At 40.5% G+C, this 113572-nt stretch overlaps 5 protein-coding genes, 1 long non-coding RNA gene and 1 pseudogene across 8 annotated transcripts in view; 2 read left to right on the top strand and 5 right to left on the bottom strand.

Moving 5' to 3' along the window:
* Window positions 1-39176: 39176 nt before the first annotated feature.
* LOC138609340 (uncharacterized) lies at window positions 39177-41289 on the bottom strand. The gene is made up of 5 exons (XM_069681985.1): window positions 41195-41289; window positions 41033-41052; window positions 40838-40943; window positions 40193-40366; window positions 39177-40060 (listed from the first exon to the last, which is right to left on the bottom strand). The coding sequence occupies exons 1-5, from the start codon at window positions 41195-41197 to the stop codon at window positions 39386-39388; spliced, it is 978 nt and encodes a 325-aa protein (XP_069538086.1). The 5' UTR covers window positions 41198-41289; the 3' UTR covers window positions 39177-39385.
* Window positions 41290-41987: 698 nt separating this feature from the next.
* On the bottom strand, window positions 41988-48413 carry LOC138608906 (uncharacterized). The gene is made up of 6 exons (XM_069681490.1): window positions 48246-48413; window positions 45479-45520; window positions 45288-45331; window positions 44806-45185; window positions 44596-44710; window positions 41988-44089 (listed from the first exon to the last, which is right to left on the bottom strand). Exons 2-6 carry the CDS (start codon window positions 45502-45504, stop codon window positions 43872-43874), a joined length of 783 nt encoding a protein of 260 aa, XP_069537591.1. The 5' UTR covers window positions 45505-45520; window positions 48246-48413; the 3' UTR covers window positions 41988-43871.
* Window positions 48414-69366: 20953 nt separating this feature from the next.
* Window positions 69367-71073, bottom strand: LOC138609335 (uncharacterized). The gene is made up of 4 exons (XM_069681978.1): window positions 71059-71073; window positions 70864-70969; window positions 70440-70613; window positions 69367-70319 (listed from the first exon to the last, which is right to left on the bottom strand). Exons 2-4 carry the CDS (start codon window positions 70906-70908, stop codon window positions 69645-69647), a joined length of 894 nt encoding a protein of 297 aa, XP_069538079.1. The 5' UTR covers window positions 70909-70969; window positions 71059-71073; the 3' UTR covers window positions 69367-69644.
* A 3973-nt stretch (window positions 71074-75046) lies between these two features.
* LOC138609106 (uncharacterized) lies at window positions 75047-82381 on the bottom strand. 2 transcript variants are annotated; one of them, XM_069681729.1, is made up of 7 exons: window positions 82220-82381; window positions 77774-77942; window positions 77592-77633; window positions 77403-77446; window positions 76921-77300; window positions 76711-76825; window positions 75047-76047 (listed from the first exon to the last, which is right to left on the bottom strand). In XM_069681729.1, the coding sequence occupies exons 3-7, from the start codon at window positions 77615-77617 to the stop codon at window positions 75791-75793; spliced, it is 822 nt and encodes a 273-aa protein (XP_069537830.1). In that variant the 5' UTR covers window positions 77618-77633; window positions 77774-77942; window positions 82220-82381; the 3' UTR covers window positions 75047-75790. The 2 variants fall into 2 exon arrangements, with proteins under 2 accessions (XP_069537830.1, XP_069537831.1); XM_069681730.1 differs by lacking the exon at window positions 77774-77942.
* A 207-nt stretch (window positions 82382-82588) lies between these two features.
* On the top strand, window positions 82589-84099 carry LOC138609555 (uncharacterized). Its single transcript, XR_011309482.1, has 4 exons — window positions 82589-82662; window positions 83409-83558; window positions 83656-83742; window positions 83825-84099. It is a non-coding gene; the product is annotated as an uncharacterized lncRNA (long non-coding RNA).
* Window positions 84100-89758: 5659 nt separating this feature from the next.
* LOC138608822 (trafficking kinesin-binding protein 1-like) lies at window positions 89759-106791 on the top strand (annotated as a pseudogene).
* A 4377-nt stretch (window positions 106792-111168) lies between these two features.
* Window positions 111169-113572, bottom strand: part of LOC138608925 (cholecystokinin-like) — a 4598-nt gene continuing 2194 nt past the window's right edge. For both annotated transcript variants that reach the window (XM_069681513.1, XM_069681514.1), the window contains exon 4: window positions 111169-112691. In XM_069681513.1, the coding sequence (XP_069537614.1) occupies window positions 112555-112691 (137 nt within the window). In that variant the 3' untranslated portion in view covers window positions 111169-112554. The remainder of the gene's footprint in view (window positions 112692-113572) is intronic.

Below are 113572 nucleotides of genomic sequence, written 5' to 3'. Positions count from 1 at the left end.
CACATATCAGCAGGCTGCAGCGTAAGCAGGAAAAACAGTCTATGTGGAAAGCAATAGCAGGCGGAACGTAATGTGCTGAAATGTAATCACGGCCCCCATCAGGGATCATCTGACAATGATTTACCTTCTTATTAATCTCTATAAACAGACATCTGCATGTAAATTCAGCTTACAATCTGTTCTAGATCTAAAATTCAACTTGAGAATTTCTGCACTCAGATTTCCAGACTTACTCGAATGCATCAGAAATGATCAATCCGACCTCCGTTCAACAAACGCGCATTTTTAAAGTTGTTTTTTCTTCTCCTCTTGAGGACAGACCTGACAAAGCTTCATTTTTACTTTTTACAAATCTGCATTATGATGTAGAAATTTCAGCAAAGGCAAGACCCAGTAATCACAAGAAAAAAAAGTTGTTTATTGCTAATCGCTGGCTACACGCCTGGCATGTTTCTGTTGTATCCAGACGTTATATCATCGTCAGACTATAGCTGATGGGATCCAAGATTGTGTAACTAATAACCAATCTCTCTCTATTTAAGTATCATGATTAAGTTGTATAGTAATATATTTTATAGTGGGATATGAGTGTCTGTAACAAAGTTGATGTCACTCCATCCAAAAGTAGCCAAAAACGTCAACTTTCTTGTTGTGCAAGTAACAGGAACAGTAAGGCTTCGTCATTTGGAGACCATGGATGTGTATAAAAAAATACATAGAAAACAGTTGCTGAGATATTTCAGTATTAAAGTGGTGGACTGATTGAAATCCATAAAGCTATGCTCCTAGCATGGCTACAAACTGCAAGTGACTCCAGGAGGTGAGCACTGTTTTTGATACAAAAATAAAGGTTGTGAACAAACTGCTTTGTATGATGATTTGTGAAACTTCTGTTCCTCTGTGAGATCATCCAAAGCCAATAATCATCTTTTGGAGGACAAGTTGGGTGCTTTTGTATCGTTCATAACATTTACACATTCAGTGGATTAAAAAATAATCAGTTTGAACTGTCATTAAAATGTTTGTCCAAATAACATTTTTTAAAAACCTGAACAGGTCAATGAGTATGATCCTTTTCATGGGTGCTGGCTTTGAATGATCTCACGTCCTGCTTTTTACTTCTTCAAGTGTACTGTTTGCTTTGATCCTCGTTCTCACGATAGTACGGAAGTGATTCCCAGAATGCATCTGCTTCATAAACAGCCACAAAAGCCATCTACACCATCTACTGAGTGACTTATTTCTCATTGTGGAATTGAGTCCTAAAGACACTTAGCCAATGGCATGGTTCTTTGGAGTCATTAGGACGTCCTCCAGGTTCTCGATTATAGATAGACATCTTGACATTTTCTTTCATCATGAGAAAATTTCTCCTCTTTCACTCTATAGCCCAGAGCAGTAACATCTAGGCATTTCAACATTCTTTCTGTCAGAGCATCAAAGGCTGCGCTTCCTCGAAAGCACAACCAGAGACTAACCCTTCGATTTCACAGGATCCGTCTCCGGCGCGTTCCGTGTGCGCCGCTACCTCCGGAGTCGATCGCACACATTCAGGTCAATGATAGTGATTCCACAGCACGCGCCGGTCATTTCAAAATGAAACACCATGTTCAGACCGGTACAGACTCCCGTTTTTTTCCGTTTATTTTAAGATCAACACACTGAAATCTCGAAAAAAGAACACTTCTAATTAAGTAGTGTACTCCTCCATGGTAGAGGCACAAAAATCACAAAATGATTTCCAAATGAGCAGATAATCAACCTCAGATTTGCAAACTGAACTGTAGTTTATGTGTTGCTCTGCTAACATTGATGTTATCGCGTAATTTTTTCAATTCTCGCGCGATAATATAGTTCTCGCGCGATAATATAGTTCTCCCGCGATCTTGTGATCTCGCGAATCCAGCTGCTTGGGCCAGCGCTCCGCTGCGCTGCGCTGCGGACCAGACACACTTCCTGTGGGCAAGGGCTCGGGCCGTTGACGGACCAGAAAAGCGGTGCAGAGGAAACGCGCCGAGACGGATCCTGTGGGATCGAGGGGTAAGCGCGCCAAGTGACGTGACGACTGCTGCATGTAGCCACTGACCTTTGACCTTTCTGAATACCTCTGAAGAAGGAGCTATCATCCATTTCTCAGACTAAACAAGCCTGTTCAGAACTGTTTGCTGAAGTTCAGGGGAGAGGTTAATTTAAATGCTTCATTGATTCTGTTCTTCTGGTTTTAGTAATAACTTAACTTAGCTTCAAGTGGGCTTGGTATCTTAGTGTTCTTCAGTTCTACGTTTATGCACACTAAGAAATACACACTCATTAATTCCAGGAGATTGAAGGGAAAGGGAAGAAAAAAAGCGAGAGTTGCTGGCTGCATACTCCAAGACATCTTTGGCACTGATCCAAAGTTCTCACCAAGATCGACAGACGCGCACACACAGACTTTGGAAGACAGGCCTGGAAAGCTGCCCAGATTCACAAACATGCCTGGCATTATGTATAGCATTACGTAAGTATGCAGAAAAGAGGGCTCATTTGCACCTTATCTATACACACTAAACCTACAGTCACTGCCTGCAGTGAGACCCTGTTGGGTGTTAGTGTATGTGTGTCATGCTGTGTCATGTCAACTGGCAAGCTTTACATAACACACACACACACACACACACACACACACACACACACACACAGCTACGTTGTAACCCACTTCTCTCCCTCTAACTATCAAACTCTGTTTTTTCTCCACTAGATGCAGGGTGAAGGAATGTTGTTTTCTATGGGGATTCAATTCACTATTCACTGCAGTTCTACTGGTGCAAAACTCTTTCCTGGAAGCTAATGTGAACCAATCCAACTTCATGTCAGCTCAACAGGGGCTCATTGGTCCCACGGTTGGGGCTAGCAAGGAGCTGCATTCTTGTACCTCGACTAAGAGGAATAAGGCAGCTGAGGCTACGTCACCTCCCTCGTCCCATCGGTCCCAGTAAGACGTCACGCCATTAATCCCATGCTTTCAGGGCTGTCACACAACATAGCCCCCTGCTTGTTATTGTTGTTTGTTTAGCAATCTATTTATAGACCTGCATGATGCTCTTTAGCCAAATTCTTTAGGTTACTGGAGAGCTGGATAGGAGAAAATCCGAGCCAAGAAACAAAGGGCTGATTCTGCAGGAGTTGGACAGTGGAAGTGGGTCTGTTGTGTTGCAGAGACATCCTGTTTCACCCAACTAGGCCGGGAGTCATTCACTGTGAAGCAAGAAGACCCACAGAACCACTGTACACATGGTTTGAGCGAGAAAAACTACTACATAAGACTTTCCTCCAACGACAGGCTTTCCTTAACCCAAACCTAAAGCCCTTAGTAACCTAAACGTTTTTCCAAACCTAAAGCTGCAATACTCTACATGTGAAGTGTCACTCGTGATGACAAGCAATTCTGCAATTCCTGCCAGCTCTTCAAAGCATTTCAGTTTCCTTGAGCTAATTGTTTGTTTTCCAGCCCAAAAATTCACAGTGAGGTTAACAGTGCTCTCATAACCTTGTTTCTAAACAAACTCCTAACATAAATCAAAGAGACAGACAAAGAGTTAGACAAATATTTGTAGCTAGCTAGTAAACACAGAGGAGCATTTACTATCTAGAGAACCTCATATTCTTCTTCTAGGGAGTCAGAGGTTACCGAAGCAGACTTAATAGAGAGTCCATATTAGACATACACTCCTGTGGTGGTCAAGAAACAAGCAAATAAATGCTAATGTGCATTCTGTTTAATGAATACATGAAAAGACAACTGCTGGCAGACACATTCGCAATTCACGAACTTCATTGCTGGAATGTGTAAAGAAGGCAGTAGAGTCAAACATAGCAAGTACATGTGTGGTTAGCTTAATGCTAACTTAGCTTTCTATTTATAAACGAAATTAGCAAAAAAATATTCCACTTAAGTTTCAAATTCATTCAACAATGATCAACAGTTTGTGAAAAACAAAAAATGCTGTGAGGAAAAAGTATCAACATTTAATGACCAAAGGTATCACTTTGGAAACTCATAATCAATTCTAATATGTTAGCAAACAGAGTATACGTTACGATATCACAATTTATCAAGTTGAATGTTATGATTTACACCCCATTTATGCGTCATTTTAGGTGAATGTCCAATTAGTGTGCATTTAATTTAAGCAATAAATTCCTAGAGTTCGATCCAGATTGATCGAGCAGTGCTAGAAAGCAAGTTCACAAGCAGCAGCAGCCTCAGTCTCGCTCCTCTGCCTTTCCTTGGCTGTATACTTTCTTGTATAACTGTGGCTAAATACCAGCCTCCGGTGTCGTAATGACAATGTGGAAGTGCAAAAAATCCTCGAGTGTCCGCTTGCGGCTGGCTCCAGAAGCCAAAAAAACCCCATTATGGCCAATGCAAAAATGCCTATTTTACAGCAGAAATAAACATGTTTACAGTCTGGAACAAAAACAGAATTGATTTTAATAACTAATTTCGCCATTCCTAAGAAGTCTAAGACGTTTTAATTATATCAAGCCTTAAATTATAGGTGTGGGGTCGCTTGAGTGTCGGATGGATACTGCTGGCTTTCTACGACATCGACACAGCCACAAAGTCACTAAACTTAACTTCTCAGCCGCATTAGAGCGTTTTGGGGAATTTTTATGCAAAAATCAGGCAAATAATCTGTCTTGCTGTGAGATTTATGGAACTATTTGGCCATGTTAAATTGCATGTTAAATTCTAGTATCACTATATTGATATTATTGCACTTAGAAACAGCTATATAGTGCTCGCCATACCTGGCATGTTAGCTCATACATTTATATGTTTGTCAGCCAGTGCACTGCAAGGATTGTTATTTGCTTTCCCCCGGAGAGATTACGGTGGACCCAAGTAATAAGGAGAGCGGTTATTTTAGGTTCACCCGCCGCTGTCTTACAGGGCAAGCTAGCACCGAGTTTGCTACTTACTATAGCCCGGTGAATAAAAACTGTTGTCAGTCACCACCACAAAAAGAATCCAACTCTGTGGGCAACATGAGGGTAAACTATCTCATATCTCAGCAAGGGCTGAAGAATTTGATAACTTACTGTTTGCCAAACCCTGGCTCCTCTTCAGTGCCAACCTCTCGTCCAAATATGGTCACTTCTGGCTCCAGAAAACCAACATGGCAGCTCCCAAATCCAACTCCAGGCTTCATTTAGGCAGTGGAGAAACCAATGGGTGGCATCATGGTGGTCCATTGTTTATGCAGTCTGCGCTGAATACCCGAGTTTGAAAACCACTATAAAATGTCCATAACAACCGCGGCACAATTTTTTGGGATGGCTTTTGCTGTTTAAAGCATACTGTTAAGTACGTTTGGTTAGTCAAGACAGTGATGGCGAGACAAAAAATCTCAGCTGACAAAGCCTGCTCTTCCGGGCAACCAACTATACAGAGATAAGGTTAAACATTGTAGTCTTAATATTTGGTTACAACTAGGGGTGGGCAAAAAACTCGATTCATGTAAAAATTAATTATCTTCTAAGATTCTAAATCGATTCATAACTTCCAAAAATCAATTTTTACAAACTCTTTTTCCCGTCTCACCGTGCACACTTCACAACTTCCGTAGAACAAAAGGTACAAGGCTCGACATTAGCAGTTGACCAGTTGCCCGACGGTATGTTTATAACATCCCCAGGGGCCAGTAGATAAAGCATTTAACTAGCCTGTTGTGCCAGTAGGATCCACATGCCCAATCCCGTGATAATCTCAATCCAAAGTCAACATCACTGCAAGCACGTTGGCTACTGCTGTCAACAACATATTACACGCTACTCGCTGCACTTGCAACAGAGCAGCTGTCATTCTAGAACACGCTAATTGACGTTAGCAAGCTACCGCAGACTACTACTGTACTAAGTGCTTTTAGAATGTGTGTGAGTGCACTGGACTATGAAAAAAAGAGGAAAAGATAGTTTCAATAACATCACCAGTGTCGCAAGACCACCTGGACTTTGCAATACCATCATTAAACGGGACAAACACACGTTTAAGTTTCCGTACACACGCAAGGGAGATTTACTTCCCCAAACACTGATGACCCATGTAACACCCATGGCAGTGTTTCCCACACATAGAAAAACAGGAAAAGTCCGTCTGATATCACATTTGGGCAGCAAACTGGAAACATGCGGGCACCACTGCTTCTGTCACCAATGTGCCAGCGTGATGATCGAGGCAGAGGGGCAGTTACACGAGGTGGCTATTGAGTGTGTGTATTTCCATTATATGGGGCACCTCATCCCAGTGCACGTTAACGCTGTGGCTACATAAACAGACCGTTAACGGAGTGGACGTGCCACAGACTGTTTACTTTCGATGGTAACACCTTTAGCGCACACACAGCACGAGGTTGTACGTGTGCCGACAAAAAGTAGAAGAACACAAGCTTTCATTGAAAAAAAATACTATTATTATGAAACCTCTTTATATATACCCATATAATAATGTTGGGTCTATTTTAGTGTGTAATAGTTCCCCAACTGAACACATATTCAGTAATAAGAACTGGCTTTCATGCCATTATTTGTTGCACTGCCGTTATTAGCTCACACAGGACTGGAGTAGATCCTGAAGCATGTACTAATTCAAAAATTGATTCTGTATCAAATCGTGACTCCAATAATCGGAATCAAATCGAATCGTGAGACACCCAAAGATTCCCACCCCTAGTTACAATGCTATAACTTTTCCATTTATGTATTTTGCCATCTTGGACAACGACAAAGCCATTCTGCTTTGATTGTCAGTGAAGTGCTATATGAATCAACATACATTTTGACTTGACAACCACAGTATGCTTGCTCACAATTGCCAAGGCTAAAAATATTTAGCGATGGCTAAATTATTAAGTCAGATCTGTGCCTTTGCTACGATGAAAAGCCAAAACATCCAAAGTAGAAGGGGCTACAGCTCTGCTGGAGCTTTTCTGTTTCATGAAACTTTAACATGAATTTAATATACATTAACACACTACCACAACCCACTTACAACCACATACATACAACCCAAAATATTTACCTGGTAGTTTGAGTGATGTAAAAAGTAGTCAGGGCATCCCGTCAAGGCCATGGTGTTCCTTCAGGGTTCCCTCTGTAGGGAGTGTCGCTCACTGGTCTCACCAGCACTGTGAACATGAAGAGATGACACAGCACAGACTGAAAGAACCTATCACTAAATGATCACAGGAGAGACATCCACACAATAAACTGTATGATAAAGAAATATTTGAATTTATGAGGTTAATCACAAAAAAGAAAAATATACATATCAGAATGAATGAACCGTCCCAGGTGAGAGATGTAATCTGTGCCACATTTTTTGTAAAACTGATATCTATTTGGAATGCCAAAAGACACAAGACTAAAAACCCTACACCCCTCTCTGTGCTTAAGAGAAAACAATGCCTGCATGTGCAAATGAATGTACGTGCATGGATGAACATTTGGACACCAAATCCAATGTAAACACAGCCATTGTGTACGGCACACACACACACACACACACACACACACACACACACACACACACACACACACACACACACACAAGTTCCCAAACAAAGCCTGGGGCTTAAGACTAAACAAGAAAACGTCTCCAAGCTGACAGCACATGAGCACTCAGCACCTGCAGGCCAATGGGGAAAGCAAAAGGGGAGGAGAGGGGAAGAGCCCTCCTGAAGGAACTTGTAACAGGAGTCGGCTATTGCCACTGCATTGTGCAGCATTGTCTGCTGTGAGTGAGCAGGGGGAAGTTGTGCGTATGTGTGTGTTTGTGTTTAGAAAGAGGATACACACACAGCAATACATTTCCATTTCAAGCATTTAAACTTTGAACCTCCTGTTGCTTGGAGTTAAAAAGTACTGGATGTAACCATTGCTGTATGGAGAAATATTTTTGATGTTGACTTCAAGAATGTAAAAAAATATTCTCCAACTTACAGTTACATATGAAAATAAATGGGTCCCTTGTCACAGTAAAATGTTGTTTTGGAATAAGATTTCTATCTCCATTTGTTTCCTTGGTTTGGCTAGAACAGTCCATCCTCCTGATGGTGGAAATCCCAAATTACCAGCAAAGTCTTATTGACTTAGGCAACCTTAAGGAACTCTTCTCTGCCCACCCAATTTCATGAAAAGCTTCAAAAACATTTTAGAGATGTCCAGCTCATAAACAGCTCATTTGTGTTTTTCTTTCATTTCTCCCAATGCAAGAAAAATACAAATGCTCCACAAAGGAAGATATCACTTGTTAATGTGGATATTTCTGCGGCCCACATACAAATTTGAGGGAAGTGCTGCAACCGATACTGCTTCCAACAAAGGTTCAGCACAATGAATCTACACACACACACACATACACACACACACAATTTCTTACTGGCTCTGCTCACTCTTTGACTCTGCTGGTTTCTCTTCACTTTCCCTCCCAGCATGTCTCCATTGTACAGGTCATTATATAACAGATATCAGATGGTTCAAACAATATCTCTTCCTCCTCCTCCACCTCCTCCTCCTCCTCTCTTCTCCCTCTCCCTCTTTTTTTCACCCCACTAATTACTGTTTCCACTGGGGCTCTGCTATCTTTAGGCCGCTCTGCTGACTGAGAATCTGTGTCTAAATGTGTGTGCACAGTTGCACACACATTGAAATGCCAGCCTCTCAGCTGCTGATAATTGCATACTTTTCCCTTTTTTTTTTTTTACTAATCAGTTTTATATCTAACACGTTCTTGCATAGGCTTATGTGTGTGTTCACAACAATCTAACTGCTGGCTAAAAGGGCAAGCAGGACTGATTGTTTGTGTGGTTAATGAGCCTGAAAGCAAAGCCAAAGCTCCAACTGCTTGACATTTGCTGACATTTGTGGTTCCTCCTTCAGAGAAAGAGAGTAATTCGGCTTTACTGGTCATACAGGGAGTTCTAGAAAATTAAATGGGGCTGTGAACAACTTAATAATGCCACACGTGTGAGTGTGTGTTGGCGGATATAACACGCCACACTCCTATACCTTTAAAACAACAAATTAACTCAGATGCTGACACTGTATAGCTTCAGTTGTAATGGTGCACTGCACCTGCACCTAACACACAGAAGTATTAGTTTGCCATTCAGAAGCTCTTATAAGCCGTCATGTTACTTGATCCTGAACAGACCTGTAGTCTTCTTTATGCACCAGGAAGGAAGGAAGAAGGAAGTTTAGCAGCGTGCAGAGATTAGCCTACATTAAGTCACAGCTAATGGAGCTTTATGACAGACCATCACACACACACACACACACACACACTCACTCAGCTTATCCTATTTGATGTAACGGTTCCTATAAGTGCTGCAAGTGCAGATAACTCCCTTACATAGAAGCAAATAGTGGAAAAAAGCAAGTACAGTTACAGTGAGGGGATGAAACAGTTACTGTGAAGGCTTTTAGAAAAGGAAGGATAACCTTTAGACTGATACGTTTAAAGAGGAGTTTTGTCAGTTTGTGTCTTGAAAACTAAAATCCCTGCCACTATCACTGTCACTATGACCGAGTATGACTGCATTGATTTAATGTCAGAAAATAACTTTGTGCTCCAGCTGGTGATCAACAACAATATATATTTTTCCACATAAGCATTCTATAGTTTATGCAAGTCAATATCCTTACTGGCTAAATTATCTACCGTGGTTTGGCACACTTCTATCATTCTACAGCAAAAACAAATATATAGCCATTGTTAAAGTAAGTTACAAAGCGCTTACCCTCTTGTGCATCCCTGTGCATGAATATTAGCCTATAGGAGGAATATTTGCCACCTTAGTTCCGAGTTTACAAACAAAGAAACAAAGTGCTTACGGTAATCAAAGGGCAGGACGCAGCTTAAGAATCGTGTCCAGGTCGCACGACGGAGCAGCACCCGGCGCGCTTCGACTGTCCTCGTCTGGCTCTTCACTCGAACTGCTTCACCCCAAAAACGATCTGTTGTCTACACCTTGTCCCCCCACCCCCGAAATGCTTTCCTTGCACACGTACACACACTTAAACGCACACTTACACACAACCAAACACACGCACACATGCGCTGATCTCAACCTGCACTTTTCGACCAGCTGACACCCCTCTCTCTCTCTCTCTCTCTCTCTCTCTCACACACACACTCTCTAACACAAACACACACTCTCTAACACAAACACACACTCTCTCGCTCACTCTCTGAAGGAAACCTCCTCTCTCCGCCCCGCCCTGCTCTTAGCAACACACTGCAAAAAAAGTAAACCTTTTTTACAAGCTGGTGGCCAGTTTGAATGTCACGTGTTGCACTAGACGTAAGGAAAAAATAATCTATCACTAGAAACTTTCTAAACTTGCAATTGTCAATTTATTTTAGAAGAATTTACACCTTTTTAAGACTTAAAATAACCGGGATGGTTGACATTTTTTCCAGTGTTTTCAAGACCTGACTTTAACCCTTTGAGTCAAAAGAGGCCTCCTCTCTGAGCTAAAGTGACAGTCATTATTGCCATGCATCCATCTGGTGTCATGGCAGGTGTACAGAATGTGCCTGTAGCCTGCAGCATACATCAAATCTCATCGCACATTTACACCAGCAGACTAAAAAACTCTAAAGGTTCTTTAGGCATATCACAACCATAGCCTGAGTGGTATAAAAAAAGATATGAAGGGTCACGATTTCACTAATGAGTACCGTACACAGACTGTAGTGGGATTTTTACAACTATAAGTACAGTAATGAGTACTATACACATGATAGCAACAGAATATTGCATTTGGCCAATATCCAGTGGTGGACAAAGTACACAACTTCATTACTTGAGTTAAAATATAGATACTCCAGGTCAAATATTACTCTAATACAAGTGAAAGTTGCTCAGTAAAACTATTACTTAAGTTAAAGCACTGGAGTACTTGCTTTTAAAAATACTTATGTATTCAAACTACTTTTTCAAAAAATCTCATAACATTGTTTTTTTCACAATACATGAGTGCAGTCAAGAATACATGGGTGAATCGTCATCCTTCTCTGCCATAGACGCATCGTATGGAGACGCGCAAGGTAAAGGTACGGCAACACCACTTAGACAAACCACACTAGGAACTACACGAACACAGTTTATTGTCTTTTGGATTTTAGAAAAGAAAAGAAAATTAATTAGCTGACTTTAGAGCAAAAGTAGTGAGTAAAGATTCCCAAAAAAATATTACTTAAATAAAGTACAGATACTTAAAAAAATTACTTAAGTACAGTATTCAAGTAAATGTATTCATTACTGTCCACCCCTGCCAATATCAATCTTAGAATGATGGCCAACTTTTCAGGGCTACCGCTGTAGCTAGCAATTAGTAACAGAGGACTTACTTTCCGGATGACAGGCTTGAGAAGACTTCCTTTTCTGCGCGAAAATTGAGTTAGAGTTGAGATACAACCTATTAGCTGTAAGCAGATGTCTGTTTATATAGATAAATGAAAAGCTAAATCGTCGTAAATGAAAGCCTGGATGGCATTTTGGCATACTATTTACTGTTGTATACATTACATGCATTTCACTATAGTTCCTCTGAACATGTAGGGATGTTAGGAGGACTATAACAAGAGAAATTTGTTCAAAATTAGTCTATCTGTCCTCATATCACTCACTGCTAATACATTTTTTCTTGTCGTTATTTGATTAACTCTCCAGTTTTAATTAAAATATTGTCCATATTTGGCCTACATAGCTGAACATTATATCGTACACCAAGGCCACTGAAAATGTCAGTCTGTCTTCCTGGTCCTCATCATTATTAACATTCCCCTTACTAAGGTGTCTTCCCATTCTCAACCTCTCCACTAGATTTATTTGGACGTTACCACCCTTACCAACTACAAACCTGTTCCCAGTTAAAATCAGCCATCCACCCCACCTGCACACCTGTCTCCAATGTCTTATGCTATATATACCAAACCATTTCCTTTGTTTTTGTTGGCAGGTTGTATCAGTGCTTGTTGCCTTGATTTTTCTGTCAAATGTGGTCTTTTTTCTTTTGAAGTTTCTTTGTTTTCAACCTTTCCTTATGCCAATCTATCTGCCTGTTTCCCATTAAGGGTTTGCCAGCCTGCATACCATTCAAAGCCTGCAACAGGTTCTCCATCGGCTGCTCAGTATACCTCTGCTTTTAATTCTCAGTCTGTAGTCCTTGCCAACCAACTGACTAAGGCCCTGCCAGCCAGCCTTTCTGATGCTTTGCCTAAACCTTGATGACTTACAGCCAAAAATGTCTAACCCTTAATGGACTGTCCCCATTGTCGCAAAGCCTCGAATCTCGGACCCCCAGTCAGCCATATCTGCCGAGCTACAGCGGGTCTTTTTCTGAGCTGCAGCAAAAGTCCCCTGGATTTGCAGCCAGTCCTCCTCTGTTCTTCCCAACCTGTACCCTGCCTTGACCTACTGCCAGATTATCAGTTGCCTCCCTGTCCTCCTGAGAGGCTCCTATCTGGCCATCCTCCGGATAGGCTTTGCCTCTATGGTCTACTCCTGCCCGTCATTCAGAAAGGCCCTGCCTTTTTGGTCCCCCTCCTGCCCATCCTTCGAGGAGTCTGTTCCACCTTGGCCCTACCTACAGAGAGCCAGCTTTAAATCCTGGGCTCTGTTCTTCAGCTGCCCGAACCAAAAACCTCCTCCAGATCTCCTCTAACCCTGCTTGGTGTTCCTGGCAAGTCTTTTGGGATCTCTGAAATCCATCCCTTAAGAGAAAAGTTGTGTCACGGTCTCCTTTCCACAGCCACACACATGTTCCAGGTAATCATCAACCCTGCAATCACCTGACATTCTCTACTGCACCTGCTCACCTGTCTCCACTTTTCTAATCAATCTAATGCCATGAACAACATTTCCTTTGTTTAGTTGTCTGTACTAGTTGCCTTGAGTTTTCTGTCATGCGAATTTGTATTTTCCCTTGTGGACACACCATCCAAATCCTACCTGTAAGTTTTAACTAGACAATAAACAAAATTGTTGCATTGCACTACTCTGCTTGCTTACCATCTGCTTTAGGGTCCATTTTCTCCTACTTGAATTACAAGTTGTGAGGGAATGACATAGTAGCTTCACTTTCTTAGCTTCCACCAACACTATATACACACATTGGCTCTCGGGCAGTTTACCCTCTTTTACTGGCCATAAATTGTCTGAACTGTTAGATAATCCTTGACACCTCCTCCTCTTTCACCTATCCATCATCCAGCAACCATTTACAAACTCAGGTTTCACCCACTCACAAGTTTATTAAACCCTTCACCTTATCTTCTTTCAGACCTGCAGAGCATGGACACATGTTGGAGTTGACAGCAGATGAGAAGGAGACTTTGAGAAGTAGATCCAGTCAGTGCAGAGTATACTTAATAGAAGCTAGCTTTTTATATGCAGAACATTCTCTCATTTCAAGACTAGATGTTCATGAAACACCTAAAGTGGCACCTCCTCTGCCACACGGAAAATCCAGTGACAGCCCAGATGGAGCGCTACCCCACCAACAGCCAGTTTTGACACATATGTAAGCCTGCCAAACTTAAACATGAGCCAGCACTAAAATAAGCCTAAGGCAACATTTATGTGAGGCTTTAAAGTTTACCAGGAAAAAGGCTGATGTTAAATAGGTCAAAGGTATTTCCAGAATCAGAGCACAACATAGGCCTTTTTTACGCCAGAAAAACTTAGAAAACATTGAGCCGCCTAACCATCCAATGTGAGTGTTTATTCAGTTCCAGAACTTGGCAGGACTTCTCTGACATCTGTGGCAATTCCGTCGCATTTGTGCACATTAAAGTACTGACTGCGATGATCAGATATCAGATTTCAAATCAGTGTCTGATGGTCTTTTTAGGTGAATTTGCACTTGCATGGTATTTGCAGCTGCTCAGGCAGAACATATCTTCAGCTCAGGAGCAGATGGGAGACAGCTCTATCAGTGACCAAAACCTTTGCACATTACTGCAGCAAACTGCACCATATTTAAGCAAGTTAATGAGTGTTTGGAACATATAGATGGATAGTAAATAAGTGGATTATGGTGAAAAATAAGTTTGAGAAGTTTGTAGTGAAGTTTACATTCAATTTGTGTGTGTGTGTGTGTGTCTAATGAAAGCCTTTGAGAGGCTCATTGACTGCTGGTTCTTCAATGCAAACTTGATTTATCTCAACTCTCACTTGCTGTTTCTCTGCATTCAGCTCAGCTGGTAACCACCCACAATGACATAGTGCATGTTTCTCCATATAGGTCCCAAATTATTCCAGGGGTTCTCAGCTCTTACGCTTTCCTCATAATTGCCTGTGTGTTCAGTTGTTTCTGCAAGCAGGGAGAAATAGTGGTCACAACGTCATCCATTCGTTAATGGACAGAATTGCTGTTGCTTAATTTTCTTATATGTGGCAAAGTGTTTTTTTTGTCATCAATGTTTTTTGAATAAAACAACAACAGTTTAGATAGGAGTGAGACAGACATTGGCATCGGTAGTAGAGTACTGTATCATTATCACAATCAAAATGAATCAAAGAAAGACAGCAATTGTAATGAACATGCAGGTTATTATCAAATTTGTGCATGCCAGTGTGGCTTTGTTCGAGAAGACAATATCAGGACTGTCTGTTCTTTGTTCTGGAGCGTACAGTCGTTGCCAAATCTGGACCCAAATAATACTGACACTGCAAACTTTTCAAACAAGACATTGTAGAATTTTTACATCACTGAATACCCTCCAGCTGCTTCAAGGAGGACAAAACTTGTGTTTTTGTTTGTTGTTTTATTGTTTTTCTCCACAGTGCAAATTTTGGTGGCTTTTGTTTTAAATGTCACATGACAAAATTCAGCACCTGGGGTCCGTTTCAGAAAGGAGGTTCAACAAACCCTCAGTCTAACCCTGGACTGTGGTTTGACTTACTCTGAGTTATAATTCGCTGGCTTTTTGGTTTCAGAACAGCTGATCAGAGTTAGTTCAATCAACTCTGAGTAGGTTCAGCCGGAGTTAAGTGCGTGCACCCTGACTATAAAAAGCCAGCATTAATGGAGCCCCGATACCACGATTCACCATGGCACCGGTACACAAAAAGAGGTCCTCCTACGTCACGCCAGTGGAGCTCGAAATCCTCATGTGGACGTTCAGCGAATACGATGTTTTTAGAAAAATAAAGTAACACGGCTGCAGCTGCAAAAGAGAGAGAAGCAGGGTGGGAAGAAACTGCTGCTCGAGTAAATTCGCAAGTTTGAACTGGTCTATTTATTTAATACTTAATCACGATTTCATCATTTATATTCATTTAGGAGCAATCCAGCAGGAGAAAAACGAACATGGAAGCAGTTAAAAATAAAATACCAGAACATCATTCAAAGGTGCGGCTTAGGCAAAATGGGCTGAACCTAACTTCAATCATATTTTAAATATTAAACTAATGAAATATAATTCAGTGGCTGTTTTAATGTGCATTAGTTTTATCCCTAACATGATGCTGACTTCACATACATTATAATTTATGTTGATTCAACTGAATTGTTTTAGTTTAAAAAAAAAAAATTGTTTGTGTCTTTTGATTTTTTTATCATAATTACGAAAGACTTTTGCAAAGGGGCCAGAGCACCACAGAGACGCAACGTTTTTTTTTTAAATTTGTAACCGCTCAAACACACGCGTGAGATGGGCTGAATGAATAAGGAAGTCGAATGAGGGTTTTATATTCTAGAGGGAGGAGACAGAGCGAAACTCTGAGTTTCCTGAAGAAAACCTGCTCCCGACCAGGTTAGGTTCACAGACACAGTTTCCATAGTAACCAACTCAGGGTTAAAGTTACCTCTCTTTCTGAAACGGCAAACCCGAGGTTTCCCTCATTTCAGGGTTAATTGACCCGGGGTTTTCACTAAACCCGCTTTCTGATACGGACCCCTGCTCACACATGTCCACACACAAACAAATAACTTTTTGGGAGATGGTGAATAAGTCAATTGGATAATCTTAGATATGCTTGGCAGACTGCAACAATTACCATCTTAATTTTTTCCTTTTTTTTTAACAATTAAAAAAAAAGGACAAAATATTGAAAACAAGGGTTACAGTAGATTTTAGGAATATCTGAAGCTTGTTTGAATGTTCACCATACAGATCATGGCTGTGTCGACCCTGTGTGCTTGTAGAAACCAGTGCTGAAAGCGATGGAAACCCTCCACTACTTCAAAGCACAGTTCCTTCTAGGATTCTAGGAAAGCCGACAAACTTTAAAGGCAGAGGCCTGGCTTTGTCTGATGACCGGTGAGTCCCACTGCTTTGTTTGTTTGCATTCATAGGTTATGTGTAATAGAGTTATGCAATTGACAACAAAGACAGCTTGATGCTTCCCACTGAAATGGGTCAGCCGCACAAACACGTGGACACGCAGAGTGTTTTGACAACACAGGAGAAGCGTGGCTGTTACATAAAAATTCCACCGACCCCGGTTGGGAAATAGTTAGGCATTCCCAGATGTGATGGAATCTGAGACCTTTGGGGGTCAACTCAGACATGCATACGCAACACACCACTACTCACACCACCACCATGGGATAAATTGTTTCCAGTTGTAAACACAGTGTAAAGTATGCTTAGCCTACATGGGGTACATAGCAGGCTAAACAGTGACATCAAAGCACTGTCCTGTCTGAATGTGTGTATTAAAGTGTGAGACAATTAAAATGTCATAAATGGATGGGTCACAAACTCATTGTGTGTGACTGTTTTGAAAGTTAGACTTCTGTGGAGTAAACAATCTTGGAACTGGGTCATCCTGACAATGTGTGTCCATGTGTGTTTTTATGTTTGTGTTTGGTCTCTTTCAGTGTACAAGTGTGTGCTCATTCAATGTTTCGTGGGTGACTCATTGTGTCCGTCTGTTTTTGTGGGTGTGTCTGTTTAGACAAAGTGTCTGTGGTTGGTTGGTTGGTTGGTTGTAGAGCTTCTGTTGACAATGTACTGTTTTATATTGATGTTTGGCAAATTATGTTTAGCCTAAAGCCAGAGTTTTCAATGTCACAGAAGTGGCCCTCTTTTATCCGGCTGTGGCTCAGTGGTAGAATCCGTCGTATCTCAATTGGACGGTTGGGGGTTCGATCCCTGACTGCTACAGTCAACATGTCAAAGTGTCCTGGGGCAAGACGCTGAACCCCAAATTACTCCCCAACTGAATGTAGGTAATTCCTGCTTAAAAATTGGCACTTTAAATACATCAGTGTATGAATGTGTGTGTGAAAGGGTGAATGTGATGTGTAGTACGTAAGCGCTTTGAGTGGTCGGAAGACTAGAAAAGTACAGTTAATTTTTAACCTGGCCAGATTACCATGGCGATGTAGACCTGTAAGAATCACCTTTGCAACACTGTACAACCAGGGTTAAACCTGAAGTTACCTCGCTACCACGTAATCCTGCTTCATAGTACAGCCTCAGGTCTATAGGACGTTATGTGCAGAGTGTGGATCTGAATCAGCTTTTTTTTCCTAATAACAACTTTCTTCATATACCTTATTGCTTGACTGAAGTGATTGACCTGTGATTGTTGTGTTTTGTAAGGAAAAAAGCCTTGATTCTATCTTAGTGATACCTGAATATTCCTTACTGAGGCTCTAGGTGTTGAGCCAGATAAAGGTTGCTGTGGCTCAGTGATAGAGTTGGTCGTCTCTCAATCGGAAGGCTGGGGGTTTAATCCCTGACTGCTACAGTCACATGTTAAAGTGTCCTTGGGCAAGACACTGAGCCCCAAATTACTCCAGGTGGCATAGCCATCGGGTATGAATGGGCAAATATCTGATAGGAGGTTGGCACTTAGGCCTTTGCCATCAGTGTGTGAATGGGTGAATGAGACATGTAGTGTAAAAGCAGCTTTGAGTCGTCGCAAGGCTAGCACTAGCGCTAATATAAGTACAGTCCATTTACCATCCATTTAAAGCAGGGTACACTACAAGATAATTTGGGCCCCATTCCCCCCTTCCGACACTATACACACACACTATAGGAGCAAAACAGTTAAATCAATGATTATATATCATCATGTGTGGGGTCTCTCACATTTTCAACATCTGTTAAGATTTGAAAAATCTTTTAGTGTGGGCCAGGCATTAGAAAAAAGAAAGCCAGGGAATGTTGAACTTGCTTCATAATGCACCCTTCAGTGTCAAGTTTTGTGCTTACAAAGGGAGAGAGGACCCAAAAGATTGTCCGAAGTATTTATCATAAAAAAGGGCAACAACAAAAGGCTTACTGTAACTGCCGGGTCACTGGCTTGAGTCGGGCCGAGGAGGAGGCGGGAACAGGTCATGGTTGCTGCAGCTTAGCAGGAACAGGAGATTGCTGGACCATTGACTGGGAGGCCTGGCTGTGCCTAGGCAGACACAGCTGATGGAGTTTCAGGCTGACATGCTGGCCAAAAGCTTGCAGATTAATTTCATCACAGGAGGCATCGAAGAGCCTCAGCCTTGTAAAGTTAATCAGAGTCTGCTGGATCTATGATTGGCTGATCCATTCTGTGAGGATGAATAAATACCACTTAATAACTCAGCCAAAGACACTAGAAACTAGCTCTAGTAGCCTGTATTTCTTTCTCACTCCCAATTACAACACTGTACACGACAAAATACAGAGCAACAGATTTTGCAGCTGGGCCGAGCTGTGCCCCAGAGACACAGAGAACAGGCAACAACAGTGTGCCTCTTTCATACTATATCCCTACTTACTCTATATCAATAAAGAAAGGGTTGAAAATCAGGGAACATTCCCTTAGTTTGTGTAATCTATCATCATGAAGGCATTAAGATGTACTTAACTCTTTATTGGCTCGTAGTTTGACATCCGATCAAGTCCTGTATTCTTTGCTAAAACACCTTTGCAATATTTTTAAAATCTGTGTACACTTTTACAAATGCTATTGACATTTACAGCTTTTAGTTTATGTTGTTCAGAAACAAATTAAGATCATATCAGCAAACCATATCTGAACCGAGTCCTCTGGACTTCACTGTTAGTTTGAAGCTTTAGTTATAGCGGTTGTTACATTTTCAAGCATCATTAATCCCTTAACACCTTGGTAATCATTACATCAAAATTAGTAACAGAACTTTTCTTTCCGTCTATTGCCTCCACATGGGATTTCAATATCATTAGGCATCTACATTACAAACTTCAATCTTATTAAGAGCTTGGAACATAGTGTTGGGATTCAGAGATTTAGGTGCTTTGTTCGTGATAAGCTCTGAACTACACACAGATGCAGACAAGTACATTTTAATTGCTTCATTTGCTTTAGTCACATTCAAAATGAAATGATGTGGTTAGGAGTTGTATTTGCTTTCAAAATAGTTGCTTTTGTTTGAATCATTTTTGGGAAAAAAGTGTCAGTATCAGGAATCCTCAACAGATTATTCAACATTTTGGCATGAAATAAAGTAAACAATGAGAAACTGACTGATTATTTTGACTTGGTTTGAAAGACTTAATTAAAGTTTCAACCTAGATTATGTGACTCATGATGGACATTATTTGCAGCATGTACACTCTGTGTGTGTGTGTGTGTGTGTGCGTGTGTGTGTGTGTGTGTGTGTGTGTGTGTGTGTGTGCGTGCGTGTGTGTCTGAAATTTGCACTGGCCCCAATTCCCCTCCAAAGTCTCTTAGAGTGAGTCAGGAGATCAAAGTCGAAGCTGTAGATTAATCCACATAACAGGAGCTTTTCCACTAATAACAGAACATTCTTTTCATTCTGGCTGCCTGGTACGTCAGTGCCACCGAGCCTCTACAGTCACACCAACACAGGGACCTTAACCCAGAACTCTGGAAAACCATGTTCAACCAGAGAAACATACAAATCTCACTTGACAGAGAAGTAAATATGAAAAAGGGTGATGCTCAACACCCCTTTTGTGTGCCTTACCCTTGTGCAGCATAGTATGATATCTATGATTTATTTTTTTCTGTCTGAAATGTAAAATTATATTTAATAACTTAAATCACATTGTTATCACAGAACAAAGAGCAGGTCCTTAATGTTCAATGATCATAGCAAATTTTAATCCCATCCCATTAGAACCATTACCTTTCTAAGTATCTATAATTTAAAGTGATTATCTTAAAGTTTTTCTTTTACATAAATGTCTGTTAAGTCACATCTATCGCCGAATGAGGTAACACAATGGTGATTGAGCCTATGGCCCACTGATGAGAGCCTTTGCATTTGCAGTGTATCATATTTTTATGGACTGGGTGTGTGTGGCAACTTTTGAGGAAAAAATCAAAAGCGGCGCCCAGTTAGTGACACGTTTTCCATCACCCAGCAGTGGTTGGTCTGCCAGAGAGAGCAGGTGGAGCTAAGCGGCTGCTTTTCCAGTCTCTGCCGGAAGTGTTGCGAGTAAACAGCAGTGTTGTGATCAAGTCATCTTTGCTCAAGTCCCAAGTAAGTCTCAAGTCATTTGGTCCAACTCTCAAGCAAGTCTCGAGACATTTTTTCTTGGGCAAGTCAAGTCACAAGTTATGTCAAGTCAAGTCAAGTCACAAGTTATGTCAAGTCAAGTCAAGTCAAGTTGAGTCCTTAGTTAAGGCAATTCAGGTCTCAAGTTAAGTCACTTTTTTTCCACCCAATATACAGCACTCTTACCTGTAGGATCCGCTCTTTATGGCCAATTTATATAACCTGTTCAAAAAGTATGACAGTGAATTGTATCTGTATTATCTTGGCACAGATGCAGCCATGATGATGGTCAGGTCTGAGACCGTATTGGGTAGTAACGAGTACGACTAATGAGGCTTCTCTTTGGGGAAAAAACATCAGGTAGCTGGGACCTTTGATGTTGCGTGTTGCCATATCGAGGAGTTTGACTTACATCAGTCATCCAATCATGACAATTACTTACTGGGGAGCTTTTTGAGTTGTCCAATCACGATTCCCAGTTTGCACTGCATTCATACTTGATAGTTAGACAGAAACTTTGAATTTTATCGTTTTATATTTAACAGCTAACATTCAAACTAATGAGCATATGCAAGTCATCCGAGTCATCATGCCTTAAGTCAAGTCTCAAGTCATTAACTTGCAAGTACAAGTTGAGTCTCAAGTAATTTATTTTTTTGTAAAGTCAAGTCGCAATTCATCAAAACAGTGACTCGAGTCCAAGTCACCAAGTCTGAAGTCCACATCTCTGGTAAACAGTAATCTACTATGGCTGAACTAACAAAGAAAAGATCGATGACTACAGATACAACTTCAAAAATAAATGAAAGTCCCTCAGATGAAGGCAAACAGTCTGAAAAGGAAAGCGACCGTCAACGAGGAAAATCAAGAGTTACAACCGAAACCAACCATGAACGTCACATATGTGACACTGTCTGGATATCTGGGAAGTGTGCTCCCGTAAATACCGTTTATCGCCATAGATTCTGCCAAAGAGAACTAAACTGAGATCTTCAAGATTATAACTTAAAGATGTTTCCCTGGAAAATAGGAAGTGTGCTCCCAAAATCAGTGAAACTGGGCTAATTAGAAGAAGCCAAGGGGCAAAATAGTGGTACGATGAGTTTGGAAGTATGTTCTGCTTGATCAACAGGGTCAGCTGACTCCTAGCTCCATGCACAAAGGGAAAAGTTTGACTTTCTTGATGCAGTAAATGAAAGAGAGGATGGTAAGTGCCAGTGGTGGATCAAATATTTTTTTGTAAGTCACAAATAGTCCAAAGTCCTTGTGCCAGGGGACCAAGAAGGTTCAAGTCAAGTGCAAGTCCAAAATGTTGTACTTGAACTTCAAAACAAGTCATTATGTGGCAGTCACCATTCTTTATTCTATCAGATAAACTGAAACGGAAGACAGCTTACTTCTGATTACTCTTTATGGTGAGACCATCAGCGACAAGATTGATTATTTCAATATAGTTATTTTTAATGCCTGAAACTGCTGGCGGGGGCTAGGTGTCAGACAAGGGGATAAAGTACACGCTACCTTTGTTTACATTCTCCAGGGCAAAAGTTTAAAGTGAGTGATTATTACTGTTAAAGAAAGCAGGAAGAGATTTTTTGTTTAAAACCACCACTTCAATATGTAGGACAAGATCAGCAAAGAGATAAGAGGTACGGCTTTGTCCACAGGGGGCGCCAAAATCAACACAAACCTCAAGTTCCTCACAGGAGCTTTAAACCTGCAAACACTGCAGAACAACACTGGAATAGTATCTACTGTGAAGTTTATATGGCAAATCATTTAGCTCTGTTTTCGGTCTCTACTACTAAATCCTGAGGCAAATATCTGTCTCTCTCTATGTTTCTAGCTGCTAAAAGCTCCATATATTTCACCAGCAAAAGGTTGCAGACTAGGACTAATACAGTATGTGCTCAAGATAAAGAAGATTAATGTGTTGCACGGTTTATACAACTTGGGATTATATCAAGTCAGTCTGAGTTATAAGAGCAATGTGCGAGTGAAAGAAGTCATTGGTATCAAAAAGCAGAGTCAGGTGTCAGTCTTCAGGTTTACTTCAAAGTTATCAGAATCATAATTTTAATCATATGACTTGAGAACACACCTCTAGGGTGTAAATTAGTAACACATTTGTGATTGAGGCTGCAGAAAGTAGTTATTTATCTTCCTACAGTCTGGAGAAAGGCCTTGATGTGCATGGTGAAGGTTGATTCAAGGCTGGGTTAAGGGACTTTAGCTACATGGGTACTACATTAATGCTGGATGAAGCGAAACAAAGACCCTCATAAATTGACCCCAAAATCTCCTTGACAGAAGCAGCATGCTGCAGCAATTCCCCCGATCAAACAGAGAAATCATTTGTAATGGTATCGCACAGAGCGAGCCTGTGTTTTGTCTCAGTGAAAGGGCCTCGGCCGTTGCCAGGCAGATGTTTGGGTTGGATCGCCGTGTGGTGGAACGCCGTCCTTCCATCTGGCTGGGGCTCTGTAGGCTACAGGAATAGAGTACTGAGAAAGCAAGGAAAACAACTCCCCTTTCAAAATGATAGCATGATGGAGGAATTTTCTACCTGCACCTGCAAGTCTTTTCTTTTACGAGTGCAGAAGGAAATAAAGAGCAATAATCATTTGAGGAATTTAATTTTGCCTTGGCTAAATCACTTGGAATGTTTGCATTGCACCTCAGAAATTGAGTCTACCGCGGCACCAGGGATTTTCATTATTAGAGGGCCAACAGATCCTGAGAGTGAGGTTGGCATGAAGAATCACTCTTGTCGAGTGAAATAGAAATACAACAACAAACACTCACTGAGGAGTGTAAATGAGATTTTACGAGCCATAAACAAAAGGTATTATTCCATATTAATCTTTCAGCTTGTCATTAAGAGCTCACATTCTTAGACAATGAATCTCTATCTGGATCATGGCCTAGAATAAAATCATATCTCACATTTCTGAATTAAAATCACAACTGTAAAATAAATTGTTGATAATGGATAAAACCCTTTAACCAGCCAAGCTAGAGACATAGAAGTGAAAAAACTGCATCCTAGTCAGTACTTATCAGCTGTGGCTGTAACACACCATACCACTTGAAATGCGACTATGTAATTGCAGATTCCTGATAAATTAAGCTGTTGAGTGTTTGACAGGTTAAAAAAAAGTGTTCTTAGGTTATGTAAAGAGTTTCCCTTGTGCAGCAGGCAAGCAGTTCACTCCCATCATGCCCTGTCTCCCTCTTTAAGTATCAGCTATCTGCTGCCAAAAGACCGACTGGATATTAATAGTAACACTCCCAGAATCTAAACCACATTTGTTTAGGTCAAGGCCGAGCTCGGTGTCCATTAAACAGCACAGAGAGGCTCAAATGACTCTGGCAGCGTAAGAAGAGGAATGAGAGGTAAACTAAACAGATCTCTGATGTTCTAACTGCTCATGAAAAAGTGGATTAGAGAGGTTAATCATTTAAATTTGATGGTGAATGCATTAAACATGCGTCAGCCAGCATCATTGAGTCTCTCTGCTGAAGCCCTGCCAAGTTGGAGTTGGAGGGCTACCTTACAGCACAGAGATCAACAATAGGACCAACAAAGCCAAAAGCTTTTGCCATGATTTCTTTCATCCTCTTGTTAGGATTGAAGTTACAGCCAATATGATTGTCTTGTACACTATAAGTGTGCTTGGTATTCTTCAAGTAATGTTCAGCCGACTGTGTTTATGTTGAAAGAGCTGTGGTGTTAAGTCAGGACTATAAAACAAATTTACAGTTAGTTAGTGGGGTAATGCACTGCAAGGGTGTCTCTATGTAAAACAGTGACATCTAGTGAACAGGCCTTAGCAAACCAAAATTGAACATGATTTTGTGCTTACAGTATCTTATTATTCAAGCTATTTCCACAATCTCAGTCAAGTCCGTTTTTGTGGCACTTAAAGTATTGAAGGAGCTGTTGTTTTTTCCACTCAGAGGATATTTGGCTCTGGAGCAAACAGTTGGCCAGGTGAGTGAGGGATTTTGCAGGGATGGCACACACCTTGATCACAAAAAGGTATTATTGCAAAGTATTACAACTCAAATGCAGCCAAGCACTCACTCATTTGATTTCACAAGAGAATAATTTCAGAAATGTCCAATGTCAGTCTTTGTCTGAGCCCAGCAGGACTCCCTGTTTAAGGTGACAGGGAAAGGTCAAACAGGAGCAAACCTGGAGAGCATGACGTAACATGTGACACTGAGTTTGTCCCGGAAGGCTGTGACTGGATGACCGGTACCAAACCCTGCTGACAAGGTCCAGAACATTCCCTTTTAAAAGTCAAGCCTCATTTTTCTCAGAACAGCAGGAACTAAATCCAACAGGAAGAGGGAAGGAGGAGTAGAGGAGAAGTGTGTGTGTTTGTGTGCGTGTGTGTGTGTGTGTGTGTGTGTGTGTGTGTGTGTGTGTGTGTGTGTGTGTGTGTGTGTGTGTGTGCATGCATGACAGAGAGTCTGTTCTGCAGGGCTGTGGCTGAACTAGTATCTCTGGAACTGGCTTTCAACCAAACCCTGACACATCTGTCCAGAATCTCAAGACAGAAAGAAAGTAAAGGGAGGAGGAGAAGACGTGCGTACATGCGTGCGTGTGTGTGTGTAACAGGACGTTCTGTAAGACTCTTTCTCCTGTGATGATAAGTTTTATATAATAACAATGAAACACTGAACTGTACACACTTCATAAAACAAGCTACAGCTGCTAACATGCACACACTTCCACACATGTTCAGTATCTGTGGCGAACAGGGTTAAGTAAACAGTAGCTCTGATAACCCTGAGGTTACCCTGGCCACTCTGATTGGCTTATCTCTTCATGATGGCTTCAGAAACTCTGGCTGCCTGCCAAGAGAAACAGGCAGGGAAAGCTCTGCCCAAATCAATGGCAAGAAAACATGTTGAACTGAGACACGGGAAAGGAGTTAGCCTGTGAGGAGGCTGACGTCTTCAGGTCTTGGTTACTGTATAGTGGCTTATCTGAGAGTACTCCCTCTTGAGGTATTTATTCAGCCCACGTGGAGGTTGTGTTTATTCACACATATATTCTTATTTGAACTGTCTCCAAATGTTGGAATAATGCATGGGTAAACAATAAGAAATTGGTTATTAACCATTAAGCCAGTAACCAATCAGGTTGCCTGGTGTCCCATATCAAATAAAACACTGTGGCTATACTCACTTTGGTTTCAACGTCACAAAATGTTTTAGAATCAACACAAAGTACGGCATGGATTAGTGGCGTCAATGTTTAAACTACATTTTCTCTGCTTTTCTTCTGCATTCTCTCCTGTTTGAGTCGTTTGAAACTTGACTTAGTTTATACATTTACTAAAGCAGTGGTTCTCAACTGGTCTCATCTCAGGACCCTTAACCACCAACCAAAATTTCAGATTTTTTCAACCACTCAAATGTATTAAATGAGAAATGGTGCAGTTTGGACCTGAGATGGAACAAAACATCACAGTATGGCAACATCACAAAAGACAACAGTATAATAGTCAACCAAAAGGGTGGCAGTGAATAAACAGGTGGCAGTGCATAAAACAATCCCAAACCCATGTCCTTCAAAATAAAAGTTCAGCATCATTTTTTTCCCACACTTCTTTTTCTTCCAAGCAATCATCCACGACCCACTGAAAACAGCTCTGCGACCAACTTTTGGGTACTGACCCACCAGTTGAGAACCACGGTACTAAAGGATCAACCACATGACATAGGCTAATATTCAGGGAAACAAAAGTGCATTACAATTTTACTTGAATTAGAACTTTAAGATAAGATGAGATCATCTTTTTTTCGTCCCACAATGGGGGAATTTATAGTGTTCCATCAGCAAAGTGGATAGTGCAACATTACAATAAAGGGCATGTAAAAATAAGTAAGTAAATAAGTGTATCCTAAAAAATATGTACAGAGCTAATAAGATAAGTGAACAATGTATCATAAACACCCAAAAGACCAAATGAAAAAAGTAAGTCAGCAAGTGTACAGAATGAATGAACAGATGGACCACCTGATGTAATAATATAAGCACATGTTGAGAAGTGAGATAGTAATATAGCACATTAATTAATAAATATTGCACATGTACATTATGGAGAGTTGCAGCACTCTTAACAGGAGTGTTATTGCACATTGTATCCATTTTGGTGTGAGTGTTCACTGTTTGATTATAGTCTGACAACGGCAGGAAGAATAGACCTGCACTGAACAAGCTTCCCAGTGGTGTTAGCGTCTCCTGCAAGGGGTGGGACATGTTGTCCATCAGAGACGTCAGCTTAGCCATCATTCTCCTCAACCATCACCTCCACAGGGTCAGGAGGGCAACCCAGGACAGAGCTGGCCTTCTTCACCAGTCTGTTTAGTCTCTTCCTGTTACCAGCAGAGACGCTGCTGCCCCAGTAGACTAATTCAAAAAAGATGGATGCCACCACAGAGTCAAAGAACGACTTCAGAAGTGCCCCCTCCACTCCAAAAGACTTGAGTCTCCTGAGCAGACGGAGTCTAATTCTTGTAGAGTGTGTTTGAATTGTCTGACCAGTCCAGTTTATTGTTCAGGTGAACACCCAGGTACTATCATGATTACACAATCTCAATGTCCTGAAATAAAGCTGCAATAATTAGTTGTTTTATAAACTATGGGGAGAAAAAACACCGTAGGCTACAGAATGTTTAGTTCCCAAAACAGCAGAACATTATCAGCAGCGTCTTCAAGTATTTCGGTCATTGTTTTGGTTAAACTTTTGATGAATCTCATTTCAAGCTGGAGCTGAAAGCAGTTTTTAGCATAAAAACTCTGATGAACTGGCTGTATGCTAGCTGACATACCTGCACAAAAAGTAAGAAGACGTGTTCTCATTGACAACTTTGCAACTAGCCAAAAACAGTTAACGACGGTTCAGCCATAAGCCATGTTAGCTACCTTACTATAGCTAGCTTACTTCTATAATTTATTACTTCAACAAGTCCAAGCTAAAGTTAGCTGAACAAGATACACAAGCTAATTTCATACAGCATAGGAGATAAATGCCAACCACTAATAGAAGAAGGTAAGCTGAGAAAAAAACAGCTAATAGGGAGATTTGAATAAAAACTAATTAGGCTAAATGCATATACTCACAGGTGTTTCCAGTTATCTGAAGCTTATTATCTCTGCTTGGTTATATGAAAGGTCACCAAAATCCGCCTACTGATAAGAATAGCTTTGTTTTAGTGCCCAAATTTTAAGTAGGCTGTATTTCTTATTTTTTGCACTATATAGCAAAAACAATTACTCTCCAAAATTGCTACAGTGGAACAAAACATAGGCTAGTGTCTACAACATTTACACAACCTTTGTTAACAAAGACTTAATTCAATGTGTATTCAAATACAATACTAGTCAGGGGAATGTCAATCAAACTAAATCTGTGCACGATATACCAGCTAAAACGTGGAAACAACTGTGGCCCGTTAATTTGATCAATCAGCTCTTATTGCTATCCACTTATACCTAGTTATTTCAAAATACCTAAAATGTGCCCCCTCAGCAATATTTGGATGCTTTTTCAGCTCTCTTTCTAGTGGCAATATTTGATATTTTAACAATAACAATAAATCAAAAGAATATGTGAAGATGAAGCGAGTCTTTTGGGAGTTTTATAGCAAGATTAGCTTGTTTTTAGCTGTCCGGACTTCACTGTTATGGTTCAATCTCTTTGCTCTCATAAGGTCAGGCCACAACAGGCAGTTTTTTTTTTTTTAGTAAAAAGCTCCAAGGATATTGCAGGTTTGAGAGAAATGTGTTAAAACATGCTCAACTTCTTTGTTAAATCTCTATCTTGGTATAGGCTGTTCTTGCTCCTTGTCTATAATCCCATTTTAGATGTAAAGACATTTTAAATAGGGTCTATTCAGGTTTAGATGTGATCAAATGTAGCCAACAGTAGTGGGGCTTAGAGGAGAGAAGAAGCAGGGGAGCCTTATAACACCTCCTGTAAATGCAGCAGCTGGCCTTGTACCCAAGTAAAAATCGAGTGAAAAGTCATTATTCTGCTGCCCAGGCCTGAGCTGTTTTTATTGGAGGTAAGGTCTGGGTAGCAAACTTAGGGGCCGGTTTAACGGGCGGTGGGCTTAAGCCTGAGAATGTAAGGGAAAAGGTCAAATTTAAAACTGTGAGTATACGTGTATGTGCTTAATACGGAACACAACCATTACTGGGACATGTGTACCCATCCATTATGTGACCTGATTTGTTATTTGGAGATGTTATAGTAAACACCAGGCGTTATAGTACATTAGGAGGGTTTTAAAAGGGGCAAACAAATGAATACTTTGCTGTTAAATAAAATGGCCCACCTTTCTTTTTATTTGACAGCATATATCTCTGTTACAATGAATAGGGAACTGCTCACATAAGTGCATTTAAATGTCATTTTATGGGTAAGGCTGTTGTGGTACTACATAGCTCTGAGCTGTGGTACTGCATAGCTCTGAGCTGTAAGCAACCCAGTGTGCACTGCCACACACACACACACACACACACACACACACACACACACACACGCATGCACACATACACACACATACACACACTAACACACACTAACACACACACACACACACACACACACACACGCATACTCACACGCCAAGCAATTCTGTCAAAGTGAGCCCCTAAATATAGCCACAGCACCATGTTATTATCACAGCAGGGGTGGCGCTCTGTTATCTCTCACCCTTCACTCCTATTGTTTTACTACTCCAGCAGATGACAGCTTCACTAGGACTGGGGCCCATTTGCTCTGTATATGACCTGTTATATAAGACTTGCGCTGACTCTGGTTAGTTTGCTGTTTTTTTTCCAGCAGCAACACTTTAAAAATCAATTTCATGTCAAGTTTTAGGGACCAGAGAGGAGAAAATCCTCCCACTTTGTGCCACAGTTACGCTGTTATATAGTTCTTCTTGTTTGTGTAGCCGTAAAGGGAACACTGATCAACAACGACAAAAGATTCAAAACTCTATTAGCGTCCGTGATACCGAAGTGAATAAGTGTGATAATGGCCTGCATGCGTTGGTAACAAATATAAAAATATTATCATCAGTTCAACACACACTCAGTTCTCATTAGCAGCAACAGCTGGACTCTGATTGGTGGGGAAGGGACTCTGCTCTGATGCCTAACACTAACAGACCAGGGAGCATTGTGTTTCTTTCCTTTCTTTGTTACAAAGCAGCCACATGAAAATGTCTGTCAAGTTCTTGTTGAGTCACCCATTGAGAACTGGCCATACTGAACAGCATGATGAGAAGTGGTGGTCCAAACCACCCGCTGCGCTGCTGCCTGGCCTGGAACTGCCTAGCAGCCTGGATCAGTGGTTGCGGACAGACGCAACAAATACACAAAAACAAAATATTCACTCACAAAAGCTATTGTGAACCCCGCCGGATGTGTACTCGCCTGTATCATTATGTCCCGACAACAAATAACTTTTGTTTATAATAAAATATTGTATTATTATTATTATTGGGTGGTCAGAGGGACTGGTGCATACCAAGCAGAGCTTAGCATTCAAGCCACAAATCATAAGCTGTGTCCCAATCCACGGCCTGCAGCCTTCGAAGGAAGTGGTCCACGGAGGTTGCTCCATTCATAGCCTGCGTAGACCGTTAAAGCCGAACTGAAATGAGACCGTCTGGTCTACCCTTGCATCACCAAACGCCGCTCCTGTCGCCTGGCAACAGATAGCTAGCGGGCTAACTAGCTAGCATAACTAACGTTGAATAAGTTAAACTATTATTTTAAAGATATTTTGTTTCAAGGGCCCTTTAGTTTTCTTTAACATGTGTAACGTCAGCTATTTGATTGAGTTGAAACCAAAATCGTTTACATTTTAAAGTGTATTCCTCGGCCACGTAAAAGACATTTCGTTTGAATTGGCACACAATGCATCTCGGGATACGTTGGGCTGCGAAGAATGCACCCAATGGAACCTTTGCAGCCCTGGAAACGGAGGATGCATTTGTCAGCCACATCTGAAGGAGCCTTCTAATTGGGACAGGTGTCAGCGCGCTTCTGTGACGCAATCAGCCTTCAAATACAGCCTTCGAAGGATGTAGCCCTTGGATTGGGACACAGCTTTAATGTTCACACAGTTGTGAGGGGACAGGATCTGAAGCATTGGTTTCCTTTATGAGCAGCAAAATGTTTTGAAGATACTCATTCAAAAGTAAGCTTGTATTTCATTTTACAGTTGTCAGAAACAAAGTCACAGTATGTATGAGGGTGATTATTAAGGTTCTGGTTGGTTTACATGCATCACTCTCAGAAGGTGACTGAAAACATAGTTAAATATTTTGATAATATGCTTCAAAGCTTTCTTGCTAAATAAAAACCACTCTCATGTCCGTTTTTAAAAATGAATATTAGCACAGCTGGAAACAGCAGTGAGCTGGTCTCTGCCAATGACCGTATATGTTTTTATACAGTGTATAGTCTCTGCCAACAGACGCAACAAGAAAATCCACCTGCCAGCCTATAACCACCAACCATAGAAGAGAAGATATTTCAAATACTGCTTCTGAAACTAGATTACATAAACAGAAGCAGTGTGACTGCTGCGGCTGGAAATAAAAATGGATGGCTTGGCAATTTACAATATCTAATAATAATAATAATAATACATTTTATTTATAAGCGCCTTTCAGGACACTCAAGGTAAACAAACCAGATAAAATACATTAAGAGTGGGTGAGGGACAGTGCTTAGAGTTGGGGAGAGTACGTGAGGCGGAACAGATGAGTTTTGAGATTCGATTTAAAGATGGGGAGGGTGGTGCAGTTTCGGAGGTCAGGTGGTAGAGAATTCCAGAGCTGGGGAGCAGAGCGGCTGAAAGCTCTGGCCCCCATGGTGCTGAGGCGGGCAGGGGGTATGGTGAGGCGGATGGAGGAGGAAGACCAGAGGGTGCGGGATGGAGTGGTAATGTGCAGGAGGTCGGAGAGGTAAGGAGGGGCGAGGTTGTGAATAGATTTGAAAGTATACAGAAGGATTTTGTAGGTGATCCGTTGGTTGATTGGGAGCCAGTGGAGTTGCTGTAGGATGGGGGTGATGTGGTGGGAAGAAGGTGTTCTGGTGATGATCCGGGCAGCAGAGTTCTGTACAAGCTCAAGTTTATGGAGGACTTTCTGGGGGAGGCCGAAGAGAAGGGAGTTGCAGTAATCGAGGCGGGAGGTGACGAGGCTGTGGACAAGAATGGCAGAGGTGTGGGGTGTGAGGGAGGGGCGGAGACGGTTGATATCGCGTAAGTGGAAGTAAGCGGACCGGGTGACGTTATTGATGTGTGATTGGAAGGATAGAGTACTGTCGAGGATGACACCCAGACTCTTAACCTGAGGGGAGGGGGAAACAGAGGTGCTGTCTATGGAGAGTGAGAAACTGTCAACTTTAGATAGGATGGATTTGGTGCCGATGAGAAGGATTTCGGTTTTATTGCTGTTTAATTTTAGAAAGTTTGAGGTGAACCAGGATTTTATTTCAGAAAGGCAGGAGGAGAGGGAAGGGGGTGGGAGTGTGGAATTCGGTTTGCAGGAGAGGTAGAGCTGGGTGTCATCCGCGAAGCAGTGGAAATGGATGTTAAATTTGCGGAGGATATGGCCAAGGGGGAGGAGGTAAGTGATGAAGAGGAGGGGCCCCAGGACAGAGCCCTGGGGCACACCTGTAGTGACTGGGGAGGGGACGGATGTGAAGGACTTGAGCTGAATGAACTGGGTGCGGCCTGTGAGGTAGGAGCGGAACCAGTGAAGGGGGGTGTGAGTGATGCCGATGGAGGAGAGTCTACTGAGGAGGATGGGGTGGGAGATAGTGTTGAAGGCCGCACTCAGTTCAAGGAGGATGAGGATGGAGAGTGAACCGGTGTCAGCTGCAGTGAGGAGATCGTTGATGATTTTGATGAGGGCGGTTTCGGTGCTGTGACGGGGACGGAAACCAGATTGAAAAGGCTCGTAGAGGCTGTTGTGGGTGAGATGGGCGTGAAGTTGAAAAGAGACTATATTTTCAAGGATTTTGGAGATGAAAGGTAAGTTGGAGATAGGGCGGAGGATATTGAAGTCGTTGGGATCTGAGCCAGGTTTTTTCAGAATTGGAGTGACAGCTGCAGTTTTGAAAAGTGAGGGGACGGAGCCGGAGGATAATGAAGAGTGGATGATAGTAGAAATAAGTGGAAGCAGAGAGGAGAGGCATGATTTGACCAGGGTTGAGGGGAGGGGGTCCAGTTGGCAGGTGGAAGGCTTGGATTTGAGGATGAGGTCGGAGATTTCAGAGGCATCGGGGAGTTGAAAACAGGAAAGAGACTGACTGTACAGGAGGGGTTCAGGTGCAGGAGAAGGTAGGTGGGAACAGAGGTGCTGGTGTATGTTGTTGATTTTGTCATTGAAAAATAACATCAGGGAATTACAGGTGTCAGTCTCAATCTAAAACATTTTCTTTGTGTGGTTGGGAAGGATAAGGTAAAACATGATTAGCTTTGCTAGCAAACTTAAGCTACCTTCTGCTTACTTTCTGCAACATGATAAATACTCATCATCACAGTAGCCATGCCTAGGTACCCAAGCATTACTTTACAAATGCTTGGTGTTTTCATTACTTATGGCTAGTGCTATAGCTAGCCATAGCAGTGCTGCTCGCTAACAGAGAAACCTGATAAAACAAAGTCTTTAGAAACAGAGCAACTGATTACTGAGTTGTGGATTTGCTGATCATTATAAACTTTATCACTTGTAAGATTTGTTGCAAGCTTTTCTTATTAGACAATATTGATTACAGCTCTGAGTACCGAATACACTACCAACTATTTTTGTGTGGATCCAAAGTTATTTACTTTGGTCTTGATTTTCTCTACACATTTTGAACTTGATACATGACTAACCTTAAGAAAAAGCAGTTGGTTGGTTTAAGAATGATTATTCATACTGCAAGTACCACAACATGAGCCTAATGATGACGATGTATGTTAATTGTCTGAGCATCTGTTTCACTTACAAACATGCTTTAATGTATTATGGTGTGATTAAACAAAGCCTTTGTTGAATCAGAGATGATTTGTCAAACAAGCATGACTCAGATTTTCCAGACATGAAACACCACGGGCAAATTCAGTGAAAATATTTCTGTCTATAACTGCAACCATCTGTGTTTGCTTGTGTGTGTGTGCACGCAAGTGTGATGCAACATTCATCATCTGTGTGGATACTATACAGAATGTGTGTGTGCTGTCATAGTAAAGAATGTTTGAAAGTCCTACCAGGGCTTTCCACGCTAGGCTCTTATATTTCTCTAAAGCACAGGATTGCCTGTTCAAACAAAGATTACAGTTGTTAACTACGTAAGACGTAAGGAGGAATTAGCATTCCGTCTCCTTAACGTCACCAAAGGCCAGTGTTTTCATCAGAACAGGCCAAGGGGTCAGACAGGATTTCCCTCATCAGAAGCAGTTGGCTACGCAAATATAAACCTGAAAAAAACATGTTGTTGGAGACAGGGTTGCAGGAAACCCAGACAAAGCTTCTGTGACGTAGTATCGGAAAATAAACTGCATTTCCCATCAATCACCATAGGTTTCCTGAAGTATGGCATTTTGCTTTGTTCTCAGAACTACTGAAAAACCCCCACACATGTACAGATAAATTAGTTTGCTGACATTTGGCTTTAATAAACAGGTGAATATTACACAGTTACACAATCCAAACGGTTTTCTTCTCGTCTTTACCTGCATTTTATTTTGTTCGCAGAGTTTTTCATCAGTTTTTTGGGGGTAAATTCCCTCACATGAAACCAGAGAGTGTATTTCCCCTCACACCCAACACTTCAGGTCTCAGTAAATAAATGATGACAGATGAATGGGAATTATTTGCTCTTCCTGTTGCACTTTGATTCCTGCCCTTCCTTTAAATGATGGGAAATTATTCTGTGGCATGCTTCCTGTCTTTGTTTGGTGTGACAGAGTCAGTCTGACTGGTCAGAGGTGAAGGTGGTGAAAGAAGTGAAGTGGGGATCAGAGGATCATAACAACACAACAAGGACAGTGTCATTCACCATCACTTACACTCCATTTCCAAAGTCCATTAAAAAAAAATGTAAATTTGATCTTATTAGCCTCTAGATATTTGTCTCTGGACTCAATATTTAACAGATATTGAAATGATGGCAAATTAATTTGATTTCAAAAGTAAAGCAGAATTTTACTCATCATGACTGTGCTACCATCTAGTGGTGCATCTTTGCCACTGAGACAACCCAACTGGAGTATGCAAGCAATACAAAATCTTGTCAACAGGCAGCTGCGGCTCACTGGTCTTTCTTTCTTAAGGTTAGTGGTTCAATCCACGGCTGCTGCAGTCTACATGTCGTAGTGTCCTTGGGGAAGAGACTGAACCCCAAATTGCCATGGAAGGCAGCAAAACCATTGATGTGTGTGATCATTAATGTGCTTAGTTAGATCCTGGTGGGCAGATTGACACTTTGCATAGCAGCCTCTGCCATCAGTGTATGAATGTGTTTGTGAAAGGGTGAATGTGACATTAGTTCAAAAGCGATGTGAGTGGTCAGAAGACTAGAAAAAGCGCTATATAAGTCGAGTTCATTTACCATTTAACAGAGTGTTAATCATTGGTTTATTTTTAATATGTCAAAGAAGTGTGAACATTGCAATTTGCTTATATTTCATGCATGTAAATATATTATTATTATAAATAACTTCTAAGGTACTTTCAATAGAGACTGCACGTGTAGTATCAGAATTTTGGTCTAATAATGAATTCATCGCTTTATTCCATCCCATTATGAAATCTAAAATATACAGTATATGTTAATATGGACTGTACTTATGTAGTGCTTTCCTAGTCTTCTGACCACTCAAAGCTGCTTTTACACAACATGTGACATTCACCAGCAAGCAAGTCTCGAGTCATTTTTTCTTGGGCAAGTCAAGTCAAGTCACAGGTTATGTCAAGTCAAGTCGAGTTCTTAGATAAGGCCAGTCAAGTCCCAAATCACTTTTTTTCCACCCAAGATACAGCACTCTTACCTGTAGTATCCTGTCTTTATAAAGAGAAAAGACAAGGTATTAGCAGCCTGTCTAATAAGGATATTATCTCCCAATTTATATAACCTGTTCAAAAAGTATGACAATGAATTGTATATGTATTATAATTATTGAAATTCAGTGTGGAAAATCCCCTCCTTCTCCTTTGACTCTCCTTTGCCTGTCTCTCCACTTCCTGAATGGGTGGAGCTTCAAAACAAATAAAGGGAGCCAGCTCACCTGTGACAAGCTCTTAGAGAACAATAGAACTAGCTGGCTGCCTCCTCACCTCAAGTTTGAACTGTGTATTTGATATGGAAGTTTCCTTTATTTGTGATGTTTATTTAGTACCTGTGTTAGTAATTAATTCCCTTAATGCTAGATTTATACTTTAATAGTCATGAATATGAATTATATGTTATATATGTACCATATATGCTCGGCTGGCAGATCGGCTTGGGCTCCTGCAATTACAGATGAAAAATCTTGTGTACAGATCGGTCACTGTCTACATTAAATGTATTAAACATATTAAAAACATCTCTTATTCTGGGACTAATATTTATTAGAACAACCTTTCTATAGATGGGGCCTATAGATGTTTTAATAATACAATACCAGATAGATATTTTTAAGGTAGATTTTTCCTGCCGGGTTGGCCTTTTGCACATTTTGCTTTTGTTTGCATATTACATACTATATACTACATTTTGGCCAAATCAGTACGTACTGCTAGTATAGTATGGCATTTCGAACACAGCCAGCCTTTTAGAATGGCGCTTTTTATGACATTTGTAATGAACCCTCCTCCTGTTTTGCATAGCCACTAAGTTCAATGTTTTTATAAGCAATCACACTAGAGTAAAGCCAGACCAAAGCAATGTACCCATGAGATGTGCCTGCCATTGTTAAACTTAACTGTGTTGACTTTACAGTTTAGTACAATTTAGTAGGCTATTGGAGGAAATATTGTGATTCATTAGACAAAAGCACCATTAAAGAGAGTGGGCTTCAATGAAAACAATGACTGGTAGTGGAAAATAGTATGGATATCTGATAATAAAAGATTAAAAATAAATAAATAAAAACAGAGCAGAATAGATCTTAGCAGGGATAAGACCAGGGATAAGTCCATTAATAAATCAATAGTAGTATCAATAGTTACTCATGATCAATACATCTTACAGTGGTCATTTCTGAATTAGACAGAAGCTTAGAGTCTTGGTGGAAATGGGTATCCCATTCATATGACTTAAATTATTTTAACAGCAAGATGTTAACCATCAAAGACTCTCTGGCGCACTGTGACAACCAACCAACCAACCAACCCCATCACAGGTCCTTACAGGCAATGTTTCTGTACACCATCAGGACTTCTCTTAATGGACCACACAGTGCTCAGATACTCTGCTAATGTATAGTCTCTGTTTATGTGCCAAGGTGTAGTTTTTAGTGTGTTTTGGTTTAGAGGTGTGCAGATAAAAAATTGTTGTGTTTTCATGACTTCTGGTCTTCTTTTGAAAAATCATAATGTTGGTTTTGTTTAGGTTAACAGTCAGGTCCCAGGTCTGACAGAACTTGTGCAGCATAGTTAGGTCAAGGATGCTAATTCCATGACCATTCTCTGGCTAAGATGCTTTGATGATTGATTAGACTTCTATAGACCTTTTACAAAAAAAAATTAGCCCCCAGGTCCCTCACATTAATCCCGTGATTTTTTGCCAGAGGGCCAAATCTAAGATGGCTGCTGGCGCCATCTGGAAAAAATTACTTTCGAACCAAAGCACCTAGAATCATGTATGAAGACACATTTTCATATCGGTTGGCCAAGAGAATTCCAATTCTGACATCAGTTTGACATTATGACACCATTTTAACTCAGAAATTCAAAATGGCCACCACCCCGTTGCGGGAAAACTGTATTTTTGTATGGGAAAACACATTTTTCATCAAAAACTGTCCATTAAAGACACCTTCTAAACTATAATTGATCATTTGATAAAGTGTCTTCATCTTGGATTTGGCTGTCTGGCAAAAAATCCCAGGATATTTGTGAAGGACCTGGGGGCTACATTTTTTCAAAAAAGGTCCATTGAAGTCAAATCAATCATCAAAACATCTTAGACGGAGAATGATCACGGAATCGACATTCTTGACCTTGCAGGTTCAGGTATTACTGTAGACCCCATTTAGTTGGAGACAACAACATCATCAGCATACAGGAAACCTTTGACCTCTGTGTCATACAGGGTGAGGCCAGGAGGTGTGGATGAATCAATAAAGTCATTGTTATTGTTATTGTTATTGTTATTGTTAAGGAGGGATACCGCAAATCCTTCCTTCCGGCTGCTGTATGACTCTACATCGAAGCCTATCCACTTGTCCAAGCCTGTCCACTTGTCCACTCACGTATTTGTTATGATACATTCTGAGTAATCTTTTCGTTTTGTCAACCCTACATGGAGCTGTGTCTCTCTCTGAATAAACACAGGAAGTAGCCACTTTGATATTTACTGAAGGGAAGTGAACAGGAATTATCAAACCAAAGATCCAGGCAGATAGGGACCATGGGGAGTGGTCATCACACTGAGTGCTATATCTTTTGACCGTGACTTTTAGCTGAATATGGCCTCAAACTGTAATGTGGGATGCTGATTAACGAAATTCCATTCTTACTGGGCATCTGTATGAATCTATGATCAATTCCACTGATTGATGAGAGTCTTTTCTGCAATATGCAGTTAAAGGTTAACTGTTTTTCAGGACTGGATTTAATGTCTGATTGGCCTTTGCCAACTTTGTGTTGAAACCAAGTTTAAGTTGTTTCAGTTTAACTCTTTTAAAGTCGGGCTGAAACGGCATTTCGAGAGTATCTAGCTTCCGTATCGTGACGTATTTCCGAGTGAAACAGGACGTGCAGGCGGGACATATCATTAGAGGGATTTGATTTGATTGTTGAGAAGTGGGCGTAGACAGACAGTAGCTAGCTAACTGACCAAGCGTTCTTGGTGCTCTGCGGCTAAATGTTGCAGATTGATTGGTTGAAATAGTTTGGTGCTAACTTACGTAAGCACACGTGAAATTTAGTTAAATGAAATTAAAAAATGATCAGATTTTGATATAAGAATACGAAGAAATGGATTTTCTGTTGTTTTTTTTTGTGCCTATATTGTCAAATAGATGCACAATATTACCGGGGATGTGATCTAAAAGGATTAAAATGACATTTTTCATTTCACCTCGACTTTAATGACCGTGTCCAAGACTTTGAACAAGATAGAAAACCTCAGTCCTAAAACATTTTAAAATAGATGAGATGATTGTATTTAAATTTTGAAAAGGTTAACATTCTTGTTACACTTCCATCTCAAACTTAAAAAAGTTAAAAAGGGTTACTTGAGATCTAAGGTAATCAGTTTCATGTCCTCAGCCTTCTTCTGTGGAAGACCGCTGCTGGCTGAACGCTCAGTTTGAGCTGTCACCTCATACATGTAGGCTCATACTGGCAAGGATTCAACTCCTTATGATGTGGATGAGATGATGATGAGATAAGAATAGAAACAAAAAATGAACGTGAGTGTACATCAGCATCATTTTATTGTGAATAATGGGCTAAAATAAAATTTCAAGCATCTTCTGCATGCTGGATAAAAGATGTTGACACACATTTGCCTTTAAAAATAAAACCCATAAAAACATTCTTCACTTTTATTGTTACACTTTTGATATGATATATTGACAGCTCTAATATCTTCACAAAAAAGTAATTAATTAATAAAATAATTAAAAACAGAGAAGATTTTACTGCCAAAGCGTCACATTAGAAGAGATCTGTCCGGTTGCTTGGGGGTGTAGAATTCATCATCCCAGCAGGTAAACCCCATCATGCGCAACAATGTCTTAAGTGTTTTCTTAAGACTCTCTTCAGTCTCCTTCCTTTTCTCTTCTGTGTACGTCTCAGATGTTGGTCGTGCTTGCTCTCTAACTTCCTTCTCATTTTTAAGCAATTTGCTTAAACTTTCAACTTCAGCACAGTTACCATAGGCCCACTCCTTTTTTTTCTCTTCTGTTTCTTTTTCTGTTTTCAAACCGAACATATTCTCACATGATTTACAAGGATCCATTTCTCTATTATGACTCAGGCTAAACGCCTGGCACCTGACCAGCTCTTGGAGTTGCGTGGTTCCATCAAAATATTCTTTAACCTTTCTTGGATAGTAAGTCATCACTGCACCGGCTACATAACTGTCCCAGGTGCTCAGACAGGATGCAGCAACCATGATTCGCCCGGGAACACGGCCAGACGTGGACATGGAGACTCCATAGTACCTGACTGAATCTGGGATCCTTTTGTTCTGAGAGACACAGATGGTGGAGGAGATCAGATCTGTTGCTTCATTTTCCTTCAGTGAACAGATGAGCACCTGCAGCCTGTCTATTATTTTACTTTCCTCCTCTTCCTCCGTCTCTTGTCTGGTCAGGTGTACAATCTGCAAGCAATCACAAATATCAAGATGCAAAAATGACCTGGATTGTGTGTTGAAACAAGATTATGTTAATTAATCCGGAACTTGTTTTAGACAAGAGATAATAATATTATCTGTGATAAAGTGTAATCTTACCATGTCTAGCACACATGACAACGGACTCCGCTTGGGTACTTGGGTCAAATAGAAGTCAAAGGGCTGAGGGTAGACGGTTTGTAACCCTTCCAGTATTTCACCATCACTCACAATTTTATCTTGGGGATATGGTGGGCGGTGGATCTTTCCCAAGAAGAAGATGCTGTGAAGAACCTGCAATGACAATCATTTTCTGTTTGGTGTGAATCTGAAAGGCATGACGAGTACAAAATAATCAGTGACCAGTATTATGACCAACATCAGATAATTAGAAAGGTGCAGAACAGTCCGGCACAAGGTAATTAGTATCAACATGTTTGTGATCCTGGGCCAACATTGCAATCAACAAAGCCTCTGATATCATCACGGTGCTGTCTCCAGGCCTTTTCAGAAGTCTTTTCTGTTTGGCAAAGTTTTTAAATTGAAGTTAGTGCAACTGAGAAACATTCTGAGTAAAACTGAAAAAAAACTTTAACTGCAAACAAATAAGTTATCAATGTGTGTATCAAGGACAGAATATCTTATCTTATCTTATATCCTATCTTATGTTAATTTCCCTATTTATTTTAAATAATGCTTTCAAAACAATTCACACATTTGCCAGTATTAATCAATTTAGGAACAACAAGTCCCTGTTAGACATACCTCATCCAATAACACTGACGGACCACCGGAACTCATGTCCACCATTTTGTTGATAATCAAGAAAGCATTCCTTCTGAAATAGTCCTGTTTCAAAAACTCTTGTGCCCTAAAACAATAAACATGCGTTGTTTTTAGGGAATTAAAAAGTCAAGTGCAGAAATATCAACTTGTGCTTCAGAAAACCAGTTGACTCACCGTCTTTCTATCTGCACAGCCTTGTGATGTGTAGAGAGGGAAAAAAGACATCAGACAAAAATGAAATATTCCAACGACAAGAGAAACAAAAGCAGCTATGTAGAAATTAAACAATAGGATATAAATATTTGGCAAAGAAACAACATAAAGGCAGCTACTCACCATTGTGACAAATGATCAACTAAGGCAGAAATGGGGAAATTAAGCCCTGCCCCCGATCTAAACTACGACTCCTTACATGCACCCACTACTTGACAAAGAAGTTAGCTTCTGTAAATATGGAGTGGTCAAGAGTGACAGGGAAACACATGAAGTGCACAAACACGACTCTCAGATATCTAAACTTGTTTTCCTGCTGTGTACGTGACAGGATGTAGGATGTGTGGAGTAAAAGGGAAGAAACTTCCTGTTCTGCTATAAAGTACATGTTCAATGATTGTTACTAAGCACTGAGACTGTTTACACTTTTTGGAAAGCCACATAGTCATGTTAGAACTAACTCCTGAAGAAAACAACTATAGATGTGGCAGGCAAATTATTTTCCACAGTTCCCTCAGTATTAAAGTGCATTTGTTGCTCCCAATATTTGTGTTGTGTGGCTGAAGGATTTTCACATCAAGAGACCCAGAAGTTTGTCTTTCTGGATTTATTCAGCTAAAATGAATGTACAAATGAAACAGTTTACGCTGAGTGCAGCCTGAAAGTTTCTGAAAAGCTAACACAGATGGCAAATTATAAACTAACTCATGTGTACACTACTACAATGATTATACACACTCTCGTGAATTTTACAATTACAAACAGCTTTGAATTATAGTCAATTAATTTAGTCTACAACACACGTCCTCAAATCTACTTGGTGAGCTTCATGTCAGACTTGCTGAACACAACAGAAAGCTCAATTTTTACAGCTTAATGTTTTACACAGGAAAATGATTTAAGGCAGAGGCAGAAATGGTGCATTCAAAATGTATTTATCACAGTTGAATAGTATACAACAATTTACATATTTGTCTCACATGCATTGATAAATAGTGCAAATGTATAAAATGTGCAGTATGTGACAGTTAAAACTGGTACTTAATGTATATAACTAAGCAATATCACATGAGAAGGAGTGATGTTGTACTGAATATCATTGCGGCTGTGATTCGGTCGTAGGCACAAGGCCACAGATAATCACAGCTGTGATGATATTCAGTACAACATCTTGACCTCGAGTATGATATTCCTTTATACAACAGTTAAACAAGATGAACAACAGATTGTTTTTTACTCAACTAACTCAACTATTTCCACAACTTAACTGAAACTGGACTTTTGTTGCCAAGCAACCCAAACATTCTCATGCACTGTCTACAGGTTTCCACAGATCAGCAACTTTTTATTATGTACATTTATCTGTTTGATTAATTTATAAAGCAACCAGTGAAATAAGAGTCTATACACAGTATATACACAGTATATACGTAAGAGTATATACAAGAGTGATACACAGAGTGGAAAGTCCTTGTGATGTTGTTCTCTATATTGCCACTCTTTGAATTCCTCTTGTCATCAGATTACTTGGTCAGAACAAACTATTGTATAATGTATAATATCAATATAGGACAGTGCCACCGGTAATGTGTAGTCACAGGATACTTTGAGCAAGTTCAGGTTTATTTTACAGCCTTTTGAGCTACGGTCACCCTGCAAAGAGTCCATGACAAAGATGCAACATGAGGTGAAGTCAAGAGACATTTTACACGTGTTTCCAGTGCTTAAATTGTCTTTTATTGATCATGTCTCCCTCTCTCCTGTCCTGACGAACTTTAAACAATATGTGGACTGTGCTACGAGAGGAAACAATATCCTGGACATGCTGTATGGCGACGTGAAGGAGGCATACAGCTCTTCTTCTCTCCCCACTCTTGGAGAATCGGATCACAACCTGACACACCTTGAAACTTCCTACAGGCTACTGGTGAAACAGCAGGCGGCCAGCACAAGGACTATCAAGGTTTGGTCTAAGGACATAGAGGAGGCCCTCCAGGAGTGCTTTAATGTCACAGACTGGGAGCTGTTTCAGGAGGACCACGGAGATGACATTGAAGGTCTCTGTCATTGGACTACAGACTACATCCGTTTCTGTGAGGACACCATTGTCCCATCTAAAAAGGTTTGTTGCTTCCCCAACAAAACACCATGGATCAATAAGGAGATTAAAGGCCCTCTCAACAGCAAGAAGAGGGCCTTTATGGCCAAGGATCGTGAGGCGCTCAGGGCTTTTTAAAAAAAAAATTTTTTTGTTATTTCTTTTTTTTATACTGTATTCACTGACTTGCTATTTTGTCTTGGTAGTGCTGTAACACCTGAATTTCCCACCTGGGGATCAACAAAGGATTATCTTATCTTATTTACTAATTTCACATTTGAAAAGAATGACTACTAAACAAAACAAAACCCAAAATGTAAAAAAAATGGGTTAACAAATTGCTGGTAAGTGTGAGAAAAATATGTATAAAGAAACAAAAAGTATTTCCTCACTCAGAGTTTTGATGAATGGTAAATGGACTGCACTTAAACAGCACCTTTCTTTTCTGACCACTCAGAGTTGTTGTTCACCACGTCAGCATTTACCCATTGACAGTCACCAAATGAATAATAATACAAATACATAATACATATGAAATATATAAAAAGGTAAAGAAAAATTATTGCATAGTGCAACATTTGAATAGAAGTGCACCAGTGTAGTGTAAAGGGCAACAAAAAGAGTTTCAGGCTGTATAAGAGAAGACATAGATAATTGAGGGCTATAGTGAGGAGATGTTTTTGCTTTACTTGTAAAAAATATTCAATATACTGGCTCTGGGATGGCAACCCCATCTGCCTCCTGGGGGCTTTCCTGAAGAGGTCTTTTCTCTCCTGGCCAATCGTCCAAGAGGGCTGGAGCCTGGTTGGGTAGCTCATCTTGTACAGCCAGAGCCAGAATTTTAGAGTTTAAACGTTCAGTCCTCCAACTTTGCTGCAAGTCGTCCTCTCTCTTTCTTCCCCTCTTCTCTCTATCTCCCCCTATTGATAAATGTAAGAGTGCTGAAATATATCATCTTTATGAATGGACTAATGTGCTCTCTCTGGTTCTCGTTAACAGACCTGGAGAATTATGATTAACCCAACAAGAGAATGAGGTCATTCTTCACCAGGCTGAAGATGTGGAAAGATACTGCATACCGGATTTTAAAACAAGGAACTTATTTAAGTCAAGGTAAGTCAGAATGTATGTCATCAGGACACACAAATCTGGGCACAGACTGTGATGAGGTTCAATTTATCTGTGTGTGACATGAGTGTTCTTAAAGTAGAGTCAGTTCAGCACTAATGGGCAACTTTGGAGTGTCACCAGTCATCACTAGGAATTGATCTACTGCAGTGAAAGAGAGGCTGGTACCTTCCTCTCTACATAAGGACATATCGTGTCATGTTACCTAGTTACCTCAAAGTGTAGGAAAATTCATTTACAGTTTCTTTAAAAAGTATGACCTTAACCTTTACCCTGCAGCATAGATAAAGATACCCACCTCTGAAGAGATTTCTTAGGAATCTGGGCTTATGTCTTGTCACCAGTTTATCATGTGCTGTGTCCAAACTCTTCCCCACGGCCCCCTGCTGCAACTTGTCCCAATCCTCATCATTCTACACAGGAGAGAAAGTGTAAAATTGTCAGTGCCACTGGCTGATCAAAAAGAAGAGCCTTGCTTCTTCCCAGCATCTTAACTGTAACTTCTCACCATATCTTTGAAGGCCTCCCCTTTGTAATAGCTCAGGGGTGCTGGATATTCCATTCCCTCCGCACACAGCAGCTCCAGGCTGCCAGCCACCACATGCAGCTCCTCTCCATCAAAGACGTACAGCTTTCTGTCCTCACAGGTCATCAGAACGAGCTGGTCACACGGGCAAGAGGTCCCCTTGACTACACCTATAACCTGCATCCTCACTTCATCAGGAAGGTAGAATGTGTCCCACCCTTTCACCACATCTTCTCTCTCACTGTAAATCGTGTCATGGAGGTCGCAAACCATCCATCTGGCATCAGCTGGATTGTTTAAGGGCAAAGTTTTGCCTCTAAATGCAGACACAAGATCTCTCATCTGTCTCCGGTAATCTTCATCTGGAACACAGGGCAGACAAAAGGAGGAGTTTTACAAACTGTGGCAGATACTTAGTGTAGTAATGGTTTTCAATGTGTGACAATGAGATGTGTGTAGCTAACCTCTTTTTTTGCTTCTTAGCAGGAAAGGACGTACTTCATCTGTCCTGCAAGGTAGAAGAAGTGATTGAGTTTACAAAAACTCTAGCTTGAAGGAGCTAATACTGAAAGCATACATTTACAGGCCCGTTGTTAGAATTCATCATCATTGGTCACTTAAAAGCCCCTGTGAACAAAATAGAAAACTTTCTTACGAGATGTTCATCGGAAAATCCGTCATCCTGTCTCTCTGTCACCTAGAAAACAACATTTGTTTCGTTAAAAGGAGTTCAGTCAGACAACTTACACTTTAGTTTGATTGGTTTACTGCAGCAGCAGAACATAGCTTGTGTTTGCCGTCTAGACTCCGACCTCATCACTCGCAGATTTATTTTACATCCAGAGGTTTGAGGAGTGATGAGATAATATCTTAAACCCCCCAGCTGGAGCCCACAGGCAGATGCTGGGGTGGCAATGGGGCTGAAAGTATTAGTGCAGTACTGGTGCAGGGCAGCAGGGCATTGACAGAGCAGAGAGAGAGACTGGAAATAATCAAGCCAAAAATGCGTGAACAAAAGAGTGTCTCCATGTGAAAGAGATAAACAAGTGCTGTGCTAGAGTGGACAGACATTTTCATGTTGCAGTAAAAGTAATTGTTGGAAAATGTTCAGTAGATTAGACAATTTAAGACGTTTTTGTTTCATTATTAAAGGGGCTATATGTAAGATTTAACATGCATTCATCAATCAAATACCATTTTTTATCGCCCATGTGTGAAGGGATCGTAGAGGAACTTATAAATCGAGACCTTCCCCAACTTCCTCCATTGCCTCTAACAGCCTGTAGGCTCATTTTTATGTAAAGCACTCGGGCCAGTTTTCCCGCGAAGCAAGAGGATATGACATATCTGCGCATTCGCAAGTACCTCTGCCGAGAGCTCAATGTACGCCACTACAGTGAACAGTGTGCAACACGAGACAACGCAAGCTGTGGAATGGAGATGGATGCCAACAAACGACAGCACCCACAACTACACCAACACAAAGTACACACAAGAATAAAAAACAAAATAATAATAACGGCAGGGCATGCGAATCATGGAGACCTTCGATTGCTTTTGGGGATCAAAACAGACCCACAACTTACTGTTGTCATAGAAACAAAACCTGCGTGCAGCGTTCTTTCACCGGGTGCTTCATCCCAGCTCTCTCCCGCTGCCCTGCCCTGCCCTGCGTGGCGAATGTTCGCTAATGCTTGTGATGATTTGCTGGTTCGCTGGCGTAATTTCCCCTTTGGTTACGAAGCACAATGCCGGAGTCATCCAGTGTATTTATGTTAGAGCTAGTTAGCTAACCTTAGCATGCTCGCTAACGTTATGACTTCCAAAATACTATCCGAGTGCGTATGTCAGTGTTGTCAGTCTAGCTTGACAAATAACTTTGCCACCTAACATGATCTTGACTTAGGTATGATGACAAACAGTGTTGATTTTGAACAACATGATGCCGGTCAACATGATACCGGTCAATGAACACTCAGTTCTCGTCAGTGAAAACTTTTCACTGAAAAGTAAACAGGGCCGATGAGTTCCGAGACTGAGCATGCTCAGTTTCGTGTGTCTTCGGCCGGATGCTCGTTCACGCGTGCGAGTGTCCGCGCGAGCGCGTACAAGAAGGTTGAATGCAGTTCCCTCAACGGCCGACCGGGTCGCTAGGAATGAGGTTACATATAGCACTTTTAAGTATTTATAGTAGGACATCCTTTTTTATTGTAGTTTGGACGTTCTGTGGCACACTGACAAGTCTTTTAAATGAAACAGGTCAGCAGTCGCAGATTTACTGAATTCAACAACAAATATCACAAATTAAAAGCAATTTTAAAAGTCATTATGACATAGATTTATAAATGAATTGTGCTTTTTTGATTTAAGGCCCATGTAGAGAAAAACTTGTTTTAGGACAGGTGCGTAGGAGAGGAAAAAAATCGGTCCACCTTGTCCATCTTGCAGAAAATAAATTTTATTTGCTTGCAAGTTTCGGTTTGTGAACAGGGGCTGGCCAACTTGCAGCCAATCAACATGTGTGATCACAATAAGTAACTTTATTTAAAAAAATAAATAATAATAATAAATCACCAACATCAGCCTCGTGACTTAGTAAACAAAACATAAGCAAACATAATGTTAGAAAAAATTATCCATAACAAATGATCAATTCACAAATTCCAAGTTAAAGGAAACCATCAAGGTACCAAAGAGCTACAAATATTCCAACCAGAACAGAAAACATGACAGTAGGTCATGAAACTGAAATACTAAATTAATAATCTTATTTTATACAATAGTATAGTAATTTACAATTAGTCACCCTAGTAGGCTAAAGAAAAGTCCCAAAGAAAATTCAAAAAGCCAAAGAATGAACCTTCGTGGGAGGTCATGTGGATGAAAATAACACAGAAATAAATAATAATAATAAGAAGAAGAATAAAAATAAGAACAATAAATAAAAAACAAAACTAATTGTACATTGTATTGTCAACAAAAAAAGAATCACAGAAAAATGTTTAGGAGCAATTCATAATTTAGTCCTTCCAGTAAGCCTTGTGCTGTTTACGCAGTTTGTCATGGTCACCTCCCTTGAGAGGAAGGAAAGAGTCGCCCTTCCTCTCAGCATTGTAATCACACATGTTGATTTCAGCAATACGCAACAGTAAGTAATCAACAAGTCATCCCGTTTCCTCTGTCAACCCTTTCTCTCTCTAATAACCTTCCTGTTGAAGACTAAAACAACGTCTAAAAATGTTCATCAAAAAAGTTTCAACTAGGCTACGTGAAAAAAACAATGATCTCCTAGATTCCCACAGTTACCCTCGTGTTACTAAATAGTTTCAACACAGATAGCCAACTTAAACCTGAAATAAACAGCTGAAAGATACATCCTTAATTATCAGCGTTAACTAACAAACTGAAACAAGAGTAGTTACCACAGCTGAAGAGTAGACTCAAGCCTCTAAAGTCCTCCAGGAAAACACATCAGTGTCAGACAGGGGGAATTTCCAAAATAATTTCTCTCACCGATCTCTCTCTCCGCCATGCTACCTACAAGTATGTATCGAATGAAGCAAAGTTGTGCATTTCCAAGCATGAGGTGGGACAGTCCGGTATTGTTTTGAACTTAGTGTGTCTGTCGAGATCATGTGTACCCCATAGCCCCGCCCCGAGATGCCGTGCTCATAGAGCAGAGCTACTATGGCGAACGCCAAGGCTCAAAACTAAGTATGGTTTTGAATCATTTGGGTATGGCATTTTCACATGGTTTCCTCATCATGGAATAAGATGGAGAACAGCACCATCTTGTGGCACGTCAATGTTACGGAATCCAACACTAAAAAAATCCAGGTTTTTCAAACAAATTAATAAGTGTATGGTATATGCAAAGAAAATAAATATGGTGGTCTGAATGAAGCCAACTTAAAGTAGCCCCAAACTAATAAATAATGGTCATATCTGCATCTGAAAAGCATCTGCATCTGCATTTATTGAATCATTTGTAGGGAATTGCAAAATGATTAACATCAGTGTAAATGTACCCGTGCTCCCCAAAAAGCACATTTTCAGCCGTTGTTGACTGGATGTTAATTTGGTCAATAAAGGAACAATAAAACCTGAACAGCTGAGCTAAATTTATTGAAGTATTTAATTTAGTAAAAAAAAAAAAAAAATATCACGCAGAGAAACAGAACAGGCGGATAAAACATTAAATCACATCACAGAAGACAGAAAACCACAAGCAGCTGGTGCCATACACTCCCTGCTCCGCCTGTTAACATCAGATCTGGCGGTAATATAGGTAATATTCCATTTAGCATAAAGGTTTGCATTTCATACTGCACCTACACCTCCTTTCTCCTCCTCCTACCTCCTCTTCTTTTTGCAAGACAAATGGAGGGTAACAAGGCTTATAGTTAAAGACAATAGAAATTAGATTAACTGATGATTTATGCATCACAACATGAATTGTGATCACAAGATCATCTTTATCCAGCCTGCGGCCTGGCGACTGAATCACAGCTGTGATGATATCCAGTAAACCACTCCCTCTCATGTGATATTACTTAATTAGATATACAACTGATATTTTCAGTACACTAAATGTAATGTGGAGCCACCCTAACAGTGTCTCGTTCTCCTGAATGATTGGTTAATTAAACTTGCACAGCTTTCCATCACAGTGACATTGCAACTGACATCAGTGCACGTAGTTTGTACGCTTTTAGATGTATAACACTGGAGAAACAACTTAACAAATAAAAGAAATTCAAGAAATTAACCATCCAAGGTCCAGCCGTGTGCCAAACTTTTTAAGATTATTATTGTTGTAAGCTGCTTTTAACAAGGTACAAGGAAAAATATTTTCAGTCCTTTTCTCCTTTTGTTTTCTTGTTGTCTAGAAAATGAAAGCTTACAAGATCCTCTTATTCTTCTCTATTCCTGTTCCTGTTCTCCTATTCCTTGCGAGCTGGACAGGGCGCCCACCAACAGAAGATGGCAAAGGAGATGAGCCTCCTGCAGCAGACGTCTTTTGAGTCTTTTCTAACAACTGAATAAAAGTGTTGGATTAGTAATAAAAATTGCAAAAGGCCATCTGAGCCGTGTTGTTTCAAAACAACAGGGCTTACATTACCGTGTAATGTGAACCAGTCACTCATAATGGGTTCTGTAAAAATAAGACATGAAGGGAAAAGTTTTGAAAAAGGGCAGAAAAGGATTAAAACATCAAAATTTTATTAAAAAATGTATTTATTCAATTTTATTACTTGCCGAGCACCGTGAAAACTTGTAGGAAGTACAGAAAAAAGAAAAAAAAAGGTTAGTGTAAATATACTGTACATGCAAATATTTAATTTACACTTTCACAATTAATATTGGCCACAAACAAAACAAAAAATTCACATTCAGATTTCAGGTACTATAAAATCCATAAGTGCAATTAACCACAATTTAATACATTCATTAGACAAAGCAATAATTGTTGTTAAAATTCAAACAAATAATTAATGATAAACTTGTGTAGGCAGCTTCACTCAGAGACAAAATAAATCCAAAAAACATCCCAAGGATTTATAATAATAATACATAAATTGAGGACTACATACCTCGTTCCACCACCAAGGGAGCTAATTATTAGGGGAACGTCAAAGGTGCCTTCTGGGGGACCGTCTGCTTCCTAACAAACCCAATAACAATGGCACATGAGCTGGACATTATAAAACAGCAGCGACACAATCGTCATGACGGAGACCGTGTATAATTAAAAACAGCATTAAGGATGAGAACTTACTCGGTATAAACCGTGAAAGGATGCCAAACAAAGGAGAAACTGAGCAGCACAGATGCCACGCCAAACCAGAGGAGACAACAGCTGAGCAGTACAGGCGGTGAAGGGGCACATAGGTGGAGATTACACAGCTTAATTGCTCACCACATGAATCATACATGATTTTTATATAATAAATGACATAAACTGTACAATAAGAAAGGTTTAGGTTCATAATGCCTTTGAAACCATTGTATTCATTCACAAATGTTAACAGGTTGGCATAATAATTGCAAACAGCAAGTCACTCATTCTCGAGAAGGAGCACCAACTTCTGGATGGGCCTTTCAAGGACAGAAGGTTTGAGAGGGCCATCTGATTTCCCTGGTGGTTTCCGATCTCCAACTTGTACCTTGACCTTACGAACTAGGTCATCACTTCCTTGAATGGTTTCAACCACTCGTCCCAACTGCCACTGGTTTCTGGGAAGAGTGTCGTCCTTGATGATGACAATGTCATTTACTTTAAGGTTGCGCTGAGGCCACATGCCACTTCAGCCGTGTAGAAATCTTCAAGAGGTATTCCCTCTTCCAACAACTCCAGAACTGTTCAATCAAATATTGCACTCGTCGCCACCATTTTGTTGCATACATATCTTCCTTTACAAATTTTCCAGGAGGTAGAAGAGCAACTTTTGACTTCATCAGAATGAGATGGTTGGGCGTCAAAGGCTCTATTGATTTGGGATCATTTATTCCATCTGTATTTAGCGGATGGCTGTTAACAATGGCCATAGCTTCATTGAAAGTTCGAAGTGAAGCGTCATCAAGTCTACCCGCACAGAGAGAGAGTGGCAATTCAACACGTTTCACACAGTCCAGATTTGGCATTCCCAGACGCCACCGGCATGACTTGCTGCAGGGGCATTAAAGATGAACTTACATTGTTTATCAGCCAGGTAATCTTCAGTTGGTGTCACACTGCTTGAGTGCCTCTCTGAGCTCATTTCTCATGATCACAATGGAGATGACGTACGGTTCCTCTGAGGCTAACGAAGCACCATAAAGCATTGATAAATGTGTCTGTTGACAGATCTTCAAGCATTTCGGTGTGAACAGCTCGGGCAGAGAGGCAAGTTAGGATCAATCCATACCTCTTGTATTCCTTGCGTGCTCTCTTGATGATGAACAGGCAAAACACATCCGTTGACTCATTCCCTTGGGAGCTCAGCCATTCGTTGCTCCTCTGCTGGGTGCTGGAGTTTCCTAAACCTCACACAGTTGTATATCAGCTTGGTGACAGATTTTCTCCCACCGATGAGCCAAAACCTGTTGGCTCTGAGCTTCATTTGAGTTTGAATTCCGCCTTGATGACAAATTCTGTCATGGTAATGTGACAGAATGAGCTTGGTAATGTGAGAGTTTCTCAAAAGAATGACAGGGTGTTTTAGTTCTTGGCTGAGGGATAATTGCTTTAACCTCCCACCAATCTGAAGGAGTCCCTTATCCACAGTAGGGTCAAGGCAGAAAAGAGGACTGGAACTAAGAAGACTGCCTCCTCTTTCAAGCGTTTTCATCTCTTGGAAAAAATCTTGCTGCTGGGCGAGCTTGATGACCACCTCAGCTGCTCTCTCTTGTTCTTAGGAGCCACATCCAAAGGCAAATTACATAGAATTTCAAAAATCGTCAGAAACGTCAAAACAAGTAACATGCATTCTTTAACTCTCCGCCTCTTGTAGGAGGCAGACTTTAGTTATAGGCCTGTCAAGACAGCTGGTCTTGGTCTTGATACGCACTCGACAGACCAGGCCTTTTCCATCTGGAAACGTTTGCATGATTTTTCCCATCATCCAAGAGTTTCGAGGAGCTGAGTCATCGACCACAAGCACTATGTTTCCTAAAACAAAGTTGCGCCTTACCCCTGACCACTTCTTACGCTCCTGTAGCTGAGGTAAGTACTCCTCGACCCACCATTTCTAAAACAGGTCAGACATATACTTAACCTGCCTCCATCTACAAAGAGCATAAACATCGTCCTTCTGAAACTCTCTAGGTGGCAAACATGGTGTGGTCATTCAAAGTAGAATTCAGAACTTTTTGCACAGACCTTATCAATTTTTCCCATGTTTCTCCATGATGTGAACCAGCTGGGGGGTTAAAGGTCCACTTGATCCCCTTTTGAAGGAGGGTTTCATTGATCTGAGCATGATTCCACTTCTCGGTGGTGTGTCTCAGCTCACGCTCAGCTCCAACATAATGTATCCCATTATCGGAGTGCATTTCCAAGAGACCCTGGCAAAAGGCAAGTCTGCCATCTGTTGGTTTCCTGGAGCTGCATACAACCTACGGCAGACCACACACTCGGACAAAGTTCTCCTTATAGCCGAGCCAACACCAGGAATCCAGTATTTCTGGCGCAGTCTAGCAAGCATGTGGTTACGACCACTATGTCCCACAACTTGATGTATATGTCTTAGAATAAGGTCTGAGATATGGAAGTCTTTTGCCAATATAACTGGATGTTTAGACTCCTCTGGCATAGCTGCCTTACTAAGCCGGCTGCCAACTCTCAAAACATCATCTTCAAATGTTGGATGTAGATATGACTGTTTCTTTTCACACTTTCTCCTCTTTGCAGACAAATTATTTCTTCAAGGAATCGTTTTCTCTGGCAAAATCTTTTAATCTCCATTTCAGCTTCTCCTAACTCCTCCACTGAAAGGTAGCCTCTTCCCTTCTGAATGTTGACCCTTTGCATCTCTTTCTCCACAGCAAGTCTTTGTTGAGCCCTTTTCAGATCAGGACGAGCAAGAGACATGCTCAATTGCTTTCTTTTCTGACTTAGAGACAAAAGCAGGGTTTTCAGTCTTAGTATCCATCTCACTGCCTTCCTCAGGTGGATCCAAGAAGAAAAGCGAGTGATCAGATGATTGATCACATCTATCTCTTCTGTGGTCTGAACCACATGTACTGTAAAATTCTGCTTGATTTCAGGATCATCTTGCAGGAGCTCTCTAGAATCGTCAGGGTTGATAGGCCACTTATTCTCAGGCTGAAGAAGGAACGGAGGCCCTGACACCCAATCCACGTCCTTCAGAAACGCTTCCACCTTCAACCCTCGAGAGGCCCATCTGCTGGATTGCTTGAAATGTTCGTATACTTCCATTGGCACACTTGTGAGACTTTGAGAATTTCTGCGACCCTGTTTGCCACAAAGACTTTGAATCTGGAGGTTTCATTCTTGATATAGGACAATACAGAGGTGCTGTCATTCCAAAAAATGGAGTCATGAAGCTGCATGTGCAACTCTTTTCTCCACAAGGTGTCCATACGGCTTGCTATAGTAGCAGCTGTAAGCTCCATACGAGGGATGGAAACTGATTTCAAGGGAGCTACTCTTGATTTCCCCATGACAAATCCAGTGTGCACCTGAGACTGGGCATTGTGCAACAGTAAGTAAGTCACTATACTATAGCCTTCTTCACTGGCATCTGCAAAGTGATGCAGCTGTGCTGTAGCAACATCTCCAAAGTCCAAAGGTTTAAGACATCGGTCAAACTTGAAGTTTTCCAGCTGAGCAAGTTCCGCAAGTCAGCTTGTCCACTCCTGAGCAACTGAATGTGGTATGGTGTCATCCCAACCAAGCTCTTTTCTGCACAGATCTTGTAGAATCTTCTTGGCAGATAGCACCACAGGGCTCAAGATTCCCAAAGGATCATAGATCAAACTGACTGGAGAGAGAATACCTCCAAGGGTGAGGGGTCATTCTTGGACAACAATTTTAATTTTGAAAGTGTCAGACTGAATACACCACTGCACACCCAGTACTCTCTCCACAGGAAGCAAGTCTTGGTCAAGGTCCAAATCCTTCACATCCTTTGCTCTTTGCTCCTCAGGTATCTTGGCCAGCACACTGCGTCTGTTGCTCATCCACTTTGTAAGCAGGAAGCTGCCTTTAGCTGAAATGGCCACAAGGTCTTGATAGGCAGATACCGCTTGATCCTCTGTTGCCACCGAAACAAGGCAACAAGGCAGTCATCGACATAGAAACTGTGCAAGACTCTTTCAATTGTTTCTTGGCCGAACTGTTTCCTGTTGTCTTCCGCACATTTTTTTAAAGCAAAATTTGCACAGCTTGGTTATGAAGTTGCTCCAAAGAGATGTACCAACATTCTATGATCCACCATGTCTTGACTGAGGTCACCGTCAGGCCACCAGAGAAACCTCAGCAAATCTGTGTCTTGTACTGGTACTTTCACTTGATGAAACATAGATTCGATGTCTGCAATAATCACTACTGGTTCTTTTCTGAACCTGGTCATCACTCCAATAAGTGAGCTAGTAAGATCAGGCCCCTGCAGGAGCTGAGCATTCAGGGATGTTCCATGAAAGGTTGCTGCACAGTCAAACACAACCCAGATTTTCCCTTTTCTAGGATGGTAAACTCCATGGTGTGGAATGTACCACACTTGCCATCTTGCCACTTGCCATCTCTGCGTTCAAGATCTTCAACCGGCACTCTCTCTGCATAACCCTTAGCGACAACATCCTTCATGAAAGAATCATACTCAACATGAAATTTAACATCTTTCTGAAACCTCCTTTTAAGGCTTGAAGCACGCTGTCATGCAATTCTTCTGTCATTCTGCATTTTAACCTCAGTCTTTCTCAAAGGCAAGCCAATCTGATAATGGCTGTCCACAAGCTTTACAGAGTCAGTGACAAGTTTGGTCTTCTCTCGACAAACCATGTTCTTCATCTTGACTGCACTCAGGAAAGTCTGACTTAAACTGCTGATGCCACAGCTCATCCAGGTTTAAAATGGATGTTCTTATGACCATCAGGTTTGGCTGTGAACAATCCTTTCCATAGCTGTTGTCCCCTTTTAAAGGCCCATTCACTGTCCAACCTAGCATTGTTCGTATTGCATCATTAACACTGCAAATCACCCCTTATGGCTCCATAGCTTTAGGCACGTTAGTTCCTATTAACAGCTCAACATCCAAATTTATCTCAGGTAGGTGCACAGTTCTCAGATGAGGCCACCCTTGAATATCTTTTGACCGTGGGATGTTTCCTCTATGGACGGGCATGCTTTCCTGTGTATAGATGTTAGGCAGGTCACAATAAACTCCACCACCACCATTGTTCCAGTTTTACTGCAAGTTCTGCTTTAGTGTCGGCTCGTTTGCTAGATTCCGTGGGAGTGGGAGGAAGAGGAGTGGACTGAAGATGTCTCTGAGATTACTCTCCCTGTTGGTGTATCCATAAATGGAGCCATAATTATTTTTATTTAGTGTCAACCTCACCCTCTCTTTCTCCAGTTCATCATTAAACGCCTCTTCAATAGTTCCTTTTCTTTTACCCACAAGGTCCAGATCTCAGCTGTGAGGGAGACACAGGCCTCCATTTTCTGAATTACTACTGGGGAGGAATTGCAGTTGCGTCTAATGAGCTCATAGGGTTCAAGCACTGTGTCATATTTGTTTTTTATGTTTCTTGAATTTTGTCGAGGTCGTCCAGGGCACAGAATGCCTTCAATTTTGTCCCTTGCCGACTGTTTCCAGTCATATGCCTGACTGAAGGCTTTCTCATGTTGTTTAGCCTTCTTTTCACGCAGCTCCTGACCCTTGTCTTTTAAAGTTCTTTCAAAGGACCTGGACCTGGATGATTGGCCCTTAATTTTGTCCATCCTTTGTGATTTGAGTAACATTTTGGTTACTTGTTTTACTTTAAATATTTCTCAAGCTTCTGGGCTGTGGTTCTTTAGTTCACCAAGTGATGCATGAACACATTCACTAATTCTTGACAATAACATTTAGCATAAACTGTGACCAAAATAAACAAACTACGAGCATAAACAGTTATATTGCACTTTACTCATTCAACCTTTTCATTTCAAAGGACATTGTAAATATATCATTCAAACTGGCTATTTGTAAGATTTTACATGTATTCATCAATCAAATATATTTTATATATATTTTATATTTTATTGCCAATGTGTAAAGGGATTGTAGAGGAACTGATAAATTGAGACCTTCCCCAACTTCCTCCATTGCCTATAACAGCCTGTGGGCTGATTTTTATGTAAAGCCCTCGGGCCTTTTTTTTCGCGAAACAAGAGGATATGACATATCTGGGTTAGGGTTAGGGGGAAAACGAGTGTCAACATCGGCAGGGCATGCGAATCATGGAGACCTTCGATACAACTTATTGTTGTCATAGAAACAAAACCCGCGTGCAGCGCTCTCTCAGCGTTTTTTCTCTCACAGCACAAGTGCTTCATCCCAGCTCTCTCCAGCTGCCCTGCCCTGTCTGGCGAATGTTCACTAATGCTTGTGATGATTTGCTGGTTCACTGGTGTAATTTGCCATTTGGTTACGAAGCACAATGCTGGAGTCATCCAGTGTATTTATGTTAGAGCTAGTTGGCTAACTATAGCATGCTTGCTAACAATATGACTACCAAAATACTATCTGAGTGTGTATGTCAGTTATCTAGCTTGACACATAACTTCGCCAGCTAACATGACCAATGGTGTTGATTTTGTAAATTATGTAGCAGAACAAAGCAATTGTGTATAACTACCAATTGATTAGCCAATATCATTGCATTACCTGCCTAGGTTAAGGTTAGCCAGCCAGCTGTAAGCTGCTGGCAACAAGCTACTGTTAGCTTGTCTGCTATTGCAGATGATTTGCCAGTTTGGCAACGTAGCAAAACACCATCAAGTAGATAACATCAGCTAATTCACGCAGACTCCCAGGAGCTGAATTGAGTAATTTGCCGTTTGGTTATGAAGCACAATGCCAGATCCATGCAGTGTAGTTATGTTAGAACTTGTTACCTTAGGATGCCCGCTAACGTTATGACAACCAAAATACTATCCAAGTGTGTATGTCAGTGTCGTCAGTCTAGTTTGACAAATAACTTTGCCACATAACATGATATTAAACTTAGGTATTATGACAAACAGTGTTGATTTTCGACAACATGATACCGGTCAATGAACACGTCTCGTCAGAAAAAAGCAAAGAGAGCCGATGATGTCCGAGATTGAGCATGCTCAGTTTCGTGTGTCTTTGGCAAAAACCCTGGATGCTCATTCAAGCGTGCGAGTGTCCAAGCGAGCGTTTACAAGAGAGTTGACTGCAGTTCCTTCAACGGCCGACCTTGTTGCTAGGAATGAGGATTTTCTGAAAAAAGACATAGCCTTTACGAGGCATTTGAAACTCTTAAACGTTGAAACCTTAAACAATTTTAGTCTTATTTCTTGACATTTAACTCAAAAGCGACATGCAGTGCGTTGCTCCATTAGCTGTTTCTTTATTATTTCAGCCCAATGTCTCTCATTTGCATATTTGGCTGTACCTTTAGAGATTAGGTACCGTCCTTTTACTGGTCTTGCCTGTGTGCAAAGGTGTAGGCTGCGTCGGCTGCTGACATCAGATGACAATGGATGGCTCAGACGTGATGGTCGAGTTTTCACTGTAGCTGGCCCTTGGTACCAATGAATGAGGCGGAGAGTTTCGTACTGGTGCTTAAATTGTATTACTTGCTGAGCACCGTGAAAACTATAGGTAGGAAGTACGGAAAAAGAAAAAAAAGGGTTAGTGTAATTATACAAGCAAATATTTCATTTACACTTTTACAATTAATATTGGTCACAAACAAAAACTTTACTGAGCACAAATTTCACATTTAGATTTCAGGTACTATAAAATCCATGTGTGAATTGTGCAATTAACCACAATTTAATACATTCATTAGACAAAGCAATAATTGTTGTTAAAATTCAAACAAATAATTAATTAGCAAGCATCACTCAGAGACAAAATAAATCCCAGGAACATCCCAAGGATTTATAATAATAATACATAAATTGAGGACTACATACCTCGTTCCACCACCAAGGGAGCTAATTATTAGGGGAACGTCAATGGTATTGCCTTCTGGGGGACCGTCTGCTTCCTAACAAACCCAATAACAATGGCACATGAGCTTGACTTTATAAAACAGCAGCGACACAATTGTCATGACGGAGACCGTGTATAATTAAGAACTTGAACTTGAGAACTTACTCGGTATAAACAGTGAAAGGATGCCACACAAAGGAGAAACTGAGCAGCACAGACGCCACGCCAAACCAGAGGAGACAACAGTTGAGCAGTACAGGTGGTAAAGAGGCACACAGGTGGAGATTACACAGCTTAATTGCCCCCCCCTTTTTCTACCGTTGCACTTCTCAGCTGACGCTACACCAACAATGACTGGTCACCAGGTGGCAGTCTGAGACAACCCTCTGTCATTCACAGTGATTTTGCAAATAGTAGGATCAAGTTGATGATATAATATTGATTTGTTTTAGAGGGTGGATAATTAAAAAAAATATATACATTACACAATACATTTTCATATGAGAGTGAAAAATCTGATTCAACATGTTGACATATAAAAGAGGAGATTTCTTTCCAAAAGATACAGGATTGGGAACAGAATAAGTGTTTTAAATCTTCCTGAAAGAGTTGACAAAAAGAACTGCTTACATCAATATCCTTCTTGAATCTTTGTGAGAATAGTTTGGAGGGATAAATGCGATTAATTATTTTAAAAGATATTACTTTAGTTTTATTTGTGATCAGATATTTAGAAGGAAGGCACCAGATTTTTTCCCACTTCAGGTTTGGAATAATATCATTCCAGTAGAAAACAACATTGGGAACAGATATTCTTTCTTTTTGAAACAAGGCACATATATTATGGTTGATATTAAATTTTTTTAAGAAAAAAACAGATCCGACCAACATCAGAACAGCAGGCTCCAAAGGTAATAAAGACAGTTCTGATACCACTGAAAGCATTACAACACCAGAGGGGATAGCACTAAACACAACAGTGTATTCCTTTGTTGGAATAGGAATTTTGAATTTGTCTACGAATTCTGTGTAAGACATTAAAGCACCATTTGAGTCGAGGAGCTGGCTTACAAGATAAATACCATGGGTGAACCAGTTTTCAATGAATAGTGACTTGTGCTTATACAGTATGTCTCTATTATTCCAGATGTAATACCTATAAGGGGAGAAGTTATGTTTATAAATTACAACCCATGAAAGAAGCATCTGTTTGTGAAAAGCTGATAATTTTAAAGGGATTTTTTCAACATTATAACTGCAAAGTAAAACAAATTTAAGACCTCCAGGTTTTGCGAACAAAATTCTGAATAAAATTCAAAATTGAAGTTGGGTTTCTAAGAAATTGTCTAATCCAACTGATCTTGAACATGTTGTTAATGGTGTGGAATGCTGCTGCTGTATGTGATTTCAACTGTCGCAGTGACGTTCCGGCGCTTTGCATTGTGGCATATAGTAGGTGAGGTGGACTGGTCCAATGCATACTGGAGATTTTCTCTATTTTCTCTTATTATCCTGAGGTAAAAGTAAGTATCATAAATCATTATATGTTGCTATTTTTTTAACATTCCTACCTAGTGAGGCCCAAAAAATTGTTTGTTTCATAATTATTTATATAACTACACACACACACAAACAAAACTTACGTTACTAATTTAGCGACTGGACGTTAGCTAAACTTGGTGGTTTAGCGTGGTTTTGATCACATTTGTTACAGTTACGTTTGTTTATCAAGGCTAATTAAACGTCAAGTCATATTTGCCAGATTTTTTTTTTGCTTGATCATAATCATTAGTTGCTAACTTTACTGACACACACACACACACACACACACACACACACACACACACAGCATTTATATTGTGTGTGTTCGTTTAAAATAAATACATCAAACTACACCTGCACACGCACTCTCTCGCTCTCTCACACACATACACACAGCTAAAGTCGTGTGTACCTGACCTGTGTACAAATGCACAACATTTTAGAAAACATTTGTTTATAGTTTATACAAGTTGTATGACACGATTAACATAAAGTACATCATTTAATTACATTTTTTCTGCAATTTCCTCTGTTGATATTTGACTATTTGTATAAACTATAAACACATTTTTCTAAAATTAGAAGATAATTTAATTTAATTTCCTTTCTGGTGTTCTAAACATTTTAAATGTGTTGTTATCTTTAATTTGTTATACCTGTATCTTAGTAAAGAAGAAGAAGTTTTATTTTGTATTTGTTAAAGAACATCATTATACACTATTAAGCTCTCTGTAATTGCTGTGAGAAAATGTGTGCACTTGCAAAGTAGCAATACAGGAAGTCACAAAAACCACATAGCTGACAGCAGCACAAGCAGAGTTCTCACCTCTGTTTGACATCGACAGCAGTTCTTCACCTTGATGCAGCTGCATGGTCCGTTCAAGTTTGTGCATGTGCATGAGAATAGCCTGTTCAATTGTTTTGCATGGAGAAAAGAGTTTTGCCGAACTAGAAGTGTTGAGAAAATATATAATGATTAAAAAAAAATAACCACCTTGGTGTATAATATATAATTTTATAGTTAATATCATGATCTAACAGAATACATGATCAAATATAGTTTTTAAAGTATAATATACTTCAGAAGGTGTCTTTAATGGAGAGTTTGAACTTGGTGGAGGCCATCTTGGATTATCCTCTTGGTCAATTTATATGAAAAAGTGTCTTCATACATGATTCTATGTGCTTTCGTTCAAAAGTTAATTTTTTCAGATGGCGCAGGCGGCCATCTTGCATTTGGCCCTTTGGCAAAAATTCCCAGGATATTGGTGAGGGACATGGGGGCTAAATTTTTTCATAAAAGGTCCATAGAAGTCAAATCAATCATCAGAACATGTTAGACAGAGAATAGTCACGGAATTTACATTCTTGACCTTGCAGGTTTAGGTGCTGCTATGACCCTCTTTAGATGGAGACAACAACATCATCAGCATACAGGAAACCTTTGACCTCTGTGTCATACAGGGGGAGGCCAGGTGATGTGGACTGATCTAATTGGTTTGTGAATTTATTTATATACAAATTCAAAAGGACGGGACTGAGGTTGCATCCCTGCCTCATTTCTGACTCCTGAGGAAAACCGAGAGAGAGGGAGAGTTTATGGTACTACCTCCACCCTGTAAATGCACTAGTAGTGGACAGACTTATTTCATTATCCCAGTGACCAACACGCTGCTGCAAATCATTCTCAACAAAGATAATAATAATAATACATTTTATTTGATGGCGCCTTTCAGGTCACCCAAGTTCACCTTGCAGGGAATAAAAGCATACAATAAAACATCAAACATATTTAAAACCAGACATCAACCTAAAACAAGTGTAGTGCACATTGTCAAAGTGAATATGCCAGTTTGAACAGGTGGGTTTTGAGTTTGGATTTGAATGTTGTGATGGAGTTTGACTGTCTTATGTGTGGGGGGAGGGAGTTCCATAGTCTGGGTGCCGAGCAGCTGAAGGCTAGGGCACCCATGGTGCTGAGGCGTGATGTGGGGATGGTTAATAGTCCAGCAGAGGCTGAGCAGAGGGTGCGGGAGGGGCTGTGATCTTGGAGGAGGTCGCCGAGGTAAGAAGGGGCTAGGTGGTGGAGATCTTTGTACGTGAGGAGGAGGTTTTTGTATTGGATGCGGTATTGTACCGGGAGCCAGTGAAGTTGGATGAGAATAGGTGTGATGTGGTCAGATGATTTGGTGCGGGTGATGATCCGGGCGGCCGAGTTCTGAATAATTTGTATTCTGTTGATGTGTTTGGCGGGGAGTCCGGTGAGTGTGTTGTGATTTTGTGAGGGTGGATTTGGAGCAGGGCCTCGGTTTTATTGCCACTGAGCTTCAAGAAGTTCCTGCTCATCCAGCTCCAGATGTCTTCCAGGCAGGTGATGAGGGAGGTGGGAGGGGTGGCAGCAGTGGGTTTGGAGGAGATGTAGACTTGTGTGTCATCGGCGTAGCAGTGAAAATGGATCCCATGATGACGGAGGATGTGCCCAGGGGGAGGAGGTAGATGATGAAGAGGAGTGGAAACAAGACTGACCCCGGAGGGACACCCAGTGAAACACCCGAACGTCCAGACTTGTGATCCCTTATCTGCATGAATTGTTGGCGGTCAGTGAGGTATGAAGTAAACCAGCAAAGTGCAGTACCAGTGATCCCAATGCCAGCCAGGCGGTCCAGGAGTGGTGTGTGGGAGATGGTGTCGAATGCTGCACTGAGGTCGAGGAGGATGAGAATGGTAAGTAGCCCGGAGTCAGCTGCACGGAGGAGGTCGTTAGTGATTTTGACCAGGGCTGTTTCAGTGCTGTGTTTTGGACGGAAACCGGATTGAAAGGGTTCATGGAGGTTGTTTGTGTCAAGGTGGAGCTGTAGTTGTGCGGCAACCACCCTTTCAAGGGCTTTGGAGATGAAGGGGAGGTTGGAGATGGGCCGGTAAAGGTTAAGGTCTGTTGGGTCAGCACTGGGTTTTTTCAGGATGGGTGTGATAGCAGCCAGTTTGAGAGTGGGGGGAACAGTGCCAGAGGCGAAGGAGGAGTTAATTATGTTGGTGATCATGGGAGAGATGGATGGCAGACAGGCTTTGACGAGGGAGGTGGGAAGAGGATCAAGCTGACAGGTGGTGGCTTTGGCTTTGCGGATGAGTTCAGAGATGGTCTGTTCTGATACTGGGGTGAAGTCGGAGAGGGAGCTGATGAGAGGTTGGCCGGTGGTGATCATCCAGGTTGAATCGTTGGAGGAGGTGCAGTATGAGGCCAGTTGTTGGTGAATGGTGTTGATTTTAGAGCTGAAGAAGTCCAGGAAGGCAGTGCACTGATCGGTGGAAATGTCAGGTGGGAGAGTTTTAGGAGTCTGAATTAGTTGGCTGACTGTTGAGAAGAGGACTCTGTTGTTACCTGTACCAGTGTTGATGAGGTTGGAGTAGTATGAAGATTTGGCAGTGTTAAGGGCATTCTTGTAGTGATGTAGGTGGTCAGAGTACATTTGGCTGTGTACAGTGAGTTCGGTCTTTTTGTACAGTTGCTCCAGTCAGCGGCCTGTGGCTTTGAGCTGGCGTAGGTCCGGGGTCAAAGGAGCAGTGTGAGTAAATAATACTAAGCGGGATTTTAGGGGAGCCAGGGTCGTGAGGGAAGAGGAGAGACAGTTATTGTAATGCGTCACCAGGTAAGCAGAGGAGGATGCTTGGGTAGGGCTGGGGTAGGATCTGATCAGGTTGGTGAGATCTGTGGTGTTGATATGTTTGATGTTTCTGAAGGAGATGGTCTGTTGTTCTTTGACTTTGTGTAATTGGGTGGGAATGTCAAAAAGTACAGCTTTGTGGTCAGAAATTGGGAAATCCGTGATATCAAGGTTGGTGGGAGTGATGTCAGTGCAGCAGATTAAGTCCAGTATGTGGCCTTTGTTATGGGTTGGGAGGTTGACATGTTGTGTGATACCGAGACAGTCCAGGAGTGATGTGAAGTCGTTGGCAAGGATACTGGATGGGTTATCAATGTGGATGTTGAAATCGCCGAGAAGGATAACAGTGGTGAACATTGCGCATACAGATGTTAGTAGTGATGAGAATTCATTGAGGAAAACAGCAGAGGGTTTTGGTGGCCTGTAGAGGTAACAATGATGGTGGGTTTGGGGCCTGTGAGTTTTACAGCTAAACATTAAAAAAAGGAGTGATGGGGGACAGTGACAGCAGTGACTTTGATGTTATCACGGTGAAGGAGAGCGAGGCCGCCCCCCCCCCTGCATGGGGTTTACTAATTTAAGAAAAACCTGGTGGAGCAGCCTCATTTAGGTGGGAAAATTCGTTAGGCTGTTGCCAGGTCTCAGTGAGGCATAAAATGTCCAGCTTACGGTCAGCACTAAAGTCAGCGATCAGCAAAGCCTTGTTACTGAGGGATCTGATATTCAGCAGACAGAGTTTCAGACAGGTGAGTGGTGTGTATGTAGTTGCTTTGAGCAGGGGGGACAGTACATTGTGATTTACAGGACGGGCAGTGCAGGGAGGGGGGCGGGGCTCCGCGGACCAAAAGGAGCGGATGTTTGTGTTGCTGTTGTGTTGACTGTACTGAAAGTTCCGTCCAGAGCCTCTGTGGATGTATCTCGGTCGTTTGAGAATGTAGTGGTGGAGTGCAAGTTGGGGTGGAGGGGTCCTGGAGAAGATCTGGAGAGGTAACATCTCTGTTACCGAGTAACGGAGCGGCAGAGTTGCACTCGTAAGAGTCACACACAGCACAATCCAGAGCAACAGGTTAAAAATCCACATGATGTAGGATGGTCAGCGATGTAGTCCAGCTGTAGATGATTCATGTGGTGAAGCCACAGAACCAGCACAGTGGAGGCAGAGAAGTGAAGCGTGTAGGTTGTAGCTTCGCTGGAGACGGGTAAACAGCTGATCGACGCCGGGGATTAGCAGCAGGCTAGCCGGCCGGCGAGCGAGCACCCTCTGGGCATCGGTGTAACGGGAGTGCAGCGTCCTCCGCCTTGACAGTAATCAGTGGGCGCAGGTAAGCGTCCAGGAGAGCTGGCAGGGTAGCAGCGGACCAGTCCCCGATCCAGAGCAGGCTATCCAGCCACAGAGTGCGGAGAGGAGCCCCAGGAGCCCCGTGCAGGTGAGCCTTGTACCGGCGAAGCTAGCCCAGTGGCTAACCAGTGGCGAGGCAGTAGTAGCAGACAGGTAGAGACTGTTTGACTGGTGTTTCAGTGTCACAGAGTGTTAGATCGAACAAGTCAAATCAGCAGAGTTCATACACAACATAATCGACATGAGGCAACAAAATAGCAAATATCGCAAAAACAGCGAAAACAGTGGAGGAGGCGCGGCAGCAGCTTGCCAGCGGTCCCTCCTCTAAAGATGACATTAGGAAGATCCGGACTGAGAGATTTCCAGAGACTCATGGTGGGTTTCATTCATTCTTTTATTGTAAGCTTGACAGGTTGAAAGTTGACTTGAAGGTAATTGTCAATCACACTGTCCTCTTCCCCATCGTCTTCTCATTAAGTTCTTCTCATGATGTTTCCTCCCGCCATAGGCATTGGCCTGACTCACTTTATATTCCTAGGTTATCCGATGTAGAGTTACAGCGAAGAGGTAATCAAGTCTACCAGGAGAATGGAACCTTGGTTTATATAAGGAAAGACACTAATTTTGAGACAAACTGGCAGAAGAGATGTACTCATACACTGCCAAAAGATTAAGCTGAGTTTATGCGAATCCCCTCCACTTAACTGAGGGTCCTATTTTTCCGGGCCAAAACAGCATTTGCCTCAAACTGTAATGTGGGATGCTGGATAACCTAAAATGTATATGTAAAATACATGTGACCGCTCTGTATCATTTGTGACTTTTATCAGTGCTGTCTCTATGGTAATATGGTGGACTCCAAGTCCTGACTAAAAATCAAATAAACTCTTTTATGAGGATATAACTGATTGTCATAACTGATTGGCCTCTGCTTTCATGAGGATTTGCTAGGGAAAGAGAAAGTTAGATGTAAGTATATTGTTGGCTAAGGATGTAAGGATGTTGAGGAAATGTACATATTCATTGCTCTTTCAAACTAATCTTGCCTGCTCATCTAGCCTATCAATAACTTCAACAGGAAACTTAATCAAAGAAGGCCAAAATGAAGAGCTCACATAATTCAACATGGATTCTTTGGTTGTGGGCATGTATTTACAGAGCAGTCAATGGCTTTCTACGATTCACTGATGCGCAGCAGCAGGGGAAGCAGCAGAACATTTTTCACGTATTACACTTGCTCCTGCGCAGCATGCGCGGCTGGTGGAGATTGCAGCATTGAATAACATTGGAGCGGTTCTGTCCCGGCACACACATGTTAAACATATGCTTCAAATACGGTGCCTGTTTAGATTACCCGTAATTGTTCACATACTTGGCTTTGCACTACACGTGTTACTGGAGGATACCTCTTGAGAGCACGCCGGAGAGCTCAGGTGCTATGCAACTACCGTATGTGTTGGAAAAAATGTTGAAGCTTTATAATCAAATGTTTTAAAGTTGAAGTTATATAATAAAAAGTTTTATAATGATATGTTTTAGTTGAAACTTTATAATTAAATGTTTTAGAGTTGATGATATATAATCAAAAGTGTTATAATGATATGTTTTAGTTGAAACTTCATAATCAAAGGTTTTAGAGTTGAAGGTATATAGCCATAAGATTTATAAATTAAATGTTTCAATGCCTTAAAGTTAAATTTTATAGTTATAATGCCTTAAAGTTAACTTTCCTATAGTCTAAGGCCTTAAAGTTAAAGTTTTTATAGCTAAAATGTCTTAAAGTTAACTTTCCTATAGTCTAAGGCCTTAAAGTTAACTTTTCTATAGTGTAATGCTTTAAAGTTAAAGGTTTTATAGTTAAAATGTCTTAAAGTTAACTTTTCTATAGTCTAAAGCCTTAAAGTTAAAGTTGTACAGTCAAATGTTTTATAGTTAAGGTTTTATATTCTAATGTTTTATAACAAGTTTTCATAATCTAAAGTGTTAAAACTCTAAATATAGAATCCTAAGCTGAAAAACTCGCTGGGCTCAGTATGAAAGCCAAGTGCAGGGTTGGCAGCTGGCCAAGAAAAACAGGTGCCCCCCCCCCCCCCCCCCCCCCCCAGCCCCTCCTTTTTTGTTGTACAGTGCATGAACGTGCCTAATTGGCCGGAGTGAAGAAGAGGCCTGCAGAAAAGTTGGAAATGGGTCAGGCAAAAACTGAGAGGAAACCAACTGAGGGAAGAGAGCCAGAGCGAGGGGGTGGCTCCAACAGGTGTTGGGGCAAGCTGAAGCCCAGCGAGGGAGGGGCGGAGAGTATATAAGACCCGAGCGGCTGACCCGTGGGCAGTCTCATCCGGATGGACTCGGGTTTGTTTCGTTGTATTTATACGGGAATAAACTCTTTTTGCATCAGATTCTGCCAGTCTCTAGTGTTTGCTTGTCTGAGTTTTTGAAGACTTTGATTATATTTTTAAGAGTTTTTTAACCAAGTTTTATAACCTATTTTTAAGAGATTTTCAACACAGTTTATAACGTATTTTTAAGAGTTTTTCAACCATGGTTTATTATCTATTGGAGATTGAAATTATGTTGCAGATAAGAGAGTTTGTGGAACTTTTTTGCCACAACATATGTGTGGGATGTAAACAACAGCATGGCAACACTCGAGGACATTACTATGATGTTAATTCTGAGGTCACGGCAGAAAAAGCAACAGCTTTTGTGTGTTAGGTGGACACCCTGTCTGCACCGCCCCCGCTCCATTTCCTCTGTGCACACTCAACGGTCCCGGACTTGTTTACATTTAGTTTTGCAGGTTTCCAGGGCGACCTCTAAAATGAATCTGTCGCCAGCTATTTTGATTGGCATGTTTGTCGCTGTGAAGCCGCAATGACACATCGTACAGCTGTGGATAATTGTGGACTTGATGTCTCAGCTCTTCTCCAAAACTTTCTGCCAATGCTGTTCCTGCTGCTGTGTTGACTCTGTCACATCCTTTCTGCCTCCCCCTACGGTTCATGTGCATACTGCATCTTGCGTATGCGTAGCATTCATTTTTGAGGACGTGCACAGCCAACGCTCCTAACAGACACAGGGAACGCATGCGAATGCAAGTCCAAGCAGCAAGTATATCTCCGGCCATACCTACTGAGTTACCCTGAGGGAGGGGCATGGGGAGCAATCGCCTAACGTTTGCTAACGTTTCCTCTGGATACCCATCCTGTGAACAAATGAATAGTTGACCTCCACACACTACTTTGTGTGGGACAGCGTGCCCTCATGGTATATATAGTTATAAATGCCCACGCTGTTGTTTCGCATCACAGCTTTCTGCGCGCTGGTGCCCCATGTTATACGACAGGTGCCCCTTTTTTGCCCCTGCCCCTCAAATGGCATGAGTACGCCACTGGTAATAGTCTATTCATCTGTATGAATCTCTGATCAATTCCACTGATTGATGAGAATACGCAATAGTTTGTATTTAGTCTCTTCTGCAATAAGTAGTTAAAGGTTTTTTTCAGGACTGGATTTAATGTCTGATTGGCCTTTGCTAACTTTATGTTGAAACCAAGTTTAAGTTGTTTCAGTTGAACTCTTTTAAAGTCGGGCTGAAACGGCATTTCGAGAGTATCTAGCTTCCGTATCGTGACGTATTTCCGAGTGAAACAGGACGTGCAGGCGGGACATATCATTAGAGGGATTTGATTTGATCGTTGAGAAGTGGGCGTAGACAGACGTTCTCCACAGCGCAGTAGCTAGCTAACTGACCGAGCGTTCTTGGTGCTCTGCGGCTAAATGTTGCAGATTGATTGGTTGAAATAGTTTGGTGCTAACTTACGTAAGCACGCGTGAAATTTAGTTTTACAGGAAGAAAAAATGATCAGATTTTGATATAAGAATACGAAGAAATGGATTTTCTGTGGGGTTATTTTTGCCTATATTGTCAAATAGATGCACAATATTACCGGGGATGTGATCTAAAAGGATTAAAATGACATTTTTCATTTCACCTCGACTTTAATGACCGTGTCCAAGACTTTGAACAAGATAGAAAACCTCAGTCCTAAAACATTTTAAAATAGATGAGATGATTGTATTTAAATCTTGAAAAGGTTAACATTCTTGTTACACTTCCATCTCAAACTTAAAAAAGTTAAAAAGGGTTACTTGAGATCTAAGGTAATCAGTTTCATGTCCTCAGCCTTCTTCTGTGGAAGACCGCTGCTGGCTGAACGCTCAGTTTGAGCTGTCACCTCATACATGTAGGCTCATACTGGCAAGGATTCAACTCCTTATGATGTGGATGAGATGATGATGAGATAAGAATAAAAACAAAAAATGAATGTGACATCAGCATCATTTTATTGTGAATAATGGGATAAAATAAAACTTGAGCATCTTCTGCATGCTGGATAAAAGATGTTGACACAAATTTGCCTTTAAAAATAAAAGCCATAAAAACATTCTTAACTTTTATCGTTACATTTTTATGTAGCTGGAGCATTAACAATTTGCAATAATAAAGCATGATATATTGACAGCTCTAAAATCTTCACAATAAAGTAATTAATTAATAAAATAATTAAAAACAAGGTTTACAGAGAAGATTTTACTGCCAAAGCGTCACATTAGAAGAGATCTGTCCGGTTGCTTGGGGGTGTAGAATTCATCATCCCAGCAGGTAAACCCCATCTTGCGCAACAATTCCTTAAGTCTTTTCTTAAGACTCTCTTCAGTCTCCTTCCTTTTCTCTTCTGTGTATGTCTCAGATGTTGGTCGTGCTTGCTCTCTAACTTCCTTCTCATTTTTAAGCAATTTGCTTAAACTTTCAACTTCAGCACAGTTGCCATAGGGCCACTCCTTTTTTTTCTCTTCTGTTTCTTTTTCTGTTTTCAAACCGAACATATTCTCACATGATTTACAAGGATCCATTTTTCCTTTATAACTCAGGCTAAATGCCTGGCACCTGACCAGCTCTTGGAGTTGGATGGTTCCATCAAAATATTCTTTAACCCTTCTTGGATAGTAAGCCATCACTGCACCGGCTACATAACTGTCCCAGGTGCTCAGACAGGATGCAGCAACCATGATTCGCCCGGGAAAACAGCCAGACGTGGACATGGAGACTCCATAGTACCTGACTGAATCTGGGATCCTTTTGTTCTGAGAGACACAGATGGTGGAGGAGATCAGATCTGTTGCTTTATTTTCCTTCAGTGAACTGATGAGCTCCTGCAGCCTGTCTATTATTTTACTTTCCTCCTCTTCCTCCGTCTCTTGTCTGGTCACTTGGACAATCTGCAAGCAATCACAAATATCAAGATGTAAAAATAACCTGGATTGTGTGTTGAAACAAGATTATGTTAATTTATCCGGACAAGAGATAATAATATTATCTGTGATAAAGTGTAATCTTACCATGTCTAGCACGCATGACAACGGACTCCGCTTGGGTACTTGGGTCAAATAGAAGTCAAAGGGCTGAGGGTAGATGGCTTTTAACTCTTCCAGTATTTCACCATCACTCACAATTCTATGTGGGGGATATGGTGGGCAGTGGATCTTTCCCAAGAAGAAGATGCTGTGAAGAACCTGCAATGACAATCATTTTCTGACATGACATGACAATCAGTTTTTAAATTGAAGTTAGTACAACTGAGAAACATTCTCAGTAAAACTGAACAAAAACTTATCAAACAAACAAATAAGTTATCAATGTGTGTATCCAGGACAGAATACCTTGTGTTAATTTCCCTATTTATTTTAAATAATGCTTTCAAAACAATTAACACGTTTGCCAGTATCAATCAATTTAGGAACAACAAGTCCCTGTTAGACATACCTCATCCAATAACACTGACGGACCACCGGAACTCATGTCCAACATTTTGTTGATAATCAAGAAAGCATTCCTTCTGAAATAGTCCTGTTTCAAAAACTCTTGTGCCCTAAAACAATAAACATGCGTTGTTTTTAGGGAATTAAAAAGTCAAGTGCAGAAATATCAACTTGTGCTTCAGAAAACCAGTTGACTCACCGTGTTTCTATCTGCACAGGCTTGTGATGTGTAGAGAGGGAAAAAAGACATAGGACATAAATGAAATATTCCAATGACAACACTGTAAAACCTAACAGTCTATCTTAGTAACAGAAGTTAACTTCACTTAGTCCTCAAATAAATTTAACGTAGCTCAAACCAATGAATTAGAATTAACTCAAAAATGATTAATTGTAGTACTGACTCATTCATTTTGAGTGATACCGATTTTTTGGAACACTTTAAGTTGTAGTAATTGATTATATTAAAAAAATGTATAAACCCCGCCCACAAGGACTGCTCTGATGCAGAGTAGCCGTTTTTTGCCAGTTCAGAGGTTGGTCAAGTGCGGAGTATTTTTGGAGGGAAGCCTGCGTTTTATAATTGTTACTGAAAACTTTCACCATGGGCTCTGGAGGACACAGCAACGGACACAGTGGTGTTCCTGTTTTATGAGGTAATTCTTTTAAAGTCGGGCTAAAATGTTGCACTAAATTTAGCAAGTGAACATTCATATTTGGGGGTTAAATTACTTTGATACCTGTATTCTTGGTCAGGTTTAAGGCTTTTGGCTTTATTATTAAATGTTATTTTAATTGGGCTTGATATTCTGAGTGATGACATGATGGATCAAGTCACCTGAGAGACCTGCCTGCCTCAGGCGTAGTGATACTGGATTGTTCAAGAGAGAAAATAGTGCCAAAAAAAACTCAGTATATGTAATCCGCGGACGGTGATTTTGTGTTGGAAATGGATCACCATTGCCTCTGTGTTGTTTTTGTAGGGTAAACCTTTTCGGTTTCGTGACCCTGGCATCTCACCGGAACTACTTATTCTACGTTCGGAACCAGACAGAAGTCCGACCACAGGACTCGGTCTGTAAGCTAATAGCTTTGCATCCGCTACACTACTGGCTAGTATTTCATAGAACTGAGGGTAAAAAAAATCCGAACTATCCCTTTAAGTACTTTTTACTCTATTGGTGTGTTTAGAATATTTAGTTTTGGTGTCTTTACACTTGCTGCATTTTCTTGTTGTTTATTTAACTTATGACTTAATACTTGAATTTTGGTCTTAAATGAATATATTTTACTAACATCTTAAGAATGTAACATTTTTATTTTATTTACAGTAAATTAAGGTAGTGTAAGAATTAAGTTAATGCTGCATTTTGATAATAATACAGAAATTGTCTTTTTTTTAAAGTAAGGACATATTTAAACAGATTTTTGTTATATATTAAATTTTATAAAATATTTATTTCGGGAGCTGTGAATAATTGTCACAGTCTGCTCCACTCTGCCAGTCTGCCACACCTCCTCATCAGACCAACTCCCTACACCTGTCTCTGCTCCACTCTACCTGTCAGCCACGCCTCCTCATCAGGCCAACTCTCCACACCTGTGAGAGCCCTGGCTGCATTTAAGCCTGCTCCAGTCTCTGCTTCAGTGCCAGATTGTTCTTGTATTATGCCTGACTTTCCAGCGTTTTTCCCCGGACTGATCACCTGTTGCCGACCTCGTCTGTCCCCGACCTGCCTGCCTCGTCTCTGCCCTGGATATTACCTCAGCCTTCTGTCTTCGACCACGAGTTTCGCCTATTCCCTCCTGGTTACACACCTACTCGGCTCTGTGGCTACACAGCTCACCACTGGACCTGTCTGCCAGCTAGGTAATCCACCTGTTGTTGGCTTTGCCTTCAGGCAGCGACACCAGGCTCACTCCTTCTCAGATCTCGCAGAAGATCACTGTGAGCCAAGACTTTTCACCCTGCCATTGTATAAACTGTTAAAGACTGCAGTGAATAATAAAGGTCATTACCGACTGATATCCCGTCTGCCTGTGCTGCTTTTGGGTCCTCACCATACCCGTTACAATAATTCTTTACAGTGAAATGTTTATCTTGTGTGGCTAAGTGCATGTTGTGAGTGGTAAGCATTGACTGAATAAAGTGTTGATGAAGTGAAAACTGTTCCAGTTGAAAGTGTTTGTTTTGTGTTAATGCAACTTAAAAGTTTTAAAGCAATCGGTTACCTCAAATGAAATGAGTAGACACACTAGGGTTTTAAGTTGAGATAAACTTAACTTAGTTCATCTTACTTAATTGGTTCAAACTACTATAATATATTTAAAATATGTTTATAGAAATGTTACATATAAGTTAAAATTACTCACTCATTCTAAGTTCAGTACACTCAATGGATTGGGTACTATATACTTTATTTATTTAGCAATAAATCAAAAGTTAGGTGTACTCAATTGAAATACATTCTTATACTTATAATATTTCAGTTAATAAACTTAAATGGTTTAAGACAATCGGTTTCCTCAAATGGTTTGAGTTGAACTAACTTATCAGGTTTTACAGTGAAGAGAAACAAAAGCAGCTCTGTAGAAATTGAACAATAGGATATTAATATTTGGCAAAGAAACAACATAAAAGCAGCTACTCACCATTGTGACAAATGATCAACTAAGGCAGAAAGAAGGAAATTAAGCCCTACCCCCGATTCAATCTACTCTGACTCCTTATATGCACCCATGATGTAAAGGCAAACAGCGATCCACCCTCAGAATGGTCAGAAATGGCATCAAGTGCAGTTTGCTCTATTGAAATATTATAGTAGCCTACTAGTTCGTTCACTACTTGACATAGAAGTTAGCCTCTGTAAATATGGAACTGTGGTCAAGAGAGACGGGGAAACACGTGAAGTGCACGAAGAATTTACTAAGAATGAATTGCGGCCGCTGATAGCACCATAAATTGCACACCATTTGCACCCTATCTGCTCCGTCTCAGGGTCCGATTCTCAAAACAAATTGCAGTAATGATAAGTTTCGCAGATCCGCTCTTGTTTTGTGTCTGATTGTGAAGAGGAGCTGTCTGCACCTCCACGCGCTCTCATGCGTTAGATGAGCGCACACTGACGGATCTCAACTCCATCCACAGATGGATGATGAGCAGGGAGAGGAGGAGGCAGTTCTTTGTACAGTTTACTGTGTAGCCCAGAGTCGACAGGCGTTTATAGTTTCACTGTCTGTAACGCAGCTTCAATTTTTTAAACGAGCGTGCAACAGCAGCTCGTCCATAAAATAATCCCCGTCATGCGTATAATGGCTCCAGACAATCTGCATGTGTCTGTGCCCGTGTGCCTGGACTGAGCTTCGCACAGCCCCGGGCTGATTGGTCTCCTGATTATAATAATAATGACAATATATTATTATCAGATTGTTTTTACAGCCAAATACATTTTTTGATTACACAAAATATGTAGTCGTCATGAAGGCTATTTATTTTTTTTCACTCTAACTGTGCTGTTAGTACTGGCGTGTGAATTAGGTGCTTTTAGCCACGAGGCTAATTTACATAGAAAGAGGCGAAATTTGCCCCGAATGTTTGCATAATGACTAAATGACTATAATTTAAATACGCATAAAGGCACCGGAGTACAGAGACACTGTTTGCTCTGCAGTGCACTTTGGGATGTGTTATTTGCACAGGTTTTGCGGGAGCAAACCTTTAGTGAACAATCCCCTCAGATGTCTTAACATGTTTTCCTCCTGCGTACGGGACAGGATGTAGTCTTACCTACGTGTGGAGAAAAACACGTGTCAAAACAAAACAGCGCTCATGCACCAACGCACATCAAAACGTGTTAGTTTCACAATAACAGCTCTAAAAATGTGAGATGCCTACGTTTTTTCCACCTATTCTTTTCTATGGGCCTGCGTCCCGTCATGTTCATTTTACTTGTTTTGAATAAAATCAATAAAGTTAAAGACGCTATAAACAAAGCCACATAGTTGTGTTATTAGAACAAACTCTTGAAGAAAACAACTATATCTGTGACTGGCAAAATATTTTCCAAACTTCCCTCGGTATTAAAGTGTGTTTGTTGCTCCCAATATTTGTGTTGTGCCGCTGAATTTCCACGTCAACAATGTTGAATTCTTCAGTAAATAAACTCTTAGACCCAGAAGTTTGTCTTTGTGGATTTATTGAGCTGAAAGAAAAACCAAACAGTTAACACTGAGTGCAGCCTGAAAGTTTCTGAAAAGCTAGATGGCAAATTATAAATAAAATATATGCTAACTGATGTAGTACAACGAATACACACACGCACATACATTTTACCATTACAAATAGCTTTGGAATATTCATGCTATATCAATTCAGTCTACAACAAATGTCCTCAAATACTTGGTGAGCTTCATTTCAGACTCGCTGAACACAACAGAAAGCTCTATTTTTACAGCTTAATATTTTACACAGGAAAATGATTTAAGGCAGAAATGGTGCATTCAAAGTTTATTTATCACAGTTGAATAGTATACAACAATTTACATATTTTGCTCACATGATTTGATTAATATTGTAAATGTATAAAATGTGCAGTATGTGACAATAAAAACTGGTACGTCATAATTTTGTATAATGTTACTGTGCCATCGGGAATGTCTGTCACCCTGCAAAGAGTCCATGACAAAGATGCCACATGAGGTGAAGTCCAGAGACATTTTACACGTGTTACACGTGAATGATTACTAAACCAAACAAAATCCAAGATGTAAAAAAAAAAATGGGTTGACTAATTGCTGGTAAGTGTGAGAAAAATATGTATAAAGAATCAAAAAGTATTTCCTCATTCAGAGTTTTAAAAATGGTAAATGGACTGCACTTAAAAAAATATTCAATATGCTGGCTCCTGGCTCTTTTCCTGCCTGTCCAACTCTTATGAGACCCAGGGGGAAAACCCAGAAGACAACAGAGAGACAAAGCCATCATCGTCATTGTCGTCATCATCGTCCAAGAGGACATGAAAAGGAGGCAGAGATGTTAAGGCATCTAATGAGGATGCATCCTGGGAGCCTTCCTTTTGAGTTTTTTTCTTGCCAGTCGACAAGGGGCGAGAAGGAGACTCTGGGGTTGACCCATGGCTCACTGCAGGGAACATCTCCATTCGTGCCCACAAGTCCTCTTCTGGAGAGACTAAAAAGGAGAAAGGCATCAAAATCAATACTAATGTTAGTGCACTTAAATGGGGTAGCTCACCTCGTACGGCCATAGCCCAAAGTTTAGAGTTTAAAAGTTTTTGCTGTGAAGCTGATGCACTGTCCTCTCTCTCTCTTCCCCTCTTCCCTCTATCTCCCCCTATTGATAAATGTAAGAGTGCTGAAATAAATCATCTTTATGAATGGACTAATGTGCTCTCTCTGGTTCTGGTTAACAGACCTGGAGAATTATGATTAACCCAACAAGGGAATGAGGTCATTCTTCACCAGGCTGAAGATGTGGAAAGATACTGCATACCGGATTTTAAAACAAGGAACTTATTTAAGTCAAGGTAAGTCAGAATGTATGCCATCAGGACACACAAATCTGGGCACAGACTGTGATGCGGTTCAGTTTATCTGTGTATGACAGGAGTGTTCTTACAGTCAGTTCAGCACTAACGGGCAACTTTGGAGTATCACCAGTCATCACTAGGAATTGATCTACTGCAGTGAAAGAGAGGCTGGTAACTTCCTCTCGACATAAGGACATATCGTGTCATGTTACCTAGTTACCTCGAAATGTAGGAAAATTCATTTACAGTTTCTTTAAAAAGTATGACCTTAACCTTTACCCTGCAGCATGGATAAAGATACCCACCTCTGAAGAGATTTCTTAGGAATTCGGGCTTATGTCTTGCCACCAGTTCATCATGTGCTGTGTCCAAACTCTTCCCCACGGCCCCCTGCTGCAACTTGTCCCAATCCTCATCATTCTACACAGGAGAGAAAGTGTAAAATTGTCAGTGCCACTGGCTGATCAAAAAGAAGAGCCTTGCTTCTTCCCAGCATCTTAACTGTAACTTCTCACCATATCTTTGAAGGCCTCCCCTTTGTAATAGCTCAGGGGTGCTGGATATTCCATTCCCTCCGCACACAGCAGCTCCAGGCTGCCAGCCACCACATGCAGCTCCTCTCCATCAAAGACGTACAGCTTTCTGTCCTCACAGGTCATCAGAACGAGCTGGTCACACGGGCAAGAGGTCCCCTTGACTACACCTATAACCTGCATCCTCACTTCATCAGGAAGGTAGAATGTTTCCCACCCTTTCACCACATCTTCTCTCTCACTGTAAATCGTGTCATGGAGGTCGCAAACCATCCATCTGGCATCAGCTGGATTGTTTAAGGGCAAAGTTTTGCCTCTAAATGCAGACACAAAATCTCTCATCTGTCTCCGGTAATCTTCATCTGGAACACAGGGCAGACAAAAGGAGGAGTTTTACAAACTGTGGCAGATACTTAGTGTAGTAATGGTTTTCAATGTGTGACAATGAGATGTGTGTAGCTAACCTCTTTTTTTGCTTCTTAGCAGGAAAGGACGTACTTCATCTGTCCTGCAAGGTAGAAGAAGTGATTGAGTTTACAAAACAGAGCTTCAAGGAGCTAATACTGAAAGCATACATTTACAGGCCCATTGTTAGAATTCCTCATCATTGGTCACTTAAAAGCCCCTGTGAACAAAATAGAAAACTTTCTTACCAGATGTTCACCGGAAAATCCGTCATCCTTTCTCTCTGTCACCTAGAAAACAACATTTGTTTCGTTAAAAGGAGTTCAGTCAGACAACTTATACTTTAGTTTGATTTGTTTATTGCAGCAGCAGAACATAGCTTTTGTTTGGCGTCTAGGCTCTGACCTCATCACTCGCAGATTTATTTTACCTTCAGAGGTTTGAGGAGTGATGAGATAATATCTTCCCAGCCGGAGCCCACAGGTGGATGCTGGGGTGGCAATGGGGCTGAAAATATGAGCGCAGTACTGGTGCAGGGCAGCAGGGCATTGACAGAGCCTTTCTGGTGAAGACTAAAACCAGGTCTAAAAATGTTCATCCTAAAAAAATCCCAGCAAAGAACATACAGGGAAAAGAGTAAGTTTCTTTAATTAAATAAAGGTTTGTATCTACTTTCGTACGTACTAAGTAATTACGGTAGAGGCAGAAAAAATGATGTTGATTTTTTAATGTGATTAACCCATCTTTGTCTTAATATTTCAGGTTGTCGAGCTCATATGGACAGCTTTGTCAGGGAGACATTATCTGGATTACAGCTTCCAAATCTTGGGGATAGTTTTTCAGGTAAGAAAATTAATAATTAAAATACATTTTTCTGCATTTAAATGAAAACATGCCTAAATAAGCGATTATTGTTTATTTTGAAATACAGATATAACAGGGAGGCCAGCTGCCAATGCCATTTACCTTTTTTTTTTTTTAAATAATGCAATAAGAAGCTACTCTTTTTATGTATTCATATATTACGGCTCCAAAACTGTACCTGGAGTGATCAAGACTCACCACCCCAGGCATGGTATATGATAGCAGAATATGTTACTTATAATTCAAAAGGATTGTTTATAACCATAGTTAAAGCCACTTTCAATTTCTATTTCTTTGTGAATGTTTCATATCTTTTAGACTGCACAGGACTTTTCCATTCTGCATGGTGAGGCTGCACCGAAACTGTGCAAAAGGTGGCTGCCTCTATTTGCAGAAAAGATTCTGCATCTGGCGGAACAGGAGGGGAAATTCCAGTACCCAGACGGGAAGATGACACAGGGTAACTGTTGTTTCTTTTTTTCTCTTTTACATCACACTTTGCAAATATAAATATTAGCATAGGTTTAGTTATTTTACATTTTGGTACAGCAGGCTAATAAATGATCAGATCACAGCTCTGCCATTCCACATCTTGTTGATACCCATCAAATTTTCTTCCTACAGATGCCAAGGGGGACATTGCGCTGCGGCTGCTGCCCATCATGCTCCCTCCTCCTGTCTACAGACTAAGACAAAAAGTGGTCGGGGCCATTGTGGATGAGGCCAGACAGGCATTATTTAATCACCTTCGGCCTGTTAGTAAAATTTAGGATATTTAAAGGGGTATGTCATTTATTTGGGGAATTAATTAATAATTAATGTTATTCCGGGCACCAGGACAGTTTAGTCAATATATCTGAATACACACAACCCTTTACTGAATATACAATTCAGAGAGAAAAACTGAAACTGCATCATTCTGCTGACTGGTTGCTTTTAAATGTACATGCATTTATTGTCTTCCTTTCCTTTCTTTTTCCTTCTTTCTCTCTATCATGTTGGAACAAACATGATGGAGTACCTCCAACAGGCTGAAGGCTCAAGGCGTTATCCATACATCCTCTGTCTTGGAGATGAACACCTGTGTCCCCAGGCCTGTGTCATCGTCTCTGGGCAGGCATTAGAGCACAACACACTGCTTGGGGCAGTTGATGTGTGCTTCAAGGCGTTTTACATTTTCAACATCAACTACCCCAAGCAGTATGCTCCTGCATGGGAGTTCCTTCAGTGTATGAGCTAGGGGGCAGTGTGCCCCCATCTGTTAAATTCCTCCAAGCAGCAATTCTAGATATGTAAATAGTTGACACAAACACTTGAACATGAGTGAGCCTTTTTTTTTTCTAGGATTGTATGTTCTGTTAAAAAACACTAAAATTATAGTTAATTTAATTATTAATTAATTGTTAACTTAAGTTTAATAACTTATTAGGTTTAATAAGTTAAGTTTTATTGTTATTTCTAAAATGTTTTTTATGAAGTTTCCTTGAAAGACACGCTGCACTGCTGCTCGACTGAGTAATTGTTGTTAACTGCCACATTATTAAAAAAATGAATATTGCTATGTGATTACTTTTCTTTGATGTGTTTATTATTGCTAGAATTTATGATCTGCATGACCAAACATTACATTTATTTTTGATCAGGCTTACATATCCAAGTAATTTTATGTACAGTCTATTTAAATAACATTATTAAAGGTTTTACTGTAGGGGAACATAAAAAAACAACAACAGGATTTTAGTCAACATAACCCATTAATTCTAATCCAACTTGTTATATAAATATATATATATAATAACTTGGGTATATAATAATGAACATGATTTATACTAAATATACACCAATATATCCATCTACATTTATAGAAGAAGACTAAGACAAAAGGACCTAACAATAACAAAACAACATAAAAGAAAGAACCAACTAATAATGATATAAATAAGTATAAAAAAACAATAATTAAAGAAATAATAATCAATAACAGTATCCTGTGCACACCTAGTGACTGTCACACCCCCACTTCATCTCTGTATCCCGTGAAAACATTTTCTTTATATTTTGTTTTAAACTGTTGCATTTTTGGACATAGCTTAATTTTGAAGTTGTATTTTCCTATTAATTGATATCCTCCTTCACGATTCTTAAACAATTTTTGTATATTTTGTGGCAGAAAGTTATTATTAGCTTTGTACATGATTTGTGCTGTTTGGAATTTCACTATGTCTGTAAATTTTAAGAATTTTGACTGTATGAAGAGTGAGTGAGTATGATCCTGATAGCCGACATTATGAATGACCCGTATTGCCCTTTTTTGTAGAATAGTTAGTGAATTGATTGACCTCATGTAATTATTGCCCCAGATCTCTACACAGTAATTGAAATATGGTAAGACAATGGAACAGTACAGGATGCGTAGTGATTTATGATCCAGAACCTGTTTTGCTTTATTTAGAACTGAAATGCTTCTTGATAGTTTACTTTGAACATGTTTGATGTGTGGTTTCCAACTAATTTTCTTATCTATTATCACCCCAAGGAAATTATTTTCATGAACCCTTTCAATCTGCACCCCATCTATCTGTATTTGTACTTGTTCGTGAATTCTGCAATTCCCAAATAACATTAATTTAGTTTTATTTAAGTTTAATGATAATTTGTTTCTGTCAAACCATATTTTCAATTTACTAATTTCTTTAGTGACTTCCTCCAGTATTTCTTTTTAATTCTCCCCAGAACAGAAAATGTTTGTATCATCAGCAAATAATATCAGCTTCAATACCTGTGACACCCTACAAATATCATTTATGTACAAAATAAATAGTTTAGGGCCCAACACTGACGCCTGGGGGAAACCACAAACAATATCAAAACACGAAGAACAAGCATCACCCAGCACAACAAACTTCTGTCTCTTCTGTAGATAGCTTTTAATCCAGTCTGACACAATACCTCTGATGCCCTATCATTCGAGCTTTTCTAGTAATATGTCATGGTTGATTGTATCGAAGGCGTTCTTAATATCAATAAAAATTCTAACTGCATATTTCTTTTGCTCAATAGCATTTGTAATTTCTTTAATTGCTTCTATTATTGACAGTGATGTTGACCTGTTTGGTCTGAAACCATATTGACTATCAGAGAGTAGGTTGTGTTTTGCTATGAAGGTATGCAGTCTATTATTGAAGAGTTTTTCTAATATTTTTGAAAATTGTGGAAGTAAGGAGACAGGTCTGTAGTTGGTGTAATGATGTTTGTTCCCATTTTTCTACAGCGGAATGACTTTGGCTATTTTCATTTTGTTTGGAAATGAACCAGTTTGAAATGATAAATTACATATGTATGTTAATGGTTTTGAAATCCCCTCAACGGCCTCTTTCACTATTGTCATATCAATGTCATTATAATCAGTTGACTTTTTGTTTTTTGAATTTTTTAACAATGTCCAGTATTTCTCTCTCTTCCACTGCTTTGAGAAACATTGAGTTGGGATTTCGTTCTATCAATATATCCATGTTTTTTCCAACTGACCCTGGATCAGAGATTTTTTCTGCAAGGTCAGGTCCTATATTTACAAAAAAAATATTTAGATTGTCAGCCATATCACTTCTATTACAAATTACATTATCCTTATCAATAAAATACTCTGGTCATCTGTTTGTTTATAACTATTTCTTATAATACTGTTTAATATATCCCATATTCCTTTAATATTGTTTTTGTTATTGTCTAATATTTTCCTATAATAATCTTTCTTGCTTGTCCTTATAATATTAGTTAACTTATTTTTATATCTTTTATATTTATTTTCAGCCTCTTTGGTTCTCAGTCTTGTGAATTCTCTGTATAGTGTATTTTTCATTTTGCAGGCGTTTTGCAATCCCTTTGTAATCCATAGACAGTTGCTATAGTTTCAACACAGACTTACATCTGAAATAAACAGCTAAAATACAAAGTGTAAGATAGATCCTTAATTATCAACATTAACTAACAAACTGAAACAAAGAGTAGTTACCACAGCTGAAGAGTAGACTCAAGCCTCTAAAGTCTTCCAAGAAAACAAATCGGTGTCAGACAGGAGGGATTTCCATGTCGCTCACCGATCTCTCGTCCGCTACGGTACCTTGAAGTTTTTATCTAAAGAAGCAATAACAAAGTTCACCATTTCTAGCACGAGGTGGGGAATTCCGGGTGTTGTGCTTCACCCCCGTCCGACTGTTTCCGAGCCTCCAATCGCGTCCTCCCGATTTCAGCTTTCAAAGCCAATCGCGTCACGGGGATTTCAGAATTTTTATCTTTCTCAACCAATGGCGCTCAGGGGATTTCAGCTTTCTAGCTCCCGCCCCCCCCCCCCTTTCAGCCAATCTTAGCCACGCAAGTCCAACTTTCTGCGGGGTAATGGTCCCGATGCGGCGGCAAACTCAAACTCGAAGCGGAATTTCAGCTCTCAATCTCAAGGTAAATGGCATCAATACAACTATTGTCATCCATATATTATTATATTGATCGTTCGCGCCATTGTGGTTAGCGTCTTTGTGTCAAATCCAGTTGTCGGTATAAAAAAAAAAAGACCGACAGTCGTCTTGGTTAACACGGTCGATGTCTTCATTCACTACAATGATTATTGCTGTCAGAGTTAGAGACCTGTAAGTTATGTTTGTATTGTATTTTGTCGTGTTACATCGTCATGCATCCTGTATCTCCGCACGTCGTTGTCGTATCATCTCGATACTAACGTTGTTGAGGCCGTTTCAGCTAAGTTATTTATATATAGAATATAACATTGCCCTATTTCATGAGCTTATTGATTATTTATTAACATCTTGTGGAGGGAGGGGTCAGTAAAAAAGAATGGGGAGTTTTGCTGTTCGGTAGGCTAAATAACAATTTCACAGTAACAGTGTTTTGTTTACAGTATGACCTTATAACTTATATATACTTCTAATGAAACTTGAATCATTACACACAACATGACCCTTACTGACCCTTACTTTTACCTCTTGTACCCTTCATTTATGTATGTTTGCCCTATATTCCATGCTTAATCTCTATGTTTTATTAGTAGTTGTGAATATGTTAATTTCACATATCTATACTATATTAACATTGGCTTTGTTCGGTCTTATCTTATCTTATGATGGTAGCATTATGTGTTAAGATGGTGGGATTTGATAGTGTACGTTTTTTCTCCTCTTTGGCCACAGATGGCTTCAACACAACAAAAACACAGGACTATGGGTGATGATAAATGGATGTGACGCACACGGAGGTTTGCTGCCACCGGTGTTTGGCCGTCCGATGCAGGAAACAGGCCTGTTCCCCGCCAGAAGAAGTGGCATGACCTCTTTCAGAAGGTAGAGTTGTATAAAGCAATAAGCATACAGTTATAAATGATAAAACTAAATGTTTTTAAAAAGACACTTGCTTATTTGCTGTCATGAAATATTACAGATTGAGGAATGCCCAATGCAGCTGAGGGGGCAGGCAACTCTGTTCAAGGGCCCACAGACATGTGACTGTGGTTTCCATACTAAGAAGGTATTTGTAAACTAATATCAAATTGTCATGTGCAGATTGTTGATGTTGTGTTCTTTATACTAATGTTTCTGCTTCTCTTTAGCCTCCCAAGAAAGTGTAGCCACCGAAGAAAGTGGCCACAGACCATCTACTGTCAGACCCATGCAGGGATGACACTGGAGCAGTGGCTGGAAGACATTTAGTGGAAAAGGGCAGACATTTGTATTTTATTCTTTTTTTTGGTATTGTATTTATTCATTATTGTGTTCTTTGCACTACTGGAGTCATTTGATTAATAATTTTTGGCATAATTTTTCTTATTTATTTTGTTGTGTTCAATTAATTGTCATTCTATAATGTTGTGTGGGTGTGTGTGGAGATGGGGTGCGTGAAAGAGAGGGTTTGGGGGGTGGGGCTTCTTTGTTTTCACTGTGTTTTCTATTTATAATAAATATGTGGTTTGTTTCTACAACAATTCTTTCATTTGACTTATTTAAATCTGTGTAATACCAGGAGTAAACATGGTTTTGCTTTTTGCCCCCACCATGCATGATAACACAATACAGTACCATGATACTGTGGCTATAAAATAAACCTTTCTTAAATGGGAAGGAGATGCTAAAAGCTAATATTTTCAATTCATTAGAAATAGATTCGTTAGAAATAATGTCATACCTAATACAGTTCTATGAATTAATGTCAGTAAAACTTCTGAGGAAGAATGAAAATCACAATATTGCTTTCCTGCATCATGCATCATGAATGCATAATAAAACACAGAAGGACAAATAGTACTGATTTCATTAATTCTGAATACTAATAAGTGTTTTCATATGTAGACATATAACTCCTTTAAACTTATTTCATCTAAACAATCCAAAGCACTTTGGTTAAAATTTGTTTTGATTCATAATTCCCATTTATAGAAACCGGATTTCTGGAATTATTATGAAAATGACGACCTGGAGGGGCTCTTTACATGCAGAAGAGCCATTAAGAGTCTTCAATTTCTCTCCTTTTCTCTCTTTTCTCTATTTTTTCCCTTTTTTTCCTCTTTTTCCTCTCTTTTTCTTCCTTCCCCCTTCTTCCCCTTCTTTCCTCTTTCTTCCCCCCTCAGACTATTGTTCCCCAGCTTCAAATTGCAGGCAAAAAAAATAGGAGGGCTTCTTTCCTGCAAGTGCTATCAAGTAAATGTAATAATACAAAAGGGAGATAAAATTCAACACTAATAGTGAGGGTAGATGATATTACTATTCATAATAATTTGCAAATATTGGTGTAAAGCTTTTAATGTGACATTTCTATAGGACAGTATGGTTTTTCATTTGAGGTATTTTCACATGGTTTCCTTATCATGGAATAAGATGGAGAACAGCACCATCTTGTGGCACATCAGCGTTCCGGAAACCCACACCCAAAAATCCAGGTTTTTCAAACAAATTAATAAGTGTATGGTATATGCACTAAGAAAATAAATATGGTTGTCTGACTGAAGCCCACTTAAAGTAGCCCCAAACTAATAAATAATGATCATATCTGCATCTGAAAAGTAATTTATTGAATAATTTGTAGGGAATTGCAAAATGATTAACATCAGTGTAAATGTGCCTGTGCTCGCCAAAAGGCAAATTTTCAGCTGTTGTTGGCTGGATGTTAATTTAGTCAATAAAGTAACAATAAAACCTGAACAGCTGAGCGGAATTTAATATAAGATATAAAAATATCACGCAGAGAAACAGAACAGGCGGATAAAACATTAAATCACATCACAGAAGACAGAAAACCACCAGCAGCTGGTGCCACACACTCCCTGCCTCAGCCTGTTAACATCAGATCTGATGGTAATATAGGTAATATTCCATTTAGCATAAAGGTTTGCATTTCATACTGCACCTCCACCTCCTTTCTCCTCCTCCTACCTCCTCTTCTTTTTGCAAGACAAATGGAGGGTACAAGGCTTTAAGTTAAAGACAATAGAAATGAGATTAACTGATGATTTATGCATCATAACATCATCATCACAAGATCATTATTTATCCAGCCTGCGGCCCTGTGCCAAACCTTTTAAGATTATTATTGTTATAAGCTGCGTTTAACATTCAACAGGCCTAGCAACATACTATATATGAATGTTAAGTAAATGTCTTATTAATAATAAGAACATTTAGTTTTTTATAAAAATAATAAGAACATTTATATGTATACTGTAGTTATGATATAAAATATATAATACGATAGGATAGGATATATTACAATATAATATAGATAGTATCACACATAACACAACCTTATAGATGTAAATATATATATAGACACATTCCAGTATTCAGGGCAGATGTACAAAAAAGGCAGAGTGAATAGTAGCAACCGTCTAAAGTTAAAAACTTGGAAATTTGATAACAAATCAGTCATATATGCTCCAACTTTGCATCTTATACCAAAATGTAGGCCCAACTGAGCCGAATTATTCACATGCTTAGATTTGGCAGGAATAATGACGTCCATCACTGCCTTTGGAAGAGATGGAATGACTATACAACAAAGTGATGATAAATAAGTCAGTTTGGGTTAGTTCAGGGACTTTACAAAATAAGAGAATCTGCTTTCTATGCTGTGATAGAAGAACACACAGCAGGCTTTGCATAGTATGTAAGTATGACTACAGGCCATGCAATAACACTTTCAACTAACAGGTCTTCCTTCTTAAGAGCCTAGTCATCTGATATCACGTCCCTTAATGTATAGAGCTCTGCATTGGATAGCATAGAGTACAGGAAACAGGTCTCTAACGACAAGTAGGCTATGAATTATGTAGACTAAGAAGACCAACTTAACTTAACTCACTATGCAGAACCATGTTCACGAACCTTTTTCATACAATGATAGTGTTTTATTTTATGTTAGAGTTGCACCTCTCTCTACTTCACATTTCACTTAAAAAAAATGTTGCCAAGTACAACATTATCAGGTCCAGAGTGGGGATGGAGGAATGGCTGACTCAGACATGTCTTGTCATTCTCCAGTGAACAATGGCCACTCTCTCTTCAGTCTATCTAGTATAGGAGGCAGCAATCACTGCATATTCCTGCAAGATAACTGCAAGTTATTTAACTTCTATTTATTCAGTCTTCGATAAAAAACATTTTTAGGGGAAATTATGTTTTTGAAGTACAAAGATGCACCTTACCTGGCTGAGGTATAGTGTCTGTATATTGCTAAAAATGTTGCAAAAAAAAAAAGAAGTTTGAATTAAATGTATTTTGTAGAACATTTGAAAAATTGATCTAAATAGATTATCCATGTGTCCACTGAATTATTAGATGACTGGATGTAGGTATCTTCAATTATATGTATTTTTTAAACGTAAGGCTGTGCCTTTCCTGTTTTGGGTGCTCGTGACGTCACTGATACTCCGTCCAGAACGGGTTGGGTCCTCGCTTGGCTGTCTGGATGGAAGCTGGGAGAAAAGTTAAAGAGATTTCGCCAGGATGCGGATAGCAGCAAAGCGTGGATTTCAGATTAAAAGCACAAAGGCCCTGTACTTCGGTTCCTAAAATGTTATAGCCTAAAAATAGAAACTAAAAACGAATCAAATAAAAATCGATCGAAAGCAAATTATTGCACCTTGTCAAATGTTTTCCTTGGTGGTTTTCTATCGTTTTTGGTTGCCTGATAAAACACTTTGATAGTCCTAAAATTAGTATTAAATTATTTTAACATCGGCCTTTATGGCTTTAAATGCAAGCTAAAAAATAAAATGAAATTTCATGAAAACCTATTTTTATTTTCTAAGGATACCTCTCTAGATCAATTCTAGCCTGTTTTTTAGGTAAAACTCCGTTTAATAAGCTAATGGATATTATTTTGAAGGCGATCACCAGAAGTCGTGTTATTGTGCTCCTGGCTGACTTCACAGCTGTTAAGGAGGCTCCGGAGAGAGTGAGAGACAGAGGACAGAGACAGAGGGTGATGGCTGAAGGAAAGGAAGAAAGGACCGGGTCAGGAGCGACTTTAGAAACCTACCTAAGGTGACCTTGATCATCCGGATTATCAGCGCTGTTTGCAGAGACCAGAGAAACAGTACAGCTATCCACCCGGCCTGCACACACCCCTATTGTATGACAGAGACGGTATTTGACCTGCTCATCCGAGGGACATTCATCAATATCTTTTCTCCTGCGGGATTACTGAACTGCTTGGGACTCACGTTGAAACACGTTGGATCAGTCTGTGCTGAGTGTGAGTAGAGCTCTGTGCCTGTTATACTTCCACTGATTTCACGAATGAATGATTTTAATGGCGATGTCATACATCATAAGGTCAGCTGATCATGTTGTGCCACTTATAGTGTTACTGTCAGGACGCGGTTTATGAAAACCCAGATCCGCATCCGTGACGCGACCTGCTGATGCAGATGAAGCCACGCCCTCTGACAGCATTCAAATAACATTGTTTATGCCCCATGCATGAATGAACTCTGGCCTATTTACTGGGGGTATTGCCAGCAGCAGCAGCAGCTAACAGCATTCACTGCAGGACAGTAGTAATATCTCAGAATGTAGGACAACCAGTAAGCTGTAAGAGATTCTAAGACACACATTTCACTGCTTTACTGCTTATTCTTCACAAGATTTAAAGGAACAACCACTGTGATTTTAGTAACTCATTAATTCTATTTAAATCATCAAAAAAGGCAGCGTTTTTACTTCATAAAATCCCTGGTGTCTATTTTAATCAACGTCTTTATTGAAGTATTAAACAAAGACATATTGTAACAAGCTCTTACTTTCCAAGAGCTCATCCTCTTGGTCCTGGTTTGATGACCTGAGGAGGAGGAGTTTGTACAAGTTGACATACAGTATATTGTTGAATCAGTTGGGGACGATGCTATGGAAGTGTTAGGACCTTTAATCCCAAATCTGCATAAATGTTGGCAGTTTGAACCGGAAATCGTCTTTCATCTGCAGATTATGTTATTCAGGAACTGCCCAGGAAAGACATTCCAAGGTTGTAGCACTGCCACACAGAGACCTGAGCATGTGCTGTAGTGTCCGTGCACCGTTATATATTAGGCGGTCATGCATGTGCCTGTCAGCTATTGAAACATTTCCTGTGAGCTGCTCTCTCATCACCAGGTGTCTGTAATGCACAGAGGACAAAAACACTTATGCACCCTCACTTGTTCTTTGTCTCTATTTATATCCTGCTACACGTCGCTTCACTGGCTGTTTGATCTGACACCTAGTTGAAATTCATGATCCAGATCTGTGATGTGTTCACTGACTGAAGTCTGCTCTACATCTGCAGAGACACACTGAGCCTTGCAGAATAAAGCCAGAGAGCTGCAAGGTCGTGTGCATGACCACTGCTGTATTTACTTTAAACTCATCTTACTAGTCTCTGCTGTGAGGAGGGTCTCTGGCTCCTGGGTGACTTTATTGTCAGGAGATGATGAATTGCAGTGTTGCCTAGTGGTTGAACTGTTTGTTCTTTTACGTTAAACCAATGTGTATTCTCACTGCTGAAGTGGCCATGAGACACTGAACCTCTTACAGCTCAAGAGCCACTGTTCTATAGTTTTAATTTCTGTATGACATCCCATGTGGGAGGAGAACAAAGTTTTCCCGTACAGTACATAGATCAGTTAAGTAGCAGACTTTCATTATATCATGGTCTTATCAAGAGTTGCTCTTAACCTCCAAAAGCCTAATTCAATTCCCGGCAGAAGAAAGTGATGTCTGCAGTGGATCGGCTGTGATTTATTCAGCGTGCTGGCAGCCAGCACAGTGCAGACTCAGCAGCAGCACTTGAAGTTAAAGACTCTGTAGGGAAAGAGGGGGGTGTATTGATTGTGGGCTTTTGATTCCAAAACACAAGTATGTATGGCTCTGTGAAGGTCTCTGCTTCTCTCCGTCCTTCTCTCCAGGTTGCTGTATCTGCTGTTATCTGTCTGTCTGTCAGGTGGACCTGCTGACCCAGTGGAGCTCCAGCTCCAGAGGCCAATGGCCATCGTTTTTCTCCACCAGTGAGAGGTGAGCCAAGCTGGCCTTCCCGGCCCCCTCCCTAACCCCCGCCCCAGACCTGGACCCGGACCCAGACCCTGATCCTGAGCAGCGGCCTGCAAATGAAGAGCAGTATGTGAGTGAGGGCGAGTCCATCCAGCCTGACACGCAGCCAGTGCCCGACTGCAGGGATGCTGAGACCATCACAGGTACATGTTAGGGCCAGTTTTCAGGAAATAGTAGGTTTTTTTCTGGATTATCTATTGGTCTGTCAAGGTATTAAACCAAGCTGAGTAGAAATGTGTCAAAGCATAAAAGGATTGCATGGTCGACTGAACTCTAAACATCCAAATTTCTAAACTTAGCCACATAGTTTGCACTTTACAGTATCAATATTTAACTTGCTGTTCCTTTCCTTTCAGCAAGTGTCATATGCATATATAATATAGAACTTCTTTAGTTTTTTGTACTCTGAGGGTAACCGTTTTCTAGAGCAGTGCTGCCTGCTTGAAGACCTTATGTCCCAAGTGGCATCATGTTATAAAACCAAATCAAGAAAATCGACTTTTTTTTGTTCAAAAAAAGACATTCACATCCGTGTTGCCATGCCAGGTGCAAAAGCATTCAGATGCTTTACTTTTAAAAGTAACAATAACACAGGTGTGGTGTTTTGGTAACACAATGTGCTTGTCAACATGACCAGTACCAAAAGTGCCTGTTGTCCAGAAAGATGCCCTGTCAGGGTTATATCATTATTATTTAGTTATACTAAATTTGTACTATGTTAGAAGCATTTTATTTTGTATCTGTACAATATAAAGTTTTGGGTATTTAAAATAAAAGATAATTGTAGGTCCTGAAGGTACAGTCCAGCTTTTTTTATAAAGTAACAAGTAACCACCGCTGTCGTGTGTTGGTGTACTATACTACTATATTTGTCTCTGAAAGGATTGTAGTTATGTACTCATTAAGGTCTCTTAGTTATTAAGATCAATTAGTGGTCCACATTATTACTACTCTGATCCCAAATCACGTTTGTCATCTTTCATGTACATGAACCAAAGTATTAATCAGATTAAATTCAATAATGGCAGTAGGTAATAAGCAGTTGTTTACGCTTAGTAAATAGTTTTTCAAAGAGTATTTACTTTGCTATTAGTTGATAACATTGTTACAAAGTCTTTGAACTAAACCTGCTTCTAAATTATCTTCACTGGGTGTTTTCTATCAGTTAATTCCAATGAGACATTTTTGAGAAAATTTGCATGTAAAGATTTGGAACAAAACAATTGTATTTCAGTATTTATGTCCAAATTGAAAGAACACACAATAAGGTCTGTAGGATGGGTTGAGAGTGAACATAATATCAGGCACCATGTGAGTGCAACAAAAACACATCATCAGGCCTGCAGTTTATTCTCTTTCCTCTCCCCCTGTCCTCTCTGTGATGTTCAGATGTGTGCAACAGTACCGACCTGCCAGAGTTTGAGATCATCAGCCTTCTGGAGGAGCAGCTGCCAGTGTACCGGCTGCGGGCTGACACCGTCTACGGCTACGACCACGATGACTGGCTGCACACCCCCCTCGTCGCTCCGGACACCAGGTTCGACCTGACCACCGAGCAGATCGAAGAGACACTCAAATACTTCTGTAAGTCTGACTGTCAGGTGCTGTCGGCTTCTGCTGATCCTTCTTATATCTTATTTGAAATGCAGACAGAAGAAATGTAGTAAAGAAATAGGAACACTGGATATTAAACTGGCGGGATTTTATTTTTGGGACTGGGATCAATCCATTTTTATTTATATAGCGCAAAGTTATCTCAGGACACTTTACAAATAGAGCAGGTCTACACCGTACTCTTTGTTATAATATTTAGCAGTTAAGTAGTTTAGCAAGTACTACAGCAGTAGCAAGTAAAAACTCCTTTTAACAGCAGAAACCTTGAGCAGAACCAGACTCATGGTGAACAGCCACCTGGCTTGACTGGACGGGCTGAGAAAGTGGGATAGAGGGAGAGGCAGAAAAAGAGAGATGGATAGAGACACAGCAACAAAAAACAACAACAACAATAATACAGACTTATGGTTACAATACCAATAGTAATAGCAGAAATAGTTCTAATATTAGCAATAACAACTATGATAATGATGTACGGATGACTAATAATAGTAATTATAGCATAGAAGTGATGTACATGCTCACTTTAATCCTTCAAGAGGTTCTTGGAAAGATATTCTACTAAAGTTTGTGTGAATGTATGTAATTTTTATTTAAACCCATTTGCATCACTATAATTTGAGCCTTTATTAGCGCATGCAAACATTGTATTTCAACAACACACAGCACAACAACATCTAAGCATATAAAATACACATACAGTACATAAAACATTAGAATTTCTGGTAACACTTGTTATCAAGACCAAAAGTGCCTTATTGGAGCATACAGTATATACTGTATTATAATGCACCCATAATGCTTTACTACTCATAGACAAACAGACCGCTTTGTGATGCACTTTATAAACACTCTATACATTGTGACTGCCCACACTCAACTTTACAAAGCTCAACAATCGACTTAAGCAAGGACTCATAGATATAATAGTCCATGCATTATCATCAGCTATAACTCTGTTTGTTTGTAAAGTACAGTAAAGTAAAATACATATTGATGCGTCTGTAATTATGCATGCTTCATTATAACATTAATTTGTTGCTGGTAAGTGACGTGGAACCAAAATTACAAGTCTGCTCGAGGAATGGAACTGTAAGCTTTAAAACCTATAAAACATTCAAAATAACAAAAGACAAGCTTTATTGTCAACGTGGGAACATAGCAAACCATAACATTCAACCATATTACGGAAACTGATCCTGTGCCTGTTGGCCCAGGAAGATCAATACATAGTCTGATAATAAAGGTCATTTTTGCTCTCGTTCATAGAGTTCAGAGGCTCAATGAATGCAGAGAAAAGGCTTGGTGAGAGAGGACACACTGTCTGCAGAGGCTTTCTCATATAAACAGGAATTACATTGGTTTCTGGAAATTATTATGAGGTGCACTAAAGGCTATTGTTTGCTCTGTTGTGTGTGCAACACTACATGTAATGTTTGTCTACTGCAATCTTTTACCTGTTTTGGACGAATAAATCATGTCCAGATTAATCTAGATGGAGAGATTTGATACTTTTAAATCAGTATTAGTGGATTGAAACTACTTTTTATGATCTATCCTTCAGTTTGTCCTTCCCCTATTTAATGTAACAGAGACTGTAGCCTCAATCCACAGGGTGGCGCCATCTTTCAAGCTGCTCACAAATTTTGAGTAACTATGTGTGCAGGGCTGCACGGTGGTGCAGTGGTTGGCACTGTCCCCTGACAGCAGGAAGGTCACTGGTTCAATTCCTGGTTCAACCCTGCAGCTTGACTGTGTCAGCCTCAGTTTGCGTGCACTCCCTGTGTCTGCATGGGTTCTCTCCAGGTACTCCGACTTCCTCCCACAGTTCAAAGACATGCTTGTTAGATTAATTGGTGACTCTAAAGTTGCATGTAGGTGTGAATGTGAGCGTGAAAGGTTGTCTGTCTCTGTATGCCAGCCTTCTGATTGACTGGTGTGAAAACAATTGCACACTCACGTTAGTAAATAATTGCAGTTGTTTAGAAGCACAAAAAATGAAGGTGCCTTTTCTAAGTTCAGAGTAAACCCACAGGACTTGAATCATTGTGCGTCTTGCTGACTTTAGAAAGGTTCATAACGTTAAAGATATTCTGTACGTCTGGTTCATTATTGAATTTATACTGGCAGTCTCCTGTGGTACATTTTCTAAGTTCAGTCCATCTTCGTTAAAATGAGCTGATGTCTTATGTTATAGAAAGTATCGATTGCTGGGCTATTTCTTTAACTTATATGCAACTAACTGTATAGATTTTTCTCACATTCACCTTGTTTCTTAGCATATTGAATTTGTATTTTTTGTATTGTATTTTTGTCAACTTCATTTATAATGAATAATATGCTATTATGAGAACATTTTCAGTTGAAATTGTAAATGGAGCTGTTTGTGTACATAACTATAATTCAATCAAGAGAGACTTCATTAAGATTGAAGAATTATTTATTTAAAAGTTTGGAAAGAATGAAATGTGCAAAGTCTTTGGCAATTAGACTCCATAGTGATGTCTTCATGTACTTGAAGAGATAGAGAGGCCGAGAGCAGGATAAATACCCCCGATGGAGTCTAGAGACTGGTAGTGGTGATGATGGTGAAGACAGGATGAGCTGAGGAGCTGGACTTGGACACAGATGAGATGGATTGGAGGTGAACAGGGGGGAGGAGGGTCACAATGATCTAGCTGAAACGACAAACCATCTGCGGAAGAGAGAACAGCTTTAAAATTTGACAACAGAGGGATGATTGGTCGACAGACGTCAGGGCTAACTCTGATTGGTTTAGTACTTAAATAGTATACACCCAAAATCAGCTGGTCACCAGACAGTAAGGACAGAGAGGGAGAGAGAGAAAGAACGTGACATGATGAATGATGGCTAATGGGTGAATGAGTTTAAACAGTCTTCCTTCTTGAACTTACGCTGAGCTACATTTATTTATTTATTTATTTTCCACTTCACAAATTGCCTTTGTTGTTATCTATTTACTTTTTATTTTGAACTTTACACTGAGGAATCTATTTAGTTAGGAGGAAGTGTCTTACATTGAAGTTGGATAATTGGTTCCCTGTGAATTGTGTCCCCTTTATTAGCCAGACAAAAGTCACAATACAGCACAACTTGTGTGAGAGTGTGACATAGAGTTAGCGTGTATATCTCCGTGTGTGTCAGGGGTGTGTTTGTGGATGCGGCTCACAATGGTAACAGTTGCTAGAGGTAGGTAGGTGTGCGCTGCAGCCCACCATCTCTGATTGGTTCTTCCTTCCTCCCTGCATCCACTACTGTATAACTTCCTCTTCCGTTCACCTCTAACTCAGCAGCAGTAGAGTGTTTCCAAAACACACTCTGTCTCATCTCTCCGCCTCTCTCACACACACTCATAGGAGCTTCCATGAGGGCGGAGGGTAATTCTGTCTCTGGGCCTGTTTTACAGCAGAGGAGCAGAAGAAGAGGGAGAGAGTGAATGGATCAGTGTTTGGGCTGGTTGTGGTTTCTTTTTGTCCGTCATCATGGAGATGGACAGCAAGAGTGGGATGGAGGGATTAGCGAGGGATGAATGTGAGCTGGATGGATGGTACTATAAGACAGGTAAACTCTTAAACAGCAAAGAATGTGATTTGTTTTATTTCATTCTTTGTGCATGCTGACTTTTATTGCTTAGAATATCCTTCTTACAGACTGCAACGGAATAACTAAATTGCATTTTCATTATTTCAGGATCTCTAGCAACAACAAAAACAGCATTTTGAAACAGTTTTGTGTGTTTCCTAGAGATTTGTCTCAGCCTAGAGCTCGTCTCTGGCTTTGTTCTTCTCATTAACAGGAAGCCTGCTGACTTTGAATGTGCTCTGTTTTGACATATCAGCCCTAGAGCGCACACCCATGCACACGCACATCCCCACAGTCCGTGAATGTGCCTGAGTGAATCAGAGTTTGAACACTGTTTGCTTCAATTTTATCTGTGTTTTCAAAGGAGGAACTAAAAGGTGTTTCAAAGTAACAGCAGTTAAATAGCGTGGGGCTGGTTGTAGCTACTCTTAACAGGATTACAGAGATTTGCACAATGTTTTCAATAACTGTGGACAGAATTTTATTGATCAGATCTGAAGTCAATTCAGCTTTTCCTCGGGGCGACAAAGCCATATCGTACGCCATGGAAACAATTACTGCTCTGTCATTCACTAACGTTAAATCAATGATTTGTGTTACAACCTTTAAATGACCCAACTAACGCCTCTGAGTGGATGACTTTCTAAACTCTCTGTGTTATGTAATGTGGCTGTGCGTGCACGCCATTGGACTTGTTTTGGTTGTGCACCAGAAGTGATGAAAAGATGAGAGGTCACTGCAACAGCAAGATCCTCCTGCTCTCATCCACTAACTTTTTTTTTTACACCTTCTCTTCCTTCTCCTCACTCTAGTTTGTGTTTTTTGTGTTTCCGCAGTGCTATGTGCAGACAGAGTGGGCCAGATGACGAAGACCTACAATGACATCGATGCTGTCACACGTCTGTTGGAGGAGGTGAGATTATCTGTTGACCTCTGTTCTTTGAGTGTAATTCAAAGCAGCACTAGGAGGTGTTTTTAAATTGTCTAAATCACTAAGTGAAGCTACAGCAGAGACGCTAAGATGTAGATATGCCAACATATATGTCTCAAGTGTTAATAGTGATGGCAAATTTCCTTTCAGTTGTTTGCTCTTGAGTACCACCCACTGGCAATAATTGGTGATTGTAGGAACACACTTCCCAATTTAACCAAATTTCTACGGCTGGTTCCCTTTGTCATGGTTCTGGCTTTCGCGGAAAACCATCTTAAAGTTATAATCACAGTTTCGTTCTCTTTGGCGGCACCTATGGTGAAAAACAGTAATTGTGGGAGCACACTTCCCTGATATCCAGACAGTGTCTCATGTGTGACGTCCACGTGATTTTCCTCGCTGACAGTTGCTTTCCTTTGAAGACTGTTTGCCTTCATCGTTGTATTTATAGTCATCAATCTTTTCTTTGTTTGTTCAGCCATAGTAGATTACCTCACAATGCTTACAGAAACCGGAATTGCAGCCACTTAGCTGCTGGGTGATGGAAAACGTGTCACTAACTGGGTGCTGCTTGTGATTTTTTTCGCGAATGTCACCACAGACACCCAGTCCATAAAAATATGATATACTGCAAATGCAAAGGCTTTCATCAGTTGGCCATAGGCTCAATCACCGTTGTGTTACCTCATTTGGTGATAGATAGTGACTTAAAAGACATTTATCTAAATTAAAAACTTGGAGATTATACTTTTAAACATACGGTGATCAAATAAACAGCAAAATACAGACAGCACTGAATGGATTCTGCGTCTGTATTTAACAACCTCCTCCCCCACAGGACAGGAACAAGTGTACTTTACCAGTGTTGTAGTGTGGGATATTTTTGGTATAAATGCTTAACTTCTCATCAGTCTCTCCACTCTTCTTCTCTTTCTGCATCCCAAACCAATAGAAAGAGAGAGATTTGGAGTTGGCTGCAAGAATCGGCCAATCTCTTCTAAAGAAGAACCGAACTCTGACGGAGCAGAATGACTATCTGGAGGAACGAGTGGGACAAATCACAGAGGAGGTCTGCTCACTTACACACCAAGACACAGATTAATCAGGCAATACTGATGAGAGAAAGTTGAGCTCGCAAAATGTTCTTGATTGAAAGTTAAACTACATTTAAAATGGAATGAGATATAGTACATACAGTATATGTTTTTGCGGTACATCCACACCACATACATCTGTACAAACAGGAAACATTTATATTGTGACAAATATAAGCACTTCACATTATCTGCCTCTCCCAGGTGGCCCAGCTGCACCATGAGCTGAACCTGAAGGATGAGCTGCTGCAGTTTTACACCAACGCAGCCGAGGAGAGCGAGGATGAGTCCAGCAGCTCCCCAACGTTAGCACCCTTTCTTTGTTAACCAATATCGCTCTTTCTCTCTATAATAAGCAGACGATCTGGCTTTTTAGTTCCAGTCTCATTTTGCATTTTTTTCTCTCCAGAAGGGGGAAGAAAAGTAAATTGGAAAGTGCTGCAGGAGGCTTTGTGAGTGACACACTCCAGAGGAAACTCAAAGATCTGGAAGAAGAGAATCTGTCGCTCCGCTCAGAGGTATCGCCACACACAATAACCAACATACACATACTGTATATGATGTAAGAAAAAAATTGCCCAGGCGTTTGGTTTAATCATGCATTTCTAAATGCAGGCTAACCATCTGAAGTCAGAGACGGAAACATACGAGGAAAAGGAGCAGCAGCTTGTCAACGACTGTGTGAAAGAGCTCAGTAAGTCGTGTCTTATTCGTCATTTACTTCTCTCTCTTTCTTATTCTGTTCCTGTTTGTGTTCGAGTAACAACTTAACTGACTAAAACAGATAGAACATTTTCTTTCCTCTGTGCCTGCTTTTATTGTGTCCTCCATTTGATTTTGACACACACAGTATCTATCCAGCTCTCTGTTCTAACTAAACTTCCCTTTTCTGTCCTGTCAGGGTTGTCCAGTCTCCAAATCTCTACCATAGCAGAAGAGTTGGCTCGTAAGACTGAGGATGCTTCCCGACAGCAAGAAGAGATCACACATCTCCTCTCTCAGATCGTTGATCTGCAAAAGAAAGCCAAATCTGTGAGTGCACATGGAGACACACTTTTACCCATTGTAACTTCATGTTGACTACTCTGTTCACTTTCCTTGTTTAAACCTGTTGTTCTTTCAGTATGCTGTAGAAAATGAGGAGCTTTCTCAACACCTGATTGCAGCTAAAGAGGCCCAAAGGCAACTTACAGCAGAGGTAACTTCCATATAACTGTCCTGTCTTATAAAGCTGAAACCAGACTGATGATAGTAATTATTCAAATGTTAATTTCAATGTCTACAATGAACAGCTCCAAGAGTTGGAGGAGAAGTATTCAGAGTGTATAGAGATGCTGCATGAAGCTCAGGAGGAGCTGAAGAACCTGAGGAACAGAAACCACCCTGCAGGAACGCCTCGACGCTTCCATCCCCTGGGACTGTACCCTATGGTGAGTGAGTGTGAGTGTGTGTGTTTGCGCATGTGTATCTGTGTGTGTGATCCAGTCCTTCACAACTGTTTGTGTTGCAGGATTCTCTGGCAGCTGAGATTGAGGGAACAATGAGGAAGGAGTTGAGTCTGGATGACCCCGAGTGCGAGGAACAGAAGTATGTAAAAGCAGTCACAATCATGAATGTGATTTGATTTTACACATTACATCTTCTCTAATTTTGTATCCCAATGTAATGGCATGACATTTTGTACAGACTCCTCTGATTCCCTGAGGATGAGTCGTCCGACTTTACCTTTAGAACAACCATACCATCAGTTACTGAATAAGTCCCTATAACATTTTGTATATATTCAAGGTAATATTGTAGCATTCATTCTTTTTTAAATTATTAAGTGAAATATCTCAACATTTACCAGCCATATTGGCGCAGCATTGTTTACAGTGGTTTGACTTATAGAAGAAGTAAACATAAGCTCTTGGCTTCAAAATGAAACCATGGCGGTAATGCCTTAAACCTGCATTCTTTCTAATGGCCAGCAGGGGGCAAATCCACTGATTACAATAAAAGTACAGTTGTATAAAAACAGATGGGAAACTGACCCAAATTTTTCAGCAGATTTTTATTTCTTCAATACACCATGACTTTGATTTTGTTAATAATGATCCCATTAGTGTAAAATAGACAATAAACAGGGAATTCTTTAGGGCATGACTAAGGACAGCATGTTGATCTACCCAGAAGTTCAAATTTGGTCACTTCTGGTTCCCAAAAAACAAGATGGCGACATCCTAAATGCAAAACTAAGAAGCTTTAATAGGGGGTTCACAAACCAATGGGTTACTTTACGTAAGCTAAGGCCACTTCTTTTGTCCAGTGTCCTTTACAGATCTGCATAACTTTGGCGATGCTCTGACATTTCATTATGACTTTAATGTTTCTGAAAAATGTGTCAACTTCTTCCGGAAACAACTTTGGTGATCAGTTCACATTTCATCTTGAGGCAATTTGACCAATACATGAAAAACAAATGATAATACAGTCATATGATTAGCATGTTAAGCAAATATTGCATGCTAACACATTAACTAACGTATTAAATAAATTATACAGGCTCAACATCAGCTTGTCAGTGTGGTTATGTTAGCATTTAGCTACATTTAATTCCAGCCTCACAGAGCTGCCAACACGGCTGTGGACTCTATATTGTTGAACTTTTACACAGCCTGTACTTTGATTAAGTGTCAAGAGTTAACACATTTTTAACATGCATCATAAATGCAAATGAAGAGGAAAAGGAAGCTGTGTTGATGAGAGGGCTTAGCCAAAAATGGCAAAGAATTCATTTTAAAAAAGGAAAATGTCATTGATTGCCACCCAGTAAGCTAATTTTAAATCTTATCCAGAGAGCTAAAATATAGCATGGATAGCCAGCATGTCAAAAGTCAACCGGACTAACTAGCTAACAGAAAGTTTCACAAGATGTGTGGTTCTTTGTCTCTTTTCATTGAGGTTCAACTGAACAACAAAGTAGCCCTACCCCCAAACAATCATCAGTAATTATAATCTGACAAAAAAGCTAATACTATTCTAACTACATACAGTGTTGTCTAATACTCTGGTGTTTGGTTGTGTGCAGAAGCCATCGAAAGCGTGTTTTTGAGACGGTTAAGAACATCAACCAGACAGTCCGTCAGCGTTCTCTGACACCAACCAACTCTAACATCCCGGGATCGAACCAGTCTCTATCCGCTCGCACATCCCCCCAATCCAGTGGTCTCTCCACACCGCACTCCAGCATCTTTGGATGTGACATCAGCGAAGAGAGTAATACCCTTGACAACCGAACGCAGAGCATCTTGATGGAGACGGCATCTAACCAGGATAAGTGAGTTGGGTCTTAAGGATTTTTCAAATATTACACTTGGTACACTTTGTTTCCATGCACTTTAAGTGATCTTATCTCTGTTTCACCTCTGCTCTGGCAGCAGCACAGAGGGCCGAGAGAAGAAGGCCACTGGAGCTGAGGACCTGCGGCTCGCCCTGCGCCGCCTGTCTCTGCGTCGACAGAACAACCTGAGCGAGAGGCGCTTCTTTGAAGAGGAGAGGGATCGGAGACGGGGAGGACATGGAGGCCTACATGATGCCCTGGGCCAGGAGAGTGTTATGACCCCCTCAGAAAGCATCATGTCCCTTGGGAACCTCCACATTTGGGCCTCACGTGGACCCTACCTCCCCGACAAACTCCAGATCGTCAAACCTCTTGAAGGTGAGGGAGAAAGGGAGAACGGGACAACCTCCAAGACTGGGAGGAAGTCGGAAGGCGACCGACACCGAGGGGTTGGGACAAAGAAAGGGAGCAAGCGGGGCTGGGGGACGGAGGGGGAGAGGAGGAGGGAGAGCCAGCTTGGGAGGACGCTCGAGGGGGAAAGAGAAAGAGGCTGGGGATGGGGGAGGAAGACCGGAGCTGGGATAGAGAGGGAGAGAGGAAGGAGGTGGGCCAGAGACCGAGCCGGCAGCAGGAAGATGAAAGCAGCTATAGAGAGGAAAGAGAGGCCTCTGTCTCTGATGCTCTTTAACTCTTTCTGGTCTCTGATGCACCATCACAAGTCAGGCAGCTTTGCATCCACGCACAGCTATTACAAAGACACGCATCCCAGAGGATGGCTGTAGGCGGAGACACACTTTCGGTTAAACAGAAGAAGGAATAGGGATGGTGTTCCAAATCATTTCCTTTTGTTTTAATTAATGCCTCTGGGAAACAGAATAAGGATCTACATATGACTTTTAGCCAGTAGCTATCCAGTAGGTGTGAGGTCAAAGTGGGTGCACCTCCTGTGACATCTCTGTGTTAGACTTCTTGTCATAGCCAAGACGAAGTTTGAGCTAAGTTGGCTGTTGTTGGCCTGTGCTGCCCTCTGCTGGTCACAATATGTACTTCATTCAAAAACACACTCCCTGTTATTTAAAAACCCTGTCATTGTCATAACATACATGTGTTTTATTTCACTCACACCTGCTCATTTCTTTAGTTAATTATTCTGCTCTTATGTTCTTCTTTACATTTATTATTATTTTATGACTTTCTTTTGTTTTTGTTTGCTTTCTCTGTTTCAATTCATGTAGCTGACTAATAAAAATCTGTTCTCATTGTCATTGCTCCTCTATTTCATTTTCATTTCAATCATCTGTTCTTCATCACCTTTTAGTGTCCCTATCTTTGTTTGTCCTCTGATCACTGAGGCTTGATCTGTTATATTTCACTTCATGGATATGCTCATAACACATACATATTAGAAAAGTAGTTATTAGCACTAAATACGTACTGTAATTGGTTGCCTCTCATGCTTCTGTAACATGCTTCTGTCTTATGTAAGACTATACTGTACGTTAGCACTATATGTCATCTGTGGTACGTGTGACACCTGATTTTAGAAGAGCTTTCAATTTCCCAAAATCAATCACTAAACATTTATTTTAGTTGATGAATAGCATTCATATTTTACTGATTACCAGAAGAGCATATTAACGGCTCATTGTCTGGTCAGTTAAACTACATATTGAAAGCCTAAAGTGTTTATTGAAGATAAAAGAACCAGTTAAATAATAAGTATTCAGTCACAAATAACCACCAAGTATTAATTTGTGCGTGTTTGAATACATTGCAGTTCTACTCGTTTCTCTTCACCAGGCTCTGCCACCCTGCATCACTGGCAGCAGTTAGCGCAGCCTCACCTCGGTGTGATTCTGGATGCCCGGCCTGGAGTCGTGCCAAAGGGCTACAGACCTCTGGAACTAGAGCTGGAGCAGGTGTGTGTGTGTGTGTGTGTGTGTGTGTGTGAGTGAGAGAGAGAGAGATGCCTTAGTCTGTATTTACAACATGGTCCATCAAGTGCCAATACATCTTTCTATTATACTGTTTTGGATTCGTAGTGCACTTTTATTACTGCACACATAGCTAATACTACTCTGTAACAGAATGTAATAAGTTTCTCTAGAATTTATACATTATTGTCATTTTCCTTAAGATTCTTAGTCCACTCTTCCAGAGGGAGTCAAGTCCATCTTATGTGCAGGATAAATGGCAGCAGTGAAAATAAGTAAAAGGCTAATTTTGCTTCATAATATTCAAGCTGTCAGTTTGTCTCGTGGGGACAGACAGTGGTAAATGAAATGCATACCGACCAAAATCTACTTGAATGTTGTAATTCAACTTATAGGGAAGTGATGATCTGACTTACTGACAAAGTACACCTTTGTCAATTTTCTAAACTGTTAATCATACAACAGGTAATCGTAGTAATATAGTGACACTAACTTTACATAAACCATCTGTGATGATCTGGACTCTTCCCTCTGTGCTGTGCCGTGGTCTACAGGTGTATCCATGGGGGGGCTTAGAGGAGGATGAACCAGGGGAGCAATACTTCCAGAATCTTCCAACCTCCTCTGCATCTGCATCACCAGCTGTGCCCACCACCTCCAGCACCGCTGTCCCAAACCTCGGGCAGCCTCCACCCAGCCTCGCTCTACCTTCTCCACCGTCTCCATCCCCATCACCACATCTCAGCAACACTGACGTCCTCTGTGAGCACTACCATTTAATTATATGTACAGTTTTCATAGCTCAACCTGTTTGGAACACCTGCTGAGTATCATGGTGATTAAAATTAGTTTGACTGTCTGTGTTTGTGTGACTTGCAGCTGCATACTACCCAGGGAAATGCATGGCCCACACCAGCTCCACCTACACCTTCACAACCTGTCGGATCCTCCACCCAACTGATGAGCAAACACGGGTCACACCAAGGTAAGAAACATAAGCAGTCTGGTTTGTCAGATTTTCTCAAAAGTTCATTTATGATCAACTTCTGCAAAGTTTTGCTTTTCTGCTAAAAAAACAGCCATGTTAAAAAACATGCCTTATTATTCAGAAGCCAGTTACAGTAGGAAGGCCCTAAACGATACATGCAAATGCTTATGGTTAAAAAAATTTGATATGCACAACAGATATGCAAGTTCAACACAAGTTGATCAGGCAGTAGTATCATCTTTGCCATGTTTTAAATCTCTTTGTTCCCCTGTGTTGTTTGTTTTCTTTCCAGTCTTAACCCAGTCCCATCGTCTTCCTCCTGTGTGATGACCAGCACTCTGTTGGGCACTCCTGCTGCTACACCCTGCACGCCCCGCAGGCTCGGTCTCAGGCCATCTGAATCCTCAACTAACCTCAGGCACGGTTCTTTCTTCTTTGTTAATCAGTTAGCAGCACTCTATATCACACTTAGTTTGTTGTAGTTTCCTGAAAAGAACCATTGTGAGATAACTTGCTTCCAGTAAGTTTCACTTGTTTTAGGGTTTTTCTACATAAAGGCAGTGATGAGCATTAAAAGTTATTTTACAGAGTTACCTCTCATCATGATGTTGACTCTAAATTGTTTCCCATGTTTGTGCAGAGATGCAACACGCACCACCAGCACTTCCTTGGGGTTAGTTCGACTTCTCCAGGAGAGAGGGATCTCAGCAGCAATGTATCACCAGAGCCAGAGCCTGGAGCACGGCCAGGGAAACGGAGGAGTCTTATTCAGCACTTCCATCACCCCTAATCGAGCACCCAACCCCGACCCTCTGCGCCCCTCTACTCCTCCCAACTCGCCCACAGGGGAGGGAGCTTCAGCTGGGCCCACCCCAGCAGGATTTGACTTCAAGAGTCCATCCTATGACAACTTCCTCGCCTCCAAACCGGCCCGTTCAATTCTGAAGGAGGTGACAGGGAGGATGAGGGGCAGGCAGAAAGGGAGAGATTGTGAAAGCCAAACAGATGTTAGCGTGACTGTCCACAACCTTAACTTGTTGGACAAGGTGAAGCGGCTGGGTGTGGCTGGAGCTTCTGGGGGCAGAGCAGTGAGTCCCAGCCCCATCCTGGGGCCCCTGGGCGGGCTGCGCAGATCCGGCTCCCCTTTTGGGCCTGATGGAATGAGGAGGAACCGGAGTTATCCAGCCATGGTTGGTGCCAGCATGGCAATGAAAGCCCCGGGACCCCAGGAGTAGTCTGCACTGCTGCTAGCCATTAGGCCAAGTAGGAGCCAGGCAGGGCTAAGGACTCACTATTGAGCAGTCATCTGGAGCTCAAACATAGACTAACACTGTTCATACGTCTGATAACAACATGTCACTACTGACCAGTTTTTAATCTCTACTGTGGTTCCACACAGACACTATCCACTATTTAGTGCTTTTAAGCAGTGAATCATCCTCAAATTAGAAGCAAAGTAACTTAATAATTGGTTTAAGACACAAAACCTCTTCCTGTATGTAGCCATGCAGATAGTTCTGGTTTTATGTGCCCATATTCTTTCATAATGAGATCAGGAATTGATTAACATAGCTTCGTAAAAGGGCTAGAAGTAAGGGGAAATTGCTGGCTTTGCTTCGTCCAGTATGTTAAAATGACATTTTGTGGTTAAAAGTAAGAAACATGGTGTTTGCTATTTATTCATCACCCAGAAGTCGTTAAAGTTACTTTGCCTGAAACCACAAATGTATCCTTTTTTTATGCATTTCTTTGTGGGTATGATTTAATCATATTATACATAACATGTTTGTGTTGTTTGGTAAATTGTCAACTTGGCAAACTGCTAAGCTAGCTGTTTCCCCTGTTTCAGTCTTTATGCTAACTTAGGCTAATTGCCTTGTGGCGCCACCTCCATACTTATCATGAGGACTTAAGAATGATAATATTTTCATAAACCCAAGCAAAATAGCATTATTCATTATGAGAACTATTCACCCTGCAGACTTTACAGAATGATGGTGACATTAGTCGGGAAATTCTCTTTGCTGTGACATTTTTAGCATCACTAGCGACATGGCTCCGGTGTTTGAACTGTCAATGAGACAGTAAGACTTTGTTAAAGACAGAAATATGTGAATAACTATTGAATATATTTGCCTTTTAATTTAGTACAGACATTCATATTAATAAATAAATGAATTAATAATAATTCATATAAATTTTAGCCAGGTGTTTTGGTGTCTGCAAAATTAAAACATTCCCATCAGCCTTAGCTGTACTTTAGCTTTGCTAATTACTCCTAGGCTAGTGGTAATTAGCTAGTGGCTAGTGGCTAAGCAAATCTTAGCATGCTAACATGCTAAACTAAGATTGTGTACATCATCAAAATGTACCCACTAAACAATTTTCTCAACGTTTTCTGTCCGTGGGAGTATGTTAGCATGCTAATGTTAGCATTTAGTTCAAAGCACCACTGAGCCACAGTGTTTTGGCACAGATATCTAAAAGGTCTGGGCACATAAAACCAATTAAATGTAATTACATTTTATTACATTGGGTGAAATAACTCATTAAAAGCAGAATATCTTGAAAGAGAGTTGAATCTGTCCCAGATCCAAGAAACTAACTCGCACTGCTGTCCACTTACATCCCTGCTTTGGAGACTGACTCTGCTGGCTAGATGTAGTACTCCCACTCTTGCCTCTTTTTTGAAACACATCCACAACATCCCACACACATCCCACACACATACACCAACATACCCTATGTTAAATCTGCCATTGCACTAGTTGGCTACTTGTAGTCGCTGTAGCACTAAATTATGCCTTTCATCTTCTTAATAATTGGATGGATTAAGATCCACTTTTTTTATAAATATTTAGACAAAAATTACACCAAATATATTAAAATATACCATCTTTACCCTCACTCTCTCACCTCAGTCTAACCTAACCCCCACCTCAGTGTCTCCTGAAGTGATTAGGTGTGAGTCAACAAATCACTTTCAACAAATCATTGATAGATTTTATGTCAGTATTAAGATTCTTTGGTTTAGTTTCCTGATTGGCCATTAGACAGGGAAGTTGATGTTGCTTCCACTGAACTGGACGGATCAATACACTGAAGCCACAGCTAACAAAGAGGGCAGAGAGAGGGATGAGGGAAGAGATTGTTGCTAATCAGCCGTCTTGGTCAGAAGCTTTCGGAGAAATGAAGCAATATAGTGCCTCGACCATCTGTGTTTGAAGATTTCTGTTCTTCATGTGATGGCTTTAGGGTGTGAGAGAGTTATCAGAGCCATTGTTGCACTTGTGTTTATTTATTTATATAAATCCTATGAATTGAACTCATAAAATGATGTTGTCATACTGTATGTGTGTTCACTGTATATACAGTTCATGTCACTGAATTGTCTGTAATGACATGCTTATAAAGGAGCCGTGATCTGTAGTGCATAACCAAGAACAACGCATTACTGGAAGTATTTGGGTGAGCATGTAATGAGGGTTTTTTCCAAATAAAATTTCAAACAATAAATTAACACTTGTATTTTTTTCCTCTGTGTGTTTTTCTCCTCTAAATTAAGTCACGACTCACTGATGTCTTCAGCACTCATGACAAAAAGAATTCCGGACAGGAAATCATTATCAACCCTCCTCCAGCAGATGGTGCTCGTGAATAACGCAGCGCAGAAAATAATCAGTATGTGAAGTACTTTGTATTTAATCTGTCTGTCCACATCGGCCCAGTCATAACCCATTACCTTTACATCATCCATATCTCTTATGCTATGAGTGATATAATGAGGGCAGCTTATTAAACCTCTGTTAGCCGCAGGGTGAACAAGAGGTGAACAATAACGCAGAAAAAAAGTGCCCATCTGGCAGCTGGGGAGTCTAATTAGAAGGAATGAAATGATTGAAATGTCAGTGACGTCTTTTACTAAGGACTTTTATCTCTTAGAATAACATAGTCTTATTAAGCAAAACATCAATCCTACTGAGATGAAAGAGTAAAGTTAACCTCAAGTGCACTGTATGTTGAATAGCGTTAAAATTCAGTTCAGACATTAATGCCCCCTCAGCATGAATTGTTCTAACTTTGGCGATCCTTTGACTTTTACTTGAGTAATCACTTCAACATTTAAACTTAAATTATACTTAAGTTGATTACCAAATACCTGCAAATCTGAAGACATTCTCATCAACCTCTGCTGTACTTTCTGTTAAATCAAAATGAGCAAGTTTCAGCATGCTAACATCAAAGATATCCTATAACTAAAGATGGTGTGATTTGAACACTTCCTGTCTACTGAGGGGGCTTGGTCTCTTTCTACAGTTCAGTTATAATAATAAAAATATTTTTAAGCAAAGAAACACAAGTTTTTTTGTTTGTTTTTTCAGTTTACATTTTTAATTCATGGTTACATGTTTAAGTCCCTTGAAATTTCTGTTTACCTGGTTGGAAATCGCCATCGGCAGAGCCAACATGCTGCACTACCCAAGAGATGAAATATCTTTGTTGCGAGTTCTTGCAAGAGTGTGTTGCTGAGAGACAGGTCTCGAAAAAAGTAGATGTTCTCCTGGTTTGTCTGTCTGAAAATGTCACTTTAGTTTCAGAGTATATGGAATATGCCCAACTTGTGAAAAATAGGTACTATTGGGTGAAAAAAATCGGTCATAATCTCTGTTAATGTTCACATGAGTGAATAGATTCACATCCTAATCCAGTCTCCTTAAAGGGAGTGTTCGGATTTTTTAAGTGGGGTTGTATGAGGTACGTATCAATTGTAAGTGTGCTACGTACAGTAGATAACAATTAGCATGGTTCCTGAAAGGAGAGGCCGACCGGAGTTAGGTATAGTCTTTGCGTGGGAAACATTGTTATAGTTTTATTTCATAATCAGAAAAACAGTCTGTGAAGGTTGGCCTTTGGTAATGCAGTGCAAATAATCAATCCTATCCAATTCACAAAATTTGAGAAGCAACAAAATAAGCACAAATGGCAAATTGTAAAATATAGAAGACCTCTTGCAGCCCACCTGCAGTAACTTCACAGTCCACTCTTTGGGACATTTTGTCCCTCTGGCTTTTATTTTAAATTGAAAACAACATTGGTATCAGAATGTGTAACTGCTACTCTGCATAACATTGTATGTTTCCTTTTTCTTTTTGTACATAGTTTAATTTAACCTACCTAAAGTAAAGATCAGCTTCTCTTCAGTTTCTTCCTTTTAACTAAGCTTTTATTTATATCTGCTATCTTTTACAAAAGAATATACAAACATGATGCAAAGATCACATCATAAAGCATCGTATATCTTATTCAGGATCAATTCATGGAGGCATCACAGACAGAGGCCCCAATTTGACCTCATTCTAACCAGTACACATCACCCATATGTTTACTTCTTCATATGTACGCTGGGGTAAAGAAAATCAGTGGCAATCTTTATTTATTTATTTATTGTGTCACTTATACACAGTCATATCTGTAAACTCGTCTCCAAAACATGAAGACAACACCAGTCGAACTCCTCCCTCACACTGAGATTAGGAAGGGGTTGATTCCTTAATCAGTCTCTGTAGCTGCAGTTTTTACAATTTCCATCTAGTATTGAAAACATCAGTCTTTAGTTAGTAGGTTAGCTGTTCTGCTTTCCATCAAATATACACTTCTTAGTCTTTCCCCCCTGAGTTGGACAGTCGGTGGCTTCGCAATTCACCATAACACTGTAATCATCTTCTTTCCCATCAGCAGCAACACCCCAATCAAGCACGACAGATTTTTGCTTTCTATGTCCTCTGACGTTTCTCCTAATATAAAGAATGCTGGCTCTAGAGGTAAGTCTAATCCCAGGATTTATTTGATCTCTGCCTGAATGTCCCTCCAGTATTGATCCCAAAAAATGTGGGTGTGGTCGCCAATCTTCCCGCATTCTCTCCAGCACAATTCTGAGGTGTTGCTGTATCTGACTAACACAAAATACTCTCACTTCAGTTTCAAATTCTGTCTATGTGTTTATTTACCTCCTGTCCCAGACTGTAATCAATGTAAAGTTGGCAGGCAACTTTTGAAGACTCAAGGGAGTTTTGCTACTTCACAATCTTTGAAGCATTTTCTGCTGTGTTACGTGGCGACGGATAAATCTATATTATGTAAGCTTGGAATAATATTGTTTACAGGGAGTACAGTCAGAGCATCAAAGACAGGAACTCTCTTATCTCTCTCTCTCTCTCTCACCATAAGTTCCTCTTGTTTTAGATGCCAGTTAAACACCTTTGAATGGACTAAAAATGATTGAAGTTAAAGAATGGAAATTTTGGAGACACAGTAGGTATATCGAGCCAGTTTTATAGACAGTCCAGGCCGAGCTAGGACCATCTGCTCATCACTGCTGCTGGGTCTTCATTACAACCACACTCCTGAAGCTCATGATCCTTTCATGAGTGTGTGGCTTTCCCCATTAGCACAGAAACCAGAGCACTTATGCATGTATGACTGTTCCAATCATTCCACGTCAGACGCAGTTCATTTGTCTTTTGACCTTTTTTGCATCATTGGCAATCACAGCAGATATCCACACAACTTCAGACACACACACAGTGGAGACATTTACTCGCAGTCCCACTGAAGCCTTTAAATCTTTTCAGAGCCTTTAACTCAGACGGCTCAGCCTCAGCTCTTTAAACATAAAGTTTGAGTTGATTCCCTTGGCCCTCAGAATCTCAAGTCCCTGTAAAATTCTGATTCAAGTGCGACCTCAGTTCAAGCCAGTGGCTTCAGCGCCTGACACACACACACAGACACACACACACAAACATATAAACACGGCAAACACTCTTTTCCCCCCAAGGCATCCGAAACCACCTCTCTGAATTATTCACCATGGCTGCTTTGTTCATCGATCCCTCTCTCCACCTCTCACTCACGCAGACACATCTTTCACTTAACACACGGGGCCAGCAGCACTATAATGGGCTGCTTCATCACAATTCAACACCGCTGTGGATTCCTCCTCCTTCCTTTACTAATACATCCTACAGGTTAAAGCTCGCAGCATGACGGCTGGCTTCTGTAAGGTGTTGTTTTTCATAATAATCTTAACATAAGAAATAAAACGTCATGTGAAGTCAGTGCATCAAAGCAAAGCGTCTGTGCGACGTCATTGCTTCTCTTCTGCTGCCTTTGCCTGAAGAATTTTAATCAAACATTTTCTCATAAAACATTTTCTCATTCCACCAAAACATACTGGGCTCGGTAAACGCTGTTATGGTCTCTCGTGGAGCCAGAAGCAATTATAAAGATTTATTTTGAGCCTGCTTTAATAATTCAATCGATATCAGCATCTCGAAACACTTTAAACCGTTTCAATATTTAGCAAAGACGTTACAGCTCATAGCGAGCTTGCTGTTCTTTTGAAGATATTCCTGAATATCTTCGGGCCCACTTCCTGATTGATGCATTCACTGACTTTCATCTCCTTTGTGGGGCTATAAGTGACTCTCTCCCTTTATATTCACTACACTTAAAAACCAGAAACATTAGCATCACATAATCCACCATGGTCATTGTTTGGCCCCAGGAAGAGACACTGACCTTTGACCCCTGAGAAGTGGTTTTAAATCATTTTGTTTGTTTGTTTTATGCTGATATTAGAAAGAATACATAACCACCTGTAATATGTAACATGTGTAACACATATCAGGGGCGGATCCAGAGGGGTGGCCTGGGCCCCCCTTGAAATCTGATTGGCCACCCCAGGTGCCACCCCAAAGTCCTAAACTATGATTGTCTAATTGCCTTGTCAGAGGCCAGACGCATATATCAATTTATTTCCATTTGAACAGTAAAACAACAGTCCATGTAACATTTAGCATCAAAGAAACTGAACCAGGCAGAGGAAGAGAAGTGTCAGGTCCCATGGGAAACTGTTTATTCTCAAATATGCAGGCAGACTGAGGTGTTATCCTCCACAAACATTCTTTAAATCAAACAATTTGGTCAGTTTTATATCAAGCGTAAAAAACAGAAAGCGCAACACACAAAACAGAACATATAGCAGTTACATTCAGACCAGAACAAAAACTTCATCTCAAACAGGTCTCCAGTCCATAAAATAGTTCCTTTAATTATATATTACAGCTGTCTGGAGGGATAATTACTAGCTTCCAAATATTCAGAAAATACTGATCATATATAAGTACATATAGTACACATGAACATAGCGCATGAAACATATCTTCACATTAAAGCAGGGGATGGAAAATCTTCAACAGGAAGAGCCAGCAAAAGAAAGCACAGGATGTTGGATCATGTTAGATTCATGCCACAATAAAACTTGATCTCTTTACCTATATGGCTTTAAAAATAGCTTGAAGAATTAAAGAAATTCTGTGATTTTGGAGATATTTCTCACACAGGGAGCGCAAACTGTGATCCACCTTACTCCAGAGGAAGACAAACACGCTGTGAGGAATCAAGTGTTTCTCAGTCTGTTGCATCTAAACAGCCACCGGTTTCTAACCAGTCATGCTCTGTGTTCTGGTTGTCAAAATCCTTTTGAGTGACTTTGTGAGGTGTGGAAGCAAAAAGAGAACAAATTAAACTGGGAGTTGGATCCAGTGGAAAAGACTGTATAACAGATTTTTGAACTGAGTATAAAAATCTTGATTAGGTTTGGAACAGAAGCAACATCAAGTGTTCAAACATTTTATCTCTTTCATCTTTTAAAATTACTTTAAGAGCATGTTTGTGAGTGCATATCGATGGTTCATGAGATTTAGTTCCTGCTAACGCTGTTAGAGTCTGGCCTGTGATGTAAAACATTAAAACTCTACATTACAACACAGACACATAACAAGCAGAGATAATAGTTTGTTTGCTGCAGTAATGGGCTGCCACAGATAACTCTGTAACACTACATGAATGCACCCAATGAATGTTAATAGATCTGATGTAAGCAGCATGCATTATATTGGAAGAAGAGATAAGCAGAGAGGGATATTTTCAATCTTTATTCAGTCCAGTAACTCTCAACAGACCCTGACACCACCCCGATCCTCCCCGACCAAAACGATAAAGAAACCAGAGAAAACCAGAAACAAACGATTCTTGGACAGTGAGAGCTTTTCTGCAAAATTTGGCATATGTATATTGCATTATTACAGTTTTACAAACAAATGTACAACAAATACATCATAAAGAGACTCTTATTGTGAGACAGTGAGGAGCCAGCTTGCGTGGGTTGATTTTTTTCTTCTTTTTCTCATGTGCCCGTACGGAGGGGTTTGACTTCCTTTACGAGGAGTACTCGTACTCCTCTGCACTGCGACGGCCGAAATCCATCCACCCCAAGTAGTCCCTGTCTGCTATCCGGTGGTTGGCGCTCAGCGCGCTGCCTCTGTTGTTTGCCGTGGAGTTTCTGCGCACAGAACCTGGAGTGGGGGGGATGAGGAGGGGTGGAGGTGAGAGAAAGCGTGGGCGGAGGAGAAAGAGAGAAGGGAGGAAATTAGTATTCCTCGGAGTGAGAAGGGCAGGAGAGCGAGATTTGGCTTGCTTAGAGATGGTTAGAGAAAGTTAGTTTGAAATACTCAGATTGTGGAAGCAAGATGCAGGAAATGTTTAGACTTCAATAAGACTTTCTGAGAGGATTCATTCAGTGGAATTAATACTGGAATTAATATATCTGGTTAAATGTGGCAGTTTTGGGGCAGGACAGGAGACAAATCATGCTCTCATAAAACTAAGCAATTAATAGTCATCATGCACGAATAAGATCTTAGGGCAGATTTTTTCCCTCCTGTGGCAGTGAGTTTACCACATTTAATTCCCTCAATTGGATGTTTCTGCTAAAAAAAATTTTTTGCAAAAGAACATGGACGCATGATGTTTGTTTTCAGTGACAGTTTGTGTTTGTCATGTTTTGCTCTGATGCTGGTTCGGGCATTTTAATTGTCTGTTTCTCATTATTTCTCTCTCTCTTTCTCCCTCCTTCTCTCTTTTTTACACATCCTCACACAACAGAAAATAAAAGGGGCAAACTAAAAACAGATGGTCGGGCGACAACATACTATTACTTTGTTTGTGCGTCCATGCATGTATTTTCATCAATCTGCATGTGTGCAGTTGTGTAAAAGCTCCCTGCTCCCTCATATTCTCCTCTCCCCGACTCTCTGTGACCTCCCCTCAGATCATTCTGATCTGTGACTCTTTTTTTTTTATTCAAAGTGAACTGAAGCAGGACTGCTCTCTCTGTTTGGTAATCAATTGAGCGCACACAGAGATGCTGTTTTCACTCCACCCACATCCTCCCACG

This window comes from Semicossyphus pulcher, unplaced genomic scaffold, assembly GCF_022749685.1.
Source record: "Semicossyphus pulcher isolate SPU_LCO1_2020_fin unplaced genomic scaffold, fSemPul1.0.p SCAF_5, whole genome shotgun sequence".
Taxonomy (NCBI): Eukaryota; Metazoa; Chordata; class Actinopteri; order Labriformes; family Labridae; genus Semicossyphus; species Semicossyphus pulcher.
The sequence above is the reverse complement of the archived record's forward strand: the minus strand, read 5'-3'. Positions and strand labels throughout refer to the sequence as shown.

What these genes read in the sequence shown, in the direction of transcription:
- LOC138609340 (XM_069681985.1), bottom strand. An exon ending in GCTGTGCAGATAGAAAGACG is followed by an intron (nt 40,944 to 41,032) that starts GTGAGTCAACTG and finishes TTATTGTTTTAG; the next exon opens with GGCACAAGAGTTTTTGAAAC. An exon ending in CGTCAGTGTTATTGGATGAG is followed by an intron (nt 40,367 to 40,837) that starts GTATGTCTAACA and finishes TTGTCATTGCAG; the next exon opens with GTTCTTCACAGCATCTTCTT.
- LOC138608906 (XM_069681490.1), bottom strand. Translation starts at nt 45,504, where the DNA reads ATGACGGATTTTCCGATGAACATCTC. An exon ending in GCTAAGAAGCAAAAAAAGAG is followed by an intron (nt 45,186 to 45,287) that starts GTTAGCTACACA and finishes CCTGTGTTCCAG; the next exon opens with ATGAAGATTACCGGAGACAG. An exon ending in GGGAGGCCTTCAAAGATATG is followed by an intron (nt 44,711 to 44,805) that starts GTGAGAAGTTAC and finishes TCTCCTGTGTAG; the next exon opens with AATGATGAGGATTGGGACAA.
- LOC138609335 (XM_069681978.1), bottom strand. Translation starts at nt 70,908, where the DNA reads ATGTTGGACATGAGTTCCGGTGGTCCGTCAGTGTTATTGGATGAG. An exon ending in CGTCAGTGTTATTGGATGAG is followed by an intron (nt 70,614 to 70,863) that starts GTATGTCTAACA and finishes TTGTCATTGCAG; the next exon opens with GTTCTTCACAGCATCTTCTT. An exon ending in TGTCATGCGTGCTAGACATG is followed by an intron (nt 70,320 to 70,439) that starts GTAAGATTACAC and finishes GATTGCTTGCAG; the next exon opens with ATTGTCCAAGTGACCAGACA.
- LOC138609106 (XM_069681729.1), bottom strand. Translation starts at nt 77,617, where the DNA reads ATGACGGATTTTCCGGTGAACATCTG. An exon ending in GGGAGGCCTTCAAAGATATG is followed by an intron (nt 76,826 to 76,920) that starts GTGAGAAGTTAC and finishes TCTCCTGTGTAG; the next exon opens with AATGATGAGGATTGGGACAA. An exon ending in CCTAAGAAATCTCTTCAGAG is followed by an intron (nt 76,048 to 76,710) that starts GTGGGTATCTTT and finishes TCTCCTTTTTAG; the next exon opens with TCTCTCCAGAAGAGGACTTG.